Below are 144,179 nucleotides of genomic sequence, written 5' to 3'. Positions count from 1 at the left end.
CATCAATTCTAAGAAGATCGGTAAGGGCTGGGCAATTTGGGTTAAGTGACTTGTCCAGGATCACACAGTTAGAAGTGCCTGAGGCCAGGTTTGAACCAGGTCCTCTCAATTCCAGGACTGGCTCTCTATCCACTAAGCTACTTACTTGTCCCATTTTTTTTTCCCCATCGTTTTTTTTTTTTTTTTTTTTAAGCCAACCTCACGGTTCTTCAGCATCCTGATTGTTCTCCCAGTTTATCAATGGCCCTCTAATAAAATGTGGTCCCCAGAACTGAACACAGCATTCCACATGTGGTTTGATAAAGGAAGTGGGGCAAAACCTAGATTTTTAAACCAAAAGACTATCTAAATGCTTTCCCTCTCTTGTCTTTGGTGAAATTGATATTTTAACATCAGTTGTAAAATTTTGCACTGATAATCATCAAATGTCATGTAATTAGATTTGGCGTGATATTTTAGCCTTTTGGTAGCTTTTAAAATCCTCACATTCAATGTTAGCTATTATTGTACCCTTTCATCTTTAAGTCATTTGACAAAAATAGCCTGGAGTCAAGCACAGATCCCTGGGGCACTGTCTTAGAAACTTCTGTCCAAGTTGGCATTAAAACCCTTATAGAACTCTATAGACGTTTCCTGCCCTACACCACAGATAAATAAATAAATAAATGACATAAATGATAGATTCCCTAGGTCAATTGACTCCCAGTCAGGCATTATACCATAAGCTATCTTGAGATGGTTTATTTTTAATCCTTTTATCTTAGAATTGATTCTAAGAATCAGTTCCAAGGCAGAAGAGCAGTAAGGGTTTAAGAAAGTGGGGTTAAGCAACTAGCCTGGGCTGGAGACAGTTGGCCCCCTTTGAGAGGACCCTAGTTGTGAATGACCTTGGCCCAGAGTGGACTAGGGAGAACCTCAGTTTCTTGGTCTGTGCAATGGGGTTTGCTCTTTTCCTTACAAGTTGGTGGTGAGGGTCACATAGCTAGGAAGTGTCTGAGGCTAGATTTGAACCCAGGTCCTCCTATCTCTAGGACTGGCTCTCTTATCTATTGAATCACCTAGCTGCCCTATTGCCTTGGTTTTTACAGGAGTTAAGCCTCCAGGAGGCTCCCCAGAAGTCAACCTTCAACTTCTTTAACAGAGATATAGATCTTGAGGTCTGTTCAGATCAGTCCATCTCTTCCCTATCCCTGAAGCCAAGAAAAATAGCCCTTCATCTAGGCAAGAGGGGCTTTGGCTATAGCCAAAATTCTTATGGGCCACAACCTTCACCCCATCTCCCTCTCTTCATCTTGTGTCTCACAGGATAGTTAAATGTCAGACCTGGAAGGACTCTTACAAAACATATCCCATCTATCCTTGTTTTATAGATGAAAAATTGAGGCCCAGAGAGAGAAAAGGAATTGTTTCAGATCAAATAGCTAGTAAGCAGGAGGAAGGTCTTGGAAAAAAATCTAAAATTCCTACAACCTCAAACCACTCAAAGAGCACCAGATCATTTCACTGGTGTTGTCCTGGGCTAGTACCTAAAGCTCAGGCACTAATTTTAGGGGAAGGCTGTCCAAGCCATTTGCTTGGGTATATAAAATGAGAACATAGCTCCACCAAGTGGCAAAATGCCACATTACTTCTAGAAGGTCAGAGTTGTGATGAGAAAATCTCTTGGCCCACAAAGCCTGGCCTCAGTTTTTCAATAAGCTGAGGTGACTGCCCACTGAGATGAATCACTACTGGAAGGGTACCAATGCTATGAAGAAGAACATAACCACAGCGAAGGGGAGAGTTTTCCACTTTTATTTAAACTTTCCTTGTCCCCTCTGGCAGAGAATACTCATTGTCTCATTTTAAAAAATCTAGCCCTGGGCTTGGGCTAAAAGGCACAGGTGTTTCGAGTGCCCCTATCTTCCATTCCATGGACTGTTTCTAAATGGAAAAATCTATTAATACAAAATTTAGAAATAATATAAAATATGAGAAATTGAATGGCTAAAAAAATGTCATTGTGTGGCACTAATCATTTTAAAAGGCAAGTATGATTCTGGGATTATCAAAAGGAGTGTACTTTCCGGCCCTTCTATAGGTCAGTGGTCACAGTCCTGATGGGCTCTTAATCTCTGGGGAAGGATGTAGAGAACTTAAGAAGGATAGCCACAGAAATAAGGTCAGAAAGGTTTGGGAGACGGAAATGAAATGTGAAATGTGAAAGGAATTCTTTGATCCAGAGAAGAGAAGGCCGAGTTACAGCTATCTTCTAGGTTAGGGCAGGATTCAAGTAAAGGAAGAAGTTGAAGGTGGTAGAGAGATGGAAAACATGTAAGAGACACTCTCATTAGTCTCCAGAAGAATGCTAAGAACTGTCCTCCTCGACCTTCTTCAGAGATCCAGAGGCCTAAAATTCCCATTGGAGTCCTTCCCAAATCACAGATAGGGCTTTACCTAGATCCCATTTCCATTCTCAAGACCCCAGAAATGCAGAAACATTCAATATGCTGCTGTAGAAGAAAAAATGCTTTGAAGGAAGGCAGGGGGCAGAGCCAAGATGTCAGCTTCCAGAAAAAGCTGGAACCAATTGGAGAATTCTTGAAGGAAACAAGGCAGACTGAAGCTGAATCAGGGAGTAAAGGAGAAGGGAGATTGGGAAAGAATATCCACCATTCCATCTCCCCATACACAAATACTTTCCATTGATTATTTCACACACCACTCCTTTCCTGTCTTCCCACTTCCAGAAGGTACAGGTCAACAAAGGCAGGATTAATTCTAATGAAAATGATGATGGCCTCATCAATGCTGTAATCATCCAATAAAGAGGCAGCTACACCCTGCTGAAAGGTGATTGATTCCTTTTGACTGTGGATCTCAATCAGAGTCGAAGAAAATGAAAGCATTTTTATGGCTAGAAGCCTTTAGGGGACTGTTGAGGTTGAGACTGGAGAGTGGTCAGGGGAGTGAATATACAAAGTATGGGGAGGTAAGGGACTTGCCTCAACTTCTCTACCTTTCTGTATTCCCTTATCCTTTCAAATTAGTATCTAATCCCAGGTTCCAGAAACATAGAGTGAGAATGATAAAGGAAGATGGGAAGGAGAACAGAAGGGGAAAATAAACAAATATTAAAAGGTAATAAAATTCACTTCTTGGTTCTGAGAAATATGGAGAGATGCCTATGTTCCACAAGTTCAAGGGGACCAGGGAAATAGAAGTGAAAGTCAGTTTTTTGTGACAGTTGAGTTTTCCTTATCCAAGTCGATATTAGCTGTAGGTGGAGGAAAGGTTGCAACATAGCTATCAGGGAAATGAAAGATAAGAAGATCCTCCTGGTATCCTAAGGAGGGCAAGAATGGCCCTCAGCTGGAAAGGGGCATTTCCAAACATTCTGGAGTGTGTTTGGCAGGCCCCATCATGGATGCTTGGTGATTAGTCTTTTGTCATCTTCCTTTGGAATCTCTTTTCACCTCATGGAGTCATCCCACTGACTGTGCCATCTTTGCATGGAGGCTCTGGTGGGCAATGAGGTGTGCCCGCTGCTTGAAACTCTTGTCACATTCGCTACAGCCAAAGGGACGCTCACCAGTGTGCACTCGACGGTGGTCTAGCAGGTAGGAGCGGAGGGAGAAGCTCTTGCCACATTCAGTACACTCATAAGGTTTCTCACCAGTGTGGATACGCTGGTGGTCAGTGAGGTATGCACTTCGGCTGAAGCTCTTGCCACACTCAGTACAGGTGAAAGGTTTCTCACCTGTGTGGACACCCTGGTGGCGAACAAGGTCTGAGGAGCTGCGGAAACTTTTCTCGCATTCCTGGCACTTGTGAGGCTTCTCCCCTGTATGTGTACGCTGGTGCCGTGACAAATCTGAGCCCCAACGGAAGCGTTTTCCACACTGCTGGCAGCTATGGGGTTTCTCAGTTGCCAGGTCTCTGAATTGTCTCCTGCGTGTAGGAGGGCGTCCTCTCCTCACCCCCACAGGGCCCTCTTGTTCCAGTTCTCTCTCAGGTCTATTCTCACTTTCCCAAACTTCACCTTCCTCAGTGCTCCAGGGCATGTCACCTCCAGATCTGCCAGGCAGTGGGTCTATTTCTTTCAAACTAGCCTGAGAGAAAGCTTTCTCATTCTGGCTCTTCATCTCCAAACCTGGGTGGAGAAACAGATCATCAGGCATCTCAGCTGATAATAAGGGAAGAAAAATTAAACTATCTAATTATAAGAGAAAGTGAGGGACAAAGTCTACCAAACCACTAAGGGAATGAAGAAAAAACTATTCTGACTGCTGATAACACAAAGCTAGACTTTGTGACCAGTCTGTCCTTCAGAACAAGGGAGAACTTACCTTCTCTCATCATGCCTGCTCACCCTTCTAATGGAATCTGGAAAACCACATGACCAAGAGGAAGCAGATGAAGACCCTATACCTTCTGGGGAAGTGAGGGGTTATTTGCCTAAAAAGACAGCCACACTCACAGTTCCTTTGCCATGGGCCAAACTAAGAGGAGTCACTATCTTGAGTGACACAGGGTTCAACAGCCTGTAGAGCTCAGGAAACTGAACACATTAGAGACTCAACCACAGATGAAAACTAGTCCTTACCCAGAGAGCCATTGCGGAAGTTCTCTCGTTTTATGTGCCAGAAGAGCTCCCTCTGAGCAGAGTCCAGACAACCCCATTCTTCCCGGGAGAGATAAAAGGGCACATCTCCAATAGTCACGGGTCCCTGAAACAATGGGACAATCTGGCTCAGTGTAAGCTGACCTTAGGACATTCTCACCCTTCAGGTCTAGACTAGGCTGGGATGTGACATGGTCAAAGGACCAAAAACAAATGAATTTAGACGGTGCCTTGAACCATGCTAAGTGCTTTACAAACTTCTCAAAAGATTCTCTAATTTTCTTGATTATCCTGACAACCTGTGAGAATTACTGTCCACATTTTATAGATGAAGAAACTGAGACTCAGAAAAGAAGTGTCTTGTCCATGATCACTTAGCTTGTGGTTACGGGAGGGTCTCTCTTGATTCTCCATCTAGTATTCTTTCCACCACACAATGTTGTGAAGGGAGGGGAAAAAACCTTACAAATATAATTAAGTGGTATCCCAACCTAAAACCTGTATTATAAAGAGGACACCTTCTTCCCCTGGCCTTTTCTTAAACTGTTCCTTTCCCTAACTTGTCCTTTCTCCTTGCCTGATGGATTCCTCTTCATCCTTTAACCTTTTGTGGGTCAAAGACTCTTCTGGCAATCTGGGGAAGCTTATGAATGTTTCTCAGAATGTTTTAAAATATATAAAATGAAATATAGAGGATTAAAAAGAAAACTACTTATACTAAAATATGGTTACAAAAATTAAAAAAAAAGAAAAGAAAAGAAAGAAACCTAAGTTTAATGGACCCCAATGAAGAATTCTTGCCTTAAAGACATCATCTCTACACTGATGACTCTAAAGCCTGTATTTCTCCCTAAGTCAACTTCCACTCCCATCTGTTTATAAAATATTTCTGCCTGGATTTCAAACATGTTCAAAACCCAACTTTCTGTTTTCCTCATAAAAATTAATATTCCTTCTGACTTCACTTCTCTGCTTTTCTTCTTTTTATAAAATAAACCCTTATTGAATGATGAATTGATGGATTTCTATAAGAACTGGAAAGACCTTCATGAACTGATGCAGAGTGAAATAAGCAGAACCAGGAGAACATTATACACAGTAACTGAAATACTATGGGACAATCAAATGTAGTTGACTCTGCTACTAATAGCAATGCAATGATCCAGGACAATTCTGCGGGACTTATGAAAAAAAAAATGCTATCCATATCTAGAGAATGAACTATAGGAGTAGAAATGCAGAAGAAAAACATATGACTTATCGCTTGTTTATATGGGTATGTGATTTGGGGTTTTGGTGTTAAAGGATTGCTCTTTTACAAAAATGAATAATATGGAAATGGGTTCAAGTGATAATGTATATCCCAGTGGAATTGCCTGTCAACTCTGGGAAAGGGAAAGGGGAGGGATTAGGGGAGGTAGAAAACATGAATCGTAACCATGGAAAAAATGTTAAAATAACCAAAAAACCAATATAAATAAATAAATGAATAAATAAATGTTCTTATCTTCTGTCTTAGAATCAATACTAAGTATTGGTTCCAAGAGAGGAGAGCTAAAATCTAGGCAATAGGGGTTAATGACTTGCCCAGGGCCTCATAGCTAGGAAGTATTGTTTCCTAGGAAGCCAAAAAAAAAAAAAAAAAAAAAAAAAGCCAAAAAAGAAGTATGAACCTAGGCCCTCTTGGCTCCAGGTCTAGCTCTCTATGCACTGAGCCATCTAGCTTCCTTTATTTCTGTTTATAGAAACATGATTCACTCAGTCTCCTATATTGGAAATCTTAGTGTTTGATTTCTTTGTGCTTATATGCAGTTACTGATCAAATCTTATTGATTCTATCTCTAAAATATGTCTCACCTCCTGTCTATTCTCATAGCCATCATTTTAGGACTAAAAAGTAATTTCCTAACAAGTCTTTCTACCCCCAGGCTCTCTCTCGCCTGATTCTTCATACCAATGCCAGATTTATTTTCCTTAAGCAAAGAGCTATTCAAATTCCTTCAGCAGCCCTTAACTGCCTAATAATGATAAATAAATGCCTGGTATTTATTTAGCATTTAGGGATCTTTACAATTGCCTACCACCCTAGCTCACATTACTCTCTTCCAAATATTAGTCTATGTTCCAGTCAAACTGAAGTATTTGTTGGAATCCCTTCATCTGTTGAATTTCCTACTTACTCTTCCAAGTTAAACTCAAGAACTGAAGCTGAAGGGGAAGCCAGATGTGGATTGACACCTCACTACCAATCCTTGTCACAATCATGAAACCTGATCAAACACCAATAAAAGAGGTGGAATGGAGTGAAAATACCACATCTTCTTGAGCCCTTTTCTCCATACACTCAGGTTAGAGCTTGGTTTTGAGGCCTCTTTGTATGGCAGATTTAAACAGAGTTTTTGAAGGCACTTGGTCAGTTGACAGTAACTGGAGTGGTCAGCCCTGAGCAATTTGAGATCCACTGAGCAATTGAGGAAATGAGGGGATTATTATGTTACAGTTGCAGAAGATGTCGCTACAGGGCAGATTGTTGGTATAGCTACCCTGATAATAGAACATAAATCCATCCATTCACATACAAGGAGAGAAGAGTAGATATTTTTGTAAGTAATAAATAGAGGAAAGCAACTGGGAAAACTGCTGTCAGCTCTGACTCTGCAAAGTAAAAAACTGAACTGTTAAAAATTACTTTTGAGGGTCTCCCACAAAAATTGTTTCTATAAAAAAAAAAGTTTGGAAATCTGTATCTGAAGACAACTACATGTATCCCAGGTCTCTAAAATACTAATCATTTTTAGAATGAAAGCAAAGAAGCTTATTGCTATTCAGTTATTCTTTTGGAAAATCAAAGTATTTTATTCTTATAAAAACAGTGACTCCTGCCTAAAATAGTGGACAAAAATTTTAGTCCATAAGTTTGGCATATTATTAGGATATCAGTTTGGAATGGTGGGGCAAGCTGTGATATTAGACTGTTTAGAATTAGAATGTTATGAAGGGGATGACTTTTACATAAAGGAATATAATTTTAACTTGATTTTTTTCTCATATATTTTTCTAAAGCTATGTTTTATTTTTTGTAGTCAAAGTTTAGAGCACATGTTTAGTATCTACACATTTTATTCCAAAGAAACTGTATATAACAGAATATACTATACTGTACAAAAATTATTAGAAACTAGTTTCTTTAGGTATAATCAGATATGTATACTGACACAGGTTTAATTGTAGGCTGACCTCTTAATATTAAATATATCAGCCATATGCAACTTACTAAAATAGAGATATTTGGGGGAGCTATTAATAATACTGGCAAAAATGAGATTATAACTTTGTAAAAAATTAAAAGTAAATTAAAAGTAAGAGAAGCTAAACTCATATACTACTTCCTTCAATAAGTATACCCTGATCACCTAATTTGGTATTCACCTTCCCTCTCCCTTAGACTTCAAGTAGCACTTTCATTGTACTTCTTTGACTATTATTATTATTTATTGTTCTTATCATATTCTGTTTTTACTAGACTGTAATGTCCATGAGAACAGGGGCAATCTCTTAAACTTTGTATCTCCCATAACACTTAGCAAAGTGCTCTACACTCAAAAGGCATTTTGTGTCTATGGAGTCATAAAAAAGTCAAGAACTCTTCTCAGAATATAAGAGTGATATCATATCATGTCCTATGATGTCAGCACGTCAAAGTCCTAAGGTATCCATAACTCACATGGATCCCGGAGGAAAAAAATGCATCCACCATCTCTCTGGTGCTCCCCTCCTTTAGAAGGGCAGGAAGCCAGGAAGCATGTTGAGCTGTGGACAAAGAACAGAACCATTAGGGAAAACAAATTAAGTCTAGAACTATAGCCCTCTCCAGGGCTCACAATCTCCCTCTACAGCATCTGGGGCTCAGTGGAACCCATGAAAGGTCCCATTTACACCTATACTATCTATACAATGGCCTAGAGAATGAAAAGAATTCTGACCCTATACTTAGAAGCATTAATTACATTCAGTCCTTTTTTGATCCTAAAGGTCCCATTGATCACATTACCTTTATCTAGAGGCCAAGGAAAAAAAAGTCTCTCTCTCCCTCACACAATCTGTTCTAAAAGCCCTTCTCCCCTGCCCAAGTTTTCCCAGTTCATCTCTAAATCCCCTCTCCTACAGGGATGGAGACTGACTTACAGCCATGGCTCCTCTGTTCCTGGGATCCTGTTCCTGGATTTCGGCTCCACGCCCCTTCCTCTTGAGACACCCCCTTGGCATGGGTCTCCCCCTGTGCCAGCGGGAGGCCTGAGGACCCTCGTCCTCCTCCCTGAGTCTCCGTCTCCTCTGAGGGCTCTTCCTGTCCATGCACAACATATATGCCCATCAGTGCAAGGTCCAGGGTCAGGGAGTCTGAGTTAAAACCCCCAAAATAAAACACAGGGTACATCCTTCAGGGATGCAAGAAAGGGGAGTAAGGAAACAAATTATCTGGTTCCTGGCAGCATAAAACAATATGAAATGCTATACTATACTCCTACTGAACCCCACAAAGATATGAATTGATAGGCGATCAGTTAGAGACCAATGACAAGCAAAAAGCACTGACTAGAACCAGAACCAGAATCAGCAAATGGGACCTTCAAGGCTGACTAAAATAATCATTTTCCCTCCGCAGAAAGCTTCTCTGTAGTATCCCCAACAGGTAATCAAATCAACCTCTGCTTAAAGGCTAACAGTAAGATTTGCATCTTGCCCAAGAGAACCCATTTCATCACTGGATATTTTCTTCCTTTTACTAAGGTTAGCTCTCTGTCTCTTTTTTAACTTCTCCTCTTTGGTTCTAGTTCCATCCTCCAGGGCAATGGAAAACAATTCGAACCCTGCTTCTACCTGAGAGCTCTTCAGATGTTTGAAAACACTGAAGTCTTCTCTTACTGCAAAAAGTGTCATGGCATTTTTGCCAGATGATACTTAAAGAAATAACATGTAATGAAAAGAGCACGGACATGGAGTCAAGTTACAGCTCTTCTCTTCTCTAGCTTTATGAACTCTGGGAAGGCACTGTCCCTCTCTGGGCTTCAGTTTCCTAGTCTTTAAAATGGGGATAAAAATATCTGTACTACTTAGCTTTCAAAAGTGATTAAGAAAAAAGCACTCTGTAAAATGCTGTAAACTGTAAATGCAACAGAAATGTGTACTATTAGTATCATTTTTGTTTTGCAGCCTTATCATATACAGACATGCTTAAAAACATTTACGAATGAAGCCCAAGGTGGGAATGCTCACATGTAAACCAAGGATAAAGAAAAGTCTTTCCCTCTCCAAACCTTTTAGTTCCTCCACTTTTTCTTCATTCAGGTAGCAACAAGCAGCTCACCTGCTGCAGTGGGTTTCTGGGCTTCTTCTGCAGGTCTTCAACCATGGCTACAGCTTCTTCCCCGCTTGCTGGGCAACGTTCCCTCACCCAACCCTGGATGCCTCCAGGCAGGATGGTCAGAAACTGCTCCAGCACCAGCAACTCCAAAATCTGCTCCTTCGTTCGGGTCTCTGGCCTCAGCCACCGACAACAGAGTTCCCACAGCTGACTGAAAGCTTCATGAGGCCCATCTGCCTCTCTGTAATGGAACTGCCTAAAACGCTGACGGAAGATCTCCGAGTCTGTGTCTTCCTTAGGTGGAGGAGTTTCTTGATCCCAGAAGGAATCCTCCTCCACCTTTACTATCAAGAGTCCCTCTCGTTCCAGTGAGGCCTGGATCTGGCTGCCTGGAGTTGTAGCCATCACCACACTTTGAGTCACAATATCAATTTAATTCTGACTTGTGCTCTAGACACTGACGTTGTGTTTCCCAAGAGAACAATGTCTTGCCTCTGGGCACCTGTGAGAGAACTTCTCCTGAGGAAAGAAAAAAAATCAGAGTAATAGCTGGTGTGAAACTCAGCCTCATTCATCCAGTTCTAAGCCAGGGCCTTAGGAATAAAGAAATACTTCTGTCAGGGCCCAACTCAGTTTCCCTCTACCATAAAGCCTTTTTTGTTGCCCCCAGTGGAAAATTAGAATTCTACTTCCAATTTCTTATATACTGCCTTGTATTGCAGTTATTTGTACACGTGCCTCATCCTACTTCTCATACTATAAAATACTAGTAAGCAGTCTATGCCTGACTTCATCTTCGTATCCTCAGCACTGAGCACAGGGCTTTCTAATACAACATGGATGGTGACTATGTTTGTTGAATTGAATTGAAACTTTATAACTTCAAGGAATCTTTGGCAATCATTACAGTTAAGTTGAGAAGACTGGGAAAAGGAAAAGTGCTGTTTGTCAAACTCTGAGAGAACATCATGTAAAAAAGGAAAGTATACTTACCCATGTAGCTTCAGGGACTTACAGATTTAGGGCTGGAAAGCTCCTTAGGGGTCATCTAGTTCAATTGTCTCATTTTACAGATGGAGAAAGTGAACCCCAGAAAAGTTGTGACTTGCCCACAGTCACATAAGTAGAAAGAAGAGCCAGAATTCAATCCCCGTTTGGGTGGAATCAGGATCAATGGAAACAATAATCACAATAGCTCCATTTACCCAGACTTTAAGATGTATAAAGTTCTTTCTTCACAACAACCATGGCATCAATGGCAGGCTGGAGCCAGCTCATAACAACTCTCAAATCAATCATTCAATTTTCAGTGTAAGCACATATCTTGGAAATTGGAAAACATTATGTCTGGACTTAAGGAAGTGATAGAGAAAATGTTAAGAGTGCAGATTAAACTTCAAATGTGCTGGATGTCCATTTTTTTGCAGTCAGTTATTTGTGTGCCAGACTTAAGTTCCATACATACAAGGAATTTTCTAACAAATGGAGCTTCTTTAAGGTTATGAGTTCCCCATTCCTGGAGATGTCTGAATATCCACTACTCTGAAATGTTAAAGAGGGGATTTCTGCAGTCTTCTAAATTTAAGATTCCATGGCTCTAAGCTACAAAACATTTTGTTTTGGTGTTTTTCCTCAAACTTAATAAAAAAGGAAAGGAGTTGCGATCCCACCTGCATAAGAAAAGAAGGGTTCCACAAAGCAGGTACAAGACACTTTCTATCAGAATCTTCTGGGTCCAACAGTGGGTAAGGCAAAGGGGTCCCAACCAGCCTACCTCCTTTCCAAGTGGGAAAGGAAATTTCCTGAAGGCCCCAGTAAATGGGCCAAAGTATACCTGTCATCATATTCAATGGTTCTGCATGCATATCTGGAGAGGAAGCCTGTTATAGTGGAAAGAGCACAAGACTTGAGTCTGAAAGCCAACTCTAAGACTAGCTTAGCTTTGTCTCTGGGCAAATCATTTCACCTCTCCAATCTTAATTCAATTCAACAAATATTTATTAAGTCTCTGTTGTTTGCAAGGCCCGGTGGATACAGAGATGTAAACCTTGACAGTCAATGCCCTCAAGGAATTTACAATTCAATAGGGAGTTATGAGACTAGGACAGATAGTGGCAAATCTCATAGAAACAGATAAAGGTTCAATTCAAGGAAGTATTTTCTAACAATTGGAAACTCCCTCTAATCCAAACCTTTCGGCATGTGTCTAATTTGAGCAAAGCATGATAGCAAGCACTAAATAGTAAGCACAAAAAAAAAACAAGAATTGTTTCTGTACACAAGTTGCTTACTTATATTCAACATATATTCAGAGAAATAAATACACACATTTTGAGAAGGGAGAGGGTACTTTGGGGGAGGGGGCAGAGAGCAAAGGCTTGCCTTAGGAGCCAAAGTATATGAGCCAAGCCTTTAACCCCTAAGGGGTTCTAGAACCTAGAAACCCTGATGGAGGTTCTAAGAAGTGGAGGTGAGGGGGACTGCATTTCAGACATAGGAGACAAAGGCAGAGATATTATGTTAAATTGGGAACAAAGAAGGAAAGAGAATGAGATTATTATGTACCAGGCACAGGGCTAAGCCAGAGTTTGGGGAATAGAAAGTAGTAATCTACAACAGCATCTGAAACTACAGAACTAGGAGAACTTGCAAAGCACTAAGCACAAAGAGGTAGTCAGCATGCAAGAAATTCACAGAACGAAGGGTCACTTCCAAGAGGACAAACTCAGCTTCCATCGTATAAGATGGAATGATACTTGCACTAGGCACGACTCCTGCGTGGTTACAGGATTGTAGATTCCAGGAGGGCAGAGGTTGTGAACAAAAATGCTTTGTATTTCCTCAACGCCTACTGCAATATCCCGCGCTTAATGTTTGACGAACTAAATGCAACAAGTCAATTGACTTCACTGAGCCTCAGTTTCGACATCGGTAAATGGGTACGATATTAAATGTCTGCCCTACCTCACACAGAGACGTGGGAAGCGGTCTGGTTGAACTGTAAAGCGCTGCAGGCGGGAGCGCTGTCATCATTACTCCGATTATTATTGCGGTCGTGGCTCCGGGTCCCTCCATCCGCTCGCTGGTCAAGGGGTGGCGCCTGGGCATCCGGCCTCGCCCGGGCGCCGTCGGCCCGGGTCCCCATTGCGTCCCCTCGGGCTCTGCCCCGCGGTTGAGGGACCGAAAACCAACTGACATCAACTGCTCACCAAGACCCCGGAGCTCCGGGTGGCAGGGTCCGGCACCGGCCTTTTCGGGACACTGCGGAGGCTCTGGGAAGCGGTCACAGGAGAACGCCGAGCCGCTACGGATGCTGCGCCCCAGGGGACACTCTCAGCAAGCTGCTGCGGAACCGCCGGCTTCGGGATCCGCTGCTTGAACACCAACCTGACTTTACCGCAGAGTATTCTGGGAAACGAAATCGCGGTCAGGAGACAGCTAGGAATAAAGACTACAACACCCAGGATGTACAGAGGCACCATCAGCGAGCCTGTCTCTTCTTAGCCAATGGGCAAGGAGGATAATTCATCCAAGCCAATCAGAACCGAATCGAAGATTAACTTCCTGAGTGGAAAAAACCGAGCTGGGTAAAATCCGGCATCCCTTATTTTTAGAGGGGGAGAGTATAAAATATCACTCTAGAATCTAAAATTCTGGGACTGGGATACTCGAATGAAGCTGGGAAAGTCACTGCCGTGAAAGGGAAAAGTTACATTTCAGAACTCTCCCTGTTATGCCGGAAGTGTCTTGATAAATTTTAGCCCGGGATATTTGTGGTTGACCTGCCCCTCTTTCAACACCAGCCCTCTAGGCGCCACTCTAATAATCGGTGAGTCGCTCCTTCGGGGGTCTGAAGAAAAGGTTATCTGGACTCTGAGAGATAGAAAAAGTGAGACTGGGGAAAAAACGGCTTTTTCCCGAGTGACTTAATCATTTCCATCCTTAATTCTTGTGACCTCCAGGGTCAGGAGCATCCTGGAATTCCAGGTTGGGAGGGAATTTTCAATCGGATGTAGTCTGGGAGGGACGAGAGAGAAACTTCCTAGCCCAGAAGAAGAGAGGCTTCCTGGGGGATGTAGTTTCAAAGGGAGGCGTTTTCTTGAGACTATAGTGGGAGAAAAGTTTACGGAGGGAGAAAAATCACGTGTTTATAAATTGAATGCTGGCGCTGCTGTTAGCAGGGATTTAGGTTTATTTTTACAGCCAAAGTTTTACGGAGGTTTAGAGCTTTTAAATGACTTGCTCAAAAGGTCAAGAGTAACAACATCGTGGGGGATGTAAGTAGTCTGGGGCGGAGAAAGGAGTATTCTGGAGTATGTCTCCTAGACAATGGGGCATGCTGGGAAATGTAGTCTGGGCCGGAGGGAGGCTCTTTCTACCGGGGATGAAATCATCCGGGAACTGGTATATTTATGGTTTTAGAAATTAGGCCAATACTTTGACTCTTAATGCTCTGACCATGGAAGGTCTCCACTGCGGGAGGGAAAGATTCGGGATGGACTGACGAAGCACAAAAAATCTCTTTCTTTTCAATGCCCATGATCCCTTGTCTCCACCATCTACTTCTTATGGATGTCCCTTTTAAAAAATTTTTAAAAATTTTTAAAAATTCATATTTTTGTCAGCTTGTCAGTCTAGGGGAATCCCGCTTGCAAAAAAAGATAGAATGAATTGTCCTTTTCCTTAATCCCCAAACTGAGCAGGCTTCCTAAAACAGTAAAAGAAGGGGAACTGCCCTTTCCATGGCCCTCTGCAAAATTACCCCAAAATAAGCATTTATTAAGCACCTTTTTATGTGCCAGGCACCCTGTTAGGTGCTGGAAATACAATATGAAACAATCCTGACCTTCAAGGTGTTGTTCTATATACATGTAACAATATAATGTATTAAAAAATTAATTCAAAGTAAGTTCGGGGAGAGGCACTGATTAGCAGCTGTAAGGATCAAGAACCGTCAGGTAGAGGTGAGTGCTGGTGCTGAACTTTAAAGGCAGAGGTGAGGAGGAAGTGTTTTGCTGTTGATAGGCTGCTAAATTGAAAGGGAGGGGCAAGTAGTAGTAGATAGAGGATGAGAGGATCTGAGTTCAAATATGGCCTCACACACTTCCCAGCTGCTGACCCCCAGGCAAATCACTTAACTCCATTTGCCTAACCCTACCTGCCCATTTCTGCCTTGGAACTGATTCTAAGACTGAAGGTAAGGGATTACAAAAGACAGTGTAAAAAGGGAGATGAATGAGAGGAAGGGGGTGGTCACTGGGAGAGAGACAAACTCTGAGGGGAAACAAGATGTAATGGGATCAAGGAGACAAGTAGAAGACTTGATCTTCACAAAGAGAAAAGTCATCTCTTTTTTGGGCACCATAGCAACAGTAGAGCAAATGACTGAAAATGTATATAGATTTTTGAGGCATGGAGTAGACAAGATAAAAAATAAGATGGATGACCTTAATTTTCTCAGTAAAATAGCAGATGAGTTTATTTGCTGAGAAAGGGAATGGGAGGCATAGAAAGAAAGAGAAAGGAGGTGGTTTGAAACAGCCTCAGAGTTATATTAAGGAAAAATTTAAAAGACTGCTTTGCCAGAGTGAGACCCTAGTTGAGAATAGATAGTATGAAACTTAATTCTGTTAAGTTTATTTTGTGGAATAGAAACCTAGAAAGCAAATGTCTGGTGGAAGTAGATCTAAGGTTGAATATTTGAGAGTGTGTAATTGGATGTGAATAGGACAAGGAAAATGGAGATTTTAGGGTAGAAAGCAAATACAGGCATCTCTTCCACATCTAAGCTTTCCCCATCATGGTCTCCATAGATATATTTCAAGCATAAGAAATTAAACAGGAATTTTGGGGGAGTTTTGTGGAAGCCACAGATGACACACAAAGGCTAACAGACAACATAGAAAAAGCATAGAAACTCAGAAATGCAGCTTCTATGGTAGGGTTCTTTTTTTTTTTTTTTTTTTTTTTTGCTGGCTCTTTCTTCTACTTCTTGACTTTGGAATTTATGTTAGTGCTGGGCTGTGTGCATTTCTGGGGGTTGGGAGAGTCTGGAGGGGTCTGGCTTGAACTTTTGTCCTCTGTTCTGTTGCCTTCACAGATAAGACTGGGGGGCCTGTGAGTTTTCAGTGCTTCCAAAGCAGTGTGGTCTAGGACAGGATCTTTTAATTGCCCTCTTGGTCTGAGCTCCCTAGGTTCCTCACTCAGGTTTGGTTCTTTTGTCTTGTTCTTGGTTGGGAGTTTAAGTAGATTGCTGCTGGACTCAGTTGCTGTTAGCTTGCTAAGAGGCTCTAAAGGTTCAAAGTTACTGAACTTTGGGCTCCTCTTTGCTCTGGGATTCCTGCCCTAGTTATTCCACTTCAAGTTTACAGTTTGGGATAAAGATTAGAACAGAATTGCTCCTAGAATCAGAATCACACATCTCACTTATTTCCAGAACTTGTTCCTTGCTTAGTAAGCAATAAAACCTCCAGATATCACTTGTTCTAGCATCCAGTGTTAGGGCTTCTCTGGAATCTCTTTCTACCTCCTCTCGTGCCCTGTCTCAGCCCTCTTTCAGTCCCTGGGCACTGGAATGCTCTGCATCAGGTGCTGTTGGCTAGATTCTATCCCCAGTGTTTGTAGACCTCTCTGTTTCATTAAGCCACACTAGGCTGGGAAAATTACTATGACTTTTTCTTGGCCTTTGGGATTCAGTCTGGAGCATTTTTTAGGCCTTTGTGGAGGTTTACCAAGAAGCTAGCCTCTACTGCTTCTTCACACTTCATGATCTTGATTCCCACCCAAAGATGGTTTTTTAAAACAGAAGAAATTAAGAGACAAGGATTGTAGGTTTCCAGTCATGAACAAATCATGAAAGTATTAAAGATGCATTCAATAGCTGACTTTTATGAGCAATATCCTCATGTACCAGACTTGTGGATATATTTCTAATATTTCACATAATTGATTTCTGGATCCTTGCATTGAACTGAGACTCAACCCTTGTGGTATTCAGACCCCTCCCCATGCCTGCAGTCCAAAGGTCAAATGAACCTCTGGGCTGGGTGTTGGATATTGTCTTAGCTTCCATCTCTTTCATCTTGTTTACCAAGCTGATGCTAAATTCTCTACCACATCACATGTTTGATTAACTATCTCCCATTCCTTGAAACTTCGGTAAAAATGTTTTCACCTATAGTTAGCTCTTTCTCATACCATCAGAGGAGCATTCAACAGGCTGGACGATATGCTAATGAATTGTGAGTCTCTGTGCCTCATTTCTCTCTCTATGTCCTCCCTTCCTTAATTTTTAAACTGTTCAACCTATATTCCCTCAGTCCCCAGCTTCCCTTTCAGTGGTCAACTCATGTAAGAGTAACTGCTGGTCAGCTACAAGGATTGAAGTACTCTTAATGAAGTCCAGGTAGGAAAAGATAAGAGCCTAAATTAGGGTAGTGGCAATGAGTAGAGAAAATAGATAAATTCAGGAGACATCATGGAGATTCAATTGATAGGAGTTTGTAACTGGTTAGATTGGGGGATAAGGGACTAAAGGAGAAGAAAGATGATTTTGAACCTGGGTGACTGGAAAAGTCAATATAGAATAAGAGCAAGAACAAAGGCAGAGATTTTAGAACTAGTAGCCAGTAGGGATAGCTCACCTGTAACTGGGAGATTTGATGATGCTGAAGATTTGAGAAAGGAAGAGAAAAAGCTAAAGGTCCTGCCAGATAGAATCAATGGCAAAGATAATCCAGGGTTGCATATTTATAAGTCTGGGGCCACAGAAAGGCAAAGATAAAGAGGATTCTAGGATAGAAACTAGTGGAAATGTTCAAGTTCAAAAGATCAAGGTAGGGTATAGAGGCAAATGAAATCATTATGGAGGAAATAAGACTGAGGGGAACAGGAATAGGGCAAGAGACCAAACACCAGAATAAGAGAAAGGAGTAAGTTTAAAGAAGGGAATGACATAGACAAGAAAGGAAGACATGGCTTGAGATCTTAGAGAAAATGCAATTCTGAAAAATATGGGGACTAATGTATGACTAGAGTAAAATATGGAAAGAATAGGGATGAGGCAGCTAGGTGGTTTAGTAGCTAGAGCATTTGACCTGGAGTCAGGAAATCCTAAATTCAAATGCAGCCTCAGAAATTTACTGTGACCAGAGACAAGTTATTTAAGGCATCTGCCTCAGTTTCCTCATCTGTAAAATGGGGGTAATATTGGCTACCATCCAGGTATGCAATTTTTGAACAAATGAAATATTTGTAAAAGTGCTTTGCAAACCTTAAAGCTCTATAAATGCTATTATTATAACTCCAGTAAAGGTTAGAGGAAGAAGAGGCAAATAGAGGTTGTTCAATAACGTGCTGAAAGATAATGAAGTATTGCTATGTTGGCCTGACAGTAATAAAGAGATCTTCTATCAACTCTTTTTTGAACCCAAGGTTTACTGTAGGCCTGCCATCTATTAACTATGTGCTTCTTCATAACTTCCAGCCACTGCTCCTACTTCTGGCCTCTAAGGGCCAGTAAAACAAGTCTGATCCCTTTCCCCTGACAATCTTTTAAATACCTGAGGGCAACTATTCTGTTCATAGGCCTGCTCTTTTGGAGGCTATACATCTCCAAATCCTTTCTTTCCTGCTTCCCAAGTATGTTCCATTTCACATTCCAAATAAAGTTTCCCAGTCTCAATCTACCTTTTTTTTCTGGTCTAGTACATGAGGCAGCAAGGAAATCAGGGCCAGAAGTATCAAAGTGGTGACTGGCACATGGTGACTATGCTACATGAATTCTCTGATGCTGAATGAAGTTTGAGTTCCTACTGAAGCTTTTCCCACAATATTTACAGTCATAGGATTTCTCCTCTATATGAGTTCTCTGATGCGTAACACTTAAGCTTTCAAATGAAACATTTTCTACATTCATTGATTGCATTGAATTGATTGATTGAGGTTCTCCTCAGTATGAGTTTACCAGTATTTCCTCAGGCTAGAGCTCTGACTGAAGCTTTTCCCACAAATTACTTCATTTGTGGGATTTCTCATCTGTATGGTTTTTCTGATGCTGAATAAGGCTGGGACTCCAGTTGAAAGTTTCCCACATTCTTTACATTTATACAGTTTTCCACCAGTGTTTATTCTTTGGTGTTGAATGAGGTGCAAATTCCAACTGAATGTTTTTCCACACTCAATACATTCGTAGGGCTTTTCCTTCAAATGGATTCTCTGATGTTAAGCTCTATAATCTCATGAAAGCCCTTTCCACATTTATTGCATTTATCAGATTTTTCTCCTATGTGAGTGCGTTGGTGTTTTCAAAGGTCAAATTTCTGAATGAAACTTCCCACAGTCATTACATTTCTACCTGTATGGTTCCTCTGGTGTTGAATAAGATTAGAATTCCAACTGAGGAAGCAGCTGGGTGGCTCAGTGGATTGAGAGCCAGGCCTAGAGATGGGAGGTCCTAGGTTCAAATCTGGCCTCAGACACTTCCTAGTTGTATGACCCTGGGCAAGTCACTTAACTCCCATTGTCTAGCCCTTACCAGTCTTTTGCCTTGGAACCAATACCCAGTATTGATTCTAAGATGGAAGGTATGGGTTTTGAAAAAAAAAAAATAGAACTCCAACTGAAAGTTTTTCTACACTCACAAGGTTATTTTCCCATGTGAATTCTCTGGTATTGAATAAGGTTTGAGACCCAAGTGAATGTTTTCCCACAGTAATGGCATATAGTGTTTCTCCCTTATATGTGTTTGCCTATCCTGTGAAAGCTCAGAATTCTAGTTGAATCTTTTCCCACATTCAGCACATGTATAATTTTTTTCCTGCTCCTCTATAGAAATTTTTTGTTGGAAAAAACGTGTTTGTAAGATCCCTGAAAACTCTTTTAAAGTTAATTCTCTCTTTTTCTCTGGTAGAGAAGTTTCTGATCTATTCTTATTCTCACAGGCTCCTCCTCCTTTCAGATTCTGGAATTCAAATACCTTTAGGTTTTTGTGATATGTACATGTTTCCACTTCCCCAGAAATTTTCTCCTTTGGATTCCCTTCATTCTGGCTTGTGCTCTCAAAATCTACAAAAACAAAATTAAGTTATATGCATATTGTTAACTTATTCCTTGTGCCATGAAAAAAGGAAGCCATGTGTTATGATTAAAATTAATAAGGGCTGAAGTTACGAGGGAAATTAATAGTTTAATTAAAGCTATGTTGAAAAATATATATATGACCACGCCTGACTATTTTTAAAAAATGCCACCCATCCATATCTCCACCCATCTTCCTTAATTTCACACACCAGAGAGAGTCATCTCAAGCCTCACCTCTTAATTTAAGCTGCGCTATACATTGGTTCCTGTTGTCTGACGTTATCACGTCAGAAACCGGAAACCCATTAGATCACGGGAAATGTAGTTCCAAGGTCCCCACATGTCCACAGGGAGTTTGTAAGATACTTTTAAATGGTACCTCCCTGAATTCCAAACAACACACATGGAAGAAAGAATAGCTTACAGGCATTTCTTATGTGAAATTATTTACAGAATAATATGTGAAGCATGATATAACATGGAAAAAGAAAGGGCAACCAACAAAGTGTCAGTTCCTGTAGGATTTAAATCAATATTATGAAGTTACTAGGCAGGCCAAAATGGCAAGGGAGTGTAGGGAGGTGAATCTCTCCCCCCTTGAATCTCAGGATTACTCAAACTAATCCCAAGGACAAGTACACCCAGGAACCATAGGAAGAAAAGACATCCTAAAAAATGGTAATGCTCTGCTCTTTCATAGATTGGGCCATTCTTACAATTCTTTTCATTAAATTGGTTGCAAATCTACTTCCTTTTAATAGATGGTGCTAGCCTAGTTAGTACTGGCTAGGAGTAAAGACCTCACCGGGCTAGAGGATGGAGACACACCCCAGTCAGTATTTGGAGGGTGGCAGAAAGGCTTTAGCCATAGGCTAAGTTAGTGAGAGAAAACAAAAGCTTTCTATTTGAGGCACAGTGAAGGTAAAAAACTCCTCAGAGCTGCTTAGCTGAGCTGGTCTATGAGAGCAAAAAGGGTTTAAGGAAGGGATTACCATACTAGAGACCCACATTGGTGTTTAGGAAAAGCCCTAAAGAGAGAGCAAACTTCTAGGAGTAAGAAAAAGCTAAACTTTCTCAATTTAGCCTAATAATTAATACCTTCTAATTAAAAAAAAAACTGAGCTGAAATTATGAACTTCCTCCAACACTCTGGGATTCTGGGCTTGGAGATGGTATCTTGTGTTTGTGTGGGGGGGTGAGGGAGGAGGGTTACTTCCTCCAGGTGAAAGGAGTCAAGAAGGTTAGAGGCCAATTGTTGCTAAAAGAAAAAAACAAAAAAAACCCACACACCTGGCTTACCAGGTCTCTGCAAGCAATGGCTATCCAGCTGCTTTCAGTTTAAGAGGAGAAAATGGGATTTAGATCTCACCCCGACTTTCATGTGGGCAACCAGCAGTGGGAGGAAGCATCCAGAAGTGGCAGGAGGCAGTGGGGCTTCTAAAGCTTTATAGTCTCAGAGTCGAAGACTTAGACCAACAACTGTGGCCTTGACTCTTTTCTCACTAACATTTTACCCTTTTACTGAAATTATTATAATCAATATCCTTACTCAGCCCCAGGGAAACACAGAAAAACAATACAGGCTAATAGCGGGCCCCCACCCCCACACACATAGGCCCTCTATAACTCCTAGGAAATTCCCACTTTTACATAGAGTAATACAGAAATTCCCCTAGAAGTCATTTCACAACAAACCAGCATATAGTAAGTTAATGTTAAGGATTTTAAAACTCTAACTCAGATTCCCATACACAGGTGCCTGCAAGAACAGGCCAGAACAGTCTCAAAGTTTCTCCCCTCTCAGACCCTAGTCAGTACAGTAATTTAACATAAAAGAACAGTGAATGAAATATGAAGAAATTGTCTTCCATGAAAAGGCCTGTACTTTCTCACCACTATGGCCCAAGAGATATGTCAAACACACCTAACACATTGTCTCCAAAGATAAGATGTATGGTGGGAATGGAAGTCATGCCAACTTTGATGTAATCTTGAGAAAAATGATATAAAAATTAAAATCAGCAGATGGCACTTCAGATCAGCCACTGCAGACCAATTGAGTCTCTGGTTCTTCTCACTCCATTTCTGATCAATTGTCCCACTCCCAAGGGGAACTGGACTGCTGGTAACCCCCCTTTACCCTGCAGCACATCAGGTTCCTAGCATGAGGCCAGATCAACCTCTGCAAAATCATTTCTCTCTCTGTCATTTCCTTTCTTACATCTCTGGGAGCAGAGTAGGAAACTGGACTTCAGTAGCTGGAGCCATTGCTTCTGTCACCCAGACTATCATGACACCGTACTTCTGACTCAAAGCTGACACCCATCCCTCCCACACAAGATTTAGCTGAACCACTAGGGTTCTGATTCTAAAAAGTGGAAGACAACCCACACTATGGAACCTTAGGTCTTATGAAGTTCTGAAGTGAAGTAATTAAAAATAAATGGTAAGTAAGTCACATAAATGAAATCACTATTTAATCCCATAGCCAGTTCTAACCATGACATCTTCTGGATTCCTCCCTGTCAACAGGACTTTCTATACCTAAAGTTGACATGATATTTTGGCTATCTCAGAGGATGTAAATTTGGAACCCAGCATCCCAAGGCAGCCAAATGAAGTACTTTTGTAGTCAACTATGTTCCACTAGCTACTGATTCTACAGCTCCTGTTGTATGTATTTGTTCCCTTGGTGTCAGCGTATAATAAATCTGTGGTTGGGTCCTGTGCTACACTGAAACTAGGAAACAGAATACATCAAAAACAGTATCCTAATAGGATGATTTGTGTCACTGATTTAGTCTAGCACTTCATATCTATTAATATTATTGTTGTTCAGTTGTGTCTTACTCTGTGACCCCATGGACCACAGCACACCACATGCTGTCTGTCCATTGAGTTTTCTTAGCAAAGATAGTGGTGTGGTTTGCCATTTCCTTCTCCAGGATATTAAAGCAAACAGAGGTTAAATGAGTTCCTCATGGTCACACAACTACTATCTGAGGCTGGATTTGATCTCAGGTCTTCTTGACTCAAGACCTAGCACTCTATCCACTGAACCACCTAGCTGCCTCTTAATGATATTAACAGTAATAATGATAATCAGCAACTTTGTACAATCCTCAATCCTAGAGAGGTAGTGCCTAGGGATAAGTTCTTTGATGGCAATGGCAAACTTGTAGAGATATGCTGAATTACTTAAGAAACCAATAATTTTTATATGATTTCATCTTGTAACAGATGTTAACAAAAACATCAATAAAGATAATAATAGCTAATATTTATATAGTGCTTACTATATCTTAGATATCTCATTTGATCTTCATAACAACTCTGGGAGGTAGCTACTATTATTATCCCCATTTTACAGATTAAAAAAAAAAAACTAAAGCAGAGAGAGCTTAAGTCAGTGGTTCCCACATATTACTTAGCCCCCTGGAAATTTTTTAAAAATTTTGATAGCAATTAATAGGAAAGATAAATGCACCTGTGGCCATCACCACCCTCCTGGATCGCTGCAGCACCCACCGGGGCAGTGGCGCCCACTTTGGGAATCACTGGGTTAAGTGTTTCATCCAAAGTCATATAGCTAATAAATGTCTGAGGTCAAATTTGAACTCAGGTCTTTCTAACTCCAATCTAGCACTACCCACTGCACCAGTTAGAAGACTTTGTGCTTCTACTAACACTAACCTGACTTGGAATGTCTGACTTTGAAAGACAAGGGTTTTTCACCTTTCATTAATTTTCTGTCAATTGAATGTTTCGTTTCATGCTTTATACATAAATTACATTGTACTATCTTACTCCAGAATTTGTTCTTTTGTGCCCATCTCTGGCCTTAGCCACATGGCAAAGATCCCTAAGCTGGCCGTGGGCCTTACATGGCCCATCTGCCTCTGGAGAGCAGAAACTTCTGAAGCACTGGCAAAAAGTTTCTAGAAGAATGTTGTTCTTGAATAGGATGGATTCTTGTCTATAGGAAGAGTCCTCATACAACCTCACTCTTTCAGTATCATCCTGTTTCTGTGAATCCAAAATCGGAAAGCTCAGAATTCTAAAGTCCCCTTTTTCTTCAGCCATTATCTGTCCCGAAGATGATTACACTCAACTGACTTAACTCTGAACCCCATCAAACTTCTTTTCTGTGAGCACTGTGAGGAAACTGAGAGCAATGAAAAAATATCAGCAAAATACTTTAAAAACCTTCAACTTCATTCACCAGGATCACCCCAAACTTCCAAAATACATTCTGTTCACATTTCGTAGACTAGTAGAGAAGCTTTAAAAATCCATTTTTGAGAGAAACTTCCTTCTCATAAGAATGAAGTTCTCAAGGAAATACGATTAGAGAAGGGACTAAGGCTGGAGTTTTCAAACATGTTGTTTCCCTTTTATAAAGGGTGGTAAAAATGGAAAGGAAAACTCTAGGAGGTACCAGAGGACAAAGATTCCTGGGGACCCTTTTAAAGATTATAAAAATAAAATGTTCAAGCTGAGAAAAGCCTTAGGAAAAAAAAAAGAATATAATCTATTTGAGCCTGAAAGGACGTTAGAGATCCAACCTCCCCATATTACAGATGAGCATACTAAGACCCATATGGAGAAGTGATTTACATAGAGTAAAAGTCACAGGGCTGAGACCAGTTCAGGTTCTTTTCTGGGAGAATCTGTGGGTCAGTCCTCCTCTCCCCAGTCAAGATACTAATTAAGTTTAATAACTGCAGGTCACGTTTTAAGGACCACAAGACACGTTCCTTACAAACCGATCAGATAGGCAGTGGGAGGATCACTCTTCCCATTTTACAAATGAAGCTAAAACCCAGAGAAGAGGCCAGGGCCATACAGCAAGTTATGGGAATTGGTGGAACTCGAATCTAATTCTCTTGCTGCCGAGTCCAGGGCTCTTCCCACTGCTCCAGCCCGGCTGATCTCTGCAGGACCACAGGCTTAAGGGAGCAGCCTCACCGCCCAACCCCGATCCCGGTCACTTCCTTGTCATTAGGAGAAGCTTCCTGTCTGGGTCCCCCTCCACCTCGGCCGGCTCTGGGCGCTTTCTAGCTCATAGACTACCCCAGGTGTCTACAGGCTGAGGATTCCCGACAGCCAGTTTACATCCGCCACATCGAGGCAAAGTCACACCGCTGCAGGTAGAGAGGGGAACCGGAAGTGCTCACTGCAGAGCCTCCACCCTAGACCCCAGCACCTCTCTAGGCTAACGGGAGGTCCTCTCATCTCAGTGGTTTGGCCAGGAACCATCTGGTCCGAGAGGGAGGAGGAGGAGAACTGACACAACTCCGGAGGTCACAAAACTTCAGATTCTTGGAACTGGAAGGGAACCTCAGAGGCCGTCTAGTCCAACCTGTAACTGAACAGACATGAGCCTCTACAACATCCCCGGCAAGGTCAACTAGCTTTTTGTTTGGAGAACTCCAGTGATGGGAGAAACTCATTGGGATAGCTCTAATTGGGAAACCAAAATCTGCCTCTGCAACTTCCATTCTTTTTGTCAAAATTCGCTAAAAATGTATTGGTTTCAAGAGATGACAGAACTAGGAAGACTCTTAGGTATAAAAATATAGATTTTTTTTTTTTTGCATGTGGTGGTAAAGAATTGGTAAACTATGGGATTATCCATCATTTGGGGAATGGCTGGATGAGTTATGGTATTTGAATGTGATAAAATACTATTATAATGACATGACAAAAGGTTTCAGAGAAATCCAGGAAGGCTTATATTAACTGATGAAGTGAAGTAAGCAGACATGGTGGACAATTTATTCAATAACAGCAATATTTTAAAGAAAAATCTCTTTGAAAAACATAAGCATACTGATTAATTCAGTGACCAATCACAATTACAGAAGACTCATGATGAAACATGCTACTCACCTCCTGACTGAGAGATGATAGACCCAGAGTACAGATTGAGAATTTTCTTTAATATGGCCAATTTGGAAATTTGTTTTGTTTGACTATACATGTTTGTCAAAAGGATTTTGTTTTAATTGCTCTCAATGAAGAGAAGAGAGAGAAGGCAGATTCATTTAAAAAAAATTTTTTTAACATCAGACTTGTTCTTGAAAATCTAGGATGTATGGTTGCCATATGTATGTTCATGTATACATCACACCTTATCCATAAAACTCTCAGGCCACAGCATTCATATCACAGGGTTCATAGTAGGTGCTCTTTCTAGCTACTTCAACAGTTTCTTCTCAAACATAGTTTTGCTTTTCGGTTACCCCAATGGCTTTTTAAAAGACAATAAATGGTAAGGCTTCCTAAATCGACTCAGAGCTATAGATACATCAAGTTCCAAGGAATAGGGATCAGTGTTGTTCAGTTTGGCCTGGGAGGGCAAATACAGGAGGGAATTATGGGGGGGGGGAAAGATAAAGATTCCCCTTTATTATTGTGTTAGAATTATTAGAATATGTTATAAATAAAGATGGTTCTAAGAATTAGAGCTATTTTCTGAGATACAGTTGACAACAAGGGATAAGGAGCTAGAAAGTAGAGACCAGTAGATTGAGGAAAACTCTTTGCTGGGGCATGAAACCTGTTAACTCCTTCCAAGAACAAACCAAAAAGATTTTTACCAACATTTCCTACAATTCCAAAAGAAAACCCCATATTTCCCACCTAAAGTGGGAAGTCCAATAGGAGAGAGTGGCTGAGAAGAGTTCTGACTAGGCCTTTAAGGGGCCCTTGCCCACCTCGGTTGCCCTGGACAACCTCTCACTCACACTAGAGAGTTGTCTTCTACACTAAGCTTTTCCTGATAGGTTCAGAGGCAATTGCCCCGATACCTTTGTGAGTTACAGCTAGTGAAACCTCCCAGGCTGCAAATGGAACAGGAACTGCAACCAGTGCTGCCCAGCTACTGACAGATGGAGACTGCAGCATGGCCTCTCTCCTCCGAGTAGCCCGCCCTCACCTCTTCGAACCCCCACCCCCAGTCCTCAGCAATTATGAGCCTAGAACACAACCCTGCCTTGAAGCCACAGAGAGCACTGCTGCAGACCGGACATCCCACAGCTGCCCCTGGAGCCCAGTCCCCTGTCACTACCTCCTCAGCAACCCATAGTCTCGCCCACCTGAGACTTCAGTCAGCCAGCCCAGCTGTGCACTGGTAAATGTTTTACAACCAGACAATTGTCTCTTCAGAAGAGATATATGCCCAGAGCACACTTTTAAGTTTAATTTTCATTATTAACATTTTCTCTCTCTAAGTCTAGATAATCAACAAAACAATAAACCAATCCCTGAGTTGTAGAGTTAACACAGGTATGAATGTTTCCACTGAAAATTTAACAACTGACTCCAGAGCTGGTTGGAGCTATCTTCCTGTCATGCCACTGAAAAGAATTCCAGGCCCTGGGTCCTCAGGAGGTCAGAGAACCCCTCAACAGATCACTAAGAGCAGCCCTTCTGAAACATTGACCCAGGGATCCTATCCCCGAAGCTGGGAGCCCTGCCCACCCCTGATCCAGACCTGAGACCACACAGCAATCACAAGAATCACCTCCCATCTGGCTGAGTTGGACTTGGAATCCACAGCAGCAGCTTGGCACTCTGTCCACTTCTACAACAATTCCCTCCTCAGCAGCATGGAGCTGTCACATCTCCCTGCTGACAAGGACTCAGGATCCTCATAGCTAGTGATGTTCTGAAAGCCAGCTCCTATAGGTTTTCTAATATTTCTTAAATTTTCAGTGTAAGCATTTATACCTTAGAAATAAGCAAATTCTACACATCAGGGCTTGATTTGTTATTTTGTTAATTGTCTAAACTTAACGATTTTTGGAAAGCTGGTTATTAAACATTTACCAACACAGCCCTGACCATAGCCTATCTAAGCACCTCCAGGAGCCACCACTAGGAAATTCACTTACCCACTGACTCCCAGAGATGGATCTGAACACAGAACCACAGAACAGAGGAGGAGAGAGTCTGATTAAGCGGTGTGTGTGTTTTTTTTTAAATAAATCCTTACCTTCTGCTTTAGAACCAATACTGTTCTAAGGCAGAACCAATCATTTTACATATGAGGATGCAAGTTTAAAAGCGTGAACCTTGCCCAGGGTTCTGCTGCTAGTGAAAAGATCTAGGAATCAAAGCAAGGTTTGAGTACCAAATTCCATGTTTCTTCCCCTATGCTGTAACATCAGTCCAAATAAAAATGTCTTGGCTTTTTTTGTGAGAAGGAGAGGTTCTCCAGAAGTAGAGAAAGCCTACTGGGAACGGAAAGCAAAATAGGAAGCAGAAAAAACTCTATGCTTCGAGGACCACACTTTTTCTGTAGCCTAGACCCTTTAAAGTAGATGCTGCTGTCCAAGGTAGACTTTTCCCCCAGAATTTCATCCCCAGCGCAATTTTATGGTTGTACACCAGAGGGCAGACGCGGTGGGGGAACAGATATCAGTAAGAGAACATTAGACTGAGAAAAGTAGACTGAGATCTCTGCTGGAGGCACTCCAGTGCAATAATTAGTACAGAGTAGTTAGTCAGATTTCCCTTGGAGGCCTGAATGCATATTTGAATGCTATTTGATTGAGGATAAATAAGAGCCTCTAGAGGCCCTGTATTTTCTTCTTGTGTAAAACAAGGATAATAATGCCTTCAGTCCCTGGTTGTGAGAAAAGTGACTTGTAAACTTTAAAGCTTAGAGCTATTATCTCCTTGTCTTTGAGCACTGTTGTAGTCAGTGGGGAAATGGAATGAATAACCACACAGGCAGAGAGATCCAGAAATGCTGATGCTCGTGCTGTTTGGGGTAGGAGACACCCAGATAGGGGGACAGCACAGCCTTGAATTGGAGTGTGGGGATTTCTTCCCAGTTAATGAATGTATCTTAGGGGAATACCTATTGTACTGTATTGAATATGGCAATAGTATTTGGCATCTCTCATCCCAGAGACAATGCTTCTATGTCTTTGCAGGATTATTTTGGCATCCCAGGTATATTCTAATCTTGAAAATATTATTAATGTGATACATGTAAAATCCAGTGGAATTGTTCGTTGGCTAAGGGGAGTTAGGGAGGATTGGGGGAGAGGGAAAGAACATGAAATATGTAACTAGGAGAAAATATTCAAAATAAAAAAATAATTTAAAAAAATGAAAATATTAATTATTGATGTGCTCATGTACCAGACTCATGGTCATATTATTTCTTGATCATTGTATTTAATTGGTATTCAATTAATTCTTACCACTCTCCAAACCTACAGTCCAAAGGTCAGGAGAATTCCTGGGCAGAGCATTAGCTGCCACAGGGTCCTAGCTCCTATCTTGACAGACCAGATTCCCTACCAGGTCACATGTTTGATCAACCTCCTCCTCTTTGATCTTGTGGTGGTCAATTGAGCCAATACTGAATAATATGCCATGTCACATGCTCATTAGCTACCTCCCATTCCCCATTCCTTGATTCTCCAATAAAAGTTTGGGGACACGTGTAGCGCTCTTTCTCTCTCTCTCTCTCTCTCTCTCTCTCTCTCTCTCCCTCCCTCCCACCATCAGAGTAGCATGCACACTGGATCCCATGTTCTTAAAGCCTTGTCTCTGAGTCTTTCTTTGTTGTGTTCCATTTCTCTCTCTCTCTCTATCCCCTTTACCCATTTTCCCTCAGTTTCTAACTGTCCTTCTCAGGTGTCCACCTACGAATATATTAATTTGTGGCTGCAGGCAGCCACAATTATCTTGCTTTCCTTAATAACATGCATGATACTACTCCTGGGCCTTACCTAAATGTGACTTTAGCTAAAAAGGAAAGAATCTTGGTCTGAACAGAATAAAAAAGCATTATACTTTAAGAAAGAATGCTTGCTAAGGGTGTGATTTCAGGTCAGCTCAGTGCAATGTCAGCACAAAAGTGGGTCCTTTTTTTTCTTAGGTTTAACAGTGGATTGGGTCCCCATTGGAGCTATAGACTATTAACTGGTTTCAAAGACCTTTAATTAGAAGAAGTGCCTGCTCTTTGAAGTCCCTACCTCCTTCCACATTTCAAGGCCCAACAGTGCCCCAGTCAACTCCCAAACTTCTTTGCATAATATACTCCCTCTCCCTTTCTGACTTCTATTCCTTGTCTTCTTTTTCATCTGTCTTCTCTCTCAGTGTCTCTGGTCCTGGGATTAAGCCTATCTTGAGGATAGGCTCAGCAGCACTTTCTTTGGATTTCATATCCTCATCCCCTGGCCTTTTAGATAGGAGGAGGGTGGGGGCTGGTCAGAGTCCCTGCTGCCCCCAACATCAGCACAGCCAGGGCTTTGGGGCCAGTGTGAATTTTCTGATGACGAAGAAGGTTAGAACGACGGCTGAAGTTCTTACCACACAGGGGACAAGGGTAGGGTCGGACACCACGATGAGTTCGCTGGTGAGCAGTGAGATGGGAGCTATGGCTGAAGTTCTTGCCACAGTCACTACAAGAGTAGGGCTTCTCACCCGTGTGGGTACGCTGGTGAGCAATGAGGTTGGAGCGCTGGCTGAAGTGTTTGCCACACTCAGCACAGGGGTAGGGCTTGACCCCTGTGTGGGTACGTTGGTGGGTGACAAGAGCTGAACTCTGAGTGAAACATTTGTTGCATTCTGGGCATCTGTGAGGCTTGGCACCTGTGTGGGTACCCTGGTGGGTCACCAAGTCTGAACGACGGGTGAAGCATTTGGCACACCAGTCACACACATAAGGCTTCTCACCAGTATGGATGCGCTGGTGCTGTATCAGTGTGGAGTGATGACTAAAGCTTTTCCAGCAGACAGGGCAAGTAAAGGGCTTCTCACCAGTGTGGATGATCTGGTGCTGGATGAGGTGGGAACTTCGACTGAAGCACTTACCACAGTCTGTACATGTATAGGGCTTCTCACCTGTGTGAATACGCTGGTGAGTCACAAGGTGAGAATGCCAGCTGAAACCCTTCCCACACTCTTGACATGTGTAAGATTTTTTGGGAGGAAGGGTAAGCTGGGGGGCCACAAGCTCAAGTTCTGGTCCAAGTCTGTCCCTTCCTGGGTCTGGACCTTCCTCACTGCTGTCTTGGAAACATTTCTCAGGGATGCAGGGATTCTGAAGAATGTCTAGGGGTTTTTTAAGGTCTTTATCAGGTAGGACCAGGTTCTTCTGGCTCTTTTCCAGGAGGCTGAGCTGCCAACTTTCCCTTGAGTTTTCTCTGGTATTGTCTTCTTGCTCCATGCTTTTTGGGACATCTCCATGGACTTTTCCCAATCCAGTTGCAAGCATCTTTGCATCACCAGCAGCTTCCAATGGAGGAATAAATCCTATTTTTCCAATCTTGACAGCTTCTGGATAAAGAGAAAATCAGAAAACTATTTTAGAAAGCAAACTGGGAGAATATGCTAAGTTCTAAGTTCTAAGAAGATAAAGACGAGTCTGAAAGGGAGAATGAAACTTTGAAAGGTATCTAGTTCAACTCATTTTATAGAGAAAACAGAATCCCAGAGAGGGAAACTGAATTGTCTAAAGTCATACGGGGAAAAGGGAAAACATATGAGTTTCTCCAGAGAATCAGGAATCAAATTCTGCAGAGATATAGGTTCCAACACAGGTGAATCTTCAGGGAATGGAGTAGGAAATGAAAACAAAGAGAGACAAATGAAATTTGGGAATAGTGATTCCATTATTCCTTATCTCTCCTGATGATGAATGGGAGTAACTATGTTGATTTGAAAAATAGGAGGAAGGGAATAAGCATTTACTAAACACCTATGATGTGCAAAACACAAATATAACATAATTTGATCCTCCTAACAACTCTGGGAGGTAGGTGCTATTGAGAAAACTGAGGTAGACAGAAGTTGTGACTTACTAAGGGTCACATATCTGAATAAGTCCAGCCAAGGCTTGATTTAAACTCAGGTCTTAATGACTCCAGGTTCAGCACTCTATCTACTGCCTCACTGCCTATTCTAGAATTATAGAATTCCAGTTCAAGCTACAAGAGGCTTAAGAGATCACTTAACCCAAACCTTTCACTTTGCAGAAGCCCAGAGAAACGAAATGACTTGCCCATGGCTGTATAAATAGCAAGTGACAGAGTTGGGACTTGAACTTGGTTTTCCTGACACCCTGTCCAATACTCTTGTCCTATCCATTACCTGTATAGATGTCTTTCCTTTTACTTGTCTCCTCTACTCCTTGGTGACAAGAGCTAGATGATTCCTCTTTTCTCTCTAGGTGAGGTGCCAGAGAACCTTTGCTGAAGGGAAACCCTGGTCAGAAAGAGATAACAGCTTGGTCATTGTAACTGAGGGTAAATATACTCAGGCCCAAATACCACCACTGCAATGGGAGTATTTTATTTTTTTATTGATTTTTAAAATTATCATGTAGAAAATACTTCCTTATTGGTCATTTTTGTAAGAGCACACTCATACAAAACCAAAACCCCAAAATAAAACTGTAAATACACGAATGGGAAAGATAGTATGCTTTGATTCACATCCATCCAACTCCAACAATTCCTTCTCTGGAGGTGGATAGCATTCCCCATCAAAAGTCTTTCAGAATTGGCTCAGATCACTGCATTGCTGAGAGTAGCCAAGTTTTCACAATTGATCATTGTACAGTATTGTTACTGCATACAATGTTCTCCTGATTTTGTTTATTTCACTCTACATCAGTTCATGCATCTCTTTGCACTTTTTCAGAAATTATCTTGCTTATCATTTCTTATGGCACAATGGTATTCCATCACCAACATGTATCACAATTTGTTCAGCCATTCCCCAGCTGATGGGCATCCCCTCAGATTCCAATTCTTTACCACCACAAAAAGAGCTACTATAAATATTTTTGTACAAGTAGGTCCTTTCCCCCTTTTTTTATTATCTCTTTGGGTTGCAGACCCAGTAGTGGTATTACAAGATCAAAAAGATTACAAATATACCCTTTGGACATAATTCCAATTGTCCTCCAGAATGTTTGGATTAGTTCACAACTCCACCATCAATGCATTAGTGTCAAAAGGAGTATTTTAGAGCTCATGGATCATTTTTAGCAATTGCAGCTATAGAATTAGAAAGTCCCTTTCTCAGATCTTTAATGCTTTCTATGGCATTCCTCAAAAATGGTTAATCAATTTCTTCTTGCAGACTCTAATAATGGGGATCTTACCCCACCTAAGGCAATCCATTTTACTTGGGGACAGCTTTTGCCTCTAATCATCTGCTGAACTGCTCTTCATAACTGCTGCTGAATTCCTCCTCAGCCTTTAAGGCCTAACTCAAATGCCAAATTCTCCAGAAATACTTTCCCTGATCATCCATTTGGATGCTCCCTTAGACTTCCCAAAACATGTTAGCTGTTCCTCTGTATACTCATATTGGGAAGTATTTTGCATTATAATTATTTACATCTGTCTTAGTCCTCTGCTAGGCTATAAGATCTTTGCCACTTAGAAGAGGAACTTTCAACAGGAATCAGTCATTTACCTAAACTATGCATCTCCATCATTACTTAACTCAATGCTCAAGAGCCAGTAGCCACTTCAGAATCATCCATTGAATCAAATCACTACCTATTTGTATAGATGCTCTTTCATTATATCCCCACTGACTCCCCATCCTTGAGGTTCTCAATATATCTTTTTATTCATTTAATTACCTTCTAAATTATGTTGCCCACATATAAATTCTGAGGTTTATTATACACAATAACTATAATGAAATTTAGAAAATACAGAATGATGACCCTGTCTGCTGTGAGCTCTCTGAAAATAGCAGGCACAGTCATTTTCTCCTGAAATTTCAGGCCCCAGCACAATACATTGCATGTATAAGGTCCTTAATAAATGTACGTCTAACAGAACTGAATTGGTTAAAGAACTGGGGAATGTGAGTTATAGAAACAGGAAGGAGCAAAGATGTAAGAATTTAAATCTTGCAACAAGAAGCCCCTCTCCTCCTAGGAACGACTGATCAGTGATTCATTGATTTGCTTTGTGCTCTCCTACATTGCAGGTCACTGTAACTTGCATTTTGACTAGGTATCTAGTTCTCTCAAACCTGGTAAATGGAAAGAGGTTGAAAGGTTTAATGCCAGGAGACCTGGGTTCCAGCCCCGTCCTGCACTTATCAGTTATATGACTAAACAATTCATTTAACCTCTTTCAGCCTCTCACCTGTAAAATAAGGATGTTGTCTGCAGTCCTTACTTCACAGGGTTATTGTAAGGAAAGAATTTGTGCAATACTATAGAAGATGTGACTTGCTAGTAATGGAAAGTGGAAGATATAGATTCTATGTAAGGAAAAACGTCCTTGTAATTAGAGCTGTCCAAATACAACTGCCTTGGCAGATATTAGGTTTCTAGGTCTTTCTTTGACATTCACAGGAAGAATTTGGGGACACAGTAAGCATAAAAGCAGAACCCAAGGAATAAAGCCCTGCCAAATAGGTATCAAGAAATGGTTCCAGACTCAGCAAGTTTCAGTAGAGGGGAATATCAGCTGGAGGAGAGAGATGGAATGGTGAGGTCATGAATTGTAAATGTGGTGGATCAGAACTTAAACTCCTCCAACATCAGGGACACAGAGCACTTGGGAGGGCACCCCCAGCATAGAAACCACAAGCAAATGACTCTTCACCTAAGGCCAGGCCATTTTTCTCCTGCGTGACATCCCTGTAGAAGTCCCTCTGAGCAGGGTCCAGCTGCCTCCACTCCTCCCTTGAAAGGTATACAGCCACATCCTCAAAAGTCACTGGCATCTGAAAAAAGGTGACAAAATATGACAGCTCTCAGTCTCGACAAAAGTCAGGGACCTACAAGACATGAAGCTTATAATTCTACAACAAAAGTGATGTGGAGCCAGAAAGCAGAACTGGAAGAGAGATTGTAGGGGCATGATGACTAGACTAAGCTAAGGAAGAGGAAGCCAAGGGATGACTTTAATCTTCTAAGTCTGGAGTTTTCCATGTTAACAACTTTCACATCCCCACACCACTTTGACAATTGTTTCTGTCTGTGATATCAAAGTTGGAAACATCAGCTTTCCTGATCAAGACTCCATTCAGTCTTCTAAATCCTAATTCTGGCCTGACTCAAGACTGTTCTAGTAGAGCAGCAATGCAATGATCCAGAACAATTCTGAGGGACTTATGAGAAAGAACTATCCACATCCAAAAAAAGAACTGTTGGAGCAGAAACGCAGAAACAAAACAATTGCTTGATCACATGGGTCGATGGGGATATGATTGGGGATGTAGACGCTAAGGGATCACCCCAATGAAAATATAATAATATGGAAATAGGTCTTGATCAATGACATATGTAAAACCCAGTGGAATTGTGCATTGGCTATGGGAGGGAGGTGGGAGGAGGGGAGGGAAAGAACACGAATCAAGTAACCATGGAAAAAATTCCTAATTAATCAATTAAATAAAAATTTTTAAACATTTTTTAAAAATTAAAAAAAAAAGACTGTTCTAGTAGGGAGCAGCTAGGTGGCTCAGTGGATTGAGAGCCAGGCTGAGATGTGAGGTCCTGGGTTCAAATATGGCCTCAGATACCTCTTAGCTGTGTGACCTTGGGCAAGTCATTTAACCCTTAGTGCAGCCCATAGTGCTCTTCTGCTTAGGAATTCTAAGACAAAAGGTAAGAGTTTTTTAATTAAAAAAAACAAACAAACAAACTCCTTCAGTATTTGGACTTCCCTGAGTCTCTCTATTGGGTGTGTTGTCTCAGGATATGTGTCATGTTGGTCCATTGTTTGAATCTTAAAGGTAGAGGTTCCCAGTGCCTGTGTGAGCAGACCATCATGGGGCTCCAATAGAGGATGCAAAACCCCAACCTTTTCCCATGTTGATTAGAAGTCTCTGGAGAAATGGAATTGTGTGTTGGCCGCAGGAGGGGTGAAGAGGGAAAAAACATGAATCTTGTAACCATGGAAAAACACTATTAATTAATTAATTGATATTTAAAGGAAAAAAAACAGCTAATAAAGAAGTATCTGAGGTCATATTTGAACCCAGGACCTCCTGTCTCCAGGCCTATCTCTCTATGCATTGAACCACCTAGCTGCCCTGTACCACTTTCTTCAGTCTGTCCCTAAAAGATGGATGTTCGTGATACTCAAACATTCTCCACGCAAGGTCTTAACCTTAGGGATAGATTGTCTAGGTTCAGAACTCACCTACTGGGAATTTTACATTTTTTTTAGAAGCCTTTTTAATCTGATTCCTTTTTATGGGATCTGTTAAACAGGGGCAGGGAACCTCTCTGGCCCTGCCATCAGAGCTCTCTCTTCAGGTCCCTTGGTTTCTGGCCCAACTGTAGCAATTACCCAGGTGTAGACCCAGGCATCCTGCTGGGGTAGTTCAAGAGGCAACTGTGCCAACACAGCCATATAAGCACCAGGAGCTAGCATGGGCCACTGGCCTCTGCAAATAAAAGGATACAGGGAGGACTAAAATAAAGGGACAACAAATACACTCACCTGGGACCATGCAGTAAGAAGTGTAGCTTCCATTTCCTGATCTCTGGTACTCCCCTCTTGGGGGAAAATGGGAATTTGCAGAATGGACAGAGCTGAGGGAAAAGAAAGGAGTCCTTAGGGAGCCCAACCCTGCCTCCTTTTTTGCCATAAGTAGGAGTATGCTTTACCGAATAGGTTCTATCAGTTTTCATTCATGCCTACTGTTTCTCTAAGCTTTAGAAACAATTATTAGGAATCTGACTCCACATAAGGACTTCCTATACGAAGCAGGTACTGAGTAGCTCCTCAAGAATCCCAGCTCATTTCCCCTAACCCCATCCCATTCCCTTCATTTTATCCCAAAGCCCTCTGACTTGTCTATCATTTATCCCTTTTCCTCACTTTTCATTTTTTAAAATAATTCCTCTTTATTTTGGATCTGTGTTTTACCTCTTTCTGGCATGGATTGACTTTGCTCTTTAAGACTGCAATCCAGTGTCTCTTGTCTTGGTAATGGGCTCTGCAACCCTTCTTCCTGGTATAACACCTTAGACTGACATTCTTTTGACTCTGACTTGAAGCCTGATGACTCTTGTGCTGCTCCCAAGGTTACCATCTTCCCTAAAAGTACTTCTTGTCTTTTCACAATGCCTGGAATCTAGAAAAAATTCTAGTCACTACAAAACCAGGAGATGGGGAAGAAACTCCCAAAGAAACTCTTAGCCAAAGTAATTTTCCTTAAGCATAAATCTGACTATGTGACTCCCAGAACCACCCAACTCCAGTGACTTTCTGGGGCCTCTAGGACAAAACAGAAATTCCATTAGATTCTAAAGCATTTGCCCTAACTTACTTTTCCAATCTCATTAGAATGGTTTGAGTTATTTCCCCTTCCATGCTCTGACCTAGCTAAACTGGCCTCTGTTCTTTACACAAGATAGTCTATCTCTGCATGTTTGCACTGGCTGTCCCCCTGCCTGGAAATGTACTCCTCCTTTCATGTACCTCATAGAATTCTCTTCCTTTAATATAAAACTTAGTTCTAAATCACTCTTGATGAGAAAAATGCAGATTAAAACAATGCTGAGGTACCCCCTCAGACCTATCATATTGGCCAATATGACAGTAAAGAAAAGTGATAGATGGAGGGGACATGGCAAAATTTGGACACTAATGCATTGTTGGTGGAGTTGTGAACTGATCCAGCCATTCTAGAGGGCAATTTGGAACTAGGTCCAAAGGACTATAAAACTTGTGATCCTGTAATACCACTAATGGGTCTGTACCCCAAAGAAATAATAAAAAAGGGGAAAGGACCTACTTGTACAAAAACATTTATAGCAGCTCTTTTTGTGGTGGCAAAGGTTTGGAAATTGAGGGGACACCCATCAATTTTGGAATGGCTAAACAAAATGTGGTATATAGTGATCGCATACCTGTCTTAGGAGTTATATTCCAGAGAACCCCAATAGGTGAAAATCCAGGAAGTAGAGGCATTATATTTATTTTATTATTTATATATATTTTAAGGCTTTATCAATCCTTCCCATTCTCCTATAAACCTTTTCCATGCTCTTATTAACTTATAGTCACTGAGTCAATCAGCACCTAGGATACAGAACACAGCACTGTGGTTGTCTTTCATTCCATCAGCCAATAGTGTGCCTCAATAAGTGTAACTCCACTATTCAGAATTAGATTTTTTTTTAAAAAACCCCTATACAACTAGAAAGACCTCCAGGAATTGATGCAGAGTGAAAGGAGCAGAGCCAGAAAAACATTGTATACAGAGACTGATACACTGTGGTAAAATCGAATGTAATGGACTTCTATACTGGTAGCAATGTAATGACACAGGAAAAATGGTAAAGAACGCTACCCACATTCAGAGGAAGAACTGCAGGAGTGGAAACACAGAAGAAAAACAACCGCTTGAACACATGGGTTGATACGGACATGGCTAGGGATGTAGACGCTAAATTACCACACCAATGCAACTATCAATAATATGTAAATAAGTCCTGATTAATAACACATGTTAAAACCAGTGGAAATGCATGTTGGATATGGGGGGGGTGAAGGGGGTAAAGGGAGAATCAAAAACAAGAATCATGTAACCATGGAAAATTTTTCTAAAAAAATTAAAATTAAAAAACCCGGATACAGTGAAGCCTTGATAAGTGAACCTCGATATAGTAAGGGATAACTGTATACTATATGCTATAAGAAATTATAAACAAGATGATTTCAGAAAAAGCTGGAAAGATCTGTAGGAACTGATGCAGATCGAAATAAGCAGAACCAAGAGAACACTGTACACAGTAACATCAATATTGTTATGATGATTTACTGTGAAAACTTGGCTACTCCCAGCAATTCCATGATCTGGGACAACTCTGAAAGACTTATGATGGGGAACATTATCCTCCTCCAGAGAAAACTGTTGGAGTCAGATGCAGATCAAAGCACACAATCTTTCGCATCTGTGTATTTAGAGTTTTATTTTGGCGTTTTCGTTAAATATGAGTGTGCTCTTCCAACAATGACCAATATGGAAGTGTGTTTTGAATGAAAATAAAAATAAAATTTTAAAAAGATATAAAACTTAGGAACCCCGCATGAAACATTTCCTAAATCCTTCCACCAATAGCTAGGATCCTCGCTCCCAAGTTTTCTAGTATTTAACCACTTTAGCATGTATGTATAGATGTGTATTTATTAACTTTATATTTATGCCATATGTATTTTTAACATGTACTTGTCTCCTCCATTAGAATGTAAGCTCATTGTACTTATATCCCCACTGTCTGACTCACAGTAGGTTTATTAATTGAATTTGTTGCTAAAATCCTTGAAGGATTCCATAGGAAACTACCCCTTGGGTCACATAGGAGCAGGAAATTGTGGGATAGTAGGGATAGACCCACAATTCCAGGCAGAGACAGACCATCTCAAGGTTCAATGACCTAATTGGAGATCTGCTCTCTCTTTCACTATCTCTTTCCATAGCATTTCTTCTCCATCTCTAACTAAAGGCATCTTGTTTTTCCACCTATAACACATGCACTCCAAAGGTCCAGGATCCTAGTTCTCTCCTAATTCTGACAAAATAGAGTAAAATGATTTTTTCTTTCAGCTTGGAAAAGAAGGTGACAGGAGCTATTCCCAAGTCTTACCACTATCCTTAACTAAGGCTGGCAGAAGGACAATTTTTTGCTTTGATCTGTTGATCTTTTCTAGTGATTGCAAGAAACATTCCCTTGCCTACTTTTCAGGATCCTCACTGACTTTTCTCTCCCAACTGTGGCACAACCATATTGTCTCTTCTTCAAATGTACTTCTGAATCCTATTCTTTCCTCTCTTGCCCAGTCCATTTAGGTTCCTATAGAAGTCTCCTCCCTAGATGCTGTTCTTACTCCATTCCAATTTGTTCCGAAATACCTTCATCGAAATCCTTTATGATTTCTTGTACCCAAAGGTCATAGCTCCTTCCTCCTCAAATAATCTATCTCATTTAACAACCCAGGAATATTGGCTTAATTAGTTATGACCCTCACGCCTTAATAATATCAGAACCTCAAGGATAGAGAAGAGTTCTCTGGTCCAAAATGTTAACTTAAAACTAAGCACTTACAACCCATCAATAAATAGAGACAAATATCCCGCATTATATAGGGTTTGATAGCATTAATAATCAAATAATCAAAGACTACTCAGGAAGACAGAACATTTCAGAGGTCATCTCATTCCTATGCCTGTCTCTAAATGGCATTCTTTTTTTTTTTTAAACCCTTACCACCTGTCTTAAGACAGAAGAATGGCAAAGACTAGGGAATTGAGGTCAAGTGACTTGCCCAGGATCACACATCTAGGAAGCATCTCAGGCCAGATTTAAACCTAGGTCCTCCCAACTCCAGGTCTGGTACTCTATCCACTGTGTGACCTAGCTATTTCCTGCATTATTCTTAAGCCAACCCAGAAAAGGAGATTCCATACAGTTCTTCGGTGATACATTCTGGCATTTGACAGTAGCATAGACATAAAGATGAGCTGACAGGCACCTCAAAATATCACATAGAGGCAGCTAACTTAATCCCCATTGCCTAGCCCTTACCACTCTTCTACCTTAGAAGCAATATCTAGTAATGATTCTAAGACAGAAGTTAAGAGTTTTTGTTGTTGTTATTTTTAATGTCATGTGGTCTACCTTCCAGATTTCAGGCAAGGAAGCCAAATATATCTATCTGTTATTTTTCTAGACTTCCTCTCTCTGACTGGGAACTCTCTGATCAAAAGCAAAGGCTTTATGAGAGTTGATTGTTGATTTTAAAAGATTTTTCCTCACCCTGTAACCATCTATACCTCTCCTCTCACCCTGCCAACTAGCATTCTTATTGTGGGACAGTAGAAATATTAGATCATAGTCAAAGCAGTTGGGTTCAAGTTCCAGCTCTAATACTCACTACCTTCATGATCTTGGACAAGTCCCTAATCTCTATTTTCCTTCCCTGTAAAATGAGGAGGTTGGATTAGATGACTTAAAAAGGTCCCTTCCAGTTCTAACATTCTATCATTTTAATGATTCTAATGCTTCTATCAGTCCAAGGAATCTGGACTGGAAGTATTCTTTCTCTCAGACTCCTTTTAGGATCCAGAGTCTGACCATACAACTTATCTTAGATCTTTCTTTCTTTCTTTCAATCCATACCCTCTATCAAAATGGGGATTAAATGACTTGCTCAGGGTCACACACCTCAGACAGGAAGTGTCTGAGGCCAAATTTAAACCCAAGACTTCCTGTCTTTAGGCATGACTCTCAATCCACTGAACCACCTTGCTGCCTCCCAGGTCATTATTTCTTACCTGGGGAATTCTCTCCTTGACCCATGGAACCAGGAATTTCCCAGGCTTTTCAGCCATCTTCAAAGTCTGATGACAACTTCACTCCAGTTGACTATTGTGTTCTTTTTCCTTCTTGTAGTCCCAGTTGTTCCAACTTCTGACCAAGACCTTTGGAGAGTATAAATAGGAAGCAGAGGGGATCATGGAGGCATGTTTGTCTGTTATTGAAAATAAAAGGAATCTCTTTTAGACTCAAACATGTTCCTATTCAAAGAGGAAAATTCCTAACCTCTTCTGAACTACCTACACACAAGCCTTCTGAACAGGTTTTCCCTTCTAGAAGCAATGTGGGATAATAGTGAGGGCATCATACTTGGAGTCAAAGGTGTAGTATGTGATTGTGATTGTGGGCAAATAATTTAACTTCTCTTGTTCTGACTTATTCAATTATAAAACAGGGACAATAATACAGACACTACCAGGGATGTGAAGAGGAATGGGCTTCATAAACTATAAAGTGTTATCAAAATATTTGTTATTGCTGATACTATTAAGAAGAACGTTATAAAATAGTTTCCTGTTCATCACTGAATTAAGAAATACACATCCCAGAGTCGCCTAGGTGGGCAAAGTTTATTTCTAGAAGGCTGAAACTGAAATAAGAAACCAAAGGATCCGAAAGAAGAAAGGTAGCAGCTGAAGAGGGTAACTGGACTAGCCCGTTACCCTGAACAGGCACTGAGGAATTTGTAGAATTGAGCTGACTGTATTTGAATGTCTTCTTTCCTCCTTGTCCTTCAAAGAAAAATAACACAGAACTACAATCCTTTGATCCAAGCTCAACATCTTATCCACTCACCACAGCAGCAGAGTGGCAAGATTAGGGGATTTGGGGTCGGGGAATCTGGGTTTAAGTCCTGCCTCTACTACTTATTATATGTGCAACCCTAGATAAGTAACGTGGCCTCTTTGGGTTTCAGCGTCTCGATCTGTAAAATGAGATTGGACTAAATGTCCTGCAGGGGTCCCCTTCCAGTCCTAACATTCTATGATCCCCTCGGAGTCAGACTTTATTCCCCACCTCCAAGAACCAGGCACTATATATATAGTGCCTGCTTCACGCTAGATCTTCCCAAAGCTGAGGCATCCTGTTCAGCCTTTCTTTCCTCCAGAACCCCCCTTCCAAACCCAGGTGTTAGCTCCTGACCTTGACCTCTCTCAGTTTGCCACCTTCTGCCATCCTATCTGGCTAGCTTTCACCTGTTCCAGTTCCCAGGTGACCTTTCCCCACCAGCCCCCTAGGACTCATCTATGTGAGGGCTGTGGGGGAGGGGATGCTTGCTGGAGGAGAGAGATGGGGGGGGGAGGAGTGATTCCCTCCTGCCCAGAGGAAAGCAGGCAGGCGCTGCAGCTTGCACTGGTTGCTGGGAGCCAGCAATGGGGGCTGGGATCGTGGACACAACAGGAAGTTGCCTCCCAGATCCTGTGCCCCTGCGCAGCTGCAGCATTGTAGGCTTCCAAGGATTAGAGAGTTCTGAGAATTATGAGAACCAGAGCCCACCTGACCCAGGAGCTAGGGGAGAGCCGATGCTTCACAATGTGGAGTGTTAACTAGCTTTTACCCTTGAGCCATCTGCAGCTCCCCAAGGTCCCAGGAGAGGATCTTAGACCAGGCATCAACTTCCTTTGAGCAAACCTACACAGACACATGCTAGGGACCCCAGAGTTCTAGTGGCTACTATGGGAAAACATAGCCCCAAAGAGCCGTGAACACCTTCCATGTTTCTCTCTGCAGGGAGATTTGGGGAAAATGTATTTTCGTAGCTCTAGATGTTCAGGTACATTCGCCAGTCCCTGCTCTCCTATTCTTTAAAGTGAGAGAATATGTCTGCTTACCAAGTTGATGTACTTTGATATTATGGTAACCTCCCAAAGATTTCTGCCATCAGAGACCAGCTCCCAGCTCCAGTCTGAGAATTGATATCAGGTCCAGGGAAAGACAAACTCTTCGTTCCTACCTAACCTAAATTGAAGATAGAAGAATAGGGAGGGTACAATATACTGCAATCACAGTTCAGAAGGGCCTCTGAACTCTATTTAGAAGCAGATGATCAATAGATACAAATCCTCACCCCTAAAAACCTCTGCTCCTCTTTAACCTTTCAGGATTTAATCTGTTAGGAGGCTTCTAGCTGAAACTAACCTTCCTTCTTTCCTCCTTTGCCCTTTCTTCCCTCCTTCCCTTTTTTCTTTCTTCCTTCCTCTTGTCTTCTTTCCTTTTTCCTTTCCTCCTTCCTTCCTTTCTTTGGTAATTCTTTTTCTTAAAATCCTTACCTTCTGTCTTATTATCAATACTGTGTATTGGTTCCAAGGCAGAAGAGTGATAAGGGCTAGGCAATGGGGGTTAAGTGACTTGCTCAGGATCACACAGCTGGGAAGTGTCTGAGGTCAGATTTGAATCCAGGATCTCCCATCTCTAGGCCTGGCTCTCAATCCACTGAGCTACCCAGCTGCCCCCTCTCTGGCAATTCTTTATAGTGCTAGGTATAGCCCTTCTCACTAGACCTCAGGGATCTACTCAGTGAGCCAAGCTATTGAACCCTTTCCAAACTTTCCATCCTGCTTCACAGAAAGAATCCTTACTAGAGAGAGTGCTAGGCTTTCCCCTAGTTTTTTTTCCTTCTCCAAGGATGGAAATATCATTGGCCAAAAAGGAATACTGTATTCATTTATTAAGGTTTATTAAAGCTATTGTTTTTAAATACGTGGAAGAACCTTGCATTGTTCTAGCTGAAGTTACATCAGCCTAAGCAGAGGCTAACCAATAACTTTTTTTCAAGGTTGATCAGTTTAATTAGATTAGTAGGAGGGCTCTACCCATCATCTTAGAGAAAAATGGTTCAGAGGCTCAGAAATAAGTTCTTCTGCATTAAATTCCAAAGATTATCTTGGGGTGTCAAAAAAGGAGTACAGGCTAGTGTTAAATTTCCTCATCTTTGAATTCCTATGATTGATCAGGCTTCTGAATGCCTTTGTTGTTTAATAAAAGTCCCAAATTAAATACACAATTTAAAAGTTCTTCTCTCCCATCCTGGACTTGGGTAGACAGAAAGGTCTCTCCTTTCCCATCATGAATAATGGGCAGATGGAAATGCCCTTTTAAAGATCCAAGCCCAAGGACTACTTAGAATGGCTTATGACCCCATGAACTCATACAGTTGAGGAAAATTAATAAGCACTTCAAAGTCTGTGTGAGGGATGAGACTCCTTTTCATGTATAAAGAAATACCAAAGCTTCACCTTTAAACTGCTGATTAAATGTCAAGGACCCTGGGATGATCCTGTAGACAGTCCGTAAAGTTTTCTTTCCAATGTTCCTTTTGGCTCCCCAGAAGGGAACAAACTTGGAGTAACCCTTGTTTCCATCTGACCTACATCAACCAAATAACTCAATAATAGTGGAGGACAAAGCCCAGGTTTTTTTGCTTCAAATCAGGGCTGGGTCTCTTTTCCATACTCCAACTTCAGGGCCATATGAACATCTTCAGACCAAGAACTTAAACTTTCCTCCCAAAGGCACAACCTCCCACAACTCAGGCACAGGGAACCTGTTCCTTTCTGGCTTTAAAACATTCTACCACTGTCTCTACATGGCTTGGGTCTGGTATGCCTTGTGGGTAAGAGCAAATGTAACTACTTTGTCTCTGCTTCAAAGTTGCTATTAAAGGATTCCAATGTGAGAAGTTGTATTGCTGGACAGTCTTCCCAACCCCTTTAGGACCAAGATCCATTCAGCACCACTGAAGTTTTCCCATTTGTATTCTGCTCTCTCAGGAATTCTACAAAAAAAAAAAGAATTCTGCAAGGATGTCTCCTTTTTTTCCTTTCCAGCTAGGTGGCACAATAGATAGAGCACTGGACCTGGATTCAGGAAGACCTGGGTTCAAATATGGCCTCAGAAACTAGCTGTGTGACTTTGGGTAAGTCACTTAATTCTCTTTGCCTTTTGAGTAGCTAGGTGGCAAAGTGGATAAAGTGCTATGCCTAGAGTCTAGAAGGCCCGAGTTCAAATCTGACCTCAGTCACTTACCTTCCATCTTAGAATCAATATTGTGTATTAGTTCCAAGGCAGAAGACTAGTAAGGGCTAGGCAGTGGTGGTGAAGTGAACCTGCCCAGGATCACACAGCTAGAAAGTGTCTGAGGCCACATTTGAACCTAGGACCTCTCATCTTTAGGCCTGGCTTTCAATCCACTGAGCCACCTAGTTGCCTCCCATTTATACCCAATGCTTATCAGGATGGAACTTGGAGGTACATATCTTTGTTAATCAAAGATATAGGTGGAAGTCCAAGGAGAATATTTCTCTCAGGGATCTTAAAGAAATTTCCTATATCCCTCTTGGCTTAGAATACTTCTGGAGTTTGGGGTGTCCAGAGGGTAACCCTGAGTCCCATGCCAGAAGTATATATATTATAATAACAATAGGAAGAGTAGTAGTAATAGCAATAGTAGGAAGAGGAGGAATAATGGCAGTAGCAGAAAGAGAAGGGATGATGGCAACTGTAGTAAGTGTAATGGAAAAGTAGGAAGAATAGGAGTGGGATGTACACTACTAGGAAGAGTAGTAGCAATGGCAATAGTAGGAAGAGGAGTAATGGCAGTAGCAGAAAGAGTAGGAATATTGCCAATAGTAGGAAGAGTAAGGGAAATAATAAGAGGACTTTGCCCTTTGGAAGTCCCTTCTGTGGTCTCTCCCTGTGTCTGGCTGATTCCTCCTAGAACCTCCCTTCAGAGGAAGAGCCATAACTTTATTCCTCTCAGGGCTATATTCCTGATTCTCCTGGACTTTTTTCTACCATGCTCCTGAGCCAGGTACCTTCTCTCTTGTGCCTTTGCCTTACAGCAACTTCTTTTTTTTTTTTTTTTTTTTAACCCTTACCTTCTGCCTTAGAATCAATACTATATATTGTTTCCAAGGCAGAAGAGTGGTAAGGGATAGGCAATGGAAGTTAAGTGACTTGCCCAGGGTCACACAGCTGAGCAGTTTCTGAGACCAAATTTGAACCCAGGACCTCCCATCTCCCAGCATGGTTCTCAAGCCACTGAGCCACCTAGCTGACTTCTTCTTCTTCTTCTTTTTTTTTTAACCCATCTACTACATATTGGTTCCAGACAAAAGAGCAATAGTGCATAGGAACTTGGTAGGAAGTGACTATCTGAGGCTAGATTGGAACCAGATCATCTTGACTCCAGTCCTGGTGCTCTATCCAATGTGCTACCTAGCTGCTCCCAGTTTCCTTTGATGTACTGTCTTTTTCCATTAGAATTGAAGCTGGAAGGGATTGGCTTTCTTTCTGTTTGTATTTGTATAGGAAAGTGCCTGCCCATCACATAGAAAATGCTGAATAAATACTTGTTGATTTGGCTTGACATAGGAGCTCTTCAAATATTTAAAGATATATATCTTCCTTACATATTCTGCTCTCTGACCTTTATAGTATCTGGACTTTATACAACACAATTTAGTACTGTAGTAGATTATTTTGCATTTTTCTTCAGTTGTTTCACACATCTAAATTTGGTATCAAAGACCCAGGAGAAGCTTGGTAATTATAGGATGATATTGATCATCTTACTTATTGGAAAGCAATGTAGAGCTTGTTTCAAGTTCTGTCTCAAGAATAGTTCACTTGAGGGGCAGCTAGATGGTTCAGTGAGCTCCTGGGAGTGAGGAGCCCCCAGGCTGCCCAAAGAGGACCGGGAGGGATCAGGTGAGAAGGGGCAAGTCAAAGCTTTCTGAACTCATGTGTGGTCCCTACAATTCCAACCTGAGTAACATAGGTAGAGCCAGTGTCTCTGCCCTCAAAAAAGAAATGTTAAGTGCCTTTCTATAGATCCCTCTGGCTTAAACCATTTCCAGAATTTCCTTCCATTCAGATGAGGGATTAGGAAAAATTCACTGTCCCTGGAAGGTTGGAGCAGGCAAGATAACCATAGAGAAAACGCAACCTAGAGTGGCAAGAAACGCTTCCACCTGGGGGACCGACCAGGAAAGAGGAACTTCCGGTTACTCGCTCTGATCGTTCCGGATAGCTCGGCCCTGGCCCCAGCGACAAATCCTATTTCGAGAGAGGAGGTGGAGGGGATTTCTCCCAGTCATAGAGGCTGAGGCTAGGGGTCGAGAAGTGAACTCGCCCCCTATACAATTCAATCGCGAATTGCGGAACCTGGTAGGGAAAGGTACGCTTGGAGTTCCTAGCGCTCTGGTTGCCGAATGTACAGTCTATTTGGGTCACTGCACAGCCGGGGTGGGACCTGCGCATGCTCAGGGCGGGAAAAGGCGTGACTGGCTCGGCAGTTGACTGAGCCTGAAGCGGGGCTTTAGGTCTTCATTCCTATCCTGTGAGTAGTATTGGACTCCTTTGTATATATCTGTAGCTGAGAATTAAAGAAGAGCTGCTTTCAAACGATCGTTCATATCCCAGAGATCATAAGTGTCCAGACCCTTGTTCCCATTTAACTGATGGGGAAACTGAGGCCCTGATAGGTCCCATGGTGATTTGCTGGGATGTGAACCCTTCCTCATAATAATGAAGTGGTAGGAGCCCTAGATTGGAGTATGTAGAGTTCTGGGCTTGGAATCTTACTTTCTAGTGACCATAGGAGTCACTCCTTCCCCAACCTCGGTTTCCTTATCTGTAAACTGGGCTAATAATATCTGTGTTGGTCGCTTCACTCACCTCTTTTGAGGATCAAACAAGATCTTGTGTGTAAAGCACTTTCTAAACCTTAGAGCCCTACATAAGTGTAGATTATTCATTAATACTATCTACCTCACCGGGTGGCTATGAGCAAAGTACTATCTAAATGTATAAGCTGTTAGTATTGTCACTGTTACAACTACTATTACTTCCACTACTAATATAACAGAAAACTAATGGACGCTTCTTCACTGGAACAGAATGGCTGGGAAGAGGAGCCTCTCTGTGCTTCGTCATTCTGACTCTCCACCACATATAGGAAGAGGAGAAATGGAATGATTTAACTAACATGAAATATATTAAATGCTGAGAGACTAAACCAAAATATAGTTTACAAGCTTACTCTTTATTAAGGAACTTTACAATCTGTTGAACCAGGAATTATCTCAGATTAATTGACACCCCCCCCCAAAAAAAAAGAATTTCTTCTCATTCTGTGTCTACACATAAACTAATCTCCCTACAGATAGTGAGTCCTGGAGAAGTAGAAGGAAGATCTTAGTTTTGTAGCCATAGATAGTGTTCAAGGGGATCTTGTGAGAGGCAGGCTCTCTAGACTAACTTCTTCATTTTGTTTAAGGCTGATGTCATTTTGGTAGATTAAGGAAAAAAAAAAAGAGGATAGCACAAGGCCTTCAGCCGATATAATGACATGTTCTGTGTCTTCCTAGGCTTTAATTATTTAAAGGTGTCTCAAACTCAGCTCTACCCAGAGCAGTCCAAGACACTGTGGTTCCTATTCCATTGTCCCTTTGTCTTCAAATCAATATAGGAACATTGTAAAAACACAAAGTATTTTGAGATTCCCACTTTCTGCCTTGCTTTCCCTTTCCCTAAACTTGTTCCCATTTTTATTAAGAACAGTAACAGAGAGAGATCTAGAAGTTTAAGTATACAAATGGACACAGTAACTGCAGTAGGCTGATAGAAGCAGCAGAGAAACAGAGAAATGGGGGAGGGGAGGGTGACACATGGAGAGACACACACACACACACACACACACACACACACACACACACACACATGAACACCCTCTCCAAGAGATCTGGACTCTAGAAGCACCTTTTTTCTTCCCATAGGTTTCCAATGATCAGACCGGACCTGATTTTCTGAATAGAACAGGGAGTGAAGCCATGGAATCCTAAAATGAGGAATGTGGACAGGAGTTTCCACTCAGGTGATACTCTGGAAGCCTGCATTGTATTCCCTTCTGATATTCCCACCTCTCATCCTGGGCCATGTACTCTGCTGCCTCAGAGATTCCCCAACTCTGATGATCTTTAACTTCACGTTTCACATACAGTCAGTCTTCATTTGCTATAGACAGATAATTGAAACAGTATTTCTGCCTTTCATGCCTTCAACAAATAGCTATTAAATGAATACTTTGTAGTAGAATTGGATCAGACCTTGTAAACATATAATGAAAACATAAACTAATTAATTATGTATATATATTATCTCATTTGATCCTCACACAATAATTTTGGAGGTAGGTTTTATTATCTTCATTTTACCTGTGAGGTATCTGAGGCTGAGAACACTTACCAGGGCCATACAGCTAAGTATTTGAAGTAGAATTTGAACCCTGATCTTCTTGACTCCAAATCCAATATTTTAGCTACTATGTCACCCACAATCACTGTTATTAAATCTAATATATTAAATCCTTAAAAGGAAGTTTGGGCAACAAATGCTGTGTGGCAGTGGAGAGGGTTCACTCTAGGCCTTTGTGGAAGAAGTGAAATTTAGTAGTCAGTGTATTCCTAGATTAGGTGTCAGAGAAACTATGTTTGAATCTGACCTTTCATGTTGGGCAAAGCAGTTAACCTTTTGGAGCCTTAGATCCCTCACCTGTAACATGAGGGAATTGGACTAGATGACTTCTAAAATCTAGCTTCAAAGCCATGAATTGGACCTTGAAAGATAAATAAGATTTCATTAGAGACAAAAGAGATTCTAAAGAGTTAGCAAAGTGTACTATGGAAAATTAGCACTGTAAAGAAACTTAGAATTTAATCCAACCTTCTCATTTTACTGAGAAGGAAACAAAGTTCTAGATAAGGCTACCTGTCCAGCAAGTTGCAAAACCATGATAGAATTCCAGTTTCCTCATTTCCAGGCAGAAGAAGGAACGAGTAAGGTCTATTGCATTCCAGTGCATAGACTGTTCTCTGAAGCCAAGGATTAATATTAGGGAATGGTTGAAGAAAATTGACCAGATTATGAATAGCTAGATATATTTCATATATAGGGGAAAGAAGAAGGAAACAAGGATTTATTAAGTGCCTGCTATGTGCCAGGCACTTTGCTAAGACTTTACAAATATTTTATTTATGTGTGTATGTATATATAAATATATATATATGGATCTGTCTACTTCCCACTAGGCCCATGGAGGGAATAGACCCATCTTGTTTGTCTCTTTCTACAGGAACCAAAGACGAGAAAGAGGAGGAAATTCTAATGGGAGAAAGACTTCCAGAAAAGGAAACTGACTGGATATTCCCTGGGGCCTATCCTGGGAATGAAGAATCTTACATGTTGCCATCAGCTGAGTTAGCCAAAGTCCCTCCCCAAAGTCCTGAGGCTAAAGAACCTCAAGGGGTTCCTTTAGATCAGAATGTTGGAGTTATTTTGGATAAGAAATGGAAGCAAACCACTTCTTGGGAAAAACAGTTAAAACCTTTCTTCCTCAGCCCCTTTCCACAAGGATCTATTCCCCAGGGAACTCCCTATCATTGTGTTGACTGTGGGAAAAGATTCTGTCTGAAGTCCAACCTTCTCACCCACCAAAAAACCCACTCTGGAAGATTATATCAGTGTCCTGAGTATGGGGACAACTTTGGGGACTACACTAGCCTGTCTACCCAGCAGAAGGACCACAGTAGAGAAAGGTCCCACACCTGCTCAGAGTGTGGAAAATGTTTCAGTGATGCTACCAATCTCAACACTCACCTTAGGATTCACACAGGGGAGAAACCCTATCAATGTCCTGTGTGTGGGAAACACTTTAGCCAGAGCTCTGGTCTCATCCGGCACCAGAGAACCCACACTGGTGAAAAACCTTATATGTGTTCTGAGTGTGGCAAAGGGTTCCGGCAGAGCTCAGATCTTATGGAACACCATCGTATTCACACTGGTGAGAAGCCTTACACCTGTGGGGACTGTGGTCAGAGCTTTACCCGGCCCTCTAATCTAGTCCATCACCAGCATACCCATACTTCAGAGAGGATTTTTTGTTGTATAGAATGTGGGAAGAGCTTCCAGCATAGCACCAGCCTGAGTCGCCACCGAAAAACTCATACTGGGGAAAAACCATATAAATGTCCTGAATGTGGGGACAATTTCAGTCAGAGCTCCAACCTCCTAACCCATCAGAGAAGTCATACACTAGAGAAACCATACAAATGCCCAGACTGTGGAAGGAGTTTCAATCGAGCCTCTAACCTTCTCCAGCACCAACAGACCCACAGCTCAGACAAACCCTATAAATGCCCACACTGTGAGAAGGCCTTTAGCCGAAGCTCCAACCTTATCACACATCAGGGTACCCACACAGGAGAGAAACCATATAAATGTTTGCAATGTGGGAAAGGCTTCAGATCTGGTTCCAACCTAATTCAACATCAGGAAACCCACATGGGAGACAAATCCTAAAAAGACATGGCAAGAAATGAGCAGCAGTAGAAAGGGGGGTTTGTATTGAAATGTTTATGTTGAAAAAAAAATCCATACTGCATTTAAATTAACCATCAATGAAAGTGGGAGAACCATTGCTGAAAGAAAGAAGACAGGCTTGAGAACTTGAGAGAGCTCAAATTATTAGTTTATAAGAACTTCAAGAAAGTTTTGGGCAGAAGATGTAAAAATAATGCCCTATTTTCACATCCTTTTCTCTCTTCTACTTTATTTCCATTCTCTTATCTAGAAGACCTTATCTGGCAATTTTCTCTGTATGAAAATGAAATTAGAAGACAGATCAGTCCTGCTACTTTGCTTCTGTCAACAGAAAGAGGACAGAAGGGATAAAGTAGGAAGCAGTAGGGACCAGTTGGTAATGTAACTGCTTCCACTAGAACTGCAATATTGCTATTAAGGAAGCTAGTTTATTGTCCAGTTACCCTAGTCATCATGGGCTTGTGATGTGGGGCAGATATATAGGTTCATTAATCTCCCAAAAAGGTAGTTTTATCAACTGATCATATTCTGAACTGAACTATTCCTACAGAGGAAGGCATCAGGCCTTGCCTGCAAGCTAGAGTATCAATTGAACCAAAACTCCCATTCCTTTGGCACCTGCTCTCCTTAGAGCATTTACACTTCATCTGAGACAATTATGATTCCAGCCTTTAGAATCCAGTAGTCCCTACTTATAGGGGAGTTTATTATCTACTCTAAAACAAAATCAAAAGATTAGGTAAAATGAGAATAACATCTGAACAGATCATTAAATGTGGTGGAGTAATATGGGGAGAGAAATTTTGTGAACAGACAAGTTGGGACTGGTAAAATGGAGTTAGGATATAGGTTCTGTGGCCAGCTATATGCAAACACTTGGTTATATATTTTATCTACTCTGCTGCCACAGTTCCTATTCAGTGCCTTCTCCCCACTTTCCTTTGGGCCTTCCTTTGAGTCTCCTCCTGCTCCTCACCTGTTCCCTGCTACTCTTCCCAAATGACTATAACTATGTGGGGATAGTAGTTACCATTTATGGATAGATATTTAGGGAACTATTCAAGTGGAAATGGGTTGGCTTGCTTGAGGAGGAAATGGAGTCCAAAGACAGATTCAGGCATGGGAAACTTGAGGAGACAGGGAAACCAAGAATCCATTCTTCAGACTAGAAAAAGTGAAAGCTCTTCATAGTGTCACGTCTAGAAATAAAGAGCAATGAAAAGTTGACTTCAGCAACATAGAAGTAGGCTAAGGACTATTGTTAAAAGCCCCAAATGGGATACTAGGTTTAGCAAGGATAGGACCAAAACATCTATCAGGAAGGAAGGCCTAGATCCTGTCTACTTACAGATTGCTTTATGTTCTCGGATCAGACTGAGATCTAGGTTTGCCTAGCCCCAAAGGAGCTGGGTGGGGGGGGAGGGGAGGATTTTAAAAATAGATTTATTGGCTTAAACTGGAAACCACAATATATTATAATCAGGTCTAGGAAGCAGAACCACACATAGATACAATACCTTCTGACCCTGCCTAAAATGCCCCCAGTGATATGATATAGTGGTATAGAAATTATCTTTTCTCTGCTACCAAGTTGGAGGGGCCTCAGGAAGTTTGGCCTTACTGTTTCTCTCAGGACAACAGGCTGGTTCTAAAACCAACCACCTTAAAAATACGATTCAAATCCAGAATAGGTCTTGAGATCTTGATCTCTCCTTAACATCATCCAGAACCTCCAAGTTGGGCCCAAAAGTGATTTGAGAACTAAATCATTTTTTCTGAATCAACAGAATTTCTTGTAAGATGGGTTGGACTATTGGTTCCAGTTAATTGGACAAGAAGTATGATTCCTAGCATACTTAGCAGCCACTGGAACAGGTCAATAATGAGACTTAAATGAATAGGTCCTTAAATTTGGCAGCCAGTGGTGGCTAAGTGAGGATATTTTGTAAGACAGTTCTTAACACTTTTCAGGTTACTGGCTCTTGGGACCAAAACTAATTACACTCTCATTAGAAAATGAACCTTGGGTACTTTAGGAAATGAAATTGGGACCAATTTATCAAATGCTAAGTGCCGATTATGTGCATGGCACTGAGGAGAGGGGAGGGTACAATCCCTCAGGGAACTTAGTTTTTAAAACTATATTGTCAGTTTGTGCTTAGTGAGGTGGCTCTGTGAATGACTTATAAAGTGCCTTTCTTCAAATGCATCCAAATCCTGACACTACCACAGCATTGTCTCACTGTCTTCTAGACAAAACTAACTGGGATGCAGTCAGCAAGAAAGCACACCAGAAGTTTAAGGCTGTGGGCTTATTTTAGGTCTACAGCAGAAATTACCCTGAATTTTACCTCAGTTCTTTTTCAGGGCAGCCAGCCTTCTTTTGGTCTTACCTTCTAGAACTGGATTTTGTTGGGGGTTTTTCCTGACTCAAAAACATCATCTGGAGCTTGACAACTTATTTCTCAGATTTTTGCATCACCTTTCCTCATGCCCATAGCATAACTTTCAGTGTTGTAGACCCAAGGAGATAAGCCCCATTTTGTTGAAACATTTAGTGCTTAAAATGTGTGGTATATTGGGGGAGAGACAAAGATAAATGGGATTAAGGATCCAAGTGCTTTTTCTAACTATTTTCAAATGCTTTATAATATTGGAGGGTAGCTTTGACATATACAGAGATAAACATCTAAGTTGGAACACATTTAGTGCATAAGACGAAAAAATACTATGAGCTCAAAGAAGAGAATAAATCACTTCTAGCTGGGAGAAATCCAGTATGGCTTTATGGAATAGGCCTTGAAGAATGGATGGGAAGTCAACAAGAATGAATGAGAGAGGAAGGATATTCCAGGCATAAAGTACTATGTCTGGGGTGGGGGTGGGGGAGCTTTAAAGGCAAGAAGTGGGGGAAAGCAAAGACTTACCTTGGGTAGAGCACAAAATGTGCTATGGGGAATGATGTGAGATGACTGGAGAGTTGGAGGGAAGCAGGTTTGAATGCCACTGCCAAGGTTGGTCTTTTTTATTATGCAATGGGGAGGCAATACAGATCTTGAGCATATGAGTGAATTTTTCATTCATAGTAGTACATTAGAAAAATCAGGAAGACAATGGGAGAGAGAAGAGGCTAGGTGGGAGACAATAGCAATAGTCCAGGGCAGTGGGAATGCTAAATATGGAGAGGGAAGATGTAGATGACACAGTGGTAGACAATGGGGACTGAGCTGATTGTGAAAGTGTCACCACAATCTAGATACACAAGCCTTTTCACTACATATGGGTCTTCTTGTAGAAATGCAGTTCATATATGTGGAACCAAGCAGGTATCAAAAATGACTGTGTAAAGGTAACTACATAATATATAGCAGCTCCCTACGAAAGAGGAAGATTGCTGTGCCAATGTTCAAGTGGTAATTGTCACCTATGTTTAGACAAATAAGAAATTTTATAAAAAGTGGACAGAAAAGAAATGACAAGAATAGTGAACATGACAGTGAAATGCCAAACTATCTTAGAGATAGAACCTTCAAAGGTTTTGATCTACTCATACTGCCACTCCACTTCTCAAACAAAAGTGCATATTGGCACAGATAAAAGGGTTCTTCAGGCACATAAAGTTTGTTTCCCTCTTTAGGATTCTGGGATGTTTGTTGCCTCCTATTATTTGGATGGCATGTAAATTAGAAAGTAATTGTCTCTAAGTTCATTCAGTTCCTGTTCATCTTTCAGGTGGTGCTACAGTTCCCCATAATCCTTTAACAATCTGGTCCTAAGCCTCAACTCTGTTCTCCTAAGAAAAAATACCTTCATGATCTAATCCTATACCACATTCTTCCTACTACCAGCTTAGGATCAGAGTGGCCAAATCAATTCTATTGATGTCCTTGGAGAGACATTGTTCTAGGGTCTTCCCAGCATTAGAGTAATTGAGGACCTCCTATCAAGTCCTAGTATTCAGAATATCCAAATTTGTGAACAGAACATCTACATTTTCTTTGTCAGTTTTAATGGGGATGCTAATAGTATGCCCCTAAATCAAGTACTTAAATTTAAACAGGATGATGGGATCCACAAAGCTGAAAGGCACCTTATTGGTTAGCCTCATTTTACAGACAAGGAAACTGAAGCCCAGAGAAAGGATGTGGTTTACCCATGAGAATGATGTTTAGAGATAGAAAAACTTTCTTTGAAAGAATTTGTAATCAAATGTTGCCAACTTCTTTTGAGGCAGATCCAAGACCCTATATCATAAATACCCTAAATACGTGTCCATACTATGATACGGATTCTGGAAGAGAAAAGGGAGATAATGAGATAGTACCTAGTACATGGTGAAGTGTTAAATATTAGAAGCAGCAAAAAAAGAAATATGTAAAATAAATTATAAGACAATGGAAAAAGTTAATGGCATATAGAGCCAACCAAACCATGCTATATCTTGTAACCCAAAATGATCATTCCATTTATCACTATTAAGACAGCATATCTCTAAAAATACTTAAACAAGAGAAGACTGGAAAGAGTAAGCAGGGTTGTGCATAGGTTGGTAACTGTAGGTGGGAAGGACAATTCCAATAGATGGATCCTGTCCAAGGATTGAAGAGAATAAGATAAATGCTACTGAACATTTCCCTCCTTTAACAGAACCTGAGGGCTCCTTCTGGTGTGTATATACCCGTCCTTGTTGAAATTAGAACTCCACCCACACTCCTTACATACAAAAAATTTTCCAGGGTAAACCTGATAGGGGATGACCAAATTGGAATTTTGACCAAAGCCTTTCCCCATACAAGAAATGGATAAAACAAGAGGCAATTGGGTAGCTCAGTGGATTAAGAGACTGGGAGGTTCTAGGTTCAAATCTGGCCTCAGACACTTCCCAGCTGTGTGACCTTGGGCAAGTCACTTGACCCCCATTGCCTACCCTTACCATTCTTCTGCCTTGGAGCCAATACACAGTATTGATTCCAAGACAGAAGGTAAGGGTTTAAAAATACACACACACACACACACACACACACACACACACACACACACACACACACGTGTATAAAAGAAATGGGTAAAACAGAAGCTATTTAAGCAAAAAGAGCCATTTCAGCCCACCACTGCGATTTCTTAAATGTTGAGACAAATGAGAGATAGTACAGAAAGCATTTCCACACCCATCACAATGATAGAATCTCTCTCCAGGCTGGAGAATTTCTAATGGACAATGAGGGCTGAGATGGTGTAAACATCACCACAATCAGGACTTACTTAAGAACTTTCACTTCTGAGGCTTCTTGGGTATACTCAGCCCAGTCCCCCAAGTTTTTTCCCACATTCATTATGACCATATGGCCTTTCCTCTATGTGTTATGTGGAGTAATGGAGGAGAGATGAGTCCTTCAACAAATATTTTTTCCCCATACCCAAGAATCATAGGGCTCTTCCTCCAATTTAAGTCCTATGGTGGCTGGTAAACTAGGCTCTCTAAAGATATCGTGGCCCAGGAATCATTGTTGATAAGGTTTCTCACCTATATAAATAATAAGGTTAGAGCTCTGGCTGAAGCTTTTCCCAGACTTTGGATACACAGTTAAATGATATCAAATTTTTGTTAAGTAATATGCCAGACATGGTGCTAAGTGCTCAGGATGCAAAAAAAAAAAGAAAAGAAAAGAAAAAAGAAACAAAAACCCCAGTCCTTGGTTTGGAGACCCTAACACTAGGTTTCTAATCTCTTCCCTCCAAACTATGGGCACTCACAAACCCCTCTTCTGTTTCTTGAGACTACCTGTTCTACTCTTGTCTGTCTAGACCCCACAAATCCCTACCTAGCTTCCTGACTTACTGGCCCTCCAAAATATGTATAGTGGATGTGTTCAGTAGGAGTAGATAGAGGTGAGGTAGATGATGAATTCACCCTGGTGGGCTTAGCCAAATATGGCCTCAACCACACCTCCAGGCAGACAGGTCTCTGGGCTCTGGTTGGCTTTCCTCAGCAAGATGAAATCTCTAAGTCTACTGGAACAGAGGAACTGGTTGATAGGAACAAGAGAAATCCCAGTAGATAGGATCTTTTCCTCAGGGATGAGATGGATGATGGAGAATCTCAGGATCAGGGCAAATGGCTTCCCACAGAAAGGCAGGTCACCAATGGCAGGAAGTGTTCCCTCCAAACTCTGAGAGACAGGAATACTCCTGACAACTGTTGCTCTGAGTCTCCCTTAAATCCTTTCCCTACACTCTTTTGGAATCTTTCCTGTTCAGTTCCGTGCATGAGCTAACCCAGCTATCTAGGTTTCTCTCCAGTACAGGTTCTGCAAAGGCAGATGGTGTGCATTCTGGCTCAGATGACACCATGTACCTACAGAAGTAGGGTTTCTTACCAGAATGGATTCTCAGGTGACTGTAAAAGTTGGAGCTATTTCTGAAGCTCTTCCCATAGTTGTTGTAGTTATAGGTTCCCATATGAGGCAGGAGTCTGCTTTTTCCAGCCTCTTTTCTTCCTCTAGTCTAGGGCAATACACCCCTTCTCAGGCTCAGGGGTTAAAGTGATCTTTATAGAAACTCTATTTTGTCTTGGCAGCTTATTTTCATAGCTTTCTCCTTTTTTCAAAGGTGATGTCTTTTGTTTAGGTTGAGGGCATCCTTTGAGGTTCTCCATTGGCAAATGCTTCACCTTTAATTTCTGTAGAAAGTAAAAAAAGAAAAGGAAAGTTCCTTAAGGAAGAAGGTAGAATGTATTTGGTAAGTTGTGAACAGATAAAAGGAAGTGAGTATCTCTATATCCTCTGAAAAAACTCAGAATCTTGAGAAGAGATCAGATTAGCATTAGGGACTGAGAACTGAGGTTTACAATCATTCACCATACCTTCCTCAGTCTAATACTGCCATGAGGGCAGGTCTGAATTAAGGCAGTGTAAAGAGCAGAGGGACAAGAGATGGACATGCCTCTTATACGGACTGAAGCCTTGCCCACATCACAGCGCAGGTAGGTTTCTCTCCCATATGAAGATGCTGATGGTTAAGCACATCTGCTAAAGCTTTTCTTTAGGCAAGGCAAGGGTAAGGTCACTTATCCATATGTACTAGCTGATTTCTTTATTCATTAAAATAAAATATTAACATCTTTCCTACCTATTTTGACAGTATGAAGGTTTATATAACATGCCTTAAGATCTGGAAACTAGGAGAGTTAGCTATAAAGGTATATACTTGGACTACTCAGCTATAAGATTTATTGGCATCTCCAATAGATTAAAATTTTCAAACACTTCAAAAGGAGGGTTGGTGGGTTTTAGAATAGTAATCAAAGTCTGGGAACAAAAGATAAAGAACAAGGTGCTAAAGTTAATGAAGTAGGTTTTACACAGAATCAGTTATGCATTAATTCTTAAAATCCTGAGACAGTATCTGAGTAATAGTCATCTTTTGTCATAATTTTCAGATGAAGAAATCAAAGCTATCAATAATCACATGAAAAAATATTCTAAATCACTCTTGTTTAGAGAAATGAAAGTTAAAACAATGCTGAGGTACTACCTCACACCAATCTGATTGGCCAATATGGCAGTAAAGGAGAATAAACTCTTGGCACCATGGGAGTTAGGCAGCAAGGAAAGCACGGTACTTTCCTCAAGTTCCATGTGAACTGGAATGACCTCCAGGAATTGATGCAGAGCGAAAGGAGCAGAGCCAGAAGAACATTGTACACAAAGACTGATACACTGTGGTACAATCGAAAATAATGGACTTCTGTACTGGCATCAATGCAATGACCCAGGACAATTCTGAGGGATTTATGGAAAAGAATGCTACCCACATACAGAGGAAGAACTGCAGGAGTGGAAACACAGAAGAAAAGCAACTGCTTGAATACATGGGTTGAGGCGGACATGATTGGGGATGTAGACTCTAAGGACCACCCCAGGGCAACTATCAATAATATGGAAATAGGTCTTAATCAATGACACATGTTAAAACCAGTGGAAGTGCGCATCGGCTATGGGGGGGGGAAGGGAGGGATGAAGGGGCAAGTAAGAACATGAATCATGTAACCATGTTAACTTTTCTAAAAAATAAATATTATTAAATGTTTAAAAAATTAAATAATAATAAACCATAAATAATATTTATATAAAAAAATGCTGTGCTATAAGAAATGATAATTGGAGCCAATACACAGTATTGACTCCAAGATGGAAGGTAAGGGTTTAAAAAAAAAAAAAGAAAGAAATGATAAGCAGGATGATTTCAGAAAAAGCTGGAAAGAATTACATAAACTGATGCAGAGTGAAATAAGCAAAACCAAGAGAACATTGTACACTGTAACTACAATATTGTATGATGAGCAACTGTGAAAGACGGCTACTCTCAGCAATATAACGATCCAGAACAATTCTGAAGGACTTATGAAAAAGAACGCTATCCACCTCCAGAGAAAGAACTGTTGGAATAAGATATAGATCAAAGCATAGTATTTTCCAAATTTCCAAAGTTTATTTACAGTTTTATTTTGGAGTTTTGATTTTATATGAGTATGCTCTACAGCAATGACCAATATAGAAGTATGTTGATAATACATGTATAATCCAGATCAAATTACTTACCATCTCTGAGAGAGGGGAAGGAAGAGAGGAAAGTAGACAATTTGTTTCTTATAATTTTGGAAAATTGCTATTGCATGTAATTAGGAAAATAAAATATCATTGAATAAAAAAAATAGTTATCTTTTCTCCTAAGTTACCTAACATTACATACGCCTGGAAGACATTATTATCCTAAAATAACATAAATGGAAGAAGCCTCTCAGTCTGGGGCTTGTTCCTGAATATAGCCATGAGATGATACATGAAATAGCTACTTAGAGAAAGATAATTGCATATCCCAGAATGCAGAGACATTGAGGCAGGGGAAGTTTGAGGCCTTCCTCTTCCAATCATTTGTTAATATCTTTTACTTGCAAACTGTTTTCTGATACATTATCCTTTTAAGTAAAATTACTTTCCCTATGAACTAAGTATTCTCATTCTACAATCAAATTTTTTTTTCAGTAAAGCTGCTTTTACTTTCTATTAAATTTAGAGGTGTCCCAATTCTCTTGTCCAATCTTGAGACAGCCAGAATATTCTTTCTGTAATTATTATTACAATTCTTTAATTAAGTCCAAGGAATTCTCCTGCTAAATGAATGATTTTCATATTCTTCACAATAGGCAACTTGAATTAAAAGCAAAAGTGTAGTATTTTACTGAAGGGGATAGAGTGTGTTATAGTGAAATTAGGGAAAGTGGAGGTGACAGGCAAAAGGTGACAGAGAGTAAAGATTCCAGAACTCTGTGTCAGTGACTGGCTGAGTTGACAGTTGGTGTCTAGACTTTCACCTTGAAGGTACCAGCTATTCTTCTCTCTGGGTATCCTGTCTCTGTGGGTCATCTATCAAGATTTCACTGGCAGGGAAGAGGTTGAGTTTGGTGAGACACATTGGTGGTGTAAAAGTGAAATTTGGAAAATGCCATCTAAAAGTATATATATTTCTATGAACATGAGAAATGCATCAAACTACATTTCCCGTGGTCCAACGGGTTTCCGTTTCCGCTTCTTTGGGCGTGGGGAGGTCTACGTCTCTACGCAGAGAGGAGTTTAAAGCTCCTGGGTTAGGTGGGAGTGGGCTCTTGGCCAGCAGACTGGGAGGAGACAGGAGACAGTAATGGCGAGGGCGGCGGTTTTGAATTCTTACAAGCGCGTGGTCTAATAACTTTATTTATCAGCATGGCTTTAATTAAATTACTAATTTATATTATTATAGCAGTCTTTATTATTTTTCATATTTATAGTGGACAGTGTAGTAAAGAGTCTTACTCCCTCTCTTTTGGATTTATGTACTAGATTCCTGACAGACCCTTGAAGGACAACAGACAAGAGATCTCCCCATCATCCCAATGGGCCTGTTTTACCTTTCAGCTTTTCCTTACTTTTAAAATACTATCAAAGGGGGAATTCTGGATAGGATAGTTAGGCAGCTGGATAATTTAGAGAGATCAGTATAGGAAACCTGTTGGATCTTGGTGGGAAGGAATCCAGATCTGTCTTAGTTAGTTCATCCCAATCCCTTCCTTACCTATCCCAGTTAATCAATAAACCCTTGTGGTTGTTATCTTAACAGTCTCTCCCTGAAATCCTTACCCAGATCAATAGATTTAAGTTACTGGCCCAATGGCTATGAAGAACCTAGAGAAATCAGTTAACATCATTCAATCTCTATACCACTAACCTATTAATACCTGTCAATATTTTAACACACCCACATTTATTTATTTTTTTTTCAGGTTTAAGGAAGAAATTCACATTCATAAAGGAAATTCACAAAAGATACATATCACCACAACTCTGGGACCTTTGAGGTTGAGTCTATCCAATTCCCAAGACCAAAGAAGTTGAATGATTTGTCCAAGATCAAGAAGGTACATAACAGATTCATGTTTTGAACTCAGATCATCTGATTGTTAGAATCTAGCAATCTCAAAATAAAAAATAAAAAGAATCTAGCAATCTCGAACCAGTGGGAAGGGTAAGAGGCTAAGGGGATTGAGTGATCCATCCCTACCATATTCATAAGAGAACAGTAAAGAGGTGAAATTTTCTATAATCTCTACAGAAGAAGCAAAGCTGGCAGAAGGGAAGGTTGCAGATCAAGAAAATGAAGAACATCCTACATCATTGTCTATTAAGAGCATCCCTAGGATGGGATAGTAGTCAGTGCCTAATGTAGAAGAAGATAGAATGTAGAAGACAGGAACCTCCCAATGTGTTCATTCCAATGCTCTCTGAAGAAGTGTTATACCACAATGGAGGGGACTCTGCCTTAGGAAAAGGGTTATTAGAGCTTTTAGGAATAGCTGACAGAAGAGGGAAAGATAGAGGAGGAAGAAAAATAATAATATAGTAAGTGATGAAATAACATAGCATTATGGGAAAAAGAATGTCTTAATGAGGCTGTGCTGCACAATTTGGGACACAGGACTACCATACAATGCTCCTCCCATCCAATTACTACTCTCACTAATATTCCTAAGAGTGAAGAACAGTAGGAGAGAGAAAAGAGGATGGAGTAAAATATAAAGGCAGTAAAAGAAATCTGAAGAAGGAGCAGCTACATGACACAGTTGATAGAGAGCCAGGTCTGGAGTTGGGAGGATCTAGCCTCAGACACATCCTAGCTATGTGACCCTGGACAAGTCATTCGACTCCAATTGCCTAACCCTGGCTCTTCTGTCTTAGAATTGTTACTAAGACAGAAAGGAAGGGTTTAAAAAAAAGAAAAGAAATGAGAAGAGGGAACTTAAACCTAGTACTTCAGAAATTTTAACCTCAAGAAGGTATAGAGAAAGACTAAAGAAGGAACAAATAAGGGTATGTAAGTGCATGAATGAGAAAATAAAATTCAGAATATACTGGAAGGGAAGAAAAATGAAGAGAACAAAACACAGGAAAACTTTTCAGAAAAAAAAGCGCTGTAAAATAAAATTAATAAAAACAAGAATTTGAATGGGAAAGAATTTTTTTAATTGGATTAAGGATTTTATATACAAAATTGCATTAATAATTGTAAAAAAAATTTTGATCATGTTTTTTCCTACTTTTAAATCTCTCTTTGATAATATTAAGAGAGAAAGAAAGGCTTATTTTACAAGTCAGGCCATAATGGATCCTTTTTTTCTGAGACTCTTCCTTCAGCTTGTTGATGGCACTGTCCATCTCAGATACAGGGTTTGGGTAAGGCTAGAAAGAAAGGGCAAATAGCATGTGAAAACTGAAATTCTTTGAAATTTCAAGTGAAGGATGGGTTCCTAATTCAATGATCTTTTAGCTCTGCCATTAATAGGATTAGTTTCATAAGATTTGAACTGGTTTTTACCATATGAACTAATTGCTGAAAGGCCAATCTGATTAGATTTTGTTGGTTTTACTAAATGACACCAAGTCTTATTTAGCAGCATTACCTAAAGAATCTCTATAAGTGGCTGGGAACCTAGAGATAGTCAAAGAAATACCTCCACAAACATGCCTGGACCCATTCACAGATGTTTCAGAAATATACAGGAGATGCTGAAGATAAGGAATACTGCAAATGGACTTGCTGCCCTAAAACTACAGTTATATCGGATTTCATTATTCACCCTATGGTTATTTTGCTTGTTTTTTTTAGTTCTATGTATGTTATAAGGTCTGTGTGTTATCCATAAGCTGCTTGGACCTGCTTGGAATGACACTGATTTGGAAATTGTTAAAAACAAATCATGCATCTCAAAGTAGGTAGCAACATAACTATTACTCCATTTTGTAAAGTCCTTCTATCTTGTCCCAGGTCCTCACCTACCTCAGCATCTTACCCTGTTTTATGGTTCCATAAATGTTCTAATAGCCAAAGCTATTACTAACAGATATGGCAATTTCTCTCCCAAACCATGGAATGTTTTTATTGTATGCCTTTCTGATAACCATGAGATAACATGGAGTCACTAGGAAAGTTCCTCCCTTCTTCATCCTTATGAATGAAAGCATATCTCCCCTAGTTCTAGACCCCATGAAGACTGCCTATGTGCATGCATATTCTGGGTGATCTCTATTTGCTGTTTTAATTTTCTTCCAACAGTTGGAATCTAGAATTGACTCTTCATTAATGAAATAGGGGGAACAGAGATTAATGAACTGAATATGAATTTTTTTAATGAAATAATATACATAAAAGAGGACATTTGGACATTTTGAAAAGTGACCATAGAACTGATAAAAAGCTGTTTCTTTGAAAAGGGTTAGCAAAAGTCAACCAAACTTTAAGCTAACCAGATTAAAAGGATGGAAGAACATTATATGGACAAATTTAAAAGAATGAAATCAGAATAGAAAATAATTAAAAATTACCTGAAGTTATTGTAAATGGCAACAAAATTAAAAATGTAAATAGGACTTTTTAAAAAGTGAATAACGAAAACAACACAACACCAAATAGATCTTAAGTTACCCAATTTCTGAAAAGGAAACTGAACCAGCTATGAAAGAATTACATGAAAAATCTAGGTCCAATAGATTTATAGGAGAATTATGTCAAACTTTTAAAGAACAATTAATACCTATAACACAATTTAGTCTCTTCTTAAAATTTAAAGATTTATTTTGAAGAGAATCACAGACCAATAACACTAGTGAATACTGATTCAGAAAATTACTGTCTTGATAGATCATTGGCTTCTACTTGCCCAATTCTTGTCTTTAGGGACTGATTTTCTGCTATAAACTTTTGATTTTCCTTTTCAATTTGGTCTGTTCTGTTTTCCAGCTGTTTGATTTTGGTCTCCAATTTGCTTATCAGTTCTTTTGATTTGGGGGTATCTTTTTCGAATTGCCCAATTCTAGCCTTTAGAGACTGGTTTTTGGCTACAATCTTTTGGTTTTCCTTTTCAATCTGGTCATTTCTGGTCTTTGATTTATTTGCCTCACTTTCCAATTGTGAAATTCTGCCTTTTAAGCTGTTATTTTCTTGCCAGATCTCTTCCATCTTTCTCATAATCTCAGATTTGAACTCTTCAAGACCTTGTGACCCGTTTTCATTGTTTTGGGAAGGTTTGAATATGGTTACTTGTTTGTTCTCCTCTGCTGTTTGCTCTGTTGTCTGGATTTTTTCTGTGTAAAAGTTGTCCAGTGTTAAAGGTTTCTTCTTCATCTTTCTCTTCTGGGGTTCCTGATTCTGGTTTGCCATTGTGTGAGCTGGGTGCCCTCTCAGCTTTATGCTCATGCCCAGGGTCTGTCTGTGCTTTTTAGGCTCCTGAAGTCTCAGGTCTAGTTGTTCTCTGGGTCAAGCCTCCTGGTGGTCTCCTTGCTAGTTCTTCTGCCTGAAGCTCTTTTGACAGTCTCAGGGTGCTGCTTCCACAGTCAAACACCCCTCTGCCCTGGGTCCCCACTCAAGGTCCACTCCTGCGCTCAGGATCAGCCCTTTAGCCTGCGCCTGCGTCCCTGCCTTCGCCTGCGTCTGTGCTCAAGGTCTGTGTTCAAAGTCCGTGCGCGTTCTTTAGCCTCTTGGGATCTTAAGCCTTGCTGCTCTCAGGAACAGGCCCTGGTGAGCTGCCAATGACTTAATGGGTGCCCCAAACTTGCTCTAACTCTTTTGCACTGGCTTTGACACTGTAGGTAGTGTGGGGAGAGGGGGTTGCTCAGTTTTAGTGAGAGCTGTTTCACCCCTTTATAGCATGGAAATGCCCCGATTCCACGTACCTTCAATGCTGCACCCTGTTGTGGGGTCCCTTCATTCGTCTGGGTTTGTTTTTATGTCTTCTTGAGGAGTCCTATATGCGTGGGTTAGAAGAGGTCCAAGCAACTGCTTTTTACTCTGCCGCCATCTTAACCCGGAAACCTGATTCAGAAAATTAAATAGAATCCTGGCAACAACAAAAGACTATTACAATGTCTGTCTATCCAATTAGTTACTCACTAAGATCAAACTGGATTTGCACCAAGGATACTAGGTTAGTTAAACATTGGGGAAAATGTTAATCATGTTGAAAACAAAAACATTCCCAAACCACAAGATTATATCAATAGAAACAGAAACACAGTAAATATTCATTCATGCTAAAACCTCTTGAAAATATAAACATAGAAGGACTAAAAAACAGAACAAAGAGCACACTATAAATAAAATATTAGCATTATATGCAATGGATCAAGTCCAGTCAATAAGCATTTGTTTATTATGTGCTTAATATGTACCAGGCATTGTGCTAAGCACAAGAAATACAAATATAAGCAGAAAGAAATATATTTCCTACCCTTAAAGAGCTTTGAGATTCAATTCAATTCAATTCAAGATTCAAATGGAAAAAGACCCTTAAAAGGAAGCTGAAAGAGAAGGAACAGGAGATCAGCCAGAGGACATGCTTTAGAGAAAGAATGAAAATAAGGTTAGCCAGGACATCCTCCTTAAAATAGAGGCTCCTGGGAGAACCAGCCAGTCAGAGGAAGGGGCCCCAGGGGAGGAATGGAATTCCAGTGTGAGAAGTCCAGGGGTGGAGTGAATTTCCAAGGTGAAGAGGCTTCTGTGGTATGGTAGAGAAACTCTAGAAGCTAAACTGAATTTAGAAGTTAGGCAAGGAAATCCCTTTTCCCCACTTTTATTGATACTTTAAAAAAAACCCTTACCTTCTTAGAATCAATACTAAGTATTGGCTCCAAAGGCAGAAGATTGGTAAAGTAAGGCAATTGGGATTAAGTGATTTGCCCAGTCATCCAGTTTGAATCCAGGACCTCCCATTTTGAGACCTGGTTCTCTAAACACTGAGCCACCTACAACTGCTCCTCTTACTGATATTTTTTTCTTTTTCTTTTTTTTTAAACCCTTACCTTCCAACTTAGAATCAATACTGTGTATTGCTTCTAAGGCAGAAGAGTGGTAAGGGTAGGCAATGGGGGTCAAGTGACTTGCCCAGGGTCACACAGCGAGGATGTGTCCAAGGCCAGATTTGAACCTAGGACCACTGTCTCTAGGCCTAGCTCTCAATCCACTGAGCCACCCAACTGCTCCTCTTACTGACTTTTTTCTAGAAATCAACAAGACAAAGAAATTAGAGGCAAAAGGAAAGATAAATGTGAGACAAACTATCCATACTTGCAGATATCAAGACATTTTCCTTAGAAAACCCTAAAGAATCAAAGAAGCTTAGGATGATGAAGGCAGTAAAATCAGTCAATAAGCATTATTAAGTGCCTATTTATTATGTGCCAGTCACATAAAATGCTAAGGATACAACAAAAAGCAAAAAATAGTTCCAGGGGGCAGCTGGGTAGCTCAGTGGATTGAGAGTCAGGCCTAGAGAGGGGAGGTCCTAGGTTCAAATCTGGCCTCAGACACTTCCCAGCTGTGTGACCCTGGGCAAATCACTTGACCCCCATTGCCCACCCTTACCACTCTCCCACCTAGGAGCCAATACACAGAAGTTAAGGGTTTAAAAAAAAAATAGTTCCAGCCCTCAAGGAGCTTTTAACCTAATGGAGAAAATAGCAAAAATGTGTTCCAATGTTATGGGGGACTTGAGGTGAACCCCTGGGGTTCAGGAAGAATACCTTTTTCAAGAATACAGGACTCCAAAACTTAGCTTAAAAATAAAGATAAATTTACTAATTTAGAAAGTAATGTTGAGAATGGCCAGGAGGATAGCAAGGTGGAACAGCAAGATGGAAAGCTGCTCCTTGGGAGGACAGAATGGATGGAAAAGCTGTCCCCCAGAGGACATCAATTCTGGGTTTTTTATACTCTTTATGACAGTGAAGACATGACTCTAGAGTGGTAAGCACTAAAGCAAAGAGTGAGGGAGGTTTGCCCCAAGGCACAGGGAAGGTTCAGGAGATTTGGAGGACAGATGTAAGAGGTGTGTCTATTTGCCCATCTCAAATCAATAGGACAATCAAAGGAGGGTAATCCTCAAGGTCAGATGTTTTGGATTGGGAGTCCAGAGGTTGTAAGGGAGAAAAGGAATTTCCCTGTTTACAGTTTGCCTGAGTTAGGGGGGTACAATGCCCACGCCACTAACAACTATGTACATTATAAATAGAAAGAATTAACAAAAGGAAAGTGTTAGAAGTAAGAGGGACTTGGAAAGGCTTCTGGTAGAGGGTAAGATTTTAACTGAGACTGGAAAGAAGCCAGGAGGTGGAGATGAGGAGCATTCTAGGCATAAGGGACAGCCAGAAAAAAATGTCTGGAGGTGAGAGGAGCATCTGGTATGCTGAATTCAAGGAAGTCAAGTGTCACAGGATCCAAAAGAGTGCATAGGGGAATGTGAGAAGCCTGGAAAGGCCAGGAAAGGCTATGAACAACAAATAGGATTTTGTATTTGATCCAGGAAAGAATATGGTATGGAAATGATATGATCAAATGTATGCTTCAGGAAAATCATTTTGGTAGCTGAATGGAGGATGCACTACACTGGAGAGAGGATTGTCTCAGGCTACTATAATAGCCCAATTAATCAATAAGCAATTCAATTCTAACCTCCTAAAGAGGGCAGTTTTTTGCCTTTCTTATTATTCCCAGGGCTAAACCCAGTGCCTGGCACATAGTAGGCATTTGATAAAAGTTTACTGACTGATAGTGAGATCTTATAGTTCCTTGTGTTTGTGGATGACATTGTTCTAATTAAAACCAAGCTGTAAAACACTAGCAAGCCTCCTAAAAGAGGAGTTTGGCCTGATTCTCCACCTAAGAAAAACTCGGTGGATGAAAAATATCTTATTGCCTAGATTATAACATGCAGCTGGACTGACAAGCCCTAGTGCTGCTGGTTAATACAGAGAATACAAATGGATGTGTTGGGCCTGGAATTAAACAAGTTAAGGAAAACCAGATGAAACTACCAAGTTCCTTTAAGGATCCCAAACTTCTTTTTAAAAAAGGCCATTTTGGGGGGCAGCTGGGTAGCTCAGTGGATTGAGAGCCAGGCCTAGAGACAGGAGGTCCTAGGTTCAAATCTGGCCTCAGACACTTCCCAGCTGTGTGACCCTGGGCAAGTCACTTAACCCCCATTGCCTACCCTTACCACTCTTCTACCTTGGAGCCAATACACAGTACTGACTCCAAAATGGAAAGTAAGGGTAAAAAAAAATTTTTTTTAATTATAAAAAAGGTCACTTTAAAATATCTCTCTGCTAATAGTGTTATTATAAGGCTTAAAGAAGATCTTTCTGTGGTGAACCTGTGGGAAACCTTGGATGGGCTTGCACAGGGTGGACAGGCCTGGATGTGTTATAAACTATACAATTAGAGGGAACATCTAAGTCCATGAATTAGGTTCATATGGGTATTTGAATACTATCTACCTCAGAGCATTATTAGGAAGTCGCTTTGTAAATTTTAAAATGCTGTTGAAATATAGGAAATGTTCCTAACTGACATATGGTCAAAGGATATGAACAAGCAGTTTTCAGATAAAGAAATCAAAGCTATCTATAGTCATATGAAAAAATGCTCTAAAACACTATTCATTCAAGAAATGAAAAATCAAACAACTCTGAGGTACTACCTCATATCTATCAGATTAGCTAATCTGACAGTAAAAGAAAATGATAGATATTGGAGAGAATGGGACAAAAATTGGGACACTAATACATTGTTGGTGGAGTTGCTCATTGATCCAACCATTCCAGAGGACAATTCTGAGTATGCTCAAAGGGCTATAAAACTATCCATTCCCTTTGATTGAGTAATAATACAATTACTTGTCTATATGCCAAAGAAATAAAAACAAAACAGAGAAAAGGATTTATTTGTAAAAAAAATATTTATAGTAGCCCTTTCTGTAGAGGCAAAGAATTGGAAACTGAGGGGATGTCCATCAATTGGGGAATGGCTGAACAAATTGTGATATATGATTGTGATGGAATACTATTGTGCTATAAGAAATGATGAGCAAAATGATCTCAGAAAAACCCATTAAGATCTACATTAACTGGGGACAGTTAGGTAGCTCAGTGAATTGAGAGCCAGGTCTAGAGACAGGAGGTCCTGGGTTCAAATCTGGCCTCAGACACTTCCCAGCTGTGTGACTCTGGGCAAGTCACTTGACCCCCATTGCCTACCCTTACCACTCTTCTGCCTTGGAGCCAATACACACTATTGATGCCAAGATGGAAGATAAGGGTTATTAAAAAAAAAAAATCTACATTAACTGATGCAGAATGAAGTGAGCAGAACCAGGAGAAAGTCATACACAGTAATAACTATTGAATGATAATCAACTGTGAAAGATTTAGCTATTCTGAGGAATATGTTAAACCAAGACAATTCTGAGGGATTTATGACAAAGAATACTATTCACCTCCAGAGAAAGTACTCATGCAGTCTGAATGCAGATTGAAGCATCCTATTTTACATTTATTTGTCTTTATTTTTGGATTTTGGTTTTATGTGAGTATTCTCTCACAATATGCCCAAGATGGAAATAATGTTTTACAAAATCTTACCATCTCAAAGAGGCGGGAGGGAAGAGAGAAAAAGACAATTTGGATATTATAATTTTGGAAAACACATGTAAAAGTTTGTTATTACATGTAACCGGGAAAATAAAAAATATATTTTTTAAATGTAGGAAATGACACTGTCACATTTGATCTTTCTCTTGGTTTTACTTAAGTTTTTCTTCATCATAAGAAGGGGCTCAACGTGGTGTGGTATTTAAAAAAGGCATAAGTAGAACTAAGATTAAGTGTCATCAACCAGTAAAAATTCGATTTCCCAATGATAGCTGGAGTACTTTTCTCTGGCATCTAGTTAGTTACCTGGGTGATCAAAAAAGTCACAAATTCGAATTAATTTGACTCCCAGGAGGGTAGGCCTGGCTGGCCAGCAGCCAGGTCCAGGGTCAGTGGCAGGGGCATCTGGCGAGCCACAGCCCACCAGAGGTCCTCCTTGCTCCAGGAGCTGAAGGCAGGCTGAAGGCAGGCACACAGCTGAGGGAGGGGGTGGAGCAGCACTGAGCAGCCAAGGAGGTCCCAGACCCAGAACCAGCAGCTGAGAGCTGTTTTCCAATTAGATGTCAAAGCACTGTTTATCATGAAATGTTGTTATACACAGTGTTTATTATGCAATTACCGAGCCAGCACTCTAGCACAGCCCAAAGAAGCCCCTATACCAGACCCATACTAAGCAGTCATCAATATTCTCAGCTGGCAGTATAGCAAGGTTCTGAAAAATTCAAAAATGTAAGTTTTATCTTAAATGTTTTAAAAATTAAAAGTAAAAATGTGGCATCACACAAAATAATTTAATAAAGTGGCTCATTTCTTAGGTAAGCAAGCTTACTAGAAGCTAGTTAATTAAGTTGTGTTTCCAGCACTGAAGAAATATGTCCAGACTAAATAAACTTCTTAAAGAAAAGTAGTCTTCAGGTCCAATTAAAATCATAAGCTTAGATGGCTCAGTGGATTGAAAGCCAGGTCCAGAGAAAAGAGGTCCTGGGTTCAATTCTGGCCTCAGCCAATTCCTAGCTATGTGACCCTGGGCAAGTCACTTAACCCCCATTGCCTAGCCCATACCTCTCTTCTGCCTTGGAATCAATACAGTATTTTTTCCAAGTCAGAAGGGTAAGGATTAAAAAAAACAAAAGCCAAAAAAAAATAAGCTTGTGGATTTGATATCAGGATTTGGCAGTACCTATCTGTGTGAAAAGACATTTTCAAAGATGAATATATAAAGAGGTATATAAAAATATATTCAATATATAAATATCTAAAATACAGCATTAATAGATGAACATTTATCATTGATTTTGATATTAGGAAACGTTAACTTTAAACCTCAATTAAATGAAATGTTCCCTCCCCAAAAGAATTGCATTCTTCTAATCGGTAGGCCAACATTATAAAAATTTTGTACATTACCATTATACTTTGAATTTAGTCAAAAATTTGTAGAAATTTGTTTTCTCTCTTTTATTAAATTGCCAACATAACTGCCCAGATTTTCTCCTCTTTACCCACAAAACCTAAAATGTTTGCTATGTGGGTGGCCATTTACAGAAAATTTGCCAGCACCTGACCTAGAATCAAAATTCATTTGCAAAGAGAAGATTCTGAGCAATATGAACATATGAAATGCTATATCTCTAGTAGACAAAAATAAATTGATAGAAAGCTTGGTAAGGGATCTATTTATACCTGATGACCTTTTTTTTTTTAACCCTTATCTTCTGTCTTGGAATACATACTAAGTATTCATTCCAAGGCAGAAGAATGGTAAAGGTTAGACAATTGGGGTTAAGTGACTTGCCCAAGGTCACCCCGATAGGAAGTGTGATTATATTCTTATAGTCATATAGTCGACAGAAAGGGACAGAAGATACAAGACCCCACTGTATTCACTGTTCATCAACTATTAAAAAGCATTTAACTAGAGAAGATTAAAACAATTATTTACAGCTTTCTGGGCTACTAGGTGTCACAGTGGATAGAATCAGGAAGACCAATCTTCACAAGTTCAAATCTGGCTTTGAACACTTACCAGCTATGTGATCCTGAGTAAATTATTTAAGGCTGTTGGCCTCAGTTTCTTCATCTGTAAAATGATCTGGAGAAGGCAATGTCAAATCACTTATAAATATATATGCTTATACTGCCCCCCACTTTGAATGCAAGCTCCTTGAGGGTAGAAGTTTTTTCTTTTCATATGCAAGACATTGGCACTGGGCCTTACACATGAACTAATTTAGGTCTAATGCTATTCTCTATACTTAAGTCCCTTGCCCCCATAGCCTATCACTGAACATTTTTGGTCCAGACCCAACCTTAGATTACTCCCATCATCCAATGCCTTAATTCCTATTCACATACTGCTAAAACTAAGCAAGAGAAAATCATGCATATATGTTGAGTCCACTACAAATGTATGGTACATAAGCTCAACTGTGCCCTGAAATGTAGCACGGTAATCCTCTTATACTTCCCAAATCAAATCACTATCCCACCCCTCCTCACCCCAGTGGCTCCCACCTCCACACCCACTCACCAGTGGCTTTTCCAAGCTTTTTCATCTCTCTTGAAGGCCTCCATGAAATATTTCACTGAAAAAAAAATCAAAATTATTCACTAAGAACTCCACATGTCTTCAGACTCTCCTCATTCACCCCATCCTCCTTCTAGTCAACATGTCTACGTGTACCCTCAATCCCATTCCATTCAGTCTTCTCTTTATATTATCCCCTCTATCATCTCCATTCTCCCACTCATCCTCAAATTCTATCCAGTGGCTGCTTCACTGCTGCCTATAAAAATGCATGTTTCCTGCATCCTTAAAAAACCCTCACTTGTGGCTCTCCCTGCATCTCTTCTCCTTGAGAAAGCCCTCTATATGGTGTCTCCCTTCCTCCACTCCTTTTACTCTCTTCTAAAAGCTTTGCAGTCTGACTTCCAATCTAATCATTCAATTGAAATTACTTTTTCTAAAGTTACCAAAGACCTCTTAATCGCCAGATTTAATGGCCTTTAAAAAACTCTCTCGATTTCCCTTCTGTCAAGAGATGCTGATCATCCGAGTTCCAGGTCCTGGAATGCTGCATCATGTCCTGATATGGTGCAAGCATGCTCAGCCTTTCCTATTTGGAATAACCATCTTTCCCAACTCGATCAGATGAGCCCTGAGGATTTTCTGGAATTATCTCTTTGGGGAAGAACTGGCAACTTTTCACTATGCTGAGCCTGATTTTTTTTATTCTTTTCTTCCTGCCTCTTGCCCCTCAACACTGTGTCATAATGCCTATCCATCACCTGCCAACTAAGAAGATGATTGAAGGATTTGTTTTTTCATATGCTCCCTGTCTTCACTTTTTGAATCCTTAACTTTCTTTAAAGTCCAATTTAAGTACTATTTCCTCCTCTTTGGTAATGAATGACCTTCCCTCTAGACCTCACTTAATAACTCATCAATTTTTAATATTATTTTTTTTGCCAAATCACATTTTTCCATTGGTTTCTAATTTTCATAACTTCAGAAATACATTCTGAAAAACAAATTTAATGTCATGATATTATGACAATTACTTAATAGGCCATGAACTGACATCCACTTTAAGCATATTCTACTTTGGTCACCATCCATAGATGTGTGGCCTTCTTCAATCATAAAATGAGTTTAGACGAGGGCAGTGATGGCGAGTCTTTTAGAGACAGACTGTCCAGATGGCAGCTCTCAGCCACATGTGAGCCTGGTGCCTTAGCCCAGGCAGGGGAGAGGGGAAGCACTCCCATTGGGCTGTTGGGCAGAGGAGTGGGGCCAACATGGGCCTAAGTCATCTCAAACTTCCCTTCCAGCTTTAGAATGACAGAATACACCATCTCCTTCATTGTCCCACACAGCTTGATGATATTCTCACCCATACTTAAAACTAGCCTTCACTGGGGAGAGGCTGAAGATTCCTTAGGAAGTGAGGATGACGGAGAGAAGATGAGCTAGAATGAAATCTCTCAAGCGTTTAGAGTAGTTTGCTTTGGCAAAGAGGACATCTAAGGTCTAAAAGCTACCATCCAATATGAATGGAGACAGAATGGGAAGGACGGCAGCATCGCGCATGCACTTTTCTCTCTGGTGGCATCTCCTTGAGTCTCCAGGAGGTGTAATACATGGAGCTATTTCCAGTCCTTACCTCCTCAGTGAAAAGTAGTTCATCTGGCACCTTCTGCTACTAACCACCTAACTCATGGAATGTGACCAGGGAGGGAGCTCTAAGCACTTTGGCTCCTGTTGTGAGGAGGGCAGGAGGGGAGGAAAAAGGACCCTGAGGACGATGGCATCTCTCTTTTATGTACAACCAGTTCTGTGTACCAGGAAAGCAACCCCGAAGGGGTTTTCAACTTTTCTCTCTTTTACCTCCTCATTTGAAGATTCAAGTTTAATTTGTTCTAACATTTCAACAAACATTTATGAAGCTTCTGTCATAGGCTGGACACTGTGCTGCTTGCTGAGGGATACGGAACCAAAAAAGGAGTCAACTCAAAGAATTCACATTCCATCGGAATAAAAACAAAACAAACAAAAAAAAACCTCTCTCATCTTTCATGATCTTTCTGTAATTACCCTTTTATTCTGGATATTCTCTCTTCTCTAGGTTTTCCTGCACTCCTCTCTCCTGGTTCTTCTCCTCCCAATCTAACCTCTCCTCAGTCTACTTTGTGGAATCTTCATTCAAGTCATGACCAAAGATTTGTCTGGGATGCCTTTCTCTTCCCCTTCTACGTTCTCTCAGCTAAGTAATCTCATCAGCTCTCATGGTTCAATGATCATCTCTATGCACATGATTTTCAGATCTACTTATCCAGCCCTAACTTCTCTCCCAACCTCCAGTTAATCTATAAGAAATCTCAAACTGGATGTTCTATAAAAATCTCAAACTCAACATATTCAAAACAGAATTCATTACCTTTTATGCCCAAATTTTCCCTTCTTTGCAACTTTCCTATCACTCTCACATGCACCTCCATTCTCCTGGTAACTCCTGTTTACAACCATGGTGTCATCTTTGACTCCTTGCTTGCGTTGGCCCTAAATATCCCAATCTATTGCCAATTCTTTGTATTTCTAACTTCATAGAACCTCTCACACACCTTTCCTTCTCTGCATTCACTCAAAGCCACCATTCAGATATGGGCCCTCAGCATCTTATACCTGGACTATTTCAATAGCCTTCTTAGCTCAGTCTTCCCCATTCCCATCCTTCTTCCATTCAGCCACCAAAGAGATTTTCCTAAAGTTTACATCTGCCCATGTCACCCCTCATTCAGTAAATTCCAGTAGCTCCCTGTTACCCCCAGAATCCAAAACAAACTCCTCTGTTTTGACTTGAAAACCTTTACCATCTGACCCCTTTCTACCTTTCCAAGCTTCTTATACCTTACTTCCCTGCACATACTCTTTGATACAGTGACAATGTCCCCTCTTTTTTACAATCTCCCTATCCTGTACCTATTCACTGTCTGTGTCCCATTCCTAGGATGCTCTTCTTCCTCCTCTCTCCCTCCTGGATTCCTTTAAGACTCAGCTCAAATCTCACTTTTTATAAGTGGCCTTTCTGAGTCCTCCCCACCACTTGTGCCCTCCCTCTGCAATTATCTTCCATCAACTCTTTATAGACAATCTTCTATAGCATGGGACATTATATCCCCAAATTATAGAAGTATTTTAGGCCAAACTGTAAGCAGGAAAATTCCTTTGCTCCCTTACACCCTTGTGGCTACTAACACCATACACCTGAAAAGACCCTAAGAGGATTAGTCTTTTAGGTTTTGAGATGGACATAGAGATATGCCTCCAGGCTAAGCCTGGAGACTGTCTATGTGGAATCTAGCAACCCCAAACTTGTGGCCTAGTGAGACCTGATGAACCCCAAATTTTAGGAATAGCTTATAGGTTGGAGAACCCCAAAGCTTGTAATCTGTTCTGGGCTAGCAGTTGCAGACTGAATAATGGACCCTAGCATAAATGCTAAATATCTTTTTGTTTTTGGTAGTCTTCCCCATAGTATCAGAGACTCTTTCCCAGGAAGACACACCTGGGCTGGGCAGGGATGGTCCTTTAGTATCCACTGTAAGTAGCCCCTTCCCTTACACACTAGCCTCTAATTAGAATTCCTTTCCCAGGCTTGATTGTATCCTGTCAGTATGATAATGTCAATCATCTTTCCCAGCCCCTGGATTTTCCCAAATGGTATATAAGTTCCCCGATTTCTTTGGTTCCTGGGAGTCGTCATCTAGTGTGGTGGCACTGAGTGGAGGCCTAGTCAGCACTGTTCCCCCTTTCCCTTAATTAAAAGAGTGGCTTTTATGACTATTTAATAGTTCTGTGTTTTTTCCAAGTTAACAATACAATTTAATAGTTCTGTGTTTTTTCCAAGTTAACAATACCTCAGACATTCATCCATCTGCCCCGGAACTAGGAGGGTTACCCCCAGTGTCTTCAGGCAGACCTCATCAGATGACCAACCAACAACCCCCCCCACCCCCAAGCCTGAGTGCACTCCCCCTGAAGCCATGTAAAGAGTATGAAGAACCCAGAATTGATGACCTCTGGGGGACAGCTTTCCATCTGTACTGTCCTCCTAGGAGGCACTTTCCATTTATGCTGTTCTCCCAGCCAAGTTCAACATGAATTCCAAATGAATAAGTTTCTCTTTTTATTTCCAAGCTAAGTAATGGAGTCTTGCATTCTTGCAAAGGGGACCCTTCCCGAACCCAGGGGGTTCACCTCAAGCCCCCCACAACATTCTAGGTACATTTTTTGTACCCTCCATTAGAAGAATGTGAGCTAGCACATTAGTTAGCACAGTAAGGTAATATAATCATTTAATAATGCTTGTTGACCAACCTTATATTATGGTCCTTCAGATGTTATTAGAAGTGTCATTTGCAAAGCAGGAATACTTATTGTGAGGCTCAAATGAGTAAAAATAAGAGCAATTTGTGAACTTTAAAGTATTATATAAATGCCAGCTATTATTATTATTATTGTCAGAACCCAACTTCCACACATTTCTCTTTCCCCTAATGACTAAAAGGAATGGTCTCAAGTTCAAGCCCTTTAAATATAAAAGATCTTTATGGGAACTGGGTCTAGTTTCTTATACCACAATTTCATAAACTTTTAAGGTCTCATAACTAGCATCTCTTTCTTCTACCATTTAAATTAGTTTCTCTCATTTCCATAGTATTTTACCCATATTTTTGAGCCCATACAATGGTCTTTTCAGGTTTCTTTTTAATTGCTCTAATCTTTTGACTCAAATTCTTATCTTTCTTCCATATACTTTAAGTTCAGTCACCCAAAGAGGATTAGGTCTCCTCCAGACTTTAGATTTCGGTCCACAAAGGACTTCTTAATTGTCTGCATTTTCTCCATTGATTTCTCTTGTTATGTTCTGTCTCAGTTAAACAAAGCTATTTCCTCAGGGGTTCAACTGCCAGATCTTCTCCTTCCAGTATTCCACAAGCTCCTTTCTCTTCCTCCCATTCCCATTGCAAGTCCCTCCCAGAGGCCCAAGCATCAGCTAAACAGATTCTCTCCCTTTAAAAAAGAAAAGAAAAGAAAAGAAAAGAAAAGAAAAGAAAAACTTTTTTTCTTATAGGCTAGCTTCAAAGACTCAAAACTGGAAGTGACTCTAGCACAAAGGATAAACAAGTCTCAGCAAATTACTCAGAAGCAATATGAAAGCCATCACTTAGGAAATGTTATAAACATTGGATCGTAGATTTAAGAGCTGGAAGAACTTCTGAGGTTCATCAAGTAAAGTAGTGAGAGGGATAACAGGAGATAATCTGAGTGCCGTACTGGTACCCATGAAATATCATTAAGACCTGGAGTAAGCATGGAAAGGTTGTCATGCATAATGAGGGAATACCTACCAACATTAAAGAGCTCACAGATCCACTGCTGAAGTCTATAAAGCTCTTTCATAATCAATTAATCAATCAACAAATATTCATTAAGTGTCCAGCGGATACAAAGAAAAGGCAAAAATTGTCAATGCTCTCCAGATGCTTCTGTTCCAGTGCTAGTGACCACATGCACATGTATAGTTAGCTACAAGATAGGGGAAGTCTTGGATAGCTTAGGAGTTTGGGGTTGGAGGGAGTCAGAGAAAGGCCTCCTATAGAAAGTGATGTTGGAGGTGAATCTTGCAGAATGTCAGGGACTCTAAAAGGCCCAGGTAAATAAAGAACATGCTGTGCATGGGAAACAACCAGTTCAACAACAACAAACAAGGAAGGAGGAAAATATACAGGAAAACCAGAAAGAAAGGAAGGGGCTAGGTTGTGAAGAGCTTTAAATACTAAGAAGAGGAACTGATAGTTGAACCTAGAGGTAACAGAGAGACACTGGAGTTTATTGAGGGAAGGGATGACAAATTGGGAATGTGCAGTAGGAAAATCATTTTGTCACTGTGTGGTGGATGGATTATTTTGAAAAGAGACTTAAAGGAGGGAGACCAATTAGGAATCCATTGAAATACTCTAGGTGAGAAATGATGATGGACCACACTGGAGTGGTAGTTAGGTGAGTGGAAAAAAGGGCATTAAAAAAAAATATATATATATATATATATGAAAGATGTTATGAAAAAAATCATAAGATTGAATAATTAAATGGATATGTGGGGTGAGAGTATTAATCAGGCTGAACAATCAGTCACTCAAAAATCAAATCCTGAAACTTAAGTTTAAATATTATGGCTACAAAACAAGAAGGCAACATTCACTGGAAAAGACTGAAGGCAAAAGAAAAAGGGGAAGGCAGAAGATGAGATGATACATAGTGTCATGGAAACAACAAATACAACTCAGACAGACTTAAGAGAGTGAAGGATAGAAGGGCCTGGCTTTCTCTAATCTGTGGAATCACAAAGAGACAGACACAAATGAACTTAAAATAATAATCAATCAACAAGTATTCATTATGTCCTAGGCACAATGACTACAAAGAGGAAAGTGAATTATCTCTTCCCTCAAAGAGTTTTCAGTCTATCTTAGGAAACAAAGTTTTATGACCTAGATAAAAAAGATCAAATCATAAACAAACTGGAGAAGGAAGAAATTACCTTTCATATCTATGGATAGGGAAAGAGTTCATATAACAAAAGGTGAAAGGATTATACAACATAAAATGTTTGGATTTTGATTACATAAAATTTAAGCGTTTTTGTATAAACAAATCTAATTAAGTGAAAATCAGAAGGGAACCAAGTTACCAAGGGAAAAAAATCTTGACACCAAGTTTATCTGATAAAGGCCTACAATCCAAAATATAAATTAACCTATTCATATTCCTATGGCTAAGAATCTTGCTAAATTGAAGGGAAAGAATCAGTGATACTCGGGGACTAGGACTGTTTAGATGCTTAATAAATGTGTGTTAATTGACTGAATTCCAAAAAGAAATTGCATGCAGATTCAAGAGACAGACTAGAAGAATAGATCTCAGCAAAGTCAGCAAAGGATTGCAGACAGCTCAGAAAATTTAGAAAAACAAAAGAAACTGAACAATATGTACCAGGAAATCTTTAAGAAAACATCCATCCCAGAATTAGCAATACAAATAGAAAGAATGTGCAGAATCCAGACAAGGAAGGGCTCAAGATTGACACCTCGTATTTCAATTAACACATTTCTAATAAAAGATTTCTCATATAAAAGTTACATTTTTTTTAAATCAAGATTACAACCCATTTTTCAAGAAAAAAAAAAGGGGAAATAAGAAAACCTGGAACAACATATGAAATTAATGTACCTGATAAGAACCCAGTAAAAAATAAGTATTCATTCTGAAGTCAAGAAACAGACCTCAGAAGGGCATTTACTTTGAAAAGTCAAGGAAAGAGATGCACTTCAAAGACATCTTTGAACTTCAAGCAAAACCTCCAAACAAAAAGTTTAAATTTTTTTTTAATTCACAGATCAATTCAACATTATTATGCGCCCATTATGTAAAAAGCATTGAAGGGGGCAGGCATCTCTGCTCTGAAGGAACTTACATTTTTCTTTGGAAAGATTTGTGTAAATAAATAAGTATAGAGTATATGCAAAGCAAAAAAATAAAATTTAAACGCTTTAACTTCATGTCTTAGAATCAATACTATGTATTAGTTCCAAGGCAGAAGAATAGTAAGGGCTAGGCAATGGGGATTAAGTGACTTGCCCAGGGTCACACAGGTAGGAGGAAGTATCTGAGGCCATATTGAACCCAAGACCAGGACCTGCCATCTGTAGGCTTGGCTCTCAATCCACTGAACCACCCAGCTGCCCCTACAGAGTAATTTCAAGAGAGAGTGCTAAGAGGGGAAATCAAGACCCGCATCTTATTGGAGGTGGTACCTAAGCTGCATTTATCTGAAGGAAGCTATGAGACAGGTGAGATGACACTGCCTTCTAGATACAGTCCACATACAAAGATGAGAAAGCAAAAAATTGAATGTTTTGAGGGAGAGGAGAATGGAAGTTAGGCCAGTCTATTTTGTTGTTTTGTTTTTTTTTTAAACCCTTAACTTCTGTGTATTGGCTGATAGGTGGAAGAGTGGTAAGTAAGGGTGGGCAATGGGGGTCAAGTGACTTTCCCAAGGTCACACAGCTGGGAAGTGTCTGAGGCCAGATTTGAACCTAGGACCTCCAGTATCTAGGCCTGGCTCCCAATCCACTGAGCTACCCAGCTGCCCTCAAGTTAGGCCAGTTTAATTGGATTAGAGAAGAAAGGTAAGGAAAGTGATATGAAATAAAACTAAAAAGTCATGTGAGGGGGCAGCTGGGTAGCTCAGTGGATTGAGAACCAGGCCTAGAGACTGGGAGGTCCTAGGTTCAAATCTGACCTCAGACACTTCCCAGCTGTGTGACCCTGGGCAAGTCACTTGACCCCCATTGCCCACCCTTACCACTCTTCTGCCTTGGAACCAATACACAGTATTGACTCCAAGACAGAAGGTAAGGGTTTAAAAAAAAAAAAAAAGTCATGTGAGTCAGACTTTGAAGAGCTTTAAATACCAGGCTTGGCTCCCTCTTCTGAAGGACAGCCTTTCAGGTGTCTAAAGAACATGTTCCCCCCAAAGACATCTGTACTCCCTGCTAAACCCACTTCCTCAACTGTTCCTCACAGTATGGTTTCTTGCTGGATGCCCTCTTCTGTGAAGATTATTCAAGAAATCTTGGGCAAAAAGTCAAGGAATAGTCTAGATGGAGTCACAATAAATTTAAAGAACAAGTAACTCCTATAATAGGGTAAAAAACATTTTAAAACAGTGAAAGATGGTAAAATATTGAATACCTTCTATGAGAAAAATATGATTTTGATCCTTAAACTAAACAAAGACAAAGATGAGAAGGAAAGTGACAGAACAATATTATTAATGGAAACTGATATAAAAATATTAAATTATAATACAGACCTATATTAGCAAAATTCTCAACTAAATGGGATTTATAACTAATGAAAGAATGGCTTCATAACAATATATTACCACGAAAAACAAAGGCTACATAAATGAGCATGTAACAATAGACACAGAAAGGCTTTGTTAAATACAACATGTATTCATGTTAAGACTGTTTGGCATTTCAAGTTCCTCATAATCTGGCTCCTGCCCAAATTTCCAGGCTTAATACACATTCCTCTCCTCCACAGTCTTATGTTCTGCCCAAAGTGACCTCTCATCACCCAGCCTTAGAAGGTGCCTGGTTCCCTTCTTTCCTGACCTCTCAGAAAGGTATACTACAAAAACAAAAACAAACAAACAAACAAAAAACCAAAGTTGTCAATTAAAAATGAATGGCAGTGGGGTAGCTGGGTAGCTCAGTGGATTGAGAGCCAGGCCTAGAGACAGGAGGTCCTAGGTTCAAATCTGGCCTCAGACACTTCCCAGCTGTGTGACCCTGGGCAAGTCACGTGACCCCCACTGCCCATCCTTACCACTCTCCCACCTAGGAGCCAATACACAGAAGTTAAGGGTTTAAAATAAATAAATAAATATTTTAAAAAATGAATGGCAGTAATAATCTACTTTTTTTTTAAACCCTTGTACTTCGGTGTATTGTCTCATAGGTGGAAGATTGGTAAGGGTGGGCAATGGGGGTCAAGTGACTTGTCCAGGGTCACACAGCTGGGAAGTGGCTCAGGCCGGGTTTGAACCTAGGACCTCCTGTCTCTAGGCCTGACTCTCACTCCACTGAGCTACCCAGCTGCCCCTACTTTTTAAAGTTATTAACATGAGGGAATTTTTATACACAACCAAAATTCAGTGAAAAATGATAAGAGAAAAATCTTTTACAATAATGACAAAAATGCACAAAAACTGGGATTAGTACCCACCAATTTCAAGGTATAACACAAAACAGTCATTTTTAAAACTCTGATAATGTGTGTATGTATTGGGGGAAGGAGTATGGAGAAAGAGGGTCCAGAAATTGAATCCAGGATAAAAAAATAGGATTGGATAAATCTATACCTAAAAAGCAATGAGCAATAAAATCAGTCTTCAACAAAACCTATTGCTACTGCCCTGGTAGCCCAGCTCATGCTCAGGACACCAGGCTCAAACTTCCTGACCAGAACTACTACAAGAGATCCCTCTACCAGGGGCAAGTTACTTCACTTGTAAAGTTGCCAGACTAGGCTCTGTAACCTCCAAGACCCCTCCAATTCCAAAAGCATCCTGCAATCATCTCTTTGTGATGTAAATTAATCTAATTAATCAACAACCAGTCAAGAAATGTCTACAGATGTTGGAAAATTACAAACAAGTGTATGAAATCAGAAACAGAAGTGATAATTCACCTTTTAAGAGCTTTTTCTGAAATTTTATAAAATTTTTAAAACTGAAAGAAAATAAAAGCTAAACTTTTCTGGTTTATGAATAAATAGGAAAGTTAAAATGGAATCAGCATTAAGTATCTGGCTTTTAAAGTTTCCTCATGGAGATGTGGATAAAGCATTTGTTTACTCACATTTGTAACTAGTGAAATTTCTTTCTTTAAATAACTGAGTTCATTACTGATTTTTTTAGAGGAAAGGGGATATAATGGGAAAAAGGTAGTAGATTTAAGCTCTGAATTCAATTTCTGGCTCTGTTGTTTACAAACCTTGTTACTGGGGAAGTCATTTCACTTCTGAATTTGTTTTTTCACCTGTGTAACACTATCCCAAAAGGTCATCCCATGAAGAAAATGATTTTTAAACAGTAGAATGCTATAGAAATGTGGCTAATTTCTCAAACCGAGAAAATGGTGAGAAACACCCATATCCATCTGTTGCCAAAGTCTATTGATTTCACTTTTACAACATCTCCAAAATATATCCTTTTCTCTGATATTGCCACCATTTGGGTCCAAGTCCTTGTCACCTCACACCTGGATGGTTGCAAATGCCTGCTGGTGGGTTTGCCTGCCTCCACTGGTCCCTACTCCAGCCCATTCTCCATTCAACCACAAAAGTGATTTTCAGAAAGTGCAGGTCTGATCAGTTCACCCACCAGAGCACCACTCTCCTCAACACTACCTCAACTCAATAAACTTAGTGGTTTCCATTGATCAAATACAAAATGGGATTCCATCCTATCTCTCCTTTCACTTATTTTCAGTTACCCCTCTCTATAACCTAGTCCCAAATATCTTTCCAGTCTTCTTACACCTTATTTCCCCACACATATTCTTCAATCCAGTGACACTAGCCTCTTGGCTGTTCCATAAACAAAATGTATCTCTCTGCTCCTGGCATTTTCTGGGCTCTCCCCTCCACCCTCAACATTCTTCTTCGGCTCTGACAACTGACCTCTGGCTTCTTTTAAATCTCTTAATTCCAGTTCTTTACCTGTCAATTTTATTTCCTATTTATCAAGTTTATAGCAGCTGGGTGGCTCAGTGGATTGAGAGCCAGGCCTAGAGACTGGAGGTCCTAGGTTCAAGTGCGGCCTCGGACACTTCCAGCTGTGTGACCTTGGGCAAGTCACTTGACCCCTATCGCCCACCCTTACCACTCCTGGGCTAAGGATGGTCCCTAGCCAGGATGAAAAAGGAGGAGGGTTGGGCGTGGGGCTAGCAACCCCACCCTGTAAAAACTACATCTGCTAAAGAAACTGCAACTTAAAGTAGGGGCAGCTGGGCTAGCTCAGTGGATTGAGAGCCAGGCCTAGAGACAAAAGGTCCTAGGTTCAAATCCGGGCTCAGACACTTCCCAGCTGGGTGACCCTGAGCAACTGTGTGACCCATTGCCTACTGGTTGTGGCCCTATGCTCCTAGAATGGAGTCCTAGGATAAAAAAAAAAAATAGCTTGTTTTGTATTTAATAGTTTGCTAGTTGTCTCTCCATTAGATTATAAACTCCATGAGGACAGGGACTATTTTTCACCTGAGGTACACTCAAAAGCTATGGTGAGGGGGGGGGAGGGGGCAGCTGGGTAGATCAGTGGATTGAGTCAGGCCTAGAAAGGGGAGGTCCTAAGTTCAAATCTGACCTCAGACACTTCCCAGCTGTGTGACCCTGGGCAAGTCACTTGACTCCCATTGCCTACCCTTACCACTTTTCTGCCTTGGAGCCAATACACAGTATTGACTCCAAAACAGAAGGTAAGGGTTTAAAAAAAAAATTAAAAAAAAAAAAAAAAAAAAGCTATGGTAGGGCCATACCTAGCAGAATTTCAATAGCTGTATTTCAAGGAATAGGTTTGGAGTACCCAAAAACAATTACAATAATAATATCAAAGATCAATGATCACAGATCACCATAGCAGACACAATAATACTGAAAAAAGTTTGAAATATTTCAAGATTTATTGAAATGTGGCACAGAGACATGATGTGAGAACAGGCTGTTAGAAAAATGGCATCAATAGATTGGCTCAGTATAGGGTTGCCACAAACCTTCAATTCGGTTTAAAAAAAAATCCACAATATCTGAGCACAATAAAATGATATATACTTGTACTGTCCTCCCTAGCTTCCTTTAAGCCCCAACTAAAATCCTACCTTCTATTACACACACACACACACACACACACACACAATATAGTATAATGAGAATAATGGTCATGTAGATTCACAGAATCCTGGGCTTGATTCTTGGTTCTAATACCCACGAGCTATATGACTCTTAAAAAAGGATTCTATAAACTTTAATGTTCTATAGAAATGAGCTATTACTATTTGGGGAAGAAAACCCTCAAAAATAACTATTTTCTTTTACAACACCTAATGTACTAGCCATGGTGCCCTTAATTGCCAACACTATCAATTGTGTCTTTTAAAAAAAAAAAAGATAAGCATTTTTTAAAACTTGCACTTAGCAAGATTTTTTTTCCTACTGATATCCATCCTAAGATGTGGGACTCACAAAAGGCTGATCCCTATGGCCCTTACCTAGTGAAAGTGAATTTTTTGTAGTTCTCCTGCATAACATCCCTATAGAAAGAAGCCCCTCATTCCTTTTAGGTAAGTATAGGGCCACATACTCAAAAGTCACTGGCATGGGCCTTATTCCTGGCTTGGAAAAAGGTGGCAGGAAAGGGAGGGAAGAGGAACAAGAAAAGGTATGTATATTTGGGCAGTCTGGCCATTAAGTATATATTTTTGGACAGGGGTTCTTTACTTTCTTTGTATCGGGGCCTCTTGTGGTAAAGTCTATGGATGCATTATCAAAATAATGTTTCTCAATGCATAAAATACATGGGATTAGAAAGGAAACCAATTATATTTAAACTGGTTATAAAAAATACTGCTTTAAAAGGCTAAAAGCCTGCATGATAGAAGGAGTTGTTTTTGCTTTTTTCATGAATAAATGTTAGGTTTTGTCAAAGGGATTTTCTAAATCTATTGCTATATATTCAAAATTATTTTAAATTATTTGATTATTTTGGCTTTTTGCTTACATATTTATATGATTTTTACCTAATTTTGATCCTGCCATAAAATATACTTATACATGATAACCTTTAAATATACATTTCCTTATGTTTTGTTATTTAAAAAATAAAAATTACTGATTTAGTGGGTAGATCTTAAAAGCAAGTCCAGAAGGCCAGAACACACCTAGAGTTAGTTACAAGGACCCATTTCTCCCTCCCTCAAGTTTTCCACCTGTGCCTACCCTCCAATATCCTAAACCCCTCCTCCCCAACACATGGATCTCCAAAACCCCCACTCCAAATCTTTTCCCTTTCTTCCCCTTTCCTTTTATCCCTACTCCCCCCTTTCCATCCCTTTTCCTCTCCACCTAAGTCTCTTCCCATCCTTTCTCCCTCCCACATCACTTCCTACTCCCTTTTCCTGTCTTCTCCCCTCTCCCTTCCCATACTTTTTCCTCTTCTATTGGTCCTCTCCTCCCCTCTTCCCCCATTCCTATCTCTTCTCTTCCCTCCCACTCCCTCACTTTCCATCCTTTCTCCCATTTCCGATTCTTTCTTACCTTTCCCCACTCCTTTTCCCCTCCCCTCCCCCATCCTTCTCATCTCTGCTCCTCCCTCCAGGCTCCTCCCCGCCCCCGCTTCCCTCTAAACATCCGGGCCCACCACGTTCTATCCCCGCCCCCTTCTCCCTCGCGCGGCTGCTTTCAGGCTCCCGAGCTCGACTCAGGTGAGGCCCGAAGCCCCAGGATCCCCGGGATGACGGCGTCGCTACACTCCGGGCCCGCCTTCACCGCGCGGGGTCCGGATGCGGGGAAGCGGCTCTGCAGGCCGGCGCAGCTAGCCATAAGCAAGCCCTCCCTGCAGTGGCCCTTCTCCAAAAATGGGCCTCCTGCGTCCCGCCTCTTAAGCTCCGGACCCCGCCCGGGGCGGCCCTTGAGCTCTCATCTCTGCCCCCTACCCCAGCCTTTTCCAGAGCTGCTCCCCAGTGCACGTGAGGGGGCCAGACCCAGACCTGAGAAAAACCCGAAGGGGGTTGAGTTCAAGTTGTGCCCAGCCCAACTCCAGCCCCATCCCGGGGCCCCCCAACTGGGATGAGAGCAAGCCTTTGGTCCTTGGAAAGCTACGTGCTCTTATAGAAGGGGAAACTGGGGATCCGAGTCACTTAACAGTGATTTTCCAAGAGGACATAAGCTAAAGTCTCATGCAATTTCATAGAATCATAAATTTGGAGCCGGAAGAGACCTTAGAAGGTCATCCGGAAGGAAAAAAAACCGATAAATTTTTACAGATGAAGAAACAGAAGACTTGGAGAAGTTTGAGTAACTTCCCTAAAATCACATTGATCAGGAATGATAAAACCACACTGGAAATTTGAAATCTGGTCCTACTATCGCACATCTAGTGTTTAGTATTGTACCTCGTAAGGTGGTGGGGCAGGGGATTGGACTGGGACTTTTGATAAAGAGACATTTGAAAAGTCAGTGCCCTTAAACACTCCTGTAATTAATTGGGAGACCCCGGGAAAGTCAGGGATGCAGAGGCTTGGGAATTAGTTTAATGGTTGAGTGACACAGCTACACACGAAAGTATAGAAATCAACAAAGGGTGTCATAGTTACCTTTCCTCTTTCTGTTAATAAAAATCAAATCATTTCTCTTCCTAGCAAAATGAACAGTTTTCCCTCTTCACTTCCCTAACCTCCAATTTAGTTTTGTTTTTTTCCTTTTCTTACCTGCTTTGGGATTGAGAGCATCATTATTAGAGATAGATAGCCTTACCACTAGCTTGTAGGGGCCAGAAGGAAGGAGACAATGATATCTTTCCTTCAATTAACTTAGTATTTAGTTGGAGACAGGGGAATTAAGATAAATAGTAGAGAAGTAGGTACAATGACAATAGATAATCAAGGAGATAGTTGGATTAAGTAATAGATGTCAGAGGCAACATCAATTAGTAATTAATTAGTGATTAATTAGTAAATGAATGGTACAAACCAATGCTGACAACAGAAGGTAACAGGTGGAATCATTCAGAGGGAAACCCATAAAAAACTCATGCATATCCAACCCTAGGAAATGAGTCTGCTCAGTGTGATACTATATAAATCCCTTTTCTTCACTCCAGGCTCTTAGCCTAATAACTGGAACATTAAGGGTTAAAGCTCTGAAGACCCTCTAAGTACCTGGATGGGACTAGAGAAGGGAACTTCCTGTTACAGTTCCCATGTGTTCTCCCATCTCAGAACAGCCCCTCAGTGGAATTGGCAGGATCTTGATCCTTGGAATCCCAAGGAAGAAAAATCCTTCAGGGGAACCCCCCATCTCTGCCTCTCCTCCAACTCCCACCAAGTGCTGCCCCATAAAAAGGTGAGTCTGAGGAACTAAGGGTGTGTGTTTAACCTGAGATATACCAAAGGTGTTTGGAGAGAAGGAAGGGAGAAGGGAACGAGATGGGGGTAGGAAGGAAAGGAGTTTGTCTCAAACTAGATTGGAAATGGCTCTAAAAGAAAAGAAATGTGGATTTGATGGGGTCACCATACTATAGTAACCCAGCTGCCCAGTGCCCTCCCTTTTGCAAGCCTGCTCTAGGACAACATGAAGAAAGTGAGCCTCTGAGCAGCTGAAACTTCTGTGAAATGGACTTATAGCTTCTTGGATTCTTGATTATTTTCTATTAATTTTGTAAGGCTTTATGTATCTAATCCCTACCTAATTCTATAACATGTTAGAAGAGAATGTTAGAAGAGAAGGCTGTATATATCAAGTGAATTTCTCCTTTTTTATCTCATATTGCCTTCCACCTTCCTTTTTCTCCCCCACCCCTTCCCCCAATACATGCATAGCTCATCCCTGCTCTGAGGAACCATTTGGAACTCTTTATTTTTCCTTGAGAAAGAAAACCCATCACATTATTCTCTTTTTAGAGATCTGACCCAATCGCTCTCTTTGAGACCTATAATAAGCAATAGAAGATAAGTCCGGTGATAAATAAACAATGAATGCTAAAGTGGCAAATATTCCGGACTTAAGAATCAGAATGAGACTTGGGTTCTAGTCTCCACTCTTGCTTTTTCCCTGAATGACCTTGGTTAAAGGTTTCCCTCTAGGTCTCACTATCTTCACCTATAAAATGAGACAATTGAACTAAGATGGTCATTAAGGGCCCTTCTTGTTTTAATTAGTCTGAGCAGGGTAGGCTTTAGAAAAAATTGTTTAGCATAGAAAGTATTTTAGGATTCCTTCCTCCTGAATGCCTCTAGTACAAAGCCCATATTCCCTGATTCAGAGACAACACTATGATTCCGTGTTCCCCTCCCCTACTCAAATTATATTTCACTTTATGATTAATGACTCCCAAAGTTTCAGAGATGACTAGTTAATGAAATAAATTAATCCTTGCTTAGGTAAGAATCCTAGAGAAGGGAGACTTCTCAGGTAACATGGGCTCCCTGACTCTGCCACTAACTAATTGGATAACCTTGAACTATTTATTTATCCTATTATTGGTATCAGTTTCCTTCTCTATAAAATGAGGGACATGATGATACCCAAAAGCCCTTTTAGCTTTAATGTTTCAATGTGGAACAATATGAATTTTGTACCTCTTGTTACATTTTCATATCCTACTAGCACTGTCATCATCGTATCATTGATTCTCACATACATAGATATTCATAATAGGATGCTGTCAACATGAGGGGAAGGACCTCATGGTCCATAAAAATATTTTTTAGCTTGTACATTTCTCTTGTAGCATTTAGCACATAGTAAGTAGGTGCTTAATAAAAATTTGTCGAATGAGTATGACCATGTCCATAGGTGAGTCATCCTCCCTGGCCCAAGCCCCATCTAAGAGACATCTATTTTCCATCCTAAATGCAGTGTTAGGAGGGAAATCTACTCCTTGAATCAGGAGCTATCTTTTACCAAAGGCTCATGCTTCAAATTTGTCAACTTGTACAGAATTCCTCCTAATCATATGCTCTGCATATTTTATACCCTTAATAGACAGAGAGCTCCATGAAAGCAGGGACTAGGGCTTATCAAAATTTTAAACCTCCCCTAGCTGAGACAGGCTTCTGCACAGAGTAAGCATTTAAGAAGTATTTGTTGCAAGATAAAGTTAAAGTTAGAACTCAAGTGTTGTATAAAGTAACTCCTTGGGGCCAGGAACTATTGTTGTCCTTTTTGTCTTTGTACCCCCAGAACCTAGCAAGAACTGAAACACTGTTTTACAAATACTTGTTGAATTTTAACATTGACTTTCTGCTCCACTGAAACTAACATCATGACATTAATAATTGCAATTTAAGGCTTAAGAGGCAGGCAGAAACATTTTTCATGTGATGCTCCGGAAATTATGCCTTGGCTTATATATCAGAGTAGTGGGGTAGAAAATGTCTTTTAAACTTCTGGAAAGACTGACCTAGAGGAGGCCACAATGGTGCCAGGCATTTTCTCAGCATTGTAGAGTTTTAGAACTGGGAACTAGTCCAGGCATCTCAAATCCATTGCTATCTGTGTTCCTTTGTTCAAATAATAACTGCTAACTTTTATATCATTCTCTAAGGTTTGTAAAATAGTTAACATGTTCTCATTTGATCCTTACGACAACCCTGTTAAGTGCTATTATTATCCCTATTTTGCAACTGCGAAAACAGGCAGAAGTTAAATGACTTTCACAAGATCATGAAGTCAAGGCTTTCTGACTCTATCTTACCATCATGAACATATATTCAGAAAATATTCAGACAGACTTTGTGGAGAGAAAAGAATTAGTCATGCTAATGGCTGAGAACTGTAAATTATAACTCACACTTAATATGGGTGTTATTTTTTTCCCCACGCCACAAGGGAATGATCATACAGATCATGTTCATTTTATACTGGGGTAAACTAGATGTCACAGTGGATAGAGTGCTGGGTCTGGAGTCAGAAATTCATCTTCCTAAGTTCAAATGTGACCTCAAACACTAAGTAGCTGTGTGACCCTGGGCAGTCATTTAACCTGTTTGCCTCAATTTCTTCATTTGTAAAATGAGCTAAAGGAGGAAATGGCAAACCACTCCAGTGTCTGCCAAGAAACCTGAAATGGAGTCACAAAGAGTCACTGATAAACAACAACAATTTGTAGTTGGGGAAACGGAGGCTCAGAAAGGCAATTAGCCCATAGCCAGTTAGGAGATATCAGAGTATAGAGATTTGAAACTGGATTTCCTGCTGCTTCCATAAAGAAAACTAAACCAAAATGTAATTTGAACTGATCTAACCCATCCTCACCTCCTCATTTTATAGAAGAGAAAAGTAGTTAACTATGGTCATATCACATATCATAGCTAACTAGTAGGAGAGCCAAAATGAGAATCTGGTTCTCTCATTCCAATGCCCATTTTACTGCACCACTAATAATAGTCCCTGTTTCAATAACATTTCACAGGTTCCAAAACATTTTCTTCATAAAAACCCTGGGAGGTAGAATACAAGAGTAATATTATTCCCATTTTGCAAATGGGAAAAAAACGGAATCATGGAATACCATATCTAGATTTAAATCCAGGTCTTCTGATCACATTGTTCAGTATTATTTCCACTACATTGGAACAGAATTAGGAGATACAGAGGATCTGTCCTCTACAAAGTCCTAAATGCATGGATGACTTTCTGCCAGGTTAGACTGTCAGCCATCTTTTCTAACTAAAATAATGCATCTCTCTTCCCATCCCCTTGCTCTTTGTCTTCTAGGAGGCAGATGATGCTTACTAACATTTATCAGGAATTTTGGAAGAGGCTGGGAAATACAGGGCTTTGGAATTAGGCTGGCAGTGGAGGTGGGGGGAGTGGAGGGAAGAGAATTGGCTGGTAAAAGGCCAGCCCCACTCTGTGATCTTTATATAAGAAGGATCAAATGACTGTGGTAGGAACTTGAAGCATGCAAAGACAGCAGCACAGAGAACCTTCTCTCAACTAACTTCAAGAGGTGATTAGAACATCACTACTGGGGGCAGCTGGGTAGCTCAGTGGATTGAGAGCCAGGCCTAGAGACGGGAGGTCCTAGGTTCAAATCTGGCCTCAGACACTTCCCAGCTGTGTGACCCTGGGCAAGTCACTTGACCCCCATTGCCCACCCTTACCACTCTTCTGCCTTGGAGCCAATATACAGTATTGGCTCCAAGACAGAAGGTAAGGGTTTTATAAAAAAAAAAAAAAAAAAGAAGAACATCACTACTATTTCAGTGGCCTCCCCCAACACACTATTTTGTGCCTTGCTGCAGCAAAGCTCAGAATGGTAGATAATAAGGCTTTAGATTTGGAAGGGAATTTAAAGATCATCTTCTAACTCAAGCCCTTAACTGAGTCCCTGAGAGATTAGGTGACTTGCTCAAAGCAACACACGTGGTAATAATTAACCATTAGTATTTTGAACCCAGTCTCTTGACTCCAAATCCAAAACTCTTTACAGTTAATTCAGTTAGTCACTTAACATTTATTAAGTACCTACTGTGTGCTGAGCATTTCCTAAGAGCTGAGGATAAGACAAAGAAAGCAAAAATTAGCCCTAGCTTTCAAGGAACTCACAGTCTAATGGGAGAGGCAATATCCAAACAATTGTGCAAATGAGATACATACAGGAAAATTTGGAGATAATCTTAGATGGAAGGCATTGAGATTAAGGAGGACTGGGAAAATTTGACTTTAACTGACACTTGAAGACAGATGAGCCCTTCCAGGGGGACAGCCAATTAAAACCTCATTGTTCTGTTCAATTCAACTCAATTTAAAAAGGCTGGGAGAATTCACATATCTAGTAACTAGATCATGACCTAGGGCTCTGGATTTTGATATGAGTTAGGCTACAAGCAAAAACCACTGACTGCATGGAAAAGAGTTGGTGTTGGAGTTGGGGTAGGTAGAGATGAAGGTGGTTTTGATACCACTTGGCCACCAGAGGGTGATCTGTAATCATCAGCTAGAGATGACCTATTTTATATAAGCACCAAATGTGATAAAATGCTCAGGTCCCTGAAAACACCCCAAAACTTAGGCTCTCTTTTACATCCTGACTGCCACCTTATCTCCAATGCTTTTTTTTTTTCCTGGTGATCTTTTTTTTTAAGTTGTATTGATGGCTTTTATTTTAATATCACTTATTTTCAAATATGCTCATCTCCCAACCATCTGTTTTCCCCCAGTGAGCCCTCCTATGTAACAAAGGGGGGAAAAAAAGCAAAACCAACACATAAACAGTTCTGGACAAGGATGCAACATTCCACAGTGATAATCTTCCCCCCTCTACAAAGATAACATGTCTTTCTTTTAGAGGCAGCATACTAAATAAGAGAATTGGACTTGAAATCAGACTAACCTGAAGTTCGGATACTATTTCTGACACCAGAAGTCATTTAATCTTTCTGAGCCTTTCATCCATACCTTGTTTGGGAGATTGGAGGGTTAGGGGGAAGACAGTAAGGACAAATTGAGATAATACATGTAAAGTGCTTGGCCTTAAGGAAAACTGCTAGTTATCTAAAACTCAAAATAGATAAACTTCCTGGAGGCCTTCAGATAATAGGTGCTTTGTAAATGTTGGTTGAACCGAATTTTTTAAAAACTCCAAAAACAATCACAGGGTAATACAGTGATAAAAAATGTCAAAAGCCCTGCTCTTCTAATCTAGGATCATCTTCTCAAATATTAAGTAATTTAGGGGAGGAGGGTATTGAAGAATCAAGAAAGTCTTCATATAAAAGCTTTGAAAGAAACTAAGGATTCTAAAAAGTGGGCACTTCTGCCCACCCTACCCAGATTGTATTCACCCAAAGCCTTTTCAATTCAGTTCCCTTAGAATTATATATTCCCCTCTTAATTTCACTTTTACTCAGGGTTAGGAATTTACTTTTCCTGAGTTCCTCTCATCAAATTGCTGGTAAGTAAGGCAGAATGGTATAATGGAAAGTCATTGACCAGGAAGCCTGGGAACTTGGGTTCTAGTCCCAATCTTTCCACAAACCAGCTTTGTGACCTTGGGTGATTTAATCATAATACTAACTTCGCATTTGCATGGCTATTTTAAAATATCTCATTTGATCCTCACAACAATGGGATATAAATGGTATTATTATCCCCATTTTACAGGAATGAGGAAACTGAAGCAGAAAGCAGTTAAGTGACTTACCCAGGATCACACAGCTATAAGTACCTGAGGCTGGTTTTGAACTTGGCTCTTCTATTTCTCCAGGTCCAGTACTCTACTCATTTCACCACCTAGCGCCGGGGAATTTTGTTCTTCCTGGTTTCTGAAGTCTTATGCCCTACTTACAAGCTGCCTTGAGCAGTTCCTCTAGAACCATCTCTAAAGTCTCTCCCCAGAGCCTTGCTTATAGTAGTTGCTTTATAAATCTTTGTTAAGTTGAACTGAATTTCAGTTTTGTAATTCTGATTCTCCAGTTTTTATCACATGGATCGATAGCCAGACTTGACCAGGTTTGGCTGGGCAGAATCGGTCTATCCAAGACTCCGGTTTCCAGCTACTTATCAATTGACAAACTCTTCTTGGTTGCAACCTGAATCCAGTTTTTTATAAAAAGCCCCAATTCCTCCAGGCTAACCATTGTGATAACCTCTACCCATTAACTCTTAACAATTACTCTGTTAGCATATTTAAACAGTCATTTAAAGTAGATTACCCAGAAGCCTCCTGGCTGAGGGAGATTTTTCTCCTAATCTTCCTTCTGCATTTTTTCCTGACTGGAGTAGGCTGTCTTCTTAGCCACAAGGCCAGGTAGAAACTTTTTCCCCCCTCCAGATATCCAGTAAAAGTGCGGAGAAGAGACTGTAGATTGCGAACTGCGTATTGGGTACCCAAAGAATGATGTCTTCAAGACTAAGTCTGGCTGCTACCCCGACCCAGACTCCTCTGAAGCAAGAACTACCAACAGTAAAACTTGAAGAGTTTTCCTGGGAACAGGAATCCATCCATGAAGGAGGTCTGCCCAGACATGAGGCCTGCAGGCAGCGGTTCAGGCACTTCTGCTACCAGGAGGCCGCTGGCCCAAAGGAAGCACTTAGCAGACTCCGTGAACTTTGCTGCCAGTGGCTTAGACCAGAGGCTCACACCAAAAAACAGATCCTGGAGCTTCTAGTGCTTGAGCAGTTCCTCATTGTCCTACCTGGAGACATTCAGGCCTGGATACGGGGGAAGCATCCCAAGAATGGTGATGAAGTGGTGACTCTTATGGAGGATTTGCAGAGAGAGCCCAGCAAAGCAAGGCCAACGGTAAGAAGGAAAGTCTAGTTTGGTGTGATAAAGCTTAAGTTTAGGTAGCGTTGTCATTAAGTTGTGTTTGACTCCTCGGGGATCCATATGGGGTTTTCTTGGGAAAGATCCTGGAGTGGTTTGCCATTTCCTTCTCTAGCTAGTTTCACAGATTTGAGGAAACTGAGGCAAACAAGGTCTAATGACTTGCTCAGAGTCCCAGGATAGTGTTTGGGGACATCAGGTAGTTGAATCTTCCTGACTTCAGGTTCAGCATTCTATTTGCTACGCCACCTAGCTGCCCAAGTAGAAAAAGTAGTGAACCATCCAGAACCTTCCCCTCAGGCTAGAAAAAATGGGTCCCACCTATTAAGATATTTAATGGTGGGGAGGGGGAGAGTGAAAAAAAAGGCCTTTTGTTTGGATTTAGAAACAGCTATTGTACAAATCTGGGATAGGAGAGTTATATAACTAGACATCAATTTAAAGACCCAAGAGATTTACTAGACGCAATGGAATGACTCTCCAATATAAAGTGGGGAACATCCAGAAAGTGAATGTGATCTTGCATTGTCCATAGCCAGAGAGGCGGTGGTGCCTCCAAACTCTTCCTTAGCCAGACTTCCTCCAAAATATTGGGGAGCCATATTGTAGGCATGACATTCACATTTAATAGGCTATAAGTTAATTGAGGCAGGAAACCTGCCTTATCCAAATTTTGTCTCCCCAGTGCCCGCTTTATTGATCTTGAAGGAAAGATTGGCTGAAAGTAGAACATATGTCCAGGGGTCAATTGGGTTGTGGAGGAAACATGTGAGCATGGCATGAAGAGTTTTGAGTTTAGCCAGAAAAGAGAAAAATCAGGGGACTTCAGAGAGAGAAAACTGTGCCCCCGGTATTCGAAAGACTGATACATGAAAAAAGGAATAGACTCGTTTTACTTGGAACAATTGATTGGTGAAAGATAGTGGCTCTTCTGCTGTAGGTGTGTGCCTCATAGTAGAGGGAATTTCCTCACATGGAAATTTCCCATACCATTGGAATCACCAGCTGGGATTGAGAAAGTAGGGAAAAGACCTTCTTTCATTTATTCTAGTTTCTGATTCATTTAATGATCTGAAAGTACATGATTCAGCACTGTGTTATATCCTAAAGGAGACACACAAAGCTAAATAAGTCAAAATCCTTCTAGAAATATACAATCCAAGAGGGTTATATAAAATGGTTACACAAATAACACAGATTAGAATGTGGAGTAGTGTAAGAGACAGTTTGGGAGTTTGGAAAATGTAGGATGTCTCACCTCTGACACATACCGACTGTGTCTATTTGGTCCGGTCATTAGTGAGTGCCCCAGGAAACTAAAGCTTCAGAAAAGGTGCCAATCTTCATTAGCAGATGTTGTGTGAAGATGCAAAATTCCCTAGAATTCTGGGTGAGCCTATCCCTGTACCTTTGCAGGGATTCCATGCTTTGCATCTTCACACAACATAGAGGAAATTCCTTCTTAGGAGCTTCCCACACTAACAAAATTACAGGTCTTATGAAGTGTTAGGTCATCATTTTCAATTAGAAGGATCCAAGAAAAATTTATGATGGAGTTAGCATAAGAGCTGGGTATAAGGATGAGTAGAGCTTCAAAGAACAGAGGATGACAATTAAAAGGACATTCCTGGCATCAGGTAGGAAAGTAGAAATTGACAGGGGTCCAGGTCATGAAGAAATAGTGTGAGAGAAGGCAAGAAAGAGAAGTTAAGAGTCAGATTATAGAGGCCTTTGAATATTATCCTAAGTAGTTTGATCTTGATTCATTGAGCAAAGCCACTGAAATACTTGTATGATTTTTATTCTTGCAGTAATGATGGCAGCCAGTTTGTTCTGGTTTTGTCTTCAGTGATTGATGATACAATGTTAATAATCTCTTCCAACTTTTCTCCTCCCTCTAATCCTTGCTCTGTTCCTTGCTGACCTTAGAAATTCAATGAAATATTTGTTCCTTCTATTCATATCTTTCTAGAAGTGGCTTTATTTTAAGGGGATTAGAGTTCTGACTATCTGAGGAATGAATTTCCCCCCCCCCAGGGGCCCATCCTTATGGGCTGTTCCCAGGTCTTTGGCCATACACCCAGATGGATAGTGCCCTCAGAGAAGTCATCATCCCTGATCCCTGCACAGGAGCCCCAGAAACTCCAGCCAGAACCAGCCAAGCCTTCAAAGGAGGGGAAGTGGAGTCTTCTGGCTAGGTCCAAGCAACAGCTAACTCCTGGCCCACAAGGTGAATTCCATCTCTGTCAAGGAATAGGTATGAGGTTGGACTTCTCTGGGGAAGGCCCAAACATGGCAGGGAAAGGGAGTGGAAAATGGAAGTGGTTAGTTAACAACTTTTGGGACAGACAGATCCACTATCACAAAAAAAAGTGAGTGTAATTCATTGAAGTGAAACTGGCTACAGCCATAATAGCCAAGTTCCTAGGTGGAATCAGCACCCTTGGACTCAGCTCTGGTTTGTAGAGAAGCTCTATTCTTATCCCTGCCTCCCTCTATTTCACATATGGCCTGGGAACCATTTAGTCTGGAGGAGTGAGCAGGGCAGTTGCAGGGTAAAATTCTGGATCCTTTTACAGTACCTTTCTCCTCCCTCAGGCTCAGCTGTTCCTCAAGGCCCTTCCTCTTCCCAGGAGGAAAGATCCAGAGACCTGGAGTTAGCAACTGTGCTGGTGAGCTGGGGACTTTGGTTGTCCCTCTTAAGATTACAGAGTGGCTATCCTGTTGTATTCCCATGTCCAGGAAGGGGAAAGGGAAGGGAGACAGTGGGACAAGGGACAACAGACCAGTTTCCCCCAAAATTAACATTGGGAATTCAAGAAGAACCATAATCCTTTAAACCACTGGTGTATATCAAATGGAAAGTGATGCCTGCATGTACTTTTGACCTGGAAAACCACATGTTACCATTATCTATGCTTTATTGTATTTTTTTTGTTGTTAAATATTTTCCACTTATATTTCAATCTGGTATGGGCAGAGTGTGTGACATCCTGCTCTCAACAATTGCTGCCAGTGAATTTTTCTAATGAATCTCTCCCAACTCTACAAGATACACTTTGTTCCTAACGCTTCCAGTCCCCCTTCTGTTCTACCCATCCAAACTGTAATTATTTCTTTATCTTTGTCTCTTTCTCTTCCTTGGGGCTTCAAGGAATCTCTGACATTTGAGGATGTTGTAGTGGAGAAGGTTTGGCCTGCACCCCCTATAGGTAAGATTCTTTCATCCTTGGGACTAGAACCTTTCAATTGGGCCCCATATCGGTGGGATGAAGGGGGGAGGCAAGCCCCTCAACATTCAAGAACCTTTGTACATGCCTCTACTAGAGAGGCCCCTGACCTCCTCAGAGCCTAACATATCCTCACTTGCACAAGGCTTGAACATAGCTAGACTTCTGCAGTTCCCTCTAATATGACTTTTCTAACAATTTATGCCCACTTTAAATAAGCATTCCAAGAGGAAACAGAAAATTTATAATTCAATTCACCATTTCTTTGTGTACTTAATTTTTGGGGTATTTTTATGTACTTAATTTAGGGTGGAAATCCAAAGGAAAACACTTTCTTTAGACTGCTTTCTATTGGGTTTTCCTTGCACTATAACAGCCTACACCAAGTGATGGGCAACCTTTTGAGCTTGGTGTGTCAGAATTCGCCAAAAAACTGAGCATAAATTGGGTGGTGTGTCACTTTGAGGAAAAAAACATAATTTTGTGATATTTATGGTTTAAATAACAAAAATGTATAATTGTAATAGTTTAATAAACCAAAATAGGTAAATTAATATAGGCAGAATTGTCATCTATAGTGCACAGAGTATCTACACCACACTACAGCAAATGTTTCATCCTTGGCATGCGGCCCCATACTTCTGTATGCGGCTGCATGTCAGTGCTGACACAGGTGTCATAGGTTTGCCATTACCGGCCTACACACTATCTCTTATTTTTCTTCTATTTTTTAAACCCTTATTTTACATCTAGCAACAACTCTTAAGACAGAAAAGCAAGAGCTAAGCTAGTGTCACAAAACTAGGAAGTGCCTGAGTCAGAGTTGAACCCAGGTGCTCCCAACTCCTGGCTAGGATCTCCATTGTATCATTTACCTTCCCATATACACCAGACCTTTAAGGCAGTGGGCACCCCCCACTTGCTTGCTCATAGCTCTTCTGTTGCCCCTGTAGTACCCACAGTACCACACCTATCCCAGAGATATGAGAAGTCAGCAGCAGAAAGAGAATGCCTTTTGTAAACTGGTGATCTAACCCAATTATCCAACTACAAATACTGCTAAAATTGTGTGTGTGTGTGTGTGTGTGTGTGTGTGTATTGCTACTATAAATGATCTCCCTTGAGACTTCAGCATAACTGGGATGGGGACAATGAGAGTCAGTATTTTAAGTATATAGGCTTTAAAAATAAAGACCTAATAAGTTTTGCAGACATGGAAAAAACTGCAAAAGTTTAGTAGTTGAGGCTTTATATCTCTTTTGCATGATGTTCCTTTTCCTTTGACTCAGGGAAAGTTTTCTCTTTTTTGATGCTCCCATTGCTCAGAAAAAAATGAGAAGATCTCAAGTGCACTAGGAAGAGATCCAAGGGAACTAGCTAAGGCACCACTATCCCAAAAGACTCTAGAAAGGAACAAGGAAATTGTAGGGAAAAGGGGTTTGGCCCTATGTGTGCTAGCTATTTTCATTCATATGAGGAATTTATTTATACCTAATCAGTCTAATCAATGCAAATGGCCATAAACAGAACATTCTAGCACAGGAGGTTTCAGGTTGTTTGAACCTTTTGAAATTAAAAAAAAAAAATTGCAAAAGAAGGGGGCAACCTATTTTCCTTCTACTTTTGGAATGCTGTGGGCTTATTGGTAGAACATGGCCTGGGCCTTATTTTCCTTCTGAAAAATGAGAAGTTAATAATTAGATTTTATCTCCGGTAGCTCCAAAACTTTATGATAACTCAAAACAAAAAGTGTGGAGTCTCTAGTAAGTGGAAGTTGTTCTGTTTGTTTTTCTAAGAGAAAGCACTATTTGGAGCTAGAAGAAAGACATGAGCTTAAGTAGTATCTCTGCCACTGACCCCTTTGTCATGTCACATTGGAGCAAGTCACCACCTCTCACTGTCATAGACACTCTTTTAAGTTACAGAATTGGTGGAAGGAGTTTCTGTACATATTGGTAAAGTCAAATATACTGATCCAACCTTCCAAATGGTGTTTTGCCCTTAGTATCATTTGCTCCCTTACCCCTTCCCCTCCCTGAGGGAATATTGGAGCACAACCCTACCCCTGAAGTACAATATTTGGTTATCTTGCTGCTTTGTTTCCCACTTTTTGCATTGTGGCTTTCTGCCTTCTTCCAGGTCATTGTCATCAAATATTCCTTTCTGCCAGACCTGTTGCTTATATGTGTTTCTGTTCTTCCCCTCAGGGTTTGGAGTTGGGACACAGAATAGGGAAAAAATAAAGCAAGGAAGTTTGGGGAAACCTGCAACAGTTCTAGGAAATGTGGGCAAGGATATTTCCCTTGTGCCCAAAAAAGAGGATGCACAAGAAACTCGGTGTGGGACTGAAAGTCAGTGGGGCCCGACTGCTTCAGGCAGTATTGGAATATCCCCATCTAGTAAAAGTGAAGTTTGGGAAATAAAAGTCTGTGATGTCCAAGAGAAGCCTGAGCCTGAATCCCAGGAGACACAGAAGACATTCCCCAAGTGTGGAATAAGCCTCCCCCAGGTGTCATGCCTCCAGGCACATAGAAGAGCCCATGATTCCCTCAAGCCCTACCAATGTCCATGTTGTAAGAAAAACTTTGGCCGTGGCTCCATCCTCAAACTGCATCTGAGGACACACACAGATGAGCGTCCCTACGAGTGTTCCGAGTGTGGGGAATGCTTCCGACAGAGTGGTCACCTGAGAAAACACCAGCAGACCCACTCTGCAGAGATGTCCTTCGTATGTGCCGACTGTGGGCAGGGTTTCCAGCGGCGGTCCAGCCTCCTGCGACATTTACATGCCCATGCCAAAGAAACAGAGGAGGACAGCAAGCCAGCCTTCCTGTGTTCCGTCTGCGGGCAGGGTTTTCAGCGGCATGCCAACTTCCAGCGCCACCTGAGTCTGCATGCCGAGGAAAAGCCCCTCCAAGGTGTCGAGTTTGGGAAGAGCTTTCTTCCGGGGGCGAGCAGCTCCCAGGAGCAGCCGGGCCCCAGTGAGCAGAAGCCTCATGTGTGCAATGAGTGTGGCAAAGCCTTCCAGAGGAGTGAGCATCTGGCCGCCCACCAGCGGGTTCACACAGGGGAAAAGCCCTTCTCCTGCCAGGACTGCGGGCGGGCCTTTAGCCAGAGCTCCCAGCTAACCAGTCATCGCCGCGTGCACACCGGTGAGAAGCCCTATGCCTGTTCTGAGTGCGGGAAGCACTTTGTGCGCCGGGCTGGCCTCGCGCGCCACATGCTCATCCATGGCGGAGAGAGGCCCCATCACTGCGGCCAGTGCAACAAGCGCTTCAGCCAGAGCCAGGACCTGAGCCGCCACCAGCGCAGCCACACCGGGGAACGTCCGTGCCGCTGTGATGAGTGTGGGGAACGCTTCAGCCAGAGTGCCCACTTGGCGCGGCACCAGCGCATCCACACCGGGGAGAAGCCTCACCCCTGTGACACGTGTGGCCGCTGCTTCCGCAACAGCTCCAACCTGGTGCGGCACCGGCGCACTCACACTGGGGAGAGGCCCTACCGCTGCCACACCTGTGGAAGGAGCTTCCGCCGGAATGCCCACCTGCAGCGCCATCTTGGGACTCACTCAGGGACTGATGTTCCAGAAGCAAGCAAAGAGGCTAGGGAACTGGGGGGGCCCATCAAGGAGGCTCCCCAGCAGTGTCTGCAATGCGGCAAGAGCTTCAGCCGAGGCTGTAACCTGCTCAGGCATCAAGCCATCCACACCGGTGCCAGGCCCTATACCTGTAGCCAGTGTGGACGGAGCTTCAGCCGCAATTCTCACCTGATGAGACACCTGAGGACCCATGCCAAGGAGACCCTATATTAGGCATCCCTTAAAACCTTTACTTGGCCAAGACCCCAATCCCACCCAGTACTGAGTCACCCAGAGGGATGTTGGCTGGGTTTGCATACTGCCGGGGATACCAGCTACCTGAAAACAAGACAGGGAGAGGGACCGTATCTGACATCCATCCAGCTCCCCATTCTCATATCCCTCCCTAACTTTCTTTAGCCTGCCTCCTTCAAAATGAGTAAAGCAAATTAATTGTCTTTTGAAAGTTGTCTTGGACTTATGCTCTCTTGGTTATCTCACAGATACTTTTCACTCCCTCTTCAACCCAGGGGAATAAGTAAATATCTAATTCCTTTCTGGGAAAGGATGATCCTGAGTGTTTCTTGCCTTTGCAGAGCCAAAGGTCTTGGCAGAGAAGTCTCATACCTAAGAAACTCCTCTGCTCCTCTAACCTGGTTATTAATGGTTCCCAGAACTGGACTCTACTGTCTAGTGGAAAAGGCCTTATAAAACAGTCAAACTTAAATCCTGCACATCACACAAAGCTTGATGATGCCATGAATCCCTTGTACTCTGCTTTGACTAATTATCCTGGATAATGCAAATATCCCCCAGATATCTTTCAGGCGATCTATTCATTGAGCATTTATGCATGTAGGCAAGGTTTGGCTTTTTTCTTTAGTTAAAATAAAGATGTTTGTATTTTGTTTTTTATGTTTACCCCCCCCCCAAAAAAAAAGGTTCTACATACAAAGTAGAACCAAAAAAGGAGTCCTTACATATGACTTTTAAAATATATATAATAAATTCAGCATTTTTAAAAATACATACCTTCCATCTTGGAATCGATACTAGGTATCAAAATCAAACAGATATCTTCAGTATCTCTCCATGTTGTCTAAGATCCTCGTCTAGCTAAATTTCCAACTGTAGCTTCCTATGGACCCTTTTGGAGAGGTTTCCCTCAACAGCTATTTATTAAATATATCTCTGCTTGGCAATGGAGAACAACAGCAAGAGCGATTGTTTCTGGAGCAGCTAGGTAGAGATGGGAAATCCTGGGTTCAAACCTGACCTCAGATGTGTGACCCTTGGCAAGTGACCTAACCTCAATTGCCTACCCCCTTACCAGTCTTCTGTTTTGGAACTGATATTCTGTATTCTAAAACTAAAGGTATGGATTTTTTTTAAGAAGGAAAGATGATTTCTATTATGAAGTTGTGTCTAATACAGGAATATGACTCCCATGCCAGTATAATTCAAAGTAGAACAAGATTAGGGCATAGGAAATGCAATTCAAGGCCTAAGAAAGATCTTGCTCAACTTAGAAACAGGAAAGGCATTCCAGAGAAAGGGGCATTTGAGCTGGCTCTCAAAGAAAGGATAGGAATTAACTAGAGGATGGATACTGCCTCTCCCTTGTTTCATTAATAATTTATCATCTCCTTCAGCAATTTGGAACAATGCCTAAAAGGCTAGAAAACTGCATACCTTTTGATTTTGCAATATCACTACTAGGTCTGAATCCCAGAGAGACCAAAAAATGGGATAGGGACCTATTTGTACAAAAATACTTATAGCAACTCTTGTTTTGATGGCAAATTGGAATTGGAAACCATGGAGGTGACTATCAATTGGGGAATGGCTGAACAAATTGTGATATATTATAATGGAATACTATTGTACTATAAAAAATGACAAATGGGATGAGTTCAGAAGAAAACCAGATTTACATGAACTGGAACAAAATGAACCAGGAGAGCACTGAAAACAAACAGCAGTATTGTTACAATGGTCAACCATGAATGCTATTTTTTCAAGAATACAATGATCCAAGACAATTCCAAAGGACTCATGATGAAAAATGCTTTCCACCTCCAGAGAAAGAACTGATGGAGTCTGAATACAGACCCTAAGCATACCATTTTTCGCTTTATTTCTTTCATTGATTTTTCTTGTATGTGTGGGGTCATATTTACAATATGTTGAATGTAAAAATATATATTGCATGATATCACATGTTATAACTCATCAGATTGCTTACCGTCTCTGGGAGGAGTGAGAAGAGGGAGTGAGGGATAGTGTTTTGGTTGAAAAATGTCTGAAAACATGTTAAAATTGTTTCTGCGTATTACTAGAAGAAATACAGTAAAACATTACTGGAAGAAAAAAGATTGAGTAAAATTACACAGCTTCCCCAAATTAAAGGAGTGAGGGGTTTTGAATATGAATATGACCAACCACAAGGACTTGTCCTGAAATGCTAATGTAGACCTGCATATGGGCAGTAGAATTGCCCATCAATGCCAGCAAAGGATCCCTTGTAATCTCTTGACAAGTTGTCTAGTCCAGTCCCCTTACTATTTTTGGACTGATTGCTCCCAAAGTTGCTTTTGCAGTCTGTGCTCCAGTCCAGCTCCCAGCCTCATATCACAGACCTCTCCTGCTGACTTCCTAAGCTGTTCTAGGAAAAATGTCTCACTCCAACCTTTTATTGGCCCTGCCATTCCAAGTTATATGGCCTCAAATCAATATTTCATATCCTTAGTCACATATAACAGGCTATGGAGCAGGCTAAAAAGTACTTACAAATTACATGATTTCTTCTCAACAGGAAGAAAATGAAAGTGCTTTAGTTCCCAGTGTGACCATCCAGATTTCTTTTCCCCTACTTGACCATGATCTTTTATATCTCTTAACAAATACATGTCTTCTAACCTCACATATCTGAGAATTAACTGATCTTGGATAAAGACCAGGAACAAGTCCACGTTATCTGGGTTCTGATACTGGCTCCCCATTTTACTGTGTGACCCTGAAGAAAATAGCTTCCCTTTTCTTGGATTTGTTTTCCTTTTTAGAATGGCATGTGATGTCCTGCGGGTAATGTCAAAGATGACATTTATTTAGCACAACCATGCTTGACTACATAAAAGCATGGATCAACTCTAGGACAATATGGCACCAAGATGATAGAATGTATTTCCATTTCACTAAATTTAACTATTAGATGAGGTTGTCCCTTCTACATATCTTTGCAAGTCTTATGAAACACTGTGTATTGTGAGTTGTTCTTCAGAGGACATGGTTCATAGGTACAGCCTGTGAAGACACTTAAATCTGTCCCTTGCCCAATTGTTTATATTCTTTTTTTATTGTAATATACTAAAGTCACTATTTTTTAAACGTCAGTCACCATTTGTTATCTAATAAAGTATATCATCTTAACATGACAAAATGATTCCAAGAGATACCTCGATAGTAGTAGGTAGTTCCAACATTTCTTAAATCCACAGCCTCCCTACTCAACAAGATCATGGCTCCCAAAGTTCATTTCCTACAACAATGCTGTGTTACCCACAGTCACCTTGAAGGGGAGCTTGTGCACATAATTGGTCTGGGGAATATGCATTATTAGCATCACATCAAGCTCCAGCATTTTGTTTTTATTTATTTTTTAGTTTTAATTAAAATTTTTTAGAATATTTTTCCATGGTTACATGATTCATGTTCTTTCCCTCCTCCCTCTCCCCCAAACCCTCCCTGTAGCCGACACACAATTCCACTGGTTTTTACATGTATCATTGATCAAGAGCTGTTTCCATATTATTGATGGAATAGGGTGATCATTTAGCATCTACATCCCCTATAACATCCCTATGTGTTCAAGCAGATGTTTTTCTTCTGTGTTTCTACTCCCATAGTTCTTCTTCTCAATGTGAATAGCATTCTTTTCCATAAGTCCCTCAGCCTTGCTCTGGATCATTGCATTGCTGCTAGTAGAGAAGTGCATTACATTCAATTTTACCACAGTGTATCAGTCTGTATACAATGTTCTCCTGGTTCTGCTCCTTTCACTGCATCAATTCCTGGAGGTCATTCCAGTTGACATGGAATTCCTCCAGTTCTTTATTCCTTTGAAGCTCTAGCATTTTGGAGTTGAGTTAGTATGATTACAAAATTGCTGTGCTATATTTACAAATTAAAGATTCCTAAGTTACATTTTCAACTACAGAGCATGCTTCCAATTGTTTATATTCTTGCCTCTGAGCTGGGTCAAAAAATTACAAGTCACATGATTTCTTCTCATCGGAGGAAAATGAAAGGGCATATCCAGTTTAACCATTCAGTCTTCTCCCTTGCCTCGGCAGAGCATAATCATAGATATCCCTTCACAGATACATATTCCCCAAACACATCTGAGGATTGATTTATCCAAACCCTGTCTGCCTGAAGGGTGATACAATGGACAGGTCAGATTCCTATATGTTTAGCTTTGTTATCTGAAGGAAATAAAAATCATTTAGCACTTCACAGAATAGTAAAGGACATTCAAATAGGATAGAGGAAACTAGAGCATTTGGCTTGGTTAGAAATGCCCCTTCCAGGACAATTTGGAATTATGCCCAAAGTGCATACATTTGATGATTCAGTAATACCACTACTAGGTCTGTAGCCCAAAGAGCTTTTTTTTTTTTTTTTAAATTTTTATTTAAAACAAATTTTTCCCATGGTTACATGATTCGTGTTCTTACTCTCCCCTCCAACTCCCCTCCTTCCCCTGTCCTCCGCCCCAGTAGGTGACACTCATTTCCACTGTTTTTTACGTGTCATCTCAAGACCTTTTTCCATATTATTGATAGTTGCACTGAGGTGGTTGTTTCGAGTCTACATCCCAAATCATGTCCACATCAACCCATGTGTTCAAGCAGTTGTTTTTCTTCTGTGTTTCCACTCCTGTAGTTCTTCCTCTGAATGTGGGTAGCGTTCTTTTCCATAAGTCCCTCAGAATTGTCCTGGATCATTGCATTGCTGCTAGTAGAGAAGTCCATTACATTCAATTATACCACATTGTATCAGTCTCTGTGTATAACAGTGATTCCCAAAGTGGGTGCCACCACCCCCTGATGGGTGCTGCAGTGATCCAGGGGGGCAATGATGGCCACAGGTACATTTATCTTTCCTATTAATAACTATTAAAATTTAAAAAAATTAATTTCCAGGGGGCCAAGCAATATTTTTTCTGGAAAGGGGGCGGTGGGCCAAAAAAGTTTGGGAACCACTGGTGTATAAGGTTCTTCTGGTTCTGCTCCTTTCACTCTGCATCAATTCCTGGAGGTCATTCCAGTTCATATGGAATTCCTCCAGTTTATTATACCTTTGAACACAGTAGTATCACCAGCATATGCCACAATTTGTTCAGCCAATCCCCAATTGAAGGGCATGCCCTCATTTTTCCAGTTTTTGGCCACCACAAAGAGTGCAGCTATAAATATTTTTGTACATGTCTTTTTCCCTATGATCTCCAAAGAGATTTTTTTTAATGGGAAAGGACCTATTTGTACAAAAGTATTTATAGCTGCTACTTTTGTGGTGACAAAGAATTGGAAATTAAAGGGATGTCCATCAATTGGGGAATAGCTGAACAAATTGTGGTATATGATAGTGATGGAATACTATTGGCTATAAGGAATGATGAACAGGATGACTTCAGAAAGAGTTGGAAAGACCTACATGAATTGATGCAGAGTGAAATAAGCAGAACCAGGAAAACTGTACACAGTAACAGCAATATTGTGGAATGATCAAATGAGATAGACTTTGCTACTAACAATTATACAATGATCCAGGACAATTCTGAGGGGCTTAGAAGGAATGCTATTTACCTCCAGAGAAAACTGTATGTTGGAGTCAGAATGCAGATGAAAGCATATGATTTATCATTTGTTTATTTGGGTATATATTTTGGGTTATTTTTGTCTTATAAGATTATTCACTTACAAAAACGAATAATATAGAAATCTGGCTTCAGGCATTTCCTAGCTGTGTGACCCTGGGCAAGTCACTTAACCCCCATTGCCAAGCCCTTACTGCTCTTCTGCCATAGAACCAATGCACAGTATTGATTCTAAGACAGAAGGTAAGGGTTTTGTTTTTTCATTTTAAAAATTTTTTAAAAATAAAAGAGAGAGAAGGCACTAGTGTTCCAGGGTTATGATAGAATTAGAAAATGGATGAGATGTTTGGGAAACATGTCACAATCTTTACACAGAGGCATGATGCAAGAGTGAATAGGAACATTTATTATCTAGATATCTCCTGTAGTTACTTCTCTCTTTCACTAGGGAAGATCACCATGGAAGAGTTCTTCTAATCAACCTGATAAGATTATAGGCTGTGGACTTTAGCCTAGAAGAATCTTTTATTTTTTTAAACCCTTACTTTCTGTCCTAGTAATAACTGTTAAGTCAGAAAGAGGTGACTAGAATTTAAGTGACTAGAGGCAGAAAATTTCCTTGACCGTGTGTTCCTTTGAGGATGAGAGGACCTCCCCAAAAAGAGTAGCAGGACTAAAACCTTGTCAAGGAGGCAGAAGCAAGGGAGAAAAGCAAAAGATTTAGACCTGGGCAAGTCTGCTACAGTTATTATTCTAACAATGCTTTTTGATGTGAAGGAAATTATTTGTTCAGAAGGCACCTCCAAAGTTTGTTGACTTTTTGAGGAGACATCAGAATGTCTAATGGGCCATTTGAACACTTTCCATTTCTGTGTGTTTATTAGGGAGCTCCTTGCATCCTTTGCAACTTATGAATTTTCTGTACTGGGTGAGGGATAAACGTTCTCATTCCTGATACCCATACCTGAGAAAATTTAGACATGAACCCTATCAAAAGTTTTTTTTTTTTTTAAACCCTTACCTTCCGTCTTGGAGTCAATACTTTCCACAAAGCTCCCCCAAGTCTGTCTTATTTATAATAGCTCTATGAGATCCTTAAGTTTATAAAGTTCTTTTTTTTTTTTTAACCCTTACCTTCCATCTTGGAGACAATACTGTGTATTGCCTCCAAGGCAGAAGAGTGGTAAGGGCAGGCAATGGGGGTCAGGTGACTTGCCCAGGGTCACACAGCTGGAAAGTGTCTGAGGCCAGATTTGAACCTAGGACCTCCCGTCTCTAGGCCTGGCTCTCAATCCACTGAACTATCCAGCTGCCCCCTCCCAATTATTATACCCTTTCTGGTCAACTGCCTTTCCTCTTGTCCTCACAGCCTCTGGGAACATTCTGGTGTCTCCAACTGTCTTCACCTGTCAATCAAGGTGGGACTCTCAACTCCCAGAGTTTGATTATGACACCCATTACTTTATGGCCTTGAACAAGTCATTTCCCTTCCTTAGCCTTGGTTTCCTCCTCTATAAATAGATATCTGATATACATAGGTTGATGGAGGAGGAGGATACTTATTTAGCATAGCCATGCTTGACTTTCCAGGGACATGGCATGAATCTGAGGGAGTATGGCACCCAGATAATAGAATTGATCTTCAGTTTACCAAATGTATTTCTGCTAGATGAAGTTGTATCATCTCTCCTTGCATGTAATTGCATACTGAGTTCTGTTCTCCACAGGAGGGCACAGGTCACAATTCATAGTCGGTAAAGAGGGCACTTACCTTCCCTTGTCCCCTGGCCAGTTATTTGGTGAATTATTCTAATTGCCTCTGAACTAGGCCATGCAATGACTATAAATCACATGATTTCTTACTAACAGGAAAATGAAAGGATAAAGCAAGTTTAGCCTTTCAGCCTCCTTTCTCCTGCCAGAGCAATGGATAAGGAAGTCTGGGAAGTTACATCTGTGGCCCTTTCTTAACCAAAAAGTTCAGTAACTGTCAAAAGAAGAAAGGAGTTTAGTTTGATTTGACCCCTTCTTGATTAAGTAATATTGGCCCTTTGTGATTACCAGATTGTTTTACACATATTCCCCAATTATTATCCCATTTTAAAAGATATTGTTTTATTTTTCAATGTACCAAAGCCAGTCTTGCTGTTGATAGTTTCTACATTCAATCTTTTAACAGAAAGAGAAAGAGAGAGAGAGAGACAGAGAGAGAGATTGAGAGAGAAAAAGAGAGAGATTGAAAGAGAGAGAGAGAAAGAGAGAGATAGAAAGATCTAAATCCTATGGCTCCTCTTCCTTTCTTTGAGATCTCTTACAGATCATTGCAAGTTCATGATGTATTCCAACAGGTACACCCCTCCAACAACTCCAGAATAAGTCCCCAAAAGAAAGGCTAAGGAAAGCAGTTCTCAAATTCAAAAAAAAAAAGCAAATCACACAATCTGAGAATGTCAGAGCTGGAAGGGATCTTTAAAGAGTTCTTTCAAGCACATCCATTGAAAAGCCTAGAGAAGAAGAAAAAAATAAGCTTGGAAACACAATCAAAAGAATCTAAAGAAACCTAGAAAGGTAGGGGGTAGCTAGGTGGCACAGTGGTACACCACCACTCCTGGTCAGGGTAAGAGGAACCCGAGTTCAAATCTGACCTAGATACTTCCTAGCTCTGTGACCCTGGGCAAGTCACTTAATCCCATTTATCTAATCCTTGCTCTGTCTTACAATTGTTATTACTAAGAGAGAAAGTGTTTAACAAAAATAAAAACTAAATATATTTGAAGAACATGAAAAGGATGTTTGATGATGATTTTAAAAAGAGAAGAAAAAAACGTGTCCCTTTAAAATGTGTTTGAAGACTATTGAGAGTCTTAAATAAGAAAAATAGGTCCTGGGGATGTTGTGGTTCTGTTGTGAGGCATTAAAGAAGGGGAAAAATCAGGAAGGTCAAAGCAAGATCCTAGCGTAGAAACAAGGAAAAAAGAATCTCTATTATTTCTAATCATCAGAGGGGATGGGGGAAGAGGATATACTTTTTAGTGTAGAAATGGTTCTCAACTGTGATAGATTTCACTATTATCCACCATACAAAGATCCAGGACAATTTTGAGGCACTTATGACAAAGAATGCTGTCCACCTTCAGAGAAAGAACTGTGGGAGTCAGAATGCAGGTGGAAGCATGCGATTTTTCACTTATTTACCTGAATATATGTTTGGCGGTTTGGTTTTATACGATCACTCACTCACAAAAATGAACAATATGAAAATGTGTTTTGCATGATAATGCATGTATTACTCAGATCCAGTTGCCTGCCAGCCCAGGGAAGGAGGGGAAGAGAAGGAGATAAATTTGATCATATAACTTAGGAAAACCTGTGTGGAAATTTGTTATTACATATAATTGGTAAATAATAATAATAATAATAATTTAATTTAATTTAGAAAAGAGAAAGCCTATAATTTTTCAATTATCTATTTGGGTTTATAAAATTATTCACTTACAAAAAATGAACAATAAAAAAGCAGATATCCCCCTGTCCCCCCCAAAAGAAACTGATCATACTTAATAGCGAAACAAGCAAGGATGGAGAATGGGAAGAGATGTGAAGAAAATGAATAATTCTAATCACCTGCAAAATTAGCATCCTGATTCTGAGGGTGTGAAGAGGGCCTCAGAAAGGATGAGGGAAAAAAGAACTAGAATCTAAGAGGGTATCTCCTGAACAATTGGATGATACCTTGGATGACTATAGTCTATAAATGCAATGGAGGGGAAGATAGGTTACACAATGGAGAGGCAAAAAGGTCTAATAAGATGAATTGTGTGTGTATGTGTGTGTGAATCAAAAGGATCTCACTTCAAATCTGACTGCAGACATTTTCTGGCTGTGTGACCCTGGGCAAGTCACTTAATCCCAACTGCCTTGACTTTGCTAGTCAGAATTGACACTAAGACAGAAGGAAAGGGTTAGAAAGAAAGAAAGAGATAAATAAATTTAAAAAATGCAGTGGAATGGAATTATGCCATAAGAAATGACCAAAGAAATTCCAGAGCATCCTGCTTGTGTGAACTAACTCAATGAAGTAAGAAAAAACAAGACACAATATCAGAAAGTACAAGATCTTTGAAGGACTCCAGACATCTGAACAATTCAGAAAACAGTGCTGGAAAAGAAAGATTTCTTACATTGTTCAGAAAAATTCTCACAATGGTACTTAAAAAAAAACTTTTCCCCTTTTATTTCTTTGGACCAGGTGTAGAAACAATTCCTGACCATTGTTCTCTGACATTTGATCATTCAGAATCTCTCCCTCTCTTTCCCTGAGACAGGAAATAGTTTGATATAGGCTCTGCCAGGGCTTTCATGCAATACACATTTCCAGCTATCACAGAAGACATATCACATACACAATAAAAATAAAATTAAAAAAACTCATATCACACTGCTTAAATCCCATGGTAGGTGATTAAAGGTTGTCTATACCCAGAATATCAACTGACCCCAGTTGGCTCCCAAGTCTTTTGGAATTCCCCAGATGCTAGATCTACCCAAGATATTCTTGTTTCAGCTTACCATACCCAGGACTCCTGATGGCTCTGCCCAAGTGTGTGTAGTTCCTTATAGCTGCTTCAGTGTGCCTGGCTTTCAAGTTGCCCTCTGAGCAAAGGCGCTACCTGTGTTCAGGGGGCCTGTGGGTGGCCACCCTTCTCTAGTCTCATCTTGAGCCCACTCTCCAGGAGGTTCCTCTGCCTGTCCTCTCACCTCTTCCAGACCTCTTCCAAAGTCTCCCTGGGAGCAGAGTATGGAGGGAGGGAAAACTCTTCCTCAGTTTATGACAAGGAAGAGGCAGAAGTTATCATTGTGAGAAGGGCAGCTTGATGGCCTGTTGGGAGAGTCCTGGGCCTGGAGGAAGGAAGATCTGAGTTCCCAATTGGCCTCCAGCACAGGTCAGGCATGTAACTCTGAGCAAGTCATTCAGCCTCTGTTTGCCTCAGTTTCTTCAACTGCCAAGTGAGGAAAATAATAGCAACTGGTTCCCAGAGTTTGTGTGACGACAACATCAGAGAGTATTACTGAAATGTTTGGCACAGGGCCTGGCACATTGTAGTCCCTTAATAAATGCTGGTTCCCTCCCACTGTCCCCCCAAAACACACACACACACACACACACACACACACACACACACACACACACACACACACACCATTATTCCCTTGATAAGATGAGACAAAACCTGGATCTTGTAAGGCAGGGCAGGAGGATTCTGCAGGTGATTCAGGCCAGTCTAGTTTCATAAATGTAGATGAACTGAAAGTGTCCTGGCAGCTGGGCAGAGCTTGCTCTCTCAGAAACTGGACTGTGCGCCACTCTAGCAGCCCAAGCCCTTAGCAGCCATGTGTGCTCACCAGAGCAGGTGCCCTTGGGGAAAGGAGGAATCCTGTCCTGGGTCCCCCTACACTGTGGTGCCCATAAAAGAGCACGATGCTCCAGCTGGGCCTGGATAAGCAGCCCTACTGTGATAGGAGGCCATCTGCTTTGTTTCTTACTTCACAGAACAAGAGTTTAATAAATGCACCTTCCCGTGTGCCCAACTGGGGCTCTGCTAGGCTTTGCCTTCCTGCCTTTAAGGAGCATACCAGCTAGTGGAGAAACCTCAAACACTGAGGAGGAGGCAAAGGCAACCCCAAAGCCAGCTCAAAAGAAGGGGAACACAGGACAGAAGTGAGGGCTGGAGAAACTCGCAGGGACCATGATTGTGGGTTCTGGCAAGCCAAGGAAGGCCTCCTGGAGAAGGTGACCACTGAAAGCCATGGAGCTCTTGGGCAGACAGAGGGAGAGGCCACCATAAATCTGGACCAGTTCAGGGCTCCAGACTATGTGTGGCAGAGCCTGCTGCCCTGCAACCTCTCCTGGAAAGCCTCTCAACACTGTTCCCAAGCCAGAGAGCCCCACTTGCTTCACCTCTATGGCCATGATATTAAAGGGCATGGAAAATTGTATGCTGGGCAGCTAGATGGCACAGCTGATAGAGTGCCAAGCCTCAAGTCAGGAAGACCCTTCTTTCTGTGTTCAAATCTGGTCTCAGGCACTTACTAGCTGTGGGATTCTGGTCAAGTCACTTAAAACCATTTTTTTCTAAGGTGCTCATGGCTAAAATGAGCTGGAGAAGGAACTGGCAAACCACTGCAGTATCTTTGCCTAGAAAACCCAAGATCAGCTCATGAGGACTCAGACACAATTGAAAGACAACAATAAAATTATGTACAAAATTCTCACTACTGACCTCTGGCTAAGATGGCTGCTACATGGGAAGCTGATTGCCCAGTTCCTATAGCCTGGAATGACTCCATCCCTGGGGCAGATGCCTTTTCTGGACAACCCTTTGATTCTTCACCTGCAGGATTCTCCATTCCTCCAAAACTGTTGCCTCAGTTATTTGGAGCTGACCTGGTGACTTTCGTTTGTGAAGCACTTTGAATTTACCAGATGCTTTACGCACATACACATCCCAGCTGCTGACATCAAGCACTGATGGGCTACCACTCTGGGAGAGAGCCAGCATTGCCCATTAGGATGCTGTGACTGGATGTGAGGTGAGAGTAGCTTAGATGCCTAAAGGCAAACACCAGAAAAAGAAGGCCATGGAAACTTTTTTCAAATGTGCAGAAGAAGTCAGAAAGGAGCACAGAACAGTCAGGAGAGATCTCACTTTAGAGATTTATAGAATTTACTAGGTATTTTTAAAAAGCAAATGGTATTGTTAAGATTCAAATGATCTCAAGAGACTGATTGTTTTTTAAGGTTAAGAATATACTTATTGGGGGCAGCTGGGTGGCTCAGTGGATTGAGAGCCAGGCCCAGAGACAGAAGGTCCTAGGTTCAAATCTGGCCTCAGACACTTCCCAGCTGTGTGACCCTGGGCAAGTCACTTAACACCTATTGCCTAGCCCTTACTGCTCTTCTGCCTTGGAAACAATACACAGTAAAAAAAATTTTTTAAATGAAACATATTTATTGCTTACATCAGGTTCATTGTTTATTTTATTTTTCATTTTTTTATTATCATGCAAAACAAGCTTCCATATTGGTCAATGTTGTCAGAGCAAACTCATACATAACCAAAACCCAAAAATAAAATGGTAAATACACTGGTGGGAAAGACAAGTCCCTTTCTCTGGATGTGGATAAAGCATCCCCATCATAAGTCTCAGGATTGCCCCAGAGCATTGCATTGCATTGCTGAGAGGAGCCACATTTTCACAGATAATCATCATTATCAGATATATTGGTTAGGCCAGCAACATAACTGATGATAGGTGGTTATCATTCTCCACGGCTCTCTCCTGACCAGAGATGACCTGAGCTGAGTCAGGTGGTCCAATAAATGGTTTTTTAGGAGCTCATTGTTCAGCCCCTCCCTTGAACAGCCCAAGACATATTTAATTGGTGATAATTAAGCGGTGCTCCATCAATCTATCCACCCAACCTCATCCCCACAGATGGACAGTCAAGTTCACAGGAAAAGAACCCTTTGCCTCCTCCACTTATTAACCAAATTCTGTTAGAAAGGATCATGTTCTTTGGTTCTTTGGGATTTCTGAGAACAAAGAAAATGAAAAAGGCAGCAGGCTAGATGATATCTCTGACCCAGGTCCCAGACAGGGGAATACACAGGAATTCTCTCTAATTACAGCAATTAATACAGTATATGAAAAATAAATTCTCACACCATGAACTAGAAAGAAGGTTTACAAATTTCTCTTGGTGTTCTGCTATGTGCATAGAAATTCACCCTCATCTCTCTTCTGTAAAGTTAAAAAATATTTTTAATTAACATCACTCTAAATATAGAAATCTGACAAGGTATCATGATATAGGGCCCTCTTTATGGGGAGGGAGGGAATTAAATGGAAGGGATCAAAACAGGCCCTTTAACCACTCCCATACAGTCTTCACTGCAGACACTGCTCCCTTCCACAAGGAAATTGCCATGTCCTTCAGGGCAGAAAGCATCTCTTTCAACCAAGTAAGCAATTTTTCCCACAAATTCTTAACCTTTTTCAGGATTTCATCCCAAATGGCTAGGGCTCTTTCTAGTATTGAACCAGACTTTCTGGGAAGATCAGCAAGTTTGGAGTTCTCTTCATCATTCTTTATCCAGTCCTCCAAGCCCAGCTCCTTCGAGATGGAATATGTAGCATGGACCTAAGGGGAAGCCCAGAAAACTCAGGTTAACAATCCTAAAGCTGAATCACATACACAGAGAGCAATGTCTGTCCCCCAATGCCCAATGTCCTTTTCCATTCCCAGGACAGACTTTCTTTCTTCTTTACCCTCCTTTCCATTGTCCCTTCCACAAAGACCTCTGTCAGACACATGGTTTTCATCCTATCTACCAGACTGGGGGTCAGTAACAGAGAACAGAGGGCCAAGGGGTAAAGAGATCAGAACAAATGACAAAGGGAGAATGAAAAACAGGGCTAAAGTGGTTAAAAAAAACCAACAAGCTATCCAGGCAGCTGGGTGGCTCAGTGGCTCAGGGAGCCAGGCCTAAAGATGGGAGGTCCTAGGTTCAAATCTGGTCTCAGACACTTCCTAGCTGTGTGACCCTATCACACAGTGGCTAGACAAGTCACTTAAATCCCATTGCCTAGCCCTTACCACTCTTCTGCTTTGGAGCCAATACACAGTATTGATTCTAAGATGGAAGAAAAAGGGTTTACAAAAGTTTAATTAAAAAAATAATAAAGTAGAGAAGGGAAGAGGCTCATATGGCAATGATTCTGAAGGTCAGAGGAAGGAACTAGAGATTGAAACCCACCTGATTCCGTCTCCGAAAGTTGGCATCAACATTATCCAACAAGAATTGCTGGATTTTACCCTGGACAAGAGGTAGAGAACAGCAGGTAAGAGGCAGATTGGCTCAAGCAGCCCCGTGCCCAACCATGTTGGAAAGACAACAAGCATACAGAATGTATCAAGAAGCAGATCTGAGTGAAAAGAGGAGTCAATGAACATGATCAAGAATTCCTAATCTCAGTTCCCCTGAATGTGGGTGAGGAAGCATGGTAGGGGAGTCCTTAGGAGAAACTGTTGATAGGGAACAGGGTTTCTGGCAGAAGAAAGGCCCCCTCCCAGAGTATGCATTGTGCGCTCAGCTAATAGGAAAGAGGCTGGGAAGCAGGATAATGTAGAATGCAAGGGCCAGTTAAGAAGGTGCCAGCTCAATACTGTAAGAGGGAAATAGGTTTTAAAGCATTTTGGAAGCTCAGACAGACAGGCAAGAGCTGAAATTCCAACCTGGAACATAGTGTGGACTCTCTCAAAAAGTCAGTTGGGGTTTTGAAGAAGTTGGGAAAGCACTGGCCTGAGAGGCCTGTGGATTTGGGCATCTCAAAGCAACACCTGGGACCTTACAACTGCCAGCATCAAGGAGTAGACAAGCAAAGTCAATCTCCCTGATTTTCTCTAAAGAAATATTCAGCTGGTTCCTGAATCAAGATCAAGACCATCAGATCATCTCTGTGAGGTCTCTTGTGTCTCAGCTACCTGCTTGATATAGTGTAGGGATTTCCCAGACCTTCAACTTTTAACCCTGACTTTGATCCTTAGTGATTTAGGTTAAGTGTGACCTCTCCCATCATCTTTAACCTGATAGTCTGTATTAAACCTTTTTTTAAAATAATTCTTTGGTCCCAGTATACTAACTTGTTAGTTTCACAGACTCCCAGGCTAGGTGGATCTGTGCTGGCAGTTGGTATCAACTGCCAATCCATAATCTCCCATTCCTTGTTCTTCGGTGGGGTTTGTGTTTCCCCAGTTTGTTAGTCCAGTCTGTTATCCCTATCCAGTCAGTCCTCCTTCTCCCCTTTCTCTAAACCCAGTAATATTTAAGTTACCCACAAGTGTTTTTCCATAAGAATAATGAGTGGTAGAATTTAGCCTGCCAGGGAATAGACCTCACTGGGAATGGAATGACTCCTCCATTAATTCTCTCACATTCAAAGGTGAAGGTGGTTGGGTGAAGATTTATTTGTAGGAACTACTTTAAGTTTGAGCCTTTTCCTCCCCCTGGTTCCTGTCAATAGATTCTGTTGATTTAGGCACAAGTATGTGCCCTAGTGTGGAAGGATGTGTTAGAATGTATATTCTTGCAATATCTTCTCAGCAAATTCCTTTTCTGAGAGCTAATTGATATGAATTTAAAAAATGATGGTGGCAGGCTGACCTTCAGGCATTATCAATAATATAAGGAAGACATTAACCACAGATTAGTGATGGGTGCTTCTAAGAACATACAAGAATGGGAGATTGACTATTTGACTTTAGAAAGACACCCCCAAGCTCTCAGGGGGACTCCTAGAATCTTGAGGTGGGGACCAGTGCCCTTGTTTGCAGATCCCAAATAGCTAGTGAGTATATATAGGTTGGCAGAAGAAATCTAGAGCCTCAGAAAAAGAGGGTAGGCCATGAGAAGAGAGAAGAAGAAAGGACTGAACTGAGAAATCCAGGCTTACCTCATGCTTACAGGCCAAATCCTTCATATCTTCCAAGTCTGGTGAATCATCCTCCTATTGGCAGAAAATATCATTTGTGGGAAGCCAATAAGAGAATAGATAAAAATCAGAGACTCTCCTTTTGACCCCTTTTGTGATCCTTGTGATTTCTTGTTGAAAAGTATTTTGGCCTTATTGAAAAGCTTTAAGTTCCTAGCATATCTGCATTTAAGAGGTTAGCACTCTTCCTCTTTGGCCAGGAATGCAGCTGCCTGGTACAGCCAAGGCCAAAACCTTAGCAGGGGCATTTCAACCCTGAGAAAATATTCCCCAACTTGGCTTTTTGATAAGAACCCAGTCAAAATTCAAAATTCAGCCTTGGCCTTGTTCTATTCTAAAGACAATGAGACCTTTTGTGTTTTGATATGACATAATTTGTACATTCTGTGCATCTACAAAGTTTCAGGGGGGAGTTCTTTTGTGTGAAATGAGTCTTGAAATATATATAATAAACTCCATGCTCCTGGAGACAGAGCTAGAAGCATGAGCTAAAAGATCTTTGGCGTCCTTACTTCTTATCAACTAAACAGTCCTTATTAGATTATCAGAGATGATGAATAGATCTGGAGAATCACTGAACCTTACCTTCAGCTTCCTCATACCTTTCCTCTAACCATTATCTCTACCTAATAATGTGAAGCTCCTGGGCTCCTGGAACTGATAGCCAGGAGATTAGATTCCTATTTCTGTCTCCAATTGAGGGAAATGACTTGGGAAAAACCACTCCATTCTGAGTTTCAGTTTCCCATCTAGCATGATAAAGGTCATAATCATCACTGTTGTGAAGCATTTGTGACATTAGGAATGGGGAAGTGCTCAGAAAAGTGTCAAGGTATGTTTGAGAGTAAGATGCTGGGTTTTTTGTTTTGTTTTGTTTTGTTTTGAAACCCTTACCTTCCATCTTAGAATCATTACTGTGTATGGATTCTAAGGCTGAAGAGTGGTAAGGGCTAGGCAATAGGGGTTAAGTGACTTGCCCAGGGTCACACAGCTAGGAAGTGTCTGAGGCCAGTTTTGAACCCAGAACCTCTGGTCTCTAGGCCTGGCTCTCAATCCACTGAGCCATCCAGCACCCAGCCCGCCTCCCCCAAGATGTTGTTAATATGCCAGGTATCACCTTTCCCCCAAACATCCCAATAGCACTAAGGAAAGCTAAAGGAATCTAAATATCTAACCCTGGGCCCAGGATTCAGGTCTAGAGTTCAAAACCTACCTGGTTTTCAGTGGCTATAACATCATCGATGAATTCCTCTGTGCGAAGGTGCTGTGAAAAGTAAAGAGAGTATTGATGTTGGGAGGGCCCAGGTGGATCCTGGTCCTCCTCTCTGGCTAAATCCCAAATCTCCTTCCCTATCTGAAGGACTTGAGAGTAGGGCAAGGGAAAAGTGGAGGAGGAAGAAATTAGACCTCACTTAAACCCTCTAATAGATTTGCTTTGTCAAATTGAGCAAATTCCCTTTGCCCTATTGGGCCTCAGTTGTTCTACCTAGGAGATGGTAGAACCTGATGATTTCTCCTTCCACCTCTAAATCAATGACTTTATGATGATCCCAGATGATCTCTAAGGTCCTCTCCACCCCTGAGGTGCTTTGATTATTTATTCTGATTTTCCAGTGACCAAGATATGGAGGCCCAAGAAAGGAATATACCTGTTTGCCTTACCATATATTCCTTGAATTCTTCATGTGATGAGACTGATAGCTATGGAGGAAAGAGTCTGATTAATTCCCTTTCCCAGGCCCTCTCCCTAATAGAATGTAGTGAGGGAGACATAACCCTTCTATTCCCCACTCCCATGGCCCTCTCATGGAAGCTGGGAAAGGAGAGCCAATCTCCAGCCCGTGAACCTCATCCCCGGTAGGTGCACTCTCTGAGAGGAGTCACACTTGGCCTGAAACAGGCCCCTCAAAGGGGCCACATGGTCTCTTTCCACCCAGAACCTCCAAGAGCAATTCTTATGGTCCCGTGCTACAAGAATAATTTTTATTGTTCACAAGAAGAAGAGTGGTTGACATTTTTCTAGTAATTTCTCATTTCACAGATACTTTCTCAAATGACAAAATGCATATGAAAGACTTTGTTAACCAAAGGAATGACAAATGGGATTACCATTCATTTTATGCAACAAACATTCATAAAGTACCTACTCTCTCTCCTTTGGTCCTCCATCCCACCTGAGTCCCACCTCTCAGAGCCCTAAATGACAGGGCAAGAGAAGGGATGGCTAATGCTTTGGGGAAGGGGAGAGGGTGTAAGGCAATTGGGATATACAGCAATCCCTTCTTCCTACCAGGGAGACCCTGGAGATAATCCCTCCTTCCTGCCCCCATTTTCAGCCTTCCCAACTCTATTTGGGTCCCTGGGCTTACTTACCTTTGAATAGCACATCTTAGGCCTGCTTGTAAAGAACTGAGATGTCTGAGAGAACAAACAGGGTCTAGGAGAAGAGAAGACTGATCTGGGAGATCTGGAGAGGAGTTAGTGTTGATTCCTATTAGGGCAATTGTGGTACCTAAAGGAAAAAACTTAGAGACATGGTCAACAAAGTTTTAATTTGCAAAGCAGTGGAGATGGATGCACACAAATCTATCTGAATACAACAGCTCAATTAGATTTTCCCTAAACACTTCTTTCATACATGAAAACAAGACCAAAGGAAATGTTTCCTTCATTCTGGCCGGCTACATTAACCAGCTCCTGGAATCTAGATATGGGACCCCAGGAAAACAAACTCACAGGTCAGAAATGTCAGTTTATTATAGCAAAACAACCTATGGTTCAGTCAATTCACTGCAGAAAAGAAATGGCTTTTGAAAAAGGGTAACCAAAGATATAGGAGCTTTCTTCTGACAGACCTTGTCAAACAGAGCACTTACTTGTCAGGCCCCATACAACAGCCCCATAATTCCTTGGAACCAAGACATATTCGCTGAAGTTCAAAGTTTTTGAAACTCCATTTCATGCCCCTGCCCAGAGACCTTCTGGGAAATGAGACTTCCCTGGATTTGGGAGCATTATCCTCCACTTGCCATCCCCTTAGCTCATGCCTTAGACCAGCTCACACTCCAGATCCTTTTTCCTCCCTTCTTCCCCCATGACAGCATTTAGGCTGCTCTCTGTCCTATGCCCCACAGATTCCCTCTTTCTCTTCAACCATCATCCTTAGCATTCTTTTAGCCCATTTTCCTGGAGTTTCCCTTGTCTCTGCTCTCACCAATGTATAGTATTGATCCCAAAACAGAAAGTAAGGGCTTTATTGATTAAAAAAAAAAAAAGATTTGGCATAAACCAAACAATACTTACACGTCACGTGTTTTCTTTTCAAAAGGAAGAAAATGAATTGCTTAGTCCAACCCCCTGCAGTCATTCAGTCTGCTCCTTCCCCCAGCCTGATCATAATCTTATACAGCCCTTAGCAGACTCATAGAACCCCAAGCACAACATCCAGAGGATTGACAGATCTGGAATAAAGATCTGGGATGAGGCAGGATGTCTGAGTTCTCCTCTGGGATATCTCATTACTATGTGGCTTTGAATAAGTCATTTCCCTTCCTTAGCCTCAGTTTCCTCTTCTATAAAAAGACACCTGATGTCCACAGGCAAATGGACAGGGATGGTAGCTGTTTAGTATAGCCCAGCTTGACTGCAATAGGGCCGTGGAATAAATCTGGGGGAGTATGGCATCCAAACAAGAGAAGGTATCTTCAGTCTACTAAATGAATCTCTACTAAATGAGGTTCCATTATCTCTTCTTACATGAAATTTTATTTTGGACCTTTGCATACTGTGTGTTGTTCTCTAGAGGAGGGCACAGGGCACAGGTCATGTTTCTATAGCCTATAAAGAGGACAAGCATTTTCCCCCGGCCACTTATTTGATTAATTATTCAAATTGCCTCTGAACTAGACCAAGCAATGACCATAAATCATATGATTTCTTCCCAACAGTAAGAAAATGAAAGGATATAGCAAGTGTAGCCATTGAGCCTCCTTTCTTCCACAGTCAGTGCACTGAATAAGAAAGTGTGGATAGAATTTGCTCCCCAGGCCTCTCTTACCCAGTATCCCATTTGTGCAGAGCAGGTGCCCTTGGGGAAAGGAGGAATCCTGTCCTGGGTCCCCCTACACTGTGGTGCCCATAAAAGAACATGATCCTCCAGCTGGGGCCTGGATAAGCAGCCCTACTGTGATAGGAGGCCATCTGCTTTGTTTCTTACTTCACAGAACAAGAGTTTAATAAATGCACCTTCCCGTGTGCCCAACTGGGGCTCTGCTAGGCTTTGCCTTCCTGCCTTTAAGGAGCATACCAGCTAGTGGAGAAACCTCAAACACTGAGGAGGAGGCAAAGGCAGCCCCAAAGCCAGCACAAAAGAAGGGGAACACAGGGCAGAAGTGAGGGCTGGAGAAACTCAAAGGGACATGATTGTGGGTTCTAGCAAGCCAAGGAAGGCCTCCTGGAGGTGACCACTGAAGGCCATGGAGCTCTTGGGCAGACAGAGGGAGAGACCACCACAAATCTGGACCAGTTCAGGGCTCCAGACTATGTGTGGCAGAGCCTGCAGCTTCTCTTGCAAAGCCTCTCAACACTGTTCCCAAGCCAGAGAGCCCCACTTGCTTCACCTCTATGGCCATGATATTAAAGGGCATGGAAAATTGTATGCTGGGCAGCTAGATGGCACAGCTGATAGAGTGTGAAGCCTCAAGTCAGAAAGATCCTTCTTCCTGAGTTCAAATCTGGTCTCAGGCACTTACTAGCTGTGGGACTCTGGGAAAGTCACTTATAACCATTTTTTTCTGAGGTGCTCATGGCTAAAATGAGCTGGAGAAGGAACTGGCAAACCACTGCAGTATCTTTGCCAAGAAAACCCCAGATGAGCTCATGAGGAGTCAGACACAATTGAAAGACAACAATAAAATTATGTATAAAATTCTCACTACTGACTAAATCACATCTGGCTAAGATGGCTGCTACATGAGAGGCTGGCTGCCCAGTTCCCATAGCCTGAAATGACTTCATTATATATACCAGTCTAGGGATAGGCAATAGAGAGCCTAGGGCAAGGGAGTAAGAGGGACTCGGGCAAGTAACAAAAGGAGAATGAATAAAAATGGTCATGGTAGGTAAAAGGCCATCAAAGAAGGGAACAGGTATGGCATTGATGCTGGGACAGATGAGAAGGATAGAGGGAGAAACTAGAGTTTGGGACCCACCTGATTTTGTCTCTCGTGGTTGGGATCAATAGCATTCAACAAATGTTCATTAATATCATCCTGGATAAGAGTTGGAGAGCAGCAGGTAAGGGACAGATGAGTTCAACCCATGTTGAAAAGACAACAAACCCCCAGGGTGCACGAGGAAGCAGAGTGGGATGAAGAGGGAGGGAAAGGTCACAGAGCTGCATGGGTAATTCCTAAATCTCAGTTCCCCTTAATTCCAGTGAGGAGACCTGGATAGAGGAGTCCCAGGATGAAACTGCTTACAGTGTAACAGGGATTCTGGCCAATGGAAGCTCCATTCCCAGAGCATGCCCAGAAAAAGAGCTCTACCTGCTGCTAGCTCATAGAGAAGAAGCTGGGAAGGCTACATCTAGGAAAGACATGACAGTATATAATGGAAGGGCCAGGTGAGATACCAGCAGAGTACTGGAGTGTGCAATTCAGCCTTGTGGGAATGAAAAGCAACATAACCAAAGGAAATGCTCCCTTTAGTCTGGCTGGCTACATTAACCAGGTATGGAATCTAGGCATGGGAATACAGGAAAACAAACTCACAGGTCAGGAACATCAGCTTATTATGACATATAGATAACACGTAGTTCAGACAATTAACTGCAGAAAAGAAATGGCTTTTGAAAAAGGATAACCAAAAGGTACAGGAGCTTCCTTCAGATAGACCTTGTCAAACACTGGGCTTACTCAGCTAGCTTCAGTAGCCTTGTAATTCCTTTGAACCAAGATACAGTTACTGAGGTTCAAAGTTTTTGAAAGACTGTCTCAAGCCCATGCCCAGACATCTTCTGGAAGATGGGACTTCAGCAAATCTGAAGCATTATCACATCCACCTGCCCCACCATGCCTTAACCCAATCTACACCTCAGCTCTTTTTTCCTCCCTCCTCCCCTGTCATGGCATCCAGGCTGATTTCTGTCCCCTGCAGACTCCCTGTTCTGCCTCTTAGATACTTGTTTCTTTTCCTTTCTCTTTAACCGGCATCCTTAGCATTCTTTTAGCCCCACCTTCAGCAAGTTTCCCCAGTCTCTCCTCTCACCTCTTCCAGTCTCAGGATCCAGAGTCACTGAAAAGAGAAAACATAGGAAGGAAAAAACACTGCCTTAGTATATAAAGGGCCAAGAGGAGTGGGTGGAGCTTCAGGTCAGCTATCAGAGTTACTATTCTTAGTACAGGAAAATTTGAATCCAAATCTGGCTTCAGACACTTAGTAGCTGTGTGATCCTGAGCAAGCCACTGAACCTCTTTTTGCCTCAGTTTCCCTCACCTTCAATCATAATTGTATCTACCTCCCAGGATTATAGTGAAGAACCAAATGAGATGATATTTGTTACGCGTCTGACACATAGTAGATGGTATATAAATTTGAATTTATCATTATTAATATCATTACTATCTCCACCTACATTTAACTATCTACTCTCTACATCGTCTCTCTAACATTGTATATTATGCATAGTTCTCAGTGGGAGAGCCAGAATTCTTAGTTCTATGGCTTTGGCATCAAATCTTTTTTTTAAATTTATTTTAAAAATATTTTTCCATGTTTACATGGTTCATTTTCTTCCCCTCCTCTTTTCTTTACTTCTCCCAGAGCCAACAAGCAAAACTGAGTAATGTGGAAATAGGTATCAAGTGACAACATTTGTACAACCCAGTGGAATTGCTTGACAGTTCTATGGCTTCTGTAGGCACTAAATGATCCCATTTCCTTTGGCCAATGACTTCTATAAATAGGCTCTGGGATCTACCACTCAATACTTATAAGTCACATGATTTCTTCTCAATAAAAAGAAAACGAAAGTACTAAATTCAATTCCCAACTAAGTCTCTCACATCCTCCCAGAGCCAGACCACAGACTTTTGTTATTGTTCAACTGTGTCTGAGGCTTCCTGATCCCATCTGGGGTTTTCTTGGCATGGATATTGAACTGGTTTGCCATTTTCTTCTCCAGTTCATTTTATAGATGAGGAAACTGAGGCAAACTGAGATTAAGCAACTTGCCCAGGACCACTCAGCTAGTAGGTATCTGAGGCCAGATTTGGATTCAGGAAAATGAGTCTTCCTGACTCCAGGCTTTCTATACCATGCCACCTAGCTTCCCCAGCAATCCAAATGCCTCTGTCCTTCTATGGAAGTTGTTTACTCCTGCCCCTAAAAAGCAAGAGGGAAACTGGAAAGAACAGGCAGCACCTAACCATTCAGTTACCTCAGTGTGCTAAATTAATTTCTTTTTATGAGTTTGCCTTATTGATCGGAGGGAGGTCCAAATGAAGACTTCTCTAAACATATCCACTTTATTAAGTGTTCCCAGCCTTGTCTTCCTCCTCTGTAAAAGACACATGTTGCCCACAGGTCGATGGACGAGGATACCTACTTAGGATAGCCCTACTTGGCTGCATGGGACCATGGAATGAATATGGGAGAGTATGGCATCCGGGTAATAGTATGTATCTTCAGGCTACTAAATGTAACTCAATTAGATGACTTTATATCATCTATCTTTGCATGTAATTCTATTTTGGGCCATTCTATACTACGTGTTTTTCTCCACCAGAGGGCGATGAGAGTTCTTAGAAGACATTCAATCTGTCCTGTCCTTTGGCCAAATTTTTGGCCAGTTACTCTACTCACCTATGAACTGGATCAAGCCATAACTACCAATCATATGATTTCTTCCCAATAGCAGGGAAATAAAAGGATACAGCAAGTTCAGCCGTACCGTCTCCATCTTCCCCCCTGCCAGAACACTGGAAGGAAGGTATAGGAAGCTTTATCTAAAGCAATCCCTTGGTAGAAATTTGAGTAACTCTGTCAGAAGAAGAAAGGAGTTTAGGCTGATTTGATCCATTCTTTTTCTTCATTCACCATTTTTTCCCCATTTTTTATTATCATGCAAAACACACTTCCATATTAGTTATTGTTGTAAGAGCAAAGTCATACATAACTGAAACCCCAAAATAAAACCATAAATACACTGGTGTGAAAGACGACTCCCACAGTTCTTACTCTGGAGGTGGATAGCATTCCCCTGTCCTAAGTCTCTCAGGATTGTCCCAGATCCTTGCATTGCTGAGAGAAGCCAAGTTTTCACAGATAATCGTCTTCCAATATTACTGTTATTGTATACAGTGTTCTCCAGTTCTATTTATTTCACTCTGCATCACTTCCTGCAGATGTTTCCAGCATTTTCTGAGATTATCTTGCTTATCATTTTCTTATCACACAATAGTTTTCCTTTACCAACACATACCGCAATTTGTTTTGCCATTCCCCGATTGATGGACATCTCCAATTTCCAATTCTTTGCCTCCACAAAAAAGAGCAGCTATAAATATTTTTGTACAAGTAGATCCTTTCCTCTTTTTTATTTTTTTATTTTTTAAAGGTTGTTTTAAGTACCCTTACCTTCCATTTTAAAATCAATACTATGTATTGGTTTTAAGGCAGAAGAGCAGTAAGGGCTAGGCAATGGGGTTAAGTGACTTGCCCAGGGTCACACAGCTAGGAAGTATCTGAGGTCAAATTTGAACCTAGGACCTCCTGTCTCTAGGCCAGGGTCTCAAACCACTGAGCAACCTAGCTGCTGCCCTTTCCCCTTTTTTATTATCTCTTTGGGATATAGACCCAGTAATGGCATTACTGGCATGCACAGTTTTATAGCCCTTTGAGTATAGTTCCAAATTGCCCTCCAGAATGATTACTGATCCATTCTTGATTTGGCTCTTTGTGATCATCATATTCTTTTCCAGATATTTCCCAACTACCCTCCCATTTTAAAAGATATTCTTTCATTTTTCCCAGTATCAAAGTGAAACTTGCAGATGAATAGTTTATAAATCTACCTATTTGCTTTAAAAAACAATTCAAAGATCAAACCTCCATGTTCATCCCTGACACTGCTTTTCTATCATCCTCTGAGATCTCTCAAAGATTATTGGCACATCTTTAGGTCCACCATCATGGACTCCAGAATCAGACCCTAAGTGAAAGGCTAAGGCAAGCAGTCCTCAAGTTTAGAGAAAATGAGAGATGGCATAAGGTGAGTCACACAATCTCGGGATTTCAGAGTTGGACTTGCGGATCCAGAAGCTACTCCATTTTGAAAACCATTACATTTTGTTCACCTACATACATATAAGTGCATAGATATATAGAGATATTCTGCCATTATATGGTGCATGTAATACAAGTAACCTAAAATAGGAACCGCTGTGGTAGCCTGTTGTACATCCTTTTCTGAGAAGCAACCTAGCTCCACCCATCCTGTTATGTAGAAACCCCTAACCTTGAAACTGGGTGAAAGGGTGATTGCACCAGATCATCCTGGAGCCCCAGCAAATGGAATCTTGTTCAAACAACTTTTGCCCTCTTCCCTAACCTGTTATATAAACTTTGCATATTGTTCATCTAGCTAGTCTATACCCTCTAGCTATACCCTCTCCCCCTTCCCCCAAGCATTAGTCAACCTGTCCATGCCCTGTCACTTGGGGTCTCTGAGAGGACACGTGGAACTTGGGACCAAATAATATTGTAGGATGTCCTGTTTAGGGTTACTTGAAAGCACTAATGGGAGAGCACAGATACATATATGCAAATGCAGTGATTCTCAAAACGAAGTCACTTGGGACCTACACCATAAAGGGAAATGGCAATATTTTTAGTGTTTAAGTTCAGAATATTTGTTTTTAAAGAGATGGCCTGAAAGATAACATCAAACGGATATATAATGAAAAAAGAAAAAGGGTTAACCTATAGAGTGCAACTGGAAAAACCCTGTGCAATCGTGAAAAGTCATGGCTGGGAATTATGCAAAATGAGAAGACTTGAATTGATTGTGATAATACTGTTGGAAGGATCCTTGTTTTCATATCAGTGGAAACATGGATCCATTAAATATATATGTGTGTGTGTGTGTGTGTGTGTGTGTGTGTGTGTGTGTGTGTATATAAGGGACCAGTCAATATGCTGAAGTAAGAAGAAAGTATGAATCAGCTTCCTTCCCCAACAACTACTCCAAGATTCCACAAGGCCTATAGGACAAGTAATGATAATTACTTGTAATTGAAGGAACATATAACAGTATATCTGTTATCTTTTCAGCCTAGGATCATAAACGTAATCTTCACAGAATAGGAACTGTAGAACAGGGGTAGTCTAGGATCACAGTCTTCAGTATCCAGAGCTCAGAGCTCAACTAACTGCCCAGGGTCAGACCAATGGCATGGGTTCTCCCAGAAACTCAGAACCCAGGACCCTGAGCCTGGGGTTGCCCTAGATAGATTCTCTCAGACCCCTTCAGTACATTCTTCTTTCAAAACCTCCATCTAAAGATGGCTTAGGGCAGTGATAGTGAACCTTTTAGAGAGGGAGTGTCCAAACTGCAACCCTCATGCTGCATGGGAGCCCTACACACACACCTTACCCCAAACAGGGGAGGGAGGAAGAGTTCCCACTGGTTTACTGGGCAAAGGGGCAGGTTATGTGGAGAGAGGAAAGGGAGCAGCCCCCTCCAGCATGCTCTAGCATGTGTGCCATAGGTTCAACTATACACACTTAGGGGGAAGCTAGATTGGTTCAATGGATAGAAAGCCAGGCCTAGAGTCTGAAAGACCTGAGTTCAAATCTGGCCTCAGACCCTTCCTAACTCTTTAATCCTGGGCAAGTCACTTAACCCCAGTTGCCTAGCCTTTACTATTCTCTTGCCTCAGAACCCATCAGCTCTAAGACAGAAGATAACAGTCTAAAAATTAAAATAGATATGGCTTAAACCAGTCAACTCTTCATTCCTACCAGGTATACTACTTGGATTGTACTCTAATATACTCTAGAGCTGGGTACCTTCTCCCCAACTCTTTTCAGCTTTCTTTTGTGAATTCTTTTTTCCATTAAATTGTTAATTCTTTGAGAGTGGGGACTATCTTTCTTTTTCTTGTTTGAATCCCCAGTGCTATAGTAGATATTCAATAAATGTCTATTTACTTGGCTCAGTGAAAGGATTGAAGAATGAGCCTCTTCACCAAAAAATTTACACTGACTCTATGCCTCCTCCCTCACAAGGTGAATCATCACCAACTGGGTGAGTCCTGCAAAAATGCTGCAGTCTTAAATCCTACCTTACATCTGAAACTGGTTTGACTTCTTCAGCCTACAGGAAACTCAAACTCTTAAGCAGAATAATTGCATGCCATTGGTAATCTCTGTTGTATTTTATGTCCTGATCATCAGAACGTCATTTCTTTTTCCTGTCTGCTGATCAGCCAAAGAAAAAAGGGCAGAAAGTGAACTTTTAAGGTGAACGTTTCATAGTTTTCAAAGATATGGTCCTTTCTCTGATGCATGAGTCTGACCAGTTAAGACCACAGAAACAAGAAGGGAGGAGGGTCCCGAGCCCCACCCCACCCCCATTGGGAAAGTTTATAGCACTGGAAGCTAAAGACAAACTAGCATTATATTGTGTTTCAGGCATAATCTTTTTTTCTCTTACCATATGAAATTTCAACAGCAATTTTTAAAAGAGAGCAGCATCCATGCTTTAAAATAACAAGCATTCACTCTCCTCTAAAGAATTAGCTATGGTACATCTAGATTTTACCTTCCATGCTTAAAAGAATGTTCTTCATTACTCTTTGGAGCAGTTAGGGACTACTCACCTGTTAAAACTAATAAAAAATGTACTTAAACCCCATATCAGTCTTCTTATAAAAGCACTGAAGAAACAGGCAGGTTTTTATAGACCAACTCATATGGCTTCTTGTTTCATTGTGGCCCCATGGATCCCTGAGACCCTGCCTAGCCAGCCTCTCCTGGATTTGCTGTAGTGGTGTCCCTTTTATCTTTGTTGTTCAGCCATTTCAGTCTTGTCCAACACTTTGTGACCCTATTTGAGGTTTTCTTGGCAAAGTCCCTGGAATGGTTTGTCATTTCCTTCTCTAGCTCATTTTACAGATGAGAATACTGAGGCAAACAGGATTAAGTGACTCACCCAGGGTCATACAGATACTAAGTATTTGCCTCCAGATCTGAACTCTGGTCCTTCTGACTCTAGGTTCATCATTCTATCCACTGAGCCACCTTGGTGCTCCTTTTTTTATATTATACTGCTTGTAATCAGTCCAATTTTTCTATGCTCATGTTCCTGTCCATACGCCATGCCTTTTTAGCAGTTAGTAAATTGCAGTGTTACTTTTCTTCTTGATAAAATTCCATTATCAGATAGGAATCAACCTCAAGTATGATCTTTGTAAAAATAGCAGCCAGAAAAATAGCTTGAACCTCAAAAGCATGCCTCTAGATTAGTAATAATTAGCGGGGCAGATAGATATTTCTAAATCAACGCTCTCTCTCAGAGAAAAACAGAGCAGCCAGTCTTGTGGCTTCTCCTCCTGCTCTCTTTAAGAAAGTAATTGATCTCCCTTGGAACGGGGTGGGCAAGATTCCAGCAATCTCTATCTAGACTTCCTCTTGAAGTACATTTACATAGCCTAAGCGGGGACACACATCTCACATGAGCAGCATACACTTTACACAGAGGTTCAGGGAAATCTTTTACTCAGCTTTAAGTTCCCTTTTCGAGAAGTTGGGGGACAGCCTGGGCTTGCTGCCGTTACTTCCTATTTGGGCAGAAAAAGTCAGACTCTGATACTGTCTTACACTGAGTTTAGACTTGATAACAGAGAGTCTGACTCAGATTAGTGAGAACAAATACTCTCAGGTTCTGCTCCTCCTATTTAATCCCACTAAGGCCAGGGCAAAAGCTGAGCTGGAAGGGCTGTGCACTTCTCACCACATGGGATCCTGAACCTCCTGTGACAATTATTCTGTGTGCCTCACTGGAAATGCCAAAGCTATTTCAAAAGGTCCAACAGAGTCAAAAACTCAAAAACCGGGACATTTTACTTGGATGAACTAGGGAAAATAGGGTCAAATTGTTCTCTGGGATATTGTACCATTTTTGTGGTTTCTATGTTTACATCCTTAAATCTATTTCATTTCCTAAAACATTTTGCCTCATAAGCATCTTTGTGATTTCACAAGAATGTACTTGTCATAGTGTTATGGGGGTGCAAATGGTGAACCCCTGGGTTCAGGAAGGAAACCTTTCTCAAGAATGAGAGGACTTGGGGGTAGCTGGGTAGCTCAGTGGATTGAGAGTCAGACCTAGAGATGAGAGGTCCTAGGTTCAAATCTGGCCTCAGACACTTCCCAGCTGTGTGATCCTGGACAAGTCACTTGACCCCTATTGCCTAGCCCTTACTGCTCTTCTGCCTTGGAACCGATACACAGTATTGACTCCAAGATGGAAGGTAATGGTTTAAAAAAAAAAAAAAAAAAAAAGAATGAGAGGACTCCAAACTTGGCTTAAAAGTAAAAAAGAAAGGTTTATTAGTAAGATAGGATTAATGGCCAGCAAGACAGCATGAATGGAACAACGGCAGCATGAGTGGAGCAACTATTGGGGTTGCTCCCCCAGTGCCCCAGTTCAGGGATTTTTATATTCTTTACAGTAGTGTGGATGTGACTTCTTGCACTCAGGCATTCGGTGGGTGGGGGGGTCTGCCTGAGATCCTCAGGGCTTAGGCTATCAAGGTGTAGCCCACTATTTGTCTATTTCAACCTAAAGGAGTCCAAGGATAATGGTCTTTGCCTTGGGAGTCACAAGGACAGGAAGAGGGAAGGGAATTTCCCTGTTCACAGCCTGCCGGAGTTAAGGGGTACAGGGTCCCTGCCATCTCTGCACAATGCTCAGGTCAATAGCGCTTTCAATTAATAAGCTTGCTCCAGATGGAATCAGTCTTGTTCTTCCACTTCAGACCTCTTGCACCTATTGGTTGTATGACCTTTTGTAATTAACTGAAACTTTCAGTTCCCCAGGCCATTCCCTAAAACAGAGGGGACAGGGTGGCACAATGGACAGAGTCCTAATACTAGAGTCAAAATGACCTGAGTTCAAATTCAGCCTCAGATTCCTACTACTTATATCACCATGGGCAAGTCATTTAACCTCTCAATGCCTCAGTTTCCCCATCTATAAAATGGGTATACCTTACACTTAGCAGATTGGTCAATATGACAGTCAAGGAAAAAGATAAATGTTGGAGAGGGTGTGGCAAAATTGGGACACTAATGTATTGCTGGTGGACTTATGAATTGATCCAACCATTCTGGAAGCAATTTGGAATTAAGCCCAAAGGGCTTTAAAAGAATGTATCCCGTATAATTAGAAAATCTTGAACCCTTGGACTACATTATGCAGCATCCACATTTTGTATATAGTTGTGTGTAACTCCACCTCTCACTCTCTCTTTTTCCCAAGTCTGCAGCTGGATTGGCTCCCTCTTTGCCCTAGCTTTTTATTTTTCTTTTTACTTCAAGTTATGATTAATAAATTTATTAAATATAATACTTAGAGTATTTGGATATTAATTTTTAAATCTCACAATGTTCTTTAATCCATCAATACCACTACTAAGTTTGTATCCAAATGAGATTTAAAAAATGGAGAGGGACCTGTTTATACAAAAATATTTATAGCTGCATGTTTTGTGGTGGCAAAAAATTGGAAATGAGGGGATGTCTCTCAATTGGGAAATGCCTGTGAACAAATTGTGGTATATGATGGTGATGGAATACTCTTATGCTATAAGGAATGATGAACAGGATGATTTCAGAAAGAGCTGGAAAACCTATGGGAACTGATGTGGAGTGAAACAAGCAGAACCAAGAGAACATTATACACAGTAACTGAAATATTGTGGAACGCTGAAATGTGAGACTTTGCTACTAAAAGCAATATAATGATTCAGGACACTTCTGAGGGACTTATGAGAAATAACACTATCCATGTTTTAAAAAAAAGAACTGTGGGAGTAGAAACACAGAAAAAAAACAACACATGATTTATCATTTGCTTATATGAGTATATGATTTGGGGTTTTGGTTTTAAAAAATCATTACTATAAAATGGGTATAATAAAAATATCTATCACCCCAAGTTGTTGTGAGGATTACAAGAGATAATATTTGTATATGTTGGGGGCAGCTGGGTAGCTCAGTGGATTGAGAGTCAGGCCTAGAGACAGGAGGTCCTGGGTTCAAATCTGGCCTCAGACACTTCCCAGCTGTGTGACCCCTGGGCAAGTCATTTGATCCCCATTGCCTACCTTTACCACTTTTCTGCCTTGGAACCAATACACAGTATTGACTCTAAGTCAGAAGGTAAGGGTTTAAAAAAAAATTTTGTATATGTTCTATGTGAGTACTATATATTATTAAGTTGTAGAATAGTTGCCATTAGAATCAGTGAAAGGAGTTTTCATGCTGGGAATTCCCTCTACCTATGTCCAGGCAAAAACAATTTCTCTTGTGAAGGACTTCTGTGACACCATAAAATTCCATTATAGTAATATATCACAATGTATTCTATTGGAGCATAGTAGTGATCTCAATGGAAATAGGGATCTAAGGTGGGGTGGTGAGTTTGAAGGGAAAACTAATGAGTTCCATTTTGGACATACTTAGGTTGAAGAGTTTATGGGACTTCCAGGTGACATCCAGCAGGTCTTGGGTCAGACAGGATTACATCATCAAATACTTATCTGAAACTCCAATGAATATTGTCCACCGGACTCACCTGAAATCTCCCTACCTTGTCAAAAAGGGAATTGAGATTAGAGATCACCCATTCTGGATAAAGTCATACTGGTAGGGCAGAATATTCTTAAGGATGCCCTCTCTTGGTAGAAGTGCTGAGGGTGCAGAAGAAGAAAGAGGAACCTCTGTATTAAGGCATATAGACCAGGTCAGGTCACCAACTGATGATCTAGACCAGTGTTCCCAAACTTTTTTGGCCTGCTGCCCCCTTTCCAGAAAAAATATTACTTAGCCCCCTGAAAATTAATTTTTAAAAATTTGAATAGCAATTAATAGGAAAGATAAATACACCTGTGGCCATCACTGCCCCCCCCCCCATCACCAGTGGGTATCACTGGTGTAAGAACTCACAACAAAAACTGCTGGGAAAATTGGAAAACAGTATGTCAGAAACTAGGTATAGACTAATATCTCAGTGATTCCCAAAATGGGCGCTACTGCCCCCTGGTGGGTGCTGCAGAGATCCAGAGAAGCAGTGATGGCCACAGGTGCATTTATCTTTCCTATTGCTATTAAAATTTAAAAAAAAAATAATTTCCAGGGGGAAGTAATAGTTTTTCTGGAAAGGGAGAAGTACAACAAATATCCCCTTGTACTCCGATGATTGTAGACACTCAACCCTGGCAAAGGGTCCAAAGAATATAGCTCCTGCTCCTAACACTCTCATCATCTGAGCAGACTAGAAAAGATAACAGGAGGGTTATCTGTTTGGGGAAATGGTCAGAGAGAGTTCTTGTCCTTTTTGTTGATGTCATAAAACGTGTGATAACAGGAAGTCTTACCTCTGAAATGCTATAAAATATGGATGGGTGGGTTGGATTGAAGGGAACATGATAAGAGATGCACAGGCACTTCCACCATTTTCATATTTTAGAGCAATATTCAATTTCTTGTAGCCTACATGAAATTTTGAATCCTGGGAGCTGGGGCAGTGGGCGAGAAAGCATCTGATCAATACCTTGCAGGCGGGCATCCTCTTGTGAGCAGAGCCGGTATTGCAGCCACCCCAAGCACAAGATCTAACAGCTCTCAGAAACCCTGTTGTGGCCAAATGATGTACAGACTAAGCTTCCTAGCTGCCTGATTAATTAATGAGTTAATTGATTGTCTCCTTTATTGCAGGTTGTAGAAAAACAGGAAAGTCTGGGTAGTTCTTGCTACTGCAGCATCACCAAGTGTAAACCCTGTCCACACTGTCACACACACTATTTTCCCTTTCTAAGTGTTCCCAAACCATCTTTTTTTTTTTTTTTTTTTTTTTAAACCCTCACCTTCCATCTTAGAATCAATACTGTGTATTTGGTTCCAAGACAGAAGAATAGTAAGAGTTAAGCAATGGGGGTTAAGTGACTTGCCCAGCCTCAATTCTCTGAGCCACCTAGCTGGGGTCCCAAAACCTTCTTCTTTTTTAACCCTTACCTTCTGTCTTAAAATCAATACTGCTTATTGGTTCCAAGACAGAAGAGTGGGAAAACTAGGCAACGGGGTTAAGTGACTTGCCCAGGGTAACACCGCTAGGAAGTATCTGAGGTTAGATTTGAACTTGGGATCTCCTATCTCTCCCTGGCTCTCAATCAATCCACTAAGTCACCCAGCTGCCCCCAGGGCAATATAATTTCACAGCATTCAGTTTTTATTAAGTTTCCAACATGGCTTTAAAATTTTTTTTGTTGTGGTTGTTGTCCTTATTGTCAGCTTTGGTTCATTTGGACCTTTGGGGAATTCTCACAAGACCGTCAATGTGGAATCTAGAGACCCCCAAACTTGTAGCCTATCAAGATCTGATGACTCCCCCCCCCCCCCCTTTTTAGTTAGCTTGAAGTGAAAGCCTCTAGTTTGACCTCGTCACAGGAGAGTCTTTCCTGGAGGGAAAGTCCAACTTCCTGAGTCTCAGACTAACTATAGACCTTAAAGTAGTTTAGGTGGGGAGGGCTAATCCCATCAGGTGTTGAGTATCTCTTTTGTCCCAAAGGTTTCTCCCCTTAGGCCAAAGTCCTTTACCTAGGTGGCCCAGCCCTCTGGTTGGATCTTTCCCTTTTGTGTCTATTGTAAAGTATAAACCTCTGTTATTCCTGTCTGGGACTCCTCATTTTCTTTGTGTACCAGTATAAAGCCAATCAACTGTCCCTCTCATCCTCAGTCCCCAAGTTCCCCAAAAAGGTATTTAAGCTTCCCAATTCCCAGTGGCTCTTTGGAGTTTTCATCTAAAGCTGTGACACTCCTTGGGGTCTGTGACCAGAGCAGCCAGAGTTTGGGGGCTCTTTGAGGGTCTGTGACGCACCGCTCTGAGAGGAGACTTAATAATGCTTGCAACTCTCTTCTCCTTAATTAAAAAGTGGTGTTTCTGACTATTTAATAGTTCTGTGTTTTGGTTTTTTTCCAGTTTAACATATGCAGGGCTTCCCCATCCCCTAGTATAGTGCCTGCATCCGGTTAATTAACAATAACCAAAAAGATGACAAAAAAAATCCAACTCTTGCCGAGTGACCCCCAGATCTACTCTCAGCCTACTCAGATCTACCCAGCCTTACTTTTTGTGAACTTCAGCCAGTTGGGTACCACTAATTGTTTAGTGGACATCCCCAATAGCATTGTCTGTAATCATTTCAAACTGGATATATCCAAACCAGAAATCATTTGTCTTTCCCTCAAAAATCCTCCTCCTTTCCTTCAGAAAACCTTCTTGCTCCCAGTAATCACACTTCTCTTATTTTTAAAGCTGTGGAAACAAAAAGAAGACATTGTAGAGATGGAGAAAGTGTTAACTGTGTGGATAGAAGAATATATTCCATTAAGCTTGGTGACAATTCAAGCTACAGCTGGCTAGAAGCCTCATTGAAGATTTAAAGGTAAAGTACCCTGAAGGAACACAGATATTTACCGCAAGGGTTTACACAATTTAAAAATCACACAAAGATAATACAGGTACAACTCAGATCCAGTGCTTGCCAGCTCTGGTTGAGGGAGAGGGAAGGAAGGGAAGGAGACGATTTAGATCATATAACATTTGGAAATTTGTTCTTACATGTAATAGGTCAAAATAAAATATCTTTATTAAAAATCTTGCAAGATTTCATGGTGTGCAAGTGGTGAGAGAGATTGCTAGTGTAGATATTGAAGTAGCAAAGAAGTTCCCAGAGTTTCTGCAGAAAATAATAGATGAAGGACTGCTTGGCGGAGCAAATCTTTAATGTAGCTGAAACTGGACTATTTTACCCAAGAATGGCTTCTTCGACCTGTATTTCTTTGGAGGAAAAAAACTCAAGTCAGAGCATAAAGCTTTCAAAAAGAGTTACTCTCCTGCTTGGAGGAAGTGCATTAGAGACTAGCAAATTAAAACCTGTTCTAGAACATTACTTAGAAAATCCCAGAGGGCTGAAAGGAATCTTTAAGACAACACCACCTGTGCATTATTTTGCTTATTATTATTCATCTTTGAATACTGGTTTATGCACCACTTCCTTCCACTGGGGAAGTTTTGTAATGATAATAGTATCCCCTTTAAGATTCTACTTACTTTGGCTGGATGATTTTAATGAAAATGTAAAAGTGGCCCACCTTTCCCCTACACTTCATTGTTACAACCCATTGACCAGGAAGTAATTGTGAATTTATCATTTACACACTACATTTGCCCAGGTGATTGTAGCTTTGGTTTGAGAGATTTCTGGAATAATACTATTTATCATGCAATCCAAAATATTGCTTAAGGTATGGGAAGATATAACAGAAACCTGTATGAAGAGAAGGGGGTGGGGGTTAAGTGTGCCCAGAATTCATTCCTGATTTTTGTGAATTTGGCAAAGATGAAACCTTCTTGAAGAAGTAACTAAATTGTAAAAATAGCACAAGAAATGGACCTAGAGGTGGAGGAGAAAGATGCAAAAGAGCTGATGAAGTCTCCTGGAGAAGAATGGTCAAATTAGAGTCCGATTTTGCTGCTAGCTGCCAAAATTTCAGAAGAAAGGAAAGTTTAGGGACTGGATGTTGAACACAGCATTCACAATGAAACAGAAAAGAATTTTATCATGTGAGTGAATTTTTTTCTTTCAATACAAAAAGATAGATCCAAATACTTCAAGATTTTTAAAAGTTCAAAGACTAGGTTGAGAACAATACTGCTTACTTTTAGCAATCTTGCTTTATGAAACCCTTAAGTACCCACTGGTCCCTCAGGTAGGATTAGTAGATTTGTTCTTTTTTTTTTTTTTTTTAAACCCTTACCTTCCAACTTGGAATCAATACTGTATATTGCCTCCAAGGCAGAAGAGTGGTACGGTTAGGCAATGGGGGTCAAGTGACTTGCCCAAGGTCACACAGCTGGGAAGTGTCTAAGGTCAAATTTGAACCCAGGACCTCCCATTTCTGGGCCTGGCTCTCAATCCACTGAGCCACCTAGCTGCCCCAAAGTAGACTGAAAATAAACCTGAAACTACCCGTGGATGATCTAAGATAGGATTAGCAGATATAATCATATCTTTAAGTATCCTTTTTGTCTTCTTAGTTTCTCTTATTGGACCTAGGCTACTGCCAGGTATTCTAGCTCTGGCTATGGCATGGACGTTGTACCCCTCAAATTATAGAAGTGTTTCAGGCCAAACTGTAAGCAGGAAAATTCCTTTGCTTCTTTGTATCTGTAAGACTAAAAATGAATATTCCAAGTATTTACATTTTATAGGGTTTAATAACAGCAAAAAGTGAGAGAGAGAAAGTGGTTCCTTCAGCTGAGTGAGCAGAGCAAAGAGCCAGAGACCCAGAAGTGTGCCAGGCTTGGGCCAAAGAAAAAAAGCCCTACAGGGAGTTTCAGCAAATTTATATACAAACCCAGCCAGGGTGCAAAACACAGGGAACAAGACAAGGGAGAGTAAAAGAATGCTGGGAAATGAAGTCCCCAGGGTACAAATTTTTAGAACACTCACATCCTTGGGATTACTAACCCTAAAGCATCTGATAACTCCTAAAACCCTGCTACATCAAAGTGAAAGTCTCCTGAGAGGATTATCCTCCTTGGATCTCCTTTAGTTTTTGAGGTGGACTAGAAGGTACACCTCCAGGCTATGCCTTGATACTATCCCATTGTATCTAAGATATAGATCTGTCCCCTAAACTAAGAGGGCTGCTCCCTGTGTCGTCAGGGTGAATTGTCAGATGACCACGACCCCACCCCCATCTTGTGCCTGAGCACATACCCTCCTCAAGTCAAGTATCACCTGTTGTAAAGAGCATAAAGACCCTAGAAATGATGACCTCTTCGAGGCAGCTTTCCACCTATGCTGTCCTCCTGGCCAGATTCAACATTATCTTCTAAATTAATAAATTTCTCTTTTTTATTTTTAAGCTAAGTTTTAGTCTTGCATTCTTGCAAAGGGCATCCTTCCCAAACCTAGGGGGTTCACTTAAAGCCCCCCACAACAGCTACATCCTCTTTCTGTAGCTTCTATGTAAGCCAAACAGTTCTCCTTCCTTTCAATATACTCTCTAAAACATATATAAGATCCTGAGTCCTACAGTCCAGCAAAAATTCCCATTATTAGTATCTTTCCCAGAAGCAGTGTTCTCAGAGTCCCAAAGCTTAGCTCTGTGTGGTGTGTGTGTTCAGGCTCTATGTGGTAACCATAAAAGCACTGTCTCCTTTGTCCTGACTTGTGCTTTTTTTTTTTTTTTTTTTTGAGCTCTTACTAATTTTTTTTATTTTTTAGAAAATGTTTCCATGGTTACATGATTCAAGTTCTTTCTCTCCCCCCCAAAACACCCCGCCCCCAGTCGATGCACATTTCCACTGGGTTTTACATGTGTCATTGATCAAGACCTATTTCCATATTATCGATAGTTGCCCTGGGGTGGTCATTTAGAGTCTACATCCCCAATCATATCCCCATCAACCCATGTGTTCAAACAGTTGTTTTTCTTCTGTGTTTCTACTCCCAGAGTTCTTCCTCTGAATGTGGATAGTGTTCTTTTTCATAAGTCCCTCAGAAATGTCTTGGATCATTGTATTGCTGCTAGTAGAGAAATCCATTACATTCAATTTTACCACAGTGTATCAGTCTCTGTGTACAATGTTCTCCTGGTTCTGCTTCTTCCACTCTGCATCAATTCCTGGAGGTCATTCCAGTTCACATGGAATTCCTCCAGTTTATTATTCCTTAGAGCACAATAGTATTCCATCACCAGCATACACCACAATTTGTTCAGCCATTCCCCAATTGAAGGGCATACTCTCGTTTTCCAGTTTTTTGCCACCACAAAGAGCGTGGCTATAAATATTTTTTTGTATAAGTCTTTTTCCCTATGATCTCTTTGGAGTACAAACCCAGCAGTGGTATGGCTGTAAGACTTGTGCTTTTATAACCACTTTGGTGGTTCTTTAATTTTCAGGTTGACATTACTGTCAGATAAATGAGGGGTAAAAGAGAAACTCTGTCCAAATATCCCTAGATAACTTCATTGAAAAAAAGGTAAGCAGTGAATCACCAGTGAAAAAAAGAATGGGTGCAGTGGGCAGGGAGGAAGCAACACATTGCACATCTGGGTTAACTTTACTGTACAGTACTGTGCATACTTTATCATTTTTACCTATAATTCTGTTTATTAGCATGGTACAGTATTTAATGTGACTGCATTTTACAAACTGGATAAAGTTATTCTTGTGCTTGTGCCTTTGTTATATAGTCTAAGTGAAGTGGGTAGGTAGGGACAAATTTTCATGACATAAAAATTGCTTAGGTAGAGGTCTGGGAACCAACCACTTACCTGTCTACAGAAGGACCAAAGGCTCAAACTTGTGAGTAGCTGACTGGGGACAAAGGAGGTAGTTATATAACTGGACTCCCACTGGAACCAGGAGCTCTAATCAGTTTAAACTTTTATTAAGCACCTACTATATGATTAAAATGACAATCCTTGCCCTCAAGGAGCTTACAATCTAATAGTAGGAATGGAATATGTAAACACAAAAAGTAAAACTTGACATTATTAAAGGAGGGAGTCATACAAAATGCTGTAAGAAATTTAAAGAAGGAGAGATTGTTTTCACCCAGATGGTGGTGGGGATTAGGAAAAAGTTTAGATATAAAATAGTATCCAATTTGAGTTTTAAATTAAGGAAAAAACTTTGAAAGAAATATGAAGGGAGAAAGAAGCCTTGATAGGTAGTCAAAGGTCTTGGCCTTCCTACTTGCTAGCAGGAGACCTTGGGCAAAGCACTTTGCAAATCATGACCTCCAAGATCCCTTTAATTCTAAACCAATGATTCAGTGAATAACCTTAGATGGGCAGCAGTGATAAGGGAGGAAAGATTTAATTCTGTGTCTGGGGAAATATATGTGCAAATGCATTGGAGACAGGAGGATTGGAAAGCAACTAGTAGTCCAATCTGTCTGAAACACAGTGAAAAGTAAAGGGAAATGACTCTAGAAAAAATAACATGGGAAAAGAACATGAATGAAACCTTTTTTTTAAATGCACAGAAGAAAACAAAAAGAAGTATTGAAGGGGACACAATTAGAGCAATTCTGTTCCTACCCTCTTAAATTTAATATGAATATTTCCTTTTCAATTGTTTTTTTTTTAAGATAAATATTGGAGGGAATGTTGGAAAATTGGTACACTAATGCACTGTTGGTAGAGTTATGCTCTAATCCAACCATTCTGGAAAGCAATTTGGAACTATGCCCAAATGACCTTAAAATTGTGCATACTCTTTGATCCAGCAATACTACTTCTAGGTCTGTATCCTAAAGAGATAAAAAAAAAAAAAAAAAAAAGAACCAATTTGTACAAAAATATTTATAGCAGCTCTCTTCATAGCAGCAAAGAACAGGAATCGGGATGAAAAATACCATCTGCCTCCAGAAAAAGAACTGATGGAGTCTGAATGCAGATCAAAACATACTATAATTTCACTTTCTTTCTTCCTTTTTTTAAAATTGTTTAAGATCTCTTCCACAAAATGACTAATATGGGGAAATGTTTTATATGATTTCACATGTAAAAACCACATCAAATTGTTTACTGTCTTGGGAGGTGGGGAAGGAAAAAAGGGTGAGAGAGAAAGAGAGATTTAGAACTCAATTTTTGTGTGTATATAAAAAAAAGAAGTCTCCAAATGAAAATGCCCAGGAATGTCACAGCCAAAGTTCCAAGCTTAAAATCAAAGAAAAAAATATAGAAGCAGCCAAAAGAAACAGTTCAAATACTAAGGTGTCACAGCTTCATGGAACACGATATTTCAAAAGGCTTACAACTATTATCTATCCAACAAAATGGATTATAATTCTAGAGAGGAGAAAATGATTGTTTTAATTAAATAGAGAATGATCTCCAAGCATTCCTAATGGGAGGTTAAGACTAAATAAACACTTTGAAATGGAAATGTAGGAATCAAGAGAAAAATAAAAAGGTGCATACATTCGATCAATTGGAAGGGACTATGTTAGGATGAATTGTTTACATGTTAAAAAGAAAACAAAAAACAAATGTTATTTCAGAGCCATGATGTCTTCAAGGGTCACAGAACAAGAGAAATAAGCCAAACAAAAGACCTGGGGATAATTTTGTTCCGTTTGATAGTCTTAAGAGAAGATGGAAAAGAAGAGGTTAGAGGACCACACTGGAGGAGAAAAAGGAGAAAGGGAAGAAAAATTACTATCTTATATAATAGTGGTTTGTGAAATGAAAGGATTCAACCTAGGGAAAGAGGTGGGAATAGCAAAAATCTCATTAATTTTAATCTTATCTGAATTGGACAAAGGAAAACTGAACACAGCCATACACACACACACAAAATAATAATATAAAAATGCATTAAACTCAACAGGGAGATATGAGGGAAAGGTAGGATTGAGTATAGTTAAAGTAATCTTTTATTTAAAAATGTATTTCTCTAAGTATATTCATTAACAAAAAAAGAAACAAATCAATTAATTGAGTACGATATTTTAAAAATCTAGAATAACACTAAAACCTCCAACTAAACAATGAAATATAAATTCTGAAAATAAAAGATTATCAAAGTTGAAAGAAAAAATTTTAATTGCTAAATAAAAGTAGCAACTGTTTTTAAACTAAGAAAGTAAAGTTAGATCACCTAATTTTTTAAAA

General features: G+C 40.8%; 3 protein-coding genes across 3 annotated transcripts; 1 reads left to right on the top strand and 2 right to left on the bottom strand.

Moving 5' to 3' along the window:
* Nucleotides 1-3,464: 3,464 nt before the first annotated feature.
* Nucleotides 3,465-10,370, bottom strand: ZNF213 (zinc finger protein 213). The gene is made up of 5 exons (XM_044657161.1): nucleotides 9,969-10,370; nucleotides 8,789-8,948; nucleotides 8,328-8,413; nucleotides 4,586-4,709; nucleotides 3,465-4,132 (listed from the first exon to the last, which is right to left on the bottom strand). The coding sequence occupies exons 1-5, from the start codon at nucleotides 10,368-10,370 to the stop codon at nucleotides 3,465-3,467; spliced, it is 1,440 nt and encodes a 479-aa protein (XP_044513096.1).
* Nucleotides 10,371-29,893: 19,523 nt separating this feature from the next.
* ZNF205 (zinc finger protein 205) lies at nucleotides 29,894-87,504 on the bottom strand. Its single transcript, XM_044677825.1, has 4 exons — nucleotides 87,378-87,504; nucleotides 36,500-36,591; nucleotides 34,652-34,772; nucleotides 29,894-31,349 (listed from the first exon to the last, which is right to left on the bottom strand). Exons 1-4 carry the CDS (start codon nucleotides 87,502-87,504, stop codon nucleotides 30,253-30,255), a joined length of 1,437 nt encoding a protein of 478 aa, XP_044533760.1. The 3' UTR covers nucleotides 29,894-30,252.
* Nucleotides 87,505-95,527: 8,023 nt separating this feature from the next.
* On the top strand, nucleotides 95,528-102,997 carry ZSCAN10 (zinc finger and SCAN domain containing 10). Its single transcript, XM_044677813.1, has 3 exons — nucleotides 95,528-95,932; nucleotides 98,021-98,186; nucleotides 101,394-102,997. The coding sequence occupies exons 1-3, from the start codon at nucleotides 95,528-95,530 to the stop codon at nucleotides 102,995-102,997; spliced, it is 2,175 nt and encodes a 724-aa protein (XP_044533748.1).
* Nucleotides 102,998-144,179: the final 41,182 nt, after the last annotated feature.

This window comes from Gracilinanus agilis, chromosome 1, assembly GCF_016433145.1.
Source record: "Gracilinanus agilis isolate LMUSP501 chromosome 1, AgileGrace, whole genome shotgun sequence".
Classification (NCBI taxonomy): domain Eukaryota; kingdom Metazoa; phylum Chordata; class Mammalia; order Didelphimorphia; family Didelphidae; genus Gracilinanus; species Gracilinanus agilis.
The sequence above is the reverse complement of the archived record's forward strand: the minus strand, read 5'-3'. Positions and strand labels throughout refer to the sequence as shown.

Excerpts from the sequence above, each read along its gene's own strand:
- ZNF205 (XM_044677825.1), bottom strand. The coding sequence starts at position 87,504 with ATGGCTAGCTGCGCCGGCCTGCAGAGCCGCTTCCCCGCATCCGGACCC. Across the intron at positions 34,773-36,499 it reads TTCTTACTGCATGGTCCCAG|ATGCCAGTGACTTTTGAGGA; the intron begins GTGAGTGTATTT and ends ACCTTTTTTCAG. Across the intron at positions 31,350-34,651 it reads GAAAAATGGCCTGGCCTTAG|AAGCTGTCAAGATTGGAAAA; the intron begins GTGAAGAGTCAT and ends CTCTTTATCCAG.
- ZNF213 (XM_044657161.1), bottom strand. The coding sequence starts at position 10,370 with ATGGCTACAACTCCAGGCAGCCAGATCCAGGCCTCACTGGAACGAGAG. Across the intron at positions 8,949-9,968 it reads CCAGAAACCCACTGCAGCAG|GAAGAGCCCTCAGAGGAGAC; the intron begins GTGAGCTGCTTG and ends GTGCATGGACAG. Across the intron at positions 4,710-8,327 it reads TTTTTTCCTCCGGGATCCAT|GGACCCGTGACTATTGGAGA; the intron begins GTGAGTTATGGA and ends CCATTGTTTCAG.
- ZSCAN10 (XM_044677813.1), top strand. The coding sequence starts at position 95,528 with ATGTCTTCAAGACTAAGTCTGGCTGCTACCCCGACCCAGACTCCTCTG. Across the intron at positions 95,933-98,020 it reads CCAGCAAAGCAAGGCCAACG|GTCTTTGGCCATACACCCAG; the intron begins GTAAGAAGGAAA and ends GGCTGTTCCCAG. Across the intron at positions 98,187-101,393 it reads GCTAACTCCTGGCCCACAAG|GGTTTGGAGTTGGGACACAG; the intron begins GTGAATTCCATC and ends TCTTCCCCTCAG.